Below are 144179 nucleotides of genomic sequence, written 5' to 3' on the forward strand. Positions count from 1 at the left end.
ATCTGGTTGCGACAACCAGGTAGAAGGGATAGGGGGAAAAGAGGGAGAAAGCAATCGTGAGTACTCATCCAAAGTACTCGCAAGCAAGGAGCTACACTACATATGTATGCATTGGTATCAACTGGAATAAGGCTATTATATGTGGACTGAACTGCAGAAAGCCGGGATAAGGGGGGATAGCTAGTCCTTTCGAAGACTACGCGTCTGGCAGCCTCGTCTTGCAGCATGTAGAAGAGGGTAGACTGAAGACCTCCAAGTAGCATCGTATAGCATAATCCTAACCGATGATCCTCCCCTCGTCGCCCTTTGAGAGAGCGATCACCGGTTGTATCTGGCACTTGGAAGGGTGTGTTTTATTTAGTATCCGGTTCTAGTTGTCATAAGGTCAAGGTACAACTCCAAGTCGTCCTGTTACCGAAGATCATGGCTATTCGAATAGATTAACTTCCCTGCAGGGGTGCACCACATACCCCAACACGCTCGATCCCATTTGGCCGGACACACTTTCCTGGGTCATGCCCGGCCTCGGAAGATCAACACGTCGCAGCCCCACCTAGGCACAACAGAGAGGTCAGCACACCGGTCTAAACCTAAGCGCACAGGGGTCTGGGCCCATCGCCCTTAGCACACCTGCACGTTGCGAACGCGGCCGGAAGCAGAACTAGCCCCCTTAATACAAGAGCAGGCTTACGTTCCAATCCGGCGCGCGCCACTCAGTCGCTGACGTCACGAAGGCTTCGGCTGATACCACGATGCCGGGATACCCATAACTACTCCCACGTAGATGGTTAGTGCGTATAGACCAAATGGCCAGACTCAGATCAAATACCCAGATCTCGTTAAGCATGTTAAGTATCCGCGAACGCCGACCAGGGCTAGGCCCACCTCTCTCCTAGGTGGTCTGAACCTGCCCTGTCGCTCCGCCTCAAAGATCCACTCGCGGGTGCTCCTACGAGCCAACCCGTCTTTAATCACCACATGTATCATGTATAAAGTAAATAGTATATACCCGTGATCACCTCCCGAGTGATCACGGCCCGATAGTATAGCACAGCAGACGGACAAGAATGTAGGGCCACTGATGATAAATTAGCGTCCTATACTAAGCATTAGGATTGTAGGTAAAGGTATCAACAGTAGTAGCAAGGATAGGCTATGCATCAGGATAGGATTAACGGGAAGCAGTAACATGCTACACTACTCTAATGCAAGCAGTATATAGAAGAGTAGGCGATATCTGGTGATCAAAGGGGGGGCTTGCCTGGTTGCTCTGGCAAGAGAGAGGGGTCGTCAACTCCGTAGTCGTATTGGGCAGCAGCGGCGTCGGTCTCGGTGTCTAGCGAGAGAAGAGGGGGAAGAAACAATAAATACTTAAGCAAACAGATGCATAGTGATGCATGACATGACAGGTAACGGCGTTAGAGGTGCCCTAACGCGGTAGTAGGTGATACCGGTGAAGGGGGATGACATCCGGGAAAGTATCCCCGGTGTTTCGCGTTTTCGGACAGATGAAACGGAGGGGAAAGTTGCGTGTTCGCTATGCTAGGGATGTGTGGCGGATGAACGGGCTGCGTATTCGAATTCGTCTCGTCGTTCTGAGCAACTTTCATGTACAAAGTATTTTCATCCGAGTTACGGATTATTTTATATTAATTTCTAAAGTTTTAATTCATTTTCTAAATTATTTTAATTCAATTTAAGTAGTAAAAAGCTATGTGTACACAACAGAAGCCAGCCACAGCCTATGACCTGTGGGGCCAGGAGACCCAGTTGACCAAGTCAATGGTTGACTGGTCAATGGTGTGAATAGTGCATGTGAGACCCACATGTCATTGTCACAATTTAATTAAAATAGGCTTAAACACCTAAGCTAGTTAATTAGGTCAAATTAAGCAAGGTTAATTAATTAATTCACTTTACTATTTCCTTTTATTTTCCATTTTCATTTTTCTCTACTCTTATCCTTTTATCTGATTTACAGGGGGAGGGCCCCACCTGTAAGTGGCTCAGGCCACCTCCCTCCTGTGCACGAACGCGCACAGGGAAGGGCAAGGGCGCGGTGGCCGAACCCGGCTCCGGCGAGGCCATGGTCAAGGCCGGCAGGACGGAGACGTGGGGCGGCGGGTGCGCGCCTGCAGTGGAGCGTTGCCGAGGGTGCTCGGTCATGAGCAGCAGAGGGTGCGGCCGGGGACGCAGCAGCTGCGGTCACCGGTGACAGCGGCACAGGAGGAGAAGCAGGGCGACCGCGGGCGTCGCCGGGTGTGGCGTGGACGTGTTCGGAAAAGGCGCGGGCAAGCACGGCCATAGCGCGGGGCTGCGGACACGCGCGGGCGGCGTGTGCAGGGCTCAGCCAGGCACGGCCGGAGCGCAGCAGGGGCGCGGTGAGGTCGCGGTGAATCGGTACGGCGCGGGCGCGTTCGATCTATAGGGAAGAGGAGAGGAATGGAGGACGGCGGCTCACAGGGGAGCAGGAGGGGCATGGCAGCGGGCTCGGGGAGACGAGGTAGCGAGCGACGGGCGGCGGTGTCGAGGCCGCCGGCGGCGGGTGGCGGCGACTTGGGGCGGCGGTGTCCAGGCGGCGGGGCGCGGCTCGATCCGGCGGCTTCAGGGTCGGTAACGAGGCGAGGCGCCGGCGTCGAGGAGTGGGGCGGCGCGGTCGCCGGGGAGAGGCGGCGGGGTCAGGATGAGGCCGACGGGGCGATGGGATGGGGGCGCCGAGCGCTGTGGCGCTGGGTGTGTGGCGGCGCTGGGAGGGAGAGGGAGAGACGTGCGGGGGAGAGTGGGGGGTCGTGGGATAGGGTTAGGTCACGGTGGGGGTTATGGAGGGCTAGGTGGGCCGGCCTGGTTGGATGGCCAGCCGGGCTGAGGCCCAGCGCGGGGGGGGGGGGGCTTGCGGCCTGCCGGGCCGAAGCCCAGGGTTTTTTTTCTTTGTTTTTTTGTTTAGTTTTTCTTTTTTTTGTATTTTTCTTTTCTATCTTATTTCTAGTTTCTTTTAATCTTTAGTTTTTACAAAAATCACCACTAGTATCTAAAGTAGTATTTATAAACAAACTGCTGTCACATCAATTCTTAACCCATAATAAAAATATTTTAATATTTTATAAAATCAATAGGGTATTTGTTTAATTGTTTTCCTACTGGTTTAATTAGTTTAGAGCCCTTAAACATTTATCAAGGTTTGGTTTCTCTCCATCTATTTACACATGATTTATCTGACCCACCTTGAACATTTTGGTTTCGTTGTTTGAAAACTTTTATTATTTGCCTTTAATTGAATTTTGAATTTGAAACGGTTTTGAACTAACCCGAGATTAACTAAACTGACAGAGGTGACGTGTCACCATTAACGTGAGATTACTGTAGCATGATTATCCGGGCGTCACAATTCTCCTCCACTACAAGAAATCTCGTCCCGAGATTTAAGAGGGGAGTAAGGGGGAAAGATCTGGTTACGAAATTCTAACGAGTCATCTCGGTCTTGCTTGCTCTTCTCGAAATGGTCGATCCTTTACGTTGATGTTTTCATTCCTCCGCTTCAGGTCATCATGGTGAAGTCGTCCTTTTCTTCGGGAACTCCAACGTAATTATGAATAGGTAAGGGGCAGCTTGGCTACGATAGAGTGCTTATGAGGGAAACAATCTGGGGATAACCCATGAATGAACATATGATTATCTCTCGAGTTGAACATATAAAATACATCAAGAGTAAGGTACGGAGGTACCATGAGAAGTTTCAAATGGATAGGCAATCGTTCGATGCCTGAAACAACACGCGAAAGGGGTCCAGAGCAACGAGATTGAGTATTGCGTCTATTACTAGAATAGATCACTAGGACGGTGGTCCGTGAATTACATACAAGGCCACGCACGAGGAATAACTTTAGGAACAGGGGGTGTACAGGAGAGTCAGGTTTCGATCCTGTGGAACTGTGGTTTATGGGCCCACCATGTGGGTTAAAAGTAGGAAGGGCGGTGACGTCTTGCACGATCATGTAAGCAAGGTATGTCAGAGGATAGCCTATCATTTATGTCAGCAACAACATCAGTACCAAGGGCGAGGGACAAAGAGAACCATTTTCCTGCTCGTTGAACGAGGCGGGCCAATAGGCAAAGTTCTCATCCATCGGTGGCTACCGGAATGCCATAAACAATAGTAACAGGGTCTTGCTGACAGAATCGTACACCGATGTGTTTACATGAGCAGAAGAACCTTATTGTTTAGATCATATAGATCACAAGAAGGGTTAAACAAACCAATGGAAAGGAAAAGGTGATCCTCAGGTTAATCAGAACAATGGAAAGGAAAAATGTGTTTAAACACATATTTCAACATATTTCAAGGGTATATCCTTCTCAAGGACAAGCTGAGCATGATATCCATGACAGGATATAACGTAGAAAACTCTTTAGGTAGGGGAGAGAGATTTTCATGACATTATCCATACAACGGTGTTTGGATAATAGAGCAGGAAACATTTAGCATTGGGCTTCAAATGTTCTTGTTGAAATTCAGAGTACCATAGACATGCTTCGAGATAGCATTGACATGGTCATCCTGTGGAGATCAGACTTTGGAAACACAAAGGATCCATCAGGAATAACTTGTAGAATAAGTCTTACAATTTCCTCATGGAAGAATGGTTAACCTTGTTAAAAAGGAAACTATAATGATAGGTCCTCGGGACAGGTGTGCTAGGCACGACATCACCTTACTGGGTCACATAAAGACCAATGTTATAACTCTTGGAAATATGTTCCAACCATCATATCTGACTGAGATTCAGATCTGAATGGTGTTAGGATAACTCAGATTTCAGGATACCTAAGAAGAAAGTGCAACACAAATTGTCAAGATGACATTTTAAGATTCTCGGGAATTGAACTATGGAAGCGAGTTCCGCAACAGGAGTTCATCATTAAACCAAGGAGAGGATGAGGTGGCTGATAGGCTCAGCAACAAATCATCGAGATTTCCAAAGGATTTGATTTCCACAATTATGTGAACAAGGAAATATCATTTGTCGGATCAAATGATATAATGATGTATGCTCGAGGGAAACATACACAACTGAACAATGATAGAAGGGTGCACCCAGGAATCTGGACTAGGTAGCACGATCAATGTTCGAATGATGATTCAATAAGCAATAGACTTAGAATGGAACTGTAGACCAATAACTTCAAAGCAAATAGGGTTGCTAGAAGTTTAGAATTTACACATCACAGACCATTTGTCGGTATTCCGGTTAGAATTAACACGGAGACCAAGAAATGAACGCAAAAGGCGAGAGATATTACTATATCAAGAATTCTCAAGAGGTGGTAAAATTACCACGACATTCTTGACATAAAAGGTGGTAATATTCCAAGGTAAAGAAGAGCAAATGCTGGATAGCAAGGATCTCAAGGTATAACACAAAACACGAATGATTTTGTGTTTAACGGAAGGCAATAAAGTGGTCGGGAATAACACAAACCATTGAGGAGCGAGGATGGTATTTCTCATCAAGAATTTGATATAATTCTTGGAAGAGCTCAGGATGTTGATGATGACCACGACACATTTTTCAAGAAATTTCATGAAGATGCAATCGGTTGGCGATGACATCAAGTCAAATCATGATGCAGCGAAAGTCAAATAATACTTGAAGAAGAACTCATAAGAAGTTATGCAGTTCTGTGATAATCTCGAGATACCAGAGGGGGTAATACTCGATGACAGGTCAAAGTAGAGGTTGGACTGGGGTATTGCTCTACAAAATACAAGCGCTTAAACTTGCACGCGAAATGGTATTTAAAGGAGAACATGGTCGGAACCACGATTGCAAAACGTCAGATCTCAGATATAAGATGAACTTATACCAAAGGAATAATTTAATTTAAGAGAAGCTTTAACGATAAGATCTACATCGTGTCCATGGGCATGAACCCAAAGTTCAAGGTCGACTCCCACTTCTCCAATGCATAACCTTTCATTCACTCCTCACTTTTGAAGAAGTTGTATTGTTGAAATTTCATCTAGCAAAATACCAGAAGTGTATGACTCGTGAAAACTTTCGAGTTCACACGGTTTTAGAGAAGGTTTTATAGGTTCAACCCATCGGGGTTTCATAGAAACGTATACCACAAGTTTCAAGAGTAAATATCACAAGCTCGAAAGTAGAGCATGGTTAGCAAAACAGATGATACAATTTACCAAAGGTATCATATACCCAGGGAAAGGCTCACAAGATTATTGAATAGGAAGGACACTGCCGGATAATAATCCAACAAGGGATCCTCCGGTCTACAATGGAGCTGATGCGAGTATCGGTACTCTATCTGAGGAAGATGGAATGAAAGGGCATCAGATTATATAAACAACTGAGTATTTCAAATCTTAAATACAAAGGAATTATCATTTCCAAATCAAGGGATCAAAAGCCAACCCTCTCATTAAGAATGGATCAGTCGAATAGACTTAGGGGTACAATCAACGACAATTTGATTGGTCGATAACCAGCTCATGTTCAAAATGACGTGTGAGCCGGAAGGATGAATCATTGGATCTGATTGAGGATGGCGAGCATTCACAACATTTTGAATCAACAGACTCAAAATGATGATGATAAGGGATGCCAATAAAATTATAGACTTATGGGATTAACCATAGTGCAAGCAAGTAAGAACTTCAAGAGTAATAGGCTACTCAAGATTTTCGGAAGTTCAAATAGTATTTTGAAGACTTTCGTGAAATACATGAACCAACTGGGGATGAGCAAATATCCGGTGAGTGCTAGAAATTTACCCATAGTGGTATTCATGTGGCAAATAAATGCAAAGCAGTAGACACAAAGTATTCTCGGAACAATAGAGAGAATTTTGGGGCATCTTTTAATAACAAGATCAATGAGGAATGATTATATGAATGGCACGTGTACATGGTTATCCATAAAGGTTTATCGATAGAAGGGAATTGCAAAAGCAACACGCACAAGGTCTCGACAGAATATCGGAGAGTATCTTCGAAATCTTCTAGTGCAGCCGGCGATCATCTGGACTGAAGGGCTCTCCGGGAGAAAGTATTTTCGAGAACTTAAATTAGATTTTTAGCAAATTCATTAAACCCGAATAGAAGAGAGATTAGAATCCCAGAGTATAGACGAGGAATAAAAGATCCTACAACCACCCAATGGCGACGTATGCCCGTGAGACACACAACCATGTTAGTAAAAGTTTTGCAATGTCTAGACTCGACTTCGGCCAAGGAGTGTGGAAGGGGGATTCCTACAGGCAGTCGGCTCTGATACCAACTTGTGACGCCCCCGATTTGACCATACACTAATCATGCACGCAAATGTGTACGATCAAGATCAAGGACTCACGGGAAGATATCACAACACAACTCTACAAATAAAATAAGTCATACAAGCATCATATTACAAGCCAGGGGCCTCGAGGGCTCGAATAAAAGAGCTCGATCATAGACGAGTCAGCGGAAGCAACAATATCTGAGTACAGACATAACTTAAACAAGTTTGCCTTAAGAAGGCTAGCACAAACGGGGATACAGATCGAAAGAGGCGCAGGCCTCCTGCCTGGGATCCTCCTAACTACTCCTGGTCGTCGTCAGCGGGCATCACGTAGTAGTAGGCACCTCCGGTGTAGTAGGAGTCGTCGTCGAAGGTGGCGTCTGGCTCCTGGGCTCCAACATCTGGTTGCGACAACCAGGTAGAAGGGATAGGGGGAAAAGAGGGAGAAAGCAATCGTGAGTACTCATCCAAAGTACTCGCAAGCAAGGAGCTACACTACATATGTATGCATTGGTATCAACTGGAATAAGGCTATTATATGTGGACTGAACTGCAGAAAGCCGGGATAAGGGGGGATAGCTAGTCCTTTCGAAGACTACGCGTCTGGCAGCCTCGTCTTGCAGCATGTAGAAGAGGGTAGACTGAAGACCTCCAAGTAGCATCGTATAGCATAATCCTAACCGATGATCCTCCCCTCGTCGCCCTTTGAGAGAGCGATCACCGGTTGTATCTGGCACTTGGAAGGGTGTGTTTTATTTAGTATCCGGTTCTAGTTGTCATAAGGTCAAGGTACAACTCCAAGTCGTCCTGTTACCGAAGATCATGGCTATTCGAATAGATTAACTTCCCTGCAGGGGTGCACCACATACCCCAACACGCTCGATCCCATTTGGCCGGACACACTTTCCTGGGTCATGCCCGGCCTCGGAAGATCAACACGTCGCAGCCCCACCTAGGCACAACAGAGAGGTCAGCACACCGGTCTAAACCTAAGCGCACAGGGGTCTGGGCCCATCGCCCTTAGCACACCTGCACGTTGCGAACGCGGCCGGAAGCAGAACTAGCCCCCTTAATACAAGAGCAGGCTTACGTTCCAATCCGGCGCGCGCCACTCAGTCGCTGACGTCACGAAGGCTTCGGCTGATACCACGATGCCGGGATACCCATAACTACTCCCACGTAGATGGTTAGTGCGTATAGACCAAATGGCCAGACTCAGATCAAATACCCAGATCTCGTTAAGCATGTTAAGTATCCGCGAACGCCGACCAGGGCTAGGCCCACCTCTCTCCTAGGTGGTCTGAACCTGCCCTGTCGCTCCGCCTCAAAGATCCACTCGCGGGTGCTCCTACGAGCACCCGTCTTTAATCACCACATGTATCATGTATAAAGTAATAGTATATACCCGTGATCACCTCCCGAGTGATCACGGCCCGATAGTATAGCACAGCAGACGGACAAGAATGTAGGGCCACTGATGATAAATGCGTCCTATACTAAGCATTAGGATTGTAGGTAAAGGTATCAACAGTAGTAGCAAGGACAGGCTATGCATCAGTATAGGATTAACGGGAAGCAGTAACATGCTACACTACTCTAATGCAAGCAGTATAGAGAAGAGTAGGCGATATCTGGTGATCAAAGGGGGGCGCTGCCTGGTTGCTCTGGCAAGAGAGAGGGGTCGTCAACTCCGTAGTCGTATCGGGGTAGCAGCGGCGTCGGTCTCGGTGTCTAGCGAGAGAAGAGGGGGAAGAAACAATAAAATTTAAGCAAACAGATGCATAGCGATGCATGACATGACAAGTATCGGCTAGGGGTGCCCTAACGCGGTATGAGGTGATACCGGTGAAGGGGGAACATCCGGGAAAGTATCCCCGGTGTTTCGCGTTTTCGGACAGATGAAACGGGGGAAAGTTGCGTGTTCGCTATGCTAGGGATGTGTGGCGGATGAAACGGGCTGCGTATTCGAATTCGTCTCGTCGTTCTGAGCAACTTTCATGTACAAAGTATTTTCATCCGAGTTACGGATTATTTTATATTAATTTCTAAATTTTTAATTCATTTTCTAAATTATTTTAATTCAATTTAAGTAGTAAAAAGCTATGTGTACACAACAGAAGCCAGCCACAGCCTATGACCTGTGGGGCCAGGAGACCCAGTTGACCAAGTCAATGGTTGACTGGTCAATGGTGTGAATAGTGCATGTGAGACCCACATGTCATTGTCACAATTTAATTAAAATAGGCTTAAACACCTAAGCTAGTTAATTAGGTCAAATTAAGCAAGGTTAATTAATTAATTCACTTTACTATTTCCTTTTATTTTCCATTTTCATTTTTCTCTACTCCTATCCTTTTATCTGATTTACAGGGGGAGGGCCCGCACCTGTAAGTGGCTCAGGTCACCTCCCTCCTGTGCACGAACGCGCACAGGGAAGGGCAGGGGCACGGTGGCCGAACCCGGCTCCGGCGAGGCCATGGTCGAGGCCGGCAGGACGGAGACGTGGGGCGGCGGGTGCGCGCCTGCAGTGGAGCGTTGCCGAGGGTGCTCGGTCATGAGCAGGAGAGGGTGCGGCCGGGGACGCAGCAGCTGCGGTCGCCGGTGACAGCGGCACAGGAGGAGAAGCAGGGCGACCGCGGGCGTCGCCGGGTGTGGCGTGGACGTGTTCGGAAAAGGCGCGGGCAAGCACGGCCATAGCGCGGGGCTGCGGACACGCGCGGGCGGCGTGTGCAGGGCTCAGCCAGGCACGGCCGGAGCGCAGCAGGGGCGCGGTGAGGTCGCGGTGAATCGGTACGGCGCGGGCGCGTTCGATCTATAGGGAAGAGGAGAGGAATGGAGGATGGCGGCTCACAGGGGAGCAGGAGGGGCATGGCAGCGGGCTCGGGGAGACGAGGTAGCGAGCGACGGGCGGCAGTGTCGAGGCCGCCGGCGGCGGGTGGCGGCGACTTGGGGCGGCGGTGTCCAGGCGGCGGGGCGCGGCTCGATCCGGCGGCTTCAGGGTCGGTAACAAGGCGAGGCGCCGGCGTCGAGGAGTGGGGCGGTGCGGTCGCCGGGGAGAGGCGGCGGGGTCGGGATGAGGCCGACGGGGCGATGGGATGGGGGCGCCGAGCGCTGGGGCGCTGGGTGTGTGGCGGCGCTGGGAGGGAGAGGGAGAGACGTGCGGGGGAGAGTGGGGGGTCGTGGGATAGGGTTAGGTCACGGTGGGGGTTATGGAGGGCTAGGTGGGCCGGCCTGGTTGGATGGCCAGCCGGGCTGAGGCCCAGCGCGGGGGGGGGGGGGCTTGCGGCCTGCCGGGCCGAAGCCCAGGGTTTTTTTTCTTTGTTTTTTTGTTTAGTTTTTCTTTTTTTTGTATTTTCCCTTTTTCTATCTTATTTCTAGTTTCTTTTAATCTTTAGTTTTTACAAAAATCACCACTAGTATCTAAAGTAGTATTTATAAACAAACTGCTGTCACATCAATTCTTAACCCATAATAAAATATTTTAATATTTTATAAAATCCAATAGGTATTTGTTTAATTGTTTTCACTACTGTTTTAATTAGTTTAGAGCCCTTAAACATTTTATCAAGGTTTGGTTTCTCCATCGTATTTACACATGATTTATCTGACCCACCTTGAACATTTTGGTTTCGTTGTTTGAAAACTTTTATTATTTGCCTTTAATTGAATTTTGAATTTGAAACGGTTCTGAACTAACCCGAGATTAACTAAACTGACAGAGGTGACGTCTCACCATTAACGTGAGATTACTGTAGCATGATTATCCGGGCGTCACATGGGTGGACGCCGGTGGCCGCGTCAGTGGCAGTGGCGCGTCGACGAGAGACGGATCTGGAGGAGGGAAGAGGCGGAGAGAGCGAGGGGAGTGACGAGCGAGTGGGGGATGGGATCGCGTGGCGCCCTTATCCCCTCCCGGCGTCGGCGTGGCAGCGCGGGGAGGTGCGCCCGGTCCGACGGGAACGAATGGGAGCGCCCCGGTCGGCTGTACACGGAAAGGAGGCGACGGACGGAGTTAGGTGGGCTGACTGGGTGGGAGTGGGCCGAGGCCCAGGAGGAGCCATGGAGTTGTGGCCTTTTTTATATGTTTTGTTTTCTTTTTGTAGTTTCTGTTTTTCAATTAAGTTTCCTTTTATTTACTTATTTTTAGTTTTATAAAATATAAACTAGCCCCAAAATTAGTATTATTATTTAGGATACTGCCATAATTAATTTGGCACAATAATAAAATAGGTTTGTATTTGTTTAATATTTAATGGCTTTTAATAATTGTTTTAGTCACTGTTTTAATTATTTTAATGGATTTAAACATTTTATAAAAGTGTGGTTTCTTCACCACAATTACTTTTGCATTATTTGGCACAACTCGAACATTTTAGTTTTAAAGTTTAAAAGTTTTTGTTATTTGACTTTATTTTAAATTTGAATCGTTTTTGAACCATCGCGAGATTAGGAACAGTAACCGCGGTGACGTGGCATCATTAACAGAGGTTTACTGTAGTTTAATTATCCGGACGTCACACTGTTAATACCATATTGGTGTCTCTGGGGTGGCTTTCTGTGGCCTCCGGAATTAGGAGATCTTCGCCAATTTTGGCCACCTGCCGGAGTATCCAACATGCTCTAAGGCTGTGAGTTGGTGTGGCGTCCTCTGTACTGTGAATTTTACATGGTCCATTAAGCCATCCTTCCAGTACGGTTCCATGCCCCGTAGAGGGTTTTTGCTTTTTGGTGTTTGATCCGGGTGTCTAGCGATGATGCACCCTTTTATTTCGGACTGGGTTTGTATTCAGGGCCAGATCGTCCCAAAATTTTATTTCGGTTTTCCAGGCGCTTTCCATCGCATAGTACTTTTGTACAATGGACGCTAAGTCAGCGAAGCGTGTAATATCACGGCGACTTATGGCATTGAGGATTCCCTTGTCTGTGCAATTATTGCAGAAGATTGAGATTGCGTCTTCCTCGCGGCAGTCCCTTATCTTGTTCCTAACCAGGAGGAATCTGGCCCAGTAATGATGTACTGTTTCATCGGGCTCTTGCCTGATTTGGGATAGATCGCTTATGTTCGGGTGGGTGGGTGGAATTCAATCCGAAGCCTCACCCAATCTGAGGCTCAGAGGCCGAGGAATTTCCGAACTCGAAAATTTGGATTCCTAGATGTTGTCCAATGAATCCAACCCGTCGCCTGACTCTAAGTTCAGGTCTTGAGTGATATCCTCCCCTCTGCGGGTATCCGGCTTGGAGGGATCGGGAATCCGGACGTAGCTAGTCCTTAAGATAGATGAAGGGTCGCCGCACTGTCCCTCTACCACGACAACGTGATGGGTGACTTGGGGAGAGTTAATCTCTCTTAGATCGGGGTTAGGCCCAATCTGGTCATAATCCGTAGCGACTCCCAGGGCGCCGATGCGATCCAAGAACTCGTTTATGGAGGAGAGCTCCATTGGATCTAACTACTCGGCGAGTTCCGAGCTGACATGAAGATTGTTTTTGATGGCTCGAGAGGTCATCGTCGGCGCAGAAGCCGAACAGGCGGTCATAAGAAAACTACCTAGCCGGAGGGTTTGGCCGACAGCCAAAGCTCCCTTAGCAACGGTGCCGTCTTTAAATACGGGGCGAGGCATCCTTCCTGATGGCGACGACATGGAGGAACTCTCAATGAAAGCACCAATGTCGGTGTCAAAACCGGCGGATCTCGGGTAGGGGGTCCCGAACTGTGCGTCTAGGCCGGATGGTAACAGGAGGCAAGGGACACGAAGTTTTACCCAGGTTCGGGCCCTCTTGATGGAGGTAAAACCCTACGTCCTGCTTGATTAATATTGATGATATGGGTAGTACAAGAGTAGATCTACCACAAGATCGGAGAGGCTAAACCCTAGAAGCTAGCCTATGGTTTGATTGTTGTTCTATATGTTGTCCTACGGACTAAAACCCTCCTGTTTATATAGACACCGGAGAGGGTTAGGGTTACACAAAGTCGGTTACAATGGTAGGAGATCTACATATCCGTATCGCCAAGCTTGCCTTTCACGCCAAGGAAAGTCCCTTCCAGACACGGGACGAGGTCTTCAATCTTGTATCTTCATAGTCCAGGAGTCCGGCTGAAGGTATAGTCCAGCCATCCGGACACCCCCTAATGCAGGACTCCCTCAAGTAGCCTTATTTAATTTGCGGAAATCAATTACCATCCTATAACCAGTAATAATTCTTTGAGGAATCAATTCATCTTTATCATTAGGAACAATAGTAATACCTCCCTTTTTAGGGACACAATGTATAGGGCTTACCCACTGACTATCAGCAACGGGGAAAATTATACCTGCCTCAAGGAGCTTTAGTATCTCCTTTCTTACCACTTCTTTCATTTTAGGATTCAGCCGGCGTTGATGATCACGAACTGGTTTAGCACCTTCTTCCAAATTAATTTTATGTTGACATAGAGTGGGACTAATGCCCTTAAGATCATCAAGAGTATACCCAATAGCAGCATGGTGCTTCTTCAGAATTTTCGATAATCTCTCTTCTTCATGTTTTGAAAGGTTAGCACTAATAATAACAGGATATATCTTTTTCTCATCAAGATAAGCATATTTAAGAGTATCCGGTAACGGTTTAAGCTCAAACACGGGATCACTCTGGGGTGGAGGAGGATCTCCTAGGATTTCAACAGGTAAATTATGTTTCAGAATAGGTTCCTGTTTAAAGAATACTTCATCTAATTCCCTTCTTTCATTCATAAACATATCATTTTCATGGTCTAGTAAATATTGTTCTAAAGGATCACTAGGAGGTACGGCAATAGAAGCAAGACCAATAATTTCATCTTTACTAGGTAATTCTTCTTCACGGTGTTGTCTACTAAATTTAGAAAAATTAAATTCATGAGTCATATCATCTAAACCGACAGTAACAACATCCCTTTTGCAATCTATGGTAGCATTAACAGTATTTAAGAAGGGTCTACCAAATATAATGGGACAAAAACTATCTTGTGGGGTGCCAAGAATAAAAAAATCAGCAGGATATTTAGTTTTCCCACACAAGACTTCAACATCTCTAACAATTCCCATTGGTGAAATAGTATCTCTATTAGCAAGTTTAATTGTGACATCAATATCTTCTAACTCAACAGGTGCAATGTCATGCATAATTTCGTTGTATAAGTCAATAGGTATTGCACTAGCACTAGCACCCATATCACATAAGCCATGATAACAATGATATCCTATTTTAACAGAAATAACAAGCATACCTACCACAGGTCTAGGTTTATCTGTATCACGGGGTTTAGCAATTCTAGCAGTTTCATCACAGAAATAAATAACATGCCCATCTATATTATCAGACAAGAGATCTTTAGAAATAGCAATATTAGGTTCAACTTTAACTTGCTCAGGAGGTGTATATGTTTTAATATTGCTTTTACGAACCACAGTTGAAGCTTTAGCATGATCCTTTATCCTAATAGGGAAAGGTGGTTTCTCAACATAAGAAGTAGGAACAATAGGATCATTATAAGCAATAGTATTTTCTTCAACTTTAATAGGTGCAACTACTTTTACTTCTATGGGAGGATGATATTTAAACCACTTCTCCTTGGGGAGATCAACATAAGCAGCAAATGATTCACAGAAAGAAGCTACTATCTCAGAGTCAAGTCAATATTTAATGCTAAATTTACGAAAAATAACGGTATCCATAAAAGATTTAACACAATCAAAACTAGGTGTCATACCTGACTCCTTACCATTGTCGAGGTCCCAATCTTCAGAGTTGTGTTTAATTCTTTCCAATAAAGCCCATTTGAATTCAATAGTCTTCATCATAAAAGAGCCAGCACAAGAAGTATCAAGCATGGTGCAATTGTTATCAAAAAGCCGAGCATAATTTTTTTGAATAATCATTTCTGTTGAGAGCTCATGATTGGGGCATGAATATAACATTGATTTAAGCCTCCCCCAAGCTTGAGCGATGCTTTCTCCTTCGCGAGGCCAAAAACTATATATATAATTGCGATCATGATGAACAAGATGCATAGGATAAAAGTTTTGATGAAATTCCAATTTCAATCGTTTGTAGTTCCAAGACTCAATATCATCACATAGCCTATACAATGTCGATGCATCTCCCCTCAAAGATAAAGGGAATACCTTCTTCTTAACAACATCTCCGGGTACACTTGCAAGCTTAAATAATCCACAAACTTCATCCACATATATTAGATGTTCATCAGGATGTTTTGTTCCATCTCGTAAAAAAGGATCAGCTAGCTGTTTTTCTACCATACCCAAAGGAATTTCGAAGCAAGCATTTTCATTTTCAGTAGGTTCAGTAGGTTGAGGAGCCACTCTTTGCTCTACTGGCCGGGGTGAAGATACCCCGAACAAGCCCCTCAGAGGATTACTTTCATAGTAACAAGTGACAGTAAATTTCAGCACACTATATAAAATTTCCTTACCAAATTCCACCTACCAAAGACGCTTCACTCCCCGGCAACGGCGCCAGAAAAGAGTCCTGATGACCCACAAGTATAGGGGATCTATCGTAGTCGTTTCGATAAGTAAGAGTGTCGAACCCAACGAGGAGCAGAAGGAAATGATAAGCGGTTTCCAGCAACGTATTATCTGCAAGTACTGAAATAAGTGGTAACAGATAGTTTTGTGATAAGATAATTTGTAACGAGCAACAAGTAACAAAAGTAAATAAGGTGCAGCAAGGTGGCCCAATCCTTTTTGTAGCAAAGGACAAGCCTCGACAAACTCTTATATGATGTAAAGCGCTCCCGAGGACACATGGGAATATCGTCAAGCTAGTTTTCATCACGCTCATATGATTCGCGTTCACTATTTTGATAATTTGGTATGTGGGTGGACCGGTGCTAGGGTGCTGCCCTTACTTGGACAAACATCCCACTTATGATTAACCTCTATTGCAAGCATCCGCAAATACAAAAAAGTATTAAGGTAAACCTAACCATAGCATGAAACATATAGATCCAAATCAACCTCTTACGAAGCAACACATAAACTAGGGTTTAAGCTTCTGTCACTCTAGCAACCCATCATCTACTTATTACTTCCCAATGCCTTCCTCTAGGCCCAAACAATGGTGACGTGTCATGTAGTCGACGTTCACATAAGACCACTAGAGGAGAGACAACATACATCTCATCAAAATATCGAACGAATACCAAATTCACATGACTACTAATAGCAAGACTTCTCCCATGTCCTTAGGAACAAAAGTAACTACTCACAAAGCATAAACATGTTCATAATCAGAGGGGTATTAATGTGCATATAGGATCTGAACATATGATCTTCCACCAATTAAACCAACTAGCATCAACTACAAGGAGTAATTAACACTACTAGCAACCTACTAGCACCAATCCTGGACTTGGAGACAAGCATTGGATACGAGAGATGAACTAGGGTTTTGAGATGAGATGGTGCTGATGAAGATGTTGATGGAGATTGCCCTCTCCCGATGAGAGGAACGTTGGTGATGACGATGGCGATGATTTCCCCATCCGGGAGGGAAGTTTCCCGGCAGAACAGCCCCGCCAGAACCCTAGATTGGCTCCACCAAGGTTCCGCCTCGTGGCGGCGGAGTTTTGTCCGAGAAGATGGCTTATGATTTTTCCCATCGAAAGAGTCCATATAGCAGAAGATGGTCACCGGAGGGCCACCAGGAGAGGTGACGGTGTCCTGGACTAGGGGGTACTCAACACGTCATCTCCCGATCTGATAGATTGGGCCGAGGACCCCCGTGGCCGTATACTCATGGGCCAGTTCGGACGGCTACCGCATACAAGGAAGATTCCACAAGACTTGGCGATCAAGATAAGGACTTCTCCCCACCGGCGTATTCGGCTAGGATTCTTGTTATCCTAGGCCTCCGGTGCATTATATAAACCGAGGCCAGGCTAGTCGATGAACAATCAACTCCATACACAACAATCATACCATAGGCTAGCTTCTAGGGTTTAGCCTCCTTGATCTCGTGGTAGATCTACTCTTGTACTACCCATATCATCAATATTAATCAAGCAGGAGTAGGGTATTACCTCCATCGAGAGGGCCCGGACCTGGGTAAAACAAAGTGTTCCCTGCCTCCTGTTACCATCCGGCCTTGACGCACAGTTCGGGACCCCCTACCCGAGATCCGCCGGTTTCGACACCGACATTGGTGCTTTCATTGAGAGTTCCGCTGTGTGATCGACAAAAGGATCGATGGCTCGCCTGCAGATCAACTATGACTTCGGCATCTTCGTCACCAGCTCGACTGGTCACCTTGGTTCGACCAAGAATTGCGCCCCGTGTTCGGATCACCATGTCCGTACGAGGACCTTCATCAAACATCAAATCCGATCTCTATCAAGATCACGGAGGAATCATCTATGGAGCTCGGGGGCTCAACGTCAACATTGCCCTCAAGCGACCATGCTTTTTTTTCGGACAGCGAACTCGTATCTGCCACCACCACCTCCTCGAGTATCGCTTTGGTGGAATTGTGCGGAATTGAGTCTACAACAACCCTGGAAAATTTCGTCGAGTTCTGATGGAGGAATCTCTGGCAATCCACGATATACCGGAGCCCTGTCAAATCTGGACGGAAATTTGGATGAGTTTAGGGCGTGGTGTCCAGCTTCTAGCTCGGACGTCCTTTGGAAGATCCAACCGTTGATCGGCTGCGGAATTCCTATATCTACCACCTCTCAAAATTTCGGCTCGATCCGACCGTCCAAACTCCGGGAACCTTCCGATTAGTGCATCACTTTTCGGATCTGTTTTCTGCACGAAAACGAATCTGACCCGAGTTCATCTTTTTTATGAACAGGATTTCGGACATCCCTTTTGAAGGAAGTTTTGTATGGGGTATTGTGTTTTGTTCCCAAACACATCCCACTAACTTTAAGATCTTTTGAACATGATCTTCAACATCATGCTGGTGTCAAACCAGTCCGGCAATATTACTCCACGGCTGCGACCCGCGCTAGACACGTCGTCACTTTAGCCAAGCTCAACTTCTTCGGATCATCATCTCGGCAAGCCGAACAAGAGTCCGGCATCGTGAAGGATAAATCATCATCAACATCGCCGCCCCACGGATTACACGGAGTGGGCATACCGGTATCGCCGCACGGTCGCTTCATCAAGCCGGCATCAACCACGTCACGACCGGCATCGACAGGGCCGCACTATTGCTTCTTCAAGCTGGTGTCCATCACGCCGACCTACTTCGACTCATCGGCTGACATCGAGGCTTCGACATCTTGGCTGGACCGGGGGCTTCGCCATCTCTCCATCAACCTACTTCGGACACTTCGGCGTCACTAGCCGACCAGCTCCGTCACGTTAGCCGGGCCGAGGGCTTTGCCTCGGCGAGTCAACCTTTACCAGCATTGCCATGCCGTCGTTTTATCGCCCATCAGGACTTTTGGAGCTGTGTAGAATAGGTCTCTAATATTTGCTCCTTTTCCAGCCAGAATCCCAGCTGTCGGCATTCTCCCTCTTTATGTAAACCTTGTAAAATAAGAGAGAATATGCATAAGTATTGTGACATAATGTGTAATAACATCCCATAATGCAATAAATATTGATATAAAAGCATGATGCAAAATGGGCGTATCAGCGATGCTTAAGTACGTCCGAATCATGTTAGCAATTGCCGCATTTTATGATTATGAAATTTGGCAAATGGATGCAAAGACTGCATTCCTGAATGGATTTCTGGAAGAAGAGTTGTATATGATGCAACCTGAAGGTTTTATCGATCGAAAAGGTGCTAACAAAGTGTGCAAGCTCCAGCGATCCATTTATGGACTGGTGCAAGCATCTCGGAGTTGAAATATACGCTTTGATAAGTTGATCAAAGCATATGGTTTTATACAGACTTTTGGAGAAGCCTGCATTTACAAGAAAATGAGTGGGAGCTCTATAGCATTTCTAATATTATATGTGGATGACATATTGTTGATTGGAAATGATATAGAATTTCTAGATAGCATAAAAGGATACTTGAATAAGAGTTTTTCAATGAAAGACCTCGGTGAAGCTGCTTACATATTGGGCATCAAGATCTATAGAGATAGATCAAGACGCTTAATTGGACTTCCACAAAGCACATACCTTGACAAAGTTTTGAAGAAGTTCAAAATGGATCAGGCAAAGAATGGGTTCTTGCCTTTATTACAAGGTGTGAAGTCGAGTAAGACTCAATGCCCGACCACTGCAGAAGATAGAGAGAAAATGAAAGATGTTCCCTATGCTTCAGCCATAGGCTCTATCATGTATGCAATGCTGTGTACCAGACCTGATGTATGCCTTGCTATTAGTTTATCAAGGAGGTACCAAAGTAATCCAGGAATGGATCACTGCACAGCGGTCAAGAACATCCTGAAGTACCTGAAAAGGACTAAGGATATGTTTCTCGTTTATGGAGGTGACAAAGAGCTCATCGTAAATGGTTACATTGATGCAATGCTTTGACACTGATCCGGACGATTCTAAATCGCAAACCGGATACGTGTTTATATTGAATGGTGGAGCTGTCAGTTGGAGCAGTTCTAAACATAGCGTCGTGGCAGGATCTACATGTGAAGCGGAGTACATTGCTGCTTCGGAAGCAGCAAATGAAGGAGTCTGGATGAAGGAGTTCATATCCGATCTAGGTGTCATACCTAATGCATCGGGTCCAATGAAAATCTTTTATGACAATACTTGTGCAATTGCCTTGGCAAAGAAATCCAGATTTCACAAGAGAACCAAGCACATCAAGAGACGCTTCAACTCCATCCGGGATCAAGTCCAGGTGGGATACATAGAGATTTGCAAGATACATACGGATCTGAATGTTGCAGACCCGTTGACTAAGCCTCTTCCACGAGCAAAACATGATCAGCACCAAGGCTCCATGGGTGTTAGAATCATTACTATGTAATCTAGATTATTGACTCTAATGCAAGTGGGAGACTGAAGGAAATATGCCCTAGAGGGAATAATAAAGTTATTACTTATTTCCTTATATCATGATAAATGTTTATTATTCATGCTAGAATTGTATTAACCGGAAACATGGTACATGTGTGAATACATAGACAAACAGAGTGTCACTAGTATGCCTCTACTTGACTAGCTCGTTGATCAAAGATGGTTATGTTTCCTAGCCATAGACATGAGTTGTCATTTGATTAACGAAATCACATCATTAGGAGAATGATGTGATTGACTTGACCCATTCCGTTAGCTTAGCACTTGATCGTTTAGTATGTTGCTATTACTTTCTTCATGACTTATACATGTTCCTATGACAATGAGATTATGCAACTCCCGTTTACCGGAGGAACACTTTGTGTGCAACCAAATTTCACAACGTAACTGGGTGATTATAAAGGTGCTCTACAGGTGTCTCCGAAGGTACTTGTTGAGTTGGCGTATTTCGAGATTAGGATTTGTCACTCCGATTATCGGAGAGGTATCTCTGGGCCCACTCGGTAATGCACATCACTATAAGCCTTGAAAGCATTGTAACTAATGAGTTAGTTGCGGGATGATGTATTACGGAACGAGTAAAGAGACTTGCCGGTAACGAGATTGAACTAGGTATGTTGGAAATATGCCCTAGACGCAATAATAAAATGGTTATTATTATATTTCCTTTTTCATGATAATTGTCTATTGTTCATGCTATAATTGTATTAACCGGAAACTGTAATACTTGTGTGAATACATAGATCGTAATATATCCCTAGTAAGCCTCTAGTTGACTAGCTCGTTGATCAATAGATGTTCATGGTTTCCTGACCATGGACATTGGATGTCATTGATAAGGGGATCACATCATTAGGAGAATGATGTGATGGACAAGACCCAATCCTAAGCATAGCACAAGATCGTGTAGTTCGTATGCTAAAGCTTTTCTAATGTCAAGTATCATTTCCTTAGACCTTGAGATTGTGCAACTCCCGGATACTGTAGGAATGCTTTGGGTGTGCCAAACGTCACAACGTAACTGGGTGGCTGTAAAGGTGCACTACGGGTATCTCCGAAAGTGTCTGTTGGGTTGGCACGAATCGAGACTTTGATCTGTCGTTCCATGTGACGGAGAGGTATCTCTGGGCCCACTCGGTAGGACATCATCATAATGAGCTCAATGTGATCAAGGAGTTGATCACGGGATGATGTGTTACGGATCGAGTAAAAGAGACTTGCCGTAACGAGATTGAACAAGGTATAGGGATACCGACGATCGAATCTCGGGCAAGTATCATACCAGTAGACAAAGGGAATTGTATACGGGATTGATTAAATCCTAGACATCGTGGTTCGTCCGATAAGATCATCGTGGAACATGTAGGAGCCAACATGGGTATCCAGATCCCGCTGTTGGTTATTGACCAGAGAGATGTCTCGGTCATGTCTGCATGCCTCCCAAACCCGTAGGGTATACACACTTAAGGTTCGATTACGCTAGGGTTATAGGAAAGTTTGTACGTGGTTACCGAATGTTGTTCGGAGTCCCGGATGAGATCCTGGACGTCACGAGGAGTCCCGGAATGGTCCGGAGGTAAAGAATAATATATATGAAGAGAGGTTTTGACCACTGGAAGTGTTTCAGGCGTCAGCGGTAATGTACCGAGACCACCGGAGGGTTCCGGGGGTCCACCGGGAGGGGCCACCAGCCCCGGAGGCTTGCATGGGCCAAGAGTGGAAAGGGACCAGCCCCTGAGTGGGCTGATGCGCCTCCCACCAGGGCCCAAGGCGCAGATAGGAGGAGAAAGGGGGAAACCCTTGGCGTAGATGGGCCTAAGGCCCACCCTAGGGCGCGCCCCCCCCCTCTCCCCCTCTTGGCCACCCCCCCTCCATCCCATCTAGGGCTGCCGCCCCCCTAGGGGTGGGAACCCTAGAGGGGGTGCACCCTCCTCTCCTCCTCCTATAAATAGGGGGGTTTTGGGGATGCCAAAGACACGAGTCTCCCTCTCTCTCTCGGCGCAGCCCTACCTCTCTACATCCTCGTTCTCCGTAGTGCTCGGCGAAGCCCTGCTGGAAACCACGCTGCTCCAACACCACCCCGCCGTCGTGCTGCTGCTAGAGTTGTCTTCCTCAACTTCTCCTCTCCCCTTGCTGGATCAAGAAGGAGGAGACGTCCCCGGTCTGTACATGTGTTGAACACGGAGGCGCCGTTGTTCGGCACTTAGATCGGAATCGAACGCGATCTGAATCGCTACGTGCATGACTCCACCAACCGCGTTCTTGTAACACTTCCGCTTAGCGATCTTCAAGGGTATGAAGATGCACTCCCTCTCTCTCTCGTTGCTAGTATCTCCTAGATTGATCTTGGTGACACATAGGATTTTTTTTTGAATTATTGCTACGTTCCCCGATAATGGCATCATGAGCTAGGTCTATGCGTAGTTTCTATGCACGAGTAGAACACAAGATGTTGTGGGCGTCGATTTTGTCAATTTACTTGTCTTTACTAGTCTTATCTTGATTCGGTGGCATCGTGGGATGAAGCGGCCAGGACCGACCTTACACGTACGCTTACGTGAGACTGGTTCCACCGACTGACATGCACTAGTTGCATAAGGTGGCTAGCGGGTGTCTGTCTCTCCCACTTAACTTGCCGTTACTATGTTCAGACATCGAAAAGGTTCCGGAAAGTTTCGGACATATGCCGGAGTACCGGGGGGTTACCGGAACCCCCCGGGGGGCTTAATGGGCCTACATGGCGTTTTCATATCACGTTGTGGTTTTGGTGTAGGTAAGAAACGTTCTTGCTAGAAACCTATAGCAGCCATGTAAAAACTTGCAACAACAATTAGAGAATGTCTAACTTGTTCTTGCAGCATATGTCGTGTGATGTGATATGGCCAAAAGGATGTGATGAATGATATATGTGATGTATGAGATTGATCATGTTCTTGTAATAGGAATCACGACTTGCATGTCGATGAGTATGACAACCGATAGGAGCCATAGGAGTTGTCTTAATTTATTATATGACCTGCGTGTCAATGAAAACGCCATATAATTACTTTACTATATTGCTAACTGTTAGCCGTAGTAGTAGAAGTAATAGTTGGCGAGGCAACTTCATGAAGACGCGATGATGGAGATCATGGTGTCATGCTGGTGAAGATGATGATCATGGCGCCCCGAAGATGGAGATCAAAAGGAGCAAAATGATATTGGCCATATCATGTCACTATTTGATTGCATGTGATGTTTATCATGTTTTACATCTTATTTGCTTAGAACGACGGTAGCTTAAATAAGATGATCCCTCGCTATAATTTCAAGAAAGTGCTCCCCCTAACTGTGCACCGTTGCGAAGATTCGTTGTTTCGAAGCACCACGTGATGATCGGGTGTGATAGATTCTAACGTTCGCATACAATGGGTGTAAGCCAGATTTACACACGCAATACACTTAGGTTGACTTGACGAGCCTAGCATGTACAGACATGGCCTCGGAACACGGAAGACCGAAAGGTCGAACATGAGTCGTATGGTAGATACGATCAACATGAAGATGTTCACCAATGATGACTAGTCCGTCTCACGTGATGATCGGACACAGCCTAGTTGACTCGGATCATGTATCACTTAGATGACTAGAGGGACGTCTATCTGAGTGGGAGTTCATTGAATAATTTAATTAGATGAACTTAATTATCATGAACATAGTCTAAATTGTCTTTGCAAATTATGTTGTGGATTAGTAGTTCGCGCTTTAGCTCTTTGTTTTAATACGTTCCTAGAGAAAGACTAAGTTGAAAGATATTGTAAGCAATTGTGCGGACTAGGGCGTAGTCTGAGGATTGTCCTCACTGCTACACAGAAGGCTTCTGTCCTTGATGCACCGCTCGGTGTGCCAACCCCTCTGGCGTCGTCTGTGGATGTTGTGAACATCTGCTAGACACATTCTGATGACTACATGATAGTTTAGCATGCCATGCTTTATGGAGTCGGGGATCCAAAATCGTTTTGAAGGCCATAGAACATATGAGATGTTCGAAGAGCTGAAATTGGTATTTTAGGCTCATGCCCGTGTTGAGAGGTTGAGACCTCTGACAAGACCTTTGCCTACAAGATGGAGGAGAATAGCCCAGCCAGTGAGCATGTGCTCAGCATGTGTGGGTACTTTAATCACTTAAATCAAGTGGGAGTTAATCTTCCAGATAAGAGAGTGATTGACAAAAGTTCCCCATTCGCTATCACCAAGCTACTAGAGTTTCGTGATGAACTATAACATGCAAGGGAAGATAATCCCGGAGCTGTTCGTCGTGCTTAAGGTCGTAATGGTAGAAATCAAGAAGGAGCATCAAGTGTTGATGGTTAACAAGAGCACTGGTTTCAAAGAAGGGCAAGGGAAAGAAGGGGAACTTCTTGAATGGTAAGCTAGTTGCCGCTCCAGTGAAGAAACCCAAGAACCCAAACCCGAGACAAAGTGCTTCTATTAGGGGAACGGTCACTGGTAGCGGAACTGCCTCAAATACTTGGTAGATAAGAAGGCTGTTGACTTCAACAAAAGTATATTTGATATATGTGTGTTATTTATGTGTACTTACTAGGACTCCTAGTAGCACCTGGGTATTAGATACTGACTCAGCTGCTAATATTGGTAACTCGAAACAAAAGCTACGGAATTAACGAAGACTAGCTAAGGGCGAGGTGACGATGTGTGTTGGAAGTGTTTCCAAGGTTGATGTGATCACCATCGCACGCTCCCTCTACCTTCGGGATTAGTGTTGAACCTAGATAAATGTTGTTTGCATTGGTGTCTGCGTTGAGCATGAACATGATTAGATCATGTTTATTGCAATACGGTTATTCATTTAAGTCAGAGAATAAGGGTTATTCTGTTTACATGAATAATACCTTCTATGGTCATGCACCCAATGTGAATGGTTTATTGAATCCTGGTCGTAGTTATACACATGTTCATAACATTGATGCCAAAATATGTAGAGTTGATAATGATAGTACCACTTTCATGTGGCACTGCCGCTTGGGTCATATTGGTGTAAAGCGCATGAAAGAACCTCCATGCTAATGGACTTTTGAAGTCACTTGATTTTGAATCACTTGACACATGCGAACCATGCCTCTTTGGCAAGATGACTAAAACCCCGTTCTTTGGAACAATGGAACGGGCAAGTGACTTGTTGGAAATCATACATGCTGATGTGTGCGGTCCGATGAGTGTTGACGCGCGTGGTGGATGTCGTTATTTTCTCACCTTCACCGATGAATTGAATAAATATGGGTATATTTACTTAATGAAGCATAAGTCTGAAATGTTTCAAAATTTCAAGCAATTTCAGAGTGAAGTTGAGAATCATAATAACAAGAAGATCAAGTTCCTTTGATCTGATCAAAGAGAAAGTATCTGAGTTATGAGTTTGGCAATCACTAAAGACAAGGTGGAATCGTTTCACGGTTGACGCCGCCTGGAACACCATAGCATGATGGTGTGTCCGAACATCGTAATTGAACCTTATTGGATATGGTGTATGATGTCTCTTACCAACTACCGCTATTTTGGGGGGTTATGCATTAAATACAATTACATTCACTTTAAATAGGGCACCATCTAAGTCCGTGGAGACGACACCGTATGAACTATGGTTTGGCAAGAAACCAAAGTTGTTGTTTCTTAAGGTTTGGGGCTACGATGCTTATGTCGATAGGCTTCGGTCGGAAAAGCTCGAACCCAAAGCGGAAAATTGTGTCTTCATAGAATACCCAAACAAGATGATTGGGTATACCTTCTATCTCAGATCTGAGGGCAGAGTGTTTGTCGCTAAGAACAGGTCCTTTCTCGAGAAAGAGTTTCTCTCGAAAGAATTGAGTGGGAGGAAGATAGAACTTGATGAGGTTGTTGTACCTTCACTTCAACCAGAGAGTAGCGCATCACAGAAAGATGTTTCTATGGCACTTACGTCAGTTGAGGAGAAAGCTAATGATGATGATCATGAAGCTTCATATCAAATTACTAGCAAACATCGTAGGTCGACAAGGGTGTGTACAACTTTTGAGTGGTAACCCTGTCTTAAAGGTCATGTTGTTGGACAATGATGAACCTATGAGCTATGAAGAAGCGATGGTGCGCCCGGATTCCAAAAAATGGCTAGAAGCCATGAAATCCGAGATAGGATCCATGTATGAGAACAAAGTATGGACTTTGGTGGGCTTGCTCGATGAACGGCAAGCCATTCAGAATAAATGGATCTTTAAGAAGAAGACAGACGATGATGGTAATTTCACCATTTGTGAAGCTCGACTTGTCTCAAAGAAGTTTCCGACAAGTTCAACGAGTTGACTATGATGAGACTCTCTCAATCATAGCGATGCTAAAGTCTATTAGAACTATGTTAGCAGTTGCTGCATTTTCATTTACGAAATCAGGCAGATGGATGTCAAAACAAAGTTTCCTTGACGGTTTCCATGAGGAAAGGTTGTATGTGATACAACCAAAAGGTTTTTGTCAATCCTAAGGATGCTAAAAGGTATGCAAACTCCAGCGATCCTTCTATGGACTGGAGCAAGCATCTCGGAGTTGGAACATACGCTTTGATGAGGCGATCAAAGCATTTGGGTTTATACAAAGTTTGCAAGAAACTTGTATTTGCAATAAAGTGAGTGGGAGCACTACAACATTTCTGATAGGTATATGTGGATGATATATTGTCGATCGGAAATGATGTAGAATTTCTAGAAAGCATAAAGGGTTGTTTGAATGGAGTTTTTCAAAGGAAGACCTGGGTAAAACTGCTTACATGTTGGGTATCAAGATCTATAGAGATAGATCAAGATGCCTGATAAGACTTTCACAGAGCACATACCTTGACATGATCTTGAAGGAGTTCAAGATGGATCAGTCAAAGAAGGAGTTCTTGCCTGAGTTGTGAGGTGTGAAGTTAAGACTTGAAGCTCGACCACGGTAGAAGAAATAAAAAGGGAGAAAGTCGTCCCCTATGCCTTAGACATAGGCTCTATACGATATTCCATGTTGTGTACCGCGATGTGCCTTGCCACGTGTCTGGCAAGGGGGTACAAGAGTAATCCAGGAGTGGATCATTGGATAGTGGTCAAAATTGTCCTTAGGAATAAGGAAATGTTTCTCGGTTATGGAGGTGATAAAGAGTTTGGCATAAAGAGTTACGTCGATGCAAGCTTTAACACCTATCCGGATGACTCTGAGTAGCAAACCGGATACGTATAGTGGAGCAACCATTTGGAATAGCTCCAAGTGGAGCATACTAGCAACATCTACAATATGAAATCGAGATTTGCGAAGAACACATGGATCTGAATGTTGCAGACCCATGGACTGACACTTCTCTCGTAAGCATAACATGATCAAACCCTAGAACTCATTGAGTGTTAATCACATGGTGATGTGAACTAGATTATTGACTCTAGTAAACTCTTCGGGTGTTAGTCACATGGTGATGTGAACTATGAGTGTTAATCACATAACGATGTGAACTAGATTATTGACTCTAGTGCAAGTGGGAGACTGTTGGAAATATGCCCTAGAGGCAATAATAAAATGGTTATTATTATATTTCCTTGTTCATGATAATTTTCTATTGTTCATGATATAATTGTATTAACCGGAAGCCGTAATACATGTGTGGATACATAGATCGTAATATGTCCCTAGTAAGCCTCTACTTGACTAGTTCGTTGATCAATAGATGGTCATGGTTTCCTGATCATGGACATTGGATGTCATTGATAACGGGATCACATCATTAGGAGAATGATGTGATGGACACGACCCAATCCTAAGCATAGCACAAGATCGTGTAGTTCGTATGCTAAAGCTTTTCTAATGTCAAGTATCATTTCCTTAGACCATGAGATTGTGCAACTCCCGGATACCGTAGGAATGCTTTGGGTGTGCCAAACATCACAACGTAACTGGGTGGATATAAAGGTGCACTACGGGTATCTCCAAAAGTGTCAGTTGGGTTGGCACGAATCGAGACTGGGATTTGTCGTTCCGTGTGACGGAGAGGTATCTTTGAGCCCACTCAGTAGGACATCATCATAATGAGCTCAATGTGATCAAGGAGTTGATCACGGGATGATGTGTTACGGATCGAGTAAAAGAGACTTGCCGGTAACGAGATTGAACAAGGTATAGGGATACCGACGATCGAATCTCGGGCAAGTATCATACCGGTAGACAAAGGGAATTGTAGACAGGATTGATTGAATCCTCGACATCCTGGTTCATCCGATAAGATCATCGTGGAACATGTAGGAGCCAACATGGGTATCCAGATCCCGCTGTTGGTTATTGACCAGAGAGATGTCTCGGTCATGTCCGCATGCCTCCCGAAGCCATAGGGTCTACACACTTAAGGTTCGATGACGCTAGGGTTATAGGGAAAGTTTGTACGTGGTTACCGAATGTTGTTCGGAGTCCCGGATGAGATCCCGGACGTCACGAGGAGTTCCGAAATGGTCCGGAGGTAAAGAATAATACTCCCTCCGTTTTTATTTACTCCGCATATTAGAGTTGACTGAAGTCAAACTTCATAAAGTTTGACCAAGTTTATAGGAAAGAATATAAATATTTACAACAACAATTTTATATGATGCAAAAGTACGTTCAGTAATGAATCTAATGGTGCTGATTTGTAATTGTACATGTTAATATTTTTGTCTATAAATTTTGTCAAAGTTTATAAAGCTTGACTTTGACCAAAACTAATATGCGAACTAAATAAAAACGGAGGGAGTATATAGGAAGTGAGGTTTTGACCACCGGAAGTGTTTCAGGCGTCACCGGTAATGTACCGGGACCACCAGAGGGTTCCGGGGGTCCACCAGAAGGGGCCACCAGCCCCGGAGGCTTGCATGGGCCAAGAGTGGAAAGGGACCGGCCCCTGAGTGGGCTGGTGCGCCTCCCACCAGGGCCCAAGGTGCAGCTAGGAGGAGAAAGGGGAAAACCCTATGCGCAGATGGGCCTAAGGCCCACCCTAGGGTGGCCCCCTCTCCCCCTCTTGGACGCCCCCCCTCCATCCCATCTAGGGCTGCCGCGCCTAGGGGTGGGAACCCTGGAGGGGGCGCACCCTCCTCCCCTCCTCCTATAAATAGTGGGGGTTTTGGGGCTGCCAAAGACACGAGTATATCTCTCTCTCGGCGCAGCCCTACCTCTCTACATCCTCATTCTCCGTAGTGCTTGGTGAAGCCCTGCTGGAAACCACGCTGCTCCACCACCACCACGCCGTCGTGCTGCTGCTGGAGTTGTCTTCCTCAACTTCTCCTCTCCCCTTGCTGGATCAAGAAGGAGGAGACGTCCCCGGGCTGTACGTGTGTTGAACATGGAGGCGCCGTTGTTCGGCGCTTAGATCGGATTCGATCGTGATCTGAATCGTTGCGTGTACGACTCCACCAACCGCGTTCTTGTAACGCTTCCGCTTAGCGATCTTCAAGGGTATGAAGATGCACTCCCTCTCTCTCGTTGCTAGTATCTCCTAGATTGATCTTGGTGACACGTAGGAATTTTTTTTGAATTATTGCTACGTTCCCCAACAGTGGCATCATGAGCTAGGTCTATGCGTAGTTTCTATGCACGAGTAGAACACAAGATGTTGTGGGTGTCAATTTTGTCAATTTACTTGCCGTTACTAGTCTTATCTTGATTCGGTGGCATCGTGGGATGAAGCGACCCGGACCGACATTACATGTACGCTTACATGAGACTGGTTCCACCGACTGACATGCACTAGTTGCATAAGGTGGCTAGCGGGTGTCTGCCTCTCCCACTTAACTTGCCGTTACTATGTTCGGACATCGAAAAGGTTCCGGAAAGTTTCGGACATATGCCGGAGTACCGGGGGGTTACCGGAACCCCCCGGGGGGATTAATGGGCCTACATGGGCCTTAGTGGAAATAGAGGGTAGCAAGGGGAGTGTGGGGCGCGCCCCCAAGGCCCAAACTGGATTGTTTTAGGGCAAGGGGGGCCGGCCCCCTCTTTCCTTCTCCTCCTCTCCCTTTCCTTCCCCCTCTCCTACTCCTACTAGGAAAATAAGGAGTCCTACTCCTAGTGGGAGTAGGACTCCTCCTCTTGGCGCGCCTCTCCCTGGCCGGCCGCCTCCTCCCCTTGCTCCTTTATATACGGGGGCGGGGGCACCCCATAGACAGAACAATTGATCATTGATCTCTTGGCCGTGTGCGGTGCCCCCCTCCATCATAATCCACCTCGATCGTATCGTAGCAGTGCTTAGGCGAAGCCCTGCGTCGGTAGCATCATCATCACCGTCACCACGCCGTCGTGCTGACGAAACTCTCCTGTGAAGCTTTGCTGGATCGGAGCTCGCGGGACGGCATCGAGTTGAACGTGTGCAAAACTCAGAGGTACCGTGCGTTCGATACTTGGATCGGTCGGATCATGAAGACATACGACTACATCAACCGCGTTGTGCTAACGCTTCCGCATTCGGCCTACGAGGGTACGTGGACACACTCTCCCCTCTCGTTGCTATGCATCACCATGATCCTGTGTGTGCATAGGATTTTTTTTTTTGAAATTACTACGTTCCCTAACAGGAAGGTGGCAGGTGCCTGCATCACCTCCTCCCGCGGCGAGGCTTCCCGCTCCGGTGACCGCGACGACATGGGGCACCAGTTCACGCCCCCCACGGCGGCCGCCATCTGCTCCACATGCATGACCAGCTCCACCCCTGGTCCACCAGGCCCGGGTGGAAGGCGGCCACCGGCGGCTCCTCCCTCACTCCTCCTTCGGCACCATCTCCAGCTCGGGGATGGCAACGTCGCCAGCCGCGGAGAGGGCCGTCATCTCCTCGAGGCCCTCCCATTGGCGCTCGTCGTGCGTCCGCATGGAATCCTTCATGACACGCGCCATGAGACGGGCCTCCTCCTCCGTTGTCATGCGAGGAGGTGGGGGTGACGATGGAGATGGCGACGGCTTGGGCATGAGGCCGCGCACCCGCGTACGCCCGCGCGCCTGGGAAGCAGCCGCTCATGGCTCACGTGGCCGCCGCGGCCCCGTCGACGTGCCGACTAAGAAGGACACCCTCCGCATGTCGTGCTCATCTTGGAACCAAGTGTCCCACAGGGGCGAGTCGGGGGCGTACCTCTCGTCGTAGTAGAGGTCGTCCGGGAGGAGGCGGCGGCGGCGCTCGATCTCCTGACGTTGTGCACGGCCGCTCAGCGGGACCGGTGGGATCGGCACGCGGTCAGCCGACAAATGCCATCTGTTGGGGAGGTGGACGTCCCTCCAGGGTAGCGGCGTCCTCATCTTCCAATAATGGCGGCATATGGCCGCATCGATGTAGTGTCGGTCGCGCTCGCCAGCGGCCGTGGGCGCGATGGAGAACGCGGGCGGCGCGGGGGCCCGACGCGGTGGCGATGCGGGCTCCTCCTTCTTCACCGAGCCGCGGCAACGTCCCGACGAGGAGCCGGCCTCGCGGTCGTGCTTGCCTTTGCGGCCGTAGTTCCATAGGCCCATGGCTGCGGGCGGCCGACCGGCGAGCTCGAGGCTAGGGTTTGGGGTTTTTGGTGTTGTCGGGTTCCGAGGAGGCCGCGGGGTGGAGTGGGGCAGTGTGGACGACGACCGATCCACGTCTTCCCCTTTAAGAAGGACCGCGACTGTTCGCCTGGGCGGATGGCAGGCGGGGGCGCCCGCACGTGCGCATTGATATGGGCGGGTGGGAGGTAGGTGGCCGCCTACCACGCGGCCCTGACGCGGACGAGGCGCGCGTTCGTTTGGTTTCCGCCGCGACCCAGACCCGGCGTAAGTTTGCGCTCGAAATGGGTCGGCCCCGACACAAAACGGACCAGATGGGTCCGGGTCATCGCGCGTTGGACTGCCTCGTTTGTCATTTTTACCCCAAACGGACGGGGCCGGATAAAATGAGGTCGTGCGGTGAAGTTGGCCTAACGGCAACAGTCAAGGAGAAAAAACATGAATTAATGGATTATACGCGGCTATCATCTCATATATAAATATACGACCAGTAGCCCGTGCTTCTCTGGTCAAACCGTGGTAAAAATAATAATCGGATATATGGATTTGTCGCACACAAGCAGTGCCTCTGAAAATTCTGTTTTCGTAACTTTTAAAAAAAATTGTGCTCTCGTTTCCATATGAGACATTTGGTCAGAAAATTGAACGCATTTGTTATTGAACATGCCGTGTTGCAGCATGTACAACGCGGTGCTTATGACGGGGGGCAAGGATAAATATCCCGGCTGTTTTGATGGCGCAGAGAGAAATTTCTGGCGCCTACTAGCTCGCGACTCCAGACTTGGCACCGAGTGCTTCCAGTTCACGGGTAACTAATTTGATGAGAGAGAACAAGCGTCTCACAGCGTCCCAGCATTGGACAACGATGCGCTTACCCAGACGCTAAGCATTGTTTTATTTCATTTTATTCCCTAAGCATCTATCCGAGCGCCTGCGTATTGAAGATGCCCTTAGCAGATACTATGTTTGCGCGGCAAAAGAAGTCGAGGTAAAGAATAGGATATCGTCTGACGGCGTCATCCTTGGCGAGGCCAAGCCCAAGACCTGGTAAGAGAAATGACACTGTAAAAAATATCTCCAGAGGACTGTCAAATAGTCGGTCCCCAGAACGAACGGTTTAGGGTATTTTTATGAGGCCCTACTTTGAGCAATGATCGAAGGTACCCCGCACACAAGAAAAATATATTAGCTAGAGGACCCAAGGAAGGAGGGACCAACGATGATGCAGTTAAACTTTGGCTACGAGCGATCATAAGTTTCTCGAATATTCCGCAAGATATACCACCCGGTTTCATCTTCACAAAGATCTCCACCGGCTGGCCAATTGAACTGATATCGACTATGCTCGACCTATACCTTGGAGAAAGTTGCACAAAGCACCGTTCGTAAAGGAAATCACACCATGCACGTCCGAGGAAGCGCGTGCCATGGCTTGGCTGTGCCCCGTAGGCCGTAGCTATCCTCGTTCAATCATCACGTAGCCCTGATCTGGACATCAATAGAGGGTTTAAGTACTGTATACGTCAATGTGGCACGTGACATCTAGTAGTAAGTTAAAGACCGGACCCGGGTGAGGGAGGATGAAGTCCAGCCAGGAGGAGCGTTGAAAATTCTGCCCTGTTCCGGTCGACGGCGACGGCCGGGCCATACGTCCGCTTGGGACGGACAGCGGCAGGCGTCTCCATCATCAATCTGTGTTGATCAGCAAGGGACGTACGCTACCTATAATTTATGTATTTATTTAACGCGCGTACTTAGTGCAGCGAAAACTAATCGGAACGATCATGCCCTGCGAGTTAGTGCTGACTGTCGAGACGACGAGTTCATAATGTGGAGGCACGGCGTGACGTCGCCGACGATCGATGGCGATTGCCTGATAGCTACTCCCTCCGTCCGGAAATACTCCCTCTGTAAACTAATACAAAAGTGTTTAGATCATTAAAATAATAATCTAAATGCTTTTATATTAGTTTACGGAGAAAGTACTTATCATAAAAATAGATAAAAATGGATGTATCTAAAATTAAAATACATGTAGATATATTTATTCCTCGGATAAGTATTTACGAAGAAAGATAGTACCTGCATCTCTTTCTTCTCGCTCGCTCTTCTTCTTTTGATCGATCTCCATGCCCTTGTTTATCGTCGCGCGTGCCTGCGAAATACCCGTCGGTTTGCCTCGATGCTCTGTCGTTTGTCCGGCTGCGAAGACGATGTCGACTTTGAATTGCTTGCAAGACGAGGATCCAGAGGATTACCAGCAGGCAGCAGCAGCTGTAAGTGTCGAGTTTTTGCGCTGTCTATCGGAAGTAAGTATAAAATTGGGGTGACTCTTGAGCCTTCTCAGGGTTTTAGCTGCGTCGGTGTTAGCAAAAGTTCAACCGTCTCCACTAGCTTTTGTTGTACTATAAGAAATAGACAATCACTCTCTTGAGATATTGACTCCCCTTAGTGAACGGTTTTGCTTTAGTTGGTGAGCGCAAACCGCAGAGCGCTAGTTCAGCACTCTGAAATGCGATTCCAACAAAAAGGAGTCATTTAGAAGTAGCAACAGACAAACAAACAGGCAGGGACGTGGCTCGCAGTGCATGCATGCGTGTAGTACTATCTGCATGCATGATGCATGATGCAAGAGGAAGGCACATCAAAGGGCCGGGGGCGGAGCTTTGTATGGGCTAAACCGGGTCATGACCCGCCCAGGATTTTGACCCCCAAAAGATTATATAGGCATCTTTCAAGCCCACTAGCCCAGCCCACGTGCATCCTCTCGCTTTCTCTCGGAGACTCACGCACAGAACAGCCGCAGAGAGGCAGGCACCGCCGGGAAGCATCAGAGCAAGCCGCCGCCGGCGGCCAACCGACGACGTCTATCCTCTCTCGCCGGAATCCCACGTATCTCGCAGCCACGGTCCAGTCCCTTGCCTTCCTCCCTTCCTCTGACTCTCTGCACCTGCTCGCAGTCGACATCTGCTCGGGCTCGGCCACGCCGTCGTGCTGCCGGCTTGCGGCCTGCCGGACCACTCCTGGCGGCTGGCGCATGGGCAGATCAGTGGATGAGCTGTCCTACCCTCCTCGCATTTTATCATTTTTGTTCAGTTCTTTACATCTACTCATGAGTCATGAACTCATCTATTTTTACCCCGCAAAAAAAAAACTCATATGTTTTCAGTGTCAGGTGTTTATAAGAAACAGATTTTATGCATATGGAATTTCACCTGTACAGAATCCTATTGAGTGTCTAGTGGAATTTCTAACCATTAGCGCCAACTATTCATCTGTTTTGAGTGTCGAGTGTTGATAAGAAATAGGTGTCTCCATTTGATAAGAAAGTGAATAGGATTACAACAGCAGCTCAAGCATGTTAGTTTTTCACCAAGATGTTTATGGCTTACAACAGCAGCTCAAGCATTTTGTTTCGGATGCTTCCAAGGATGATGATTTGAAAAATATATCTACAACTTGTGGAGACAGGAAGATAGTTGATTTGTACTAGTATGTAAGTCCATGTCTAATGTCTCGAAGCTTTTGTATTAGCTAACTTAATAGTGGTTCATGGTCGAAATGTATTTTGCTGTATATATACATACTGCTTGCTTCATCCGGTAATCATATTGATGCTTATAATTCAGAATTTTTTTTAAAAAATATGCTCTTGTTTAGTCCGGCTGCACAGCCTTTTCTTTCAAGCTCCGCCACCCCCGTCGCCGCAGACCATTTTCCTTCTCCGGGGCAGCCAGCCGCGGTACGTTCCGCGTTACGTCGTACTATGAACAAAATCTCACACGCACCGACTGGAGTATATATTCCTATCCTGTACACACAGGTGCTAGCTTGCGTGCGTTCGGACGGGCCAACAAAAGCGGCCGCCTCCTTCCTTCGGGGGCGACGGGGCACGGTTGACCGTTTGACCGTGCGTGCGCGCGTGCCTAGCACGCGGAGCGGCTCGTGTCCTTGGGCGTTTGGTCAATCCGTTGACGCGCATGCGGCTCCATGTCCGGTTCCGTTTTTTTGAGCGGTCTCTTTGAGCGTACTACTCCGTTTCTGTACCTCGTTTCGCTGGGTTCCAAGCCTTTCCCGGGTCCCGGCAATGCAGCGGCATGCAACTACACCGTCCACTTCATTTCTGTCTCACCGCTGGCCGAGGGGCTGAGGGTGGCTTGGGTGGAAAAGTCAGCATACCGAAATTCTTCCATGCTATCGCCGCTTGTTTCATAACCGTAAAAAAAGATAAAAGAATTAGCTTTTTTTTCTTTGCGAAATACTAGAAAAGAATGAGTTCCCCGCAAGGAAAAGGAATAAGTGGTTTTATTTTTGGGCGATGAAAAGAATAAGTACGTTGCTCTCCAACCAGTTCGTTCACATGTGGGCAACGCGGTCTAGTTTGCTGGCATCACACACGGGTGGATCCACTGGCCGAAAGTGGTATGCTACGGCCTACGGTACACCATCAGGCAGCTAGCTGGACGCGTCACGGAAATACCGGCAATCCTACCAAAGGCCCTTTACCAGAAAACAAATACATATAGCCACAAAGCGGCAGAAAATGAGAATATAATAGTAATATACACATCATTAGTTTATACGTACTATATATCTACATGGACCACATTATAAGGTGGCCTTAATCAAACCTGGGCTAAAAAAAGCAGCAATCACCCTCCTCTAGGTAGAGCAGAATTGAGCGAAGCCGCCGGGCGCCGGCTATCGCTAGCTGGGCATCGCGACGTGCGACGGTCGCCGAGGGGAGTGAAGTGCTCGGATTCGATACGTACGCCGGCTGGCTGACACGGAGCTGTCGGGAGAAGAGAAGGAACCAGCGTGATTTGCCCTCACCACGTCCCCCTCAGCCTCAGCCTCAGCCTCAGGCTTCCAACTTGACTAGTTTTCCCGAGGACAAGCTGCTTACGTGATCTGATCGGCATGCTTTAAATAGGTTAGCTAGTGACCTCTACTGGCCAGATGCGTTGGACTTGCTCCTCCGTCTGTCCCGCGCTGGCTGCGATTGCGAACGCTTCTTGCTCTATCTTTCTTTGCCAATTTTCTAGTATTCGTCGTACCACGGCTTCGCAGCCCTTCTAAATTTGTATTCAATCGTAGTACTTGGATTGATCATCCGTGCTCTTATCTGTGAAAAACTACGGGACAGAGTTTGAATAGATGTCCATCTTTTGATCATTTGAATTTTGATGGTCATTGGTAGACCATCTTTGGATCTTCTCTCTTATAGTGACGAATGCTATACCGTGACACAAGGAGCTCAAGACAGAGTCGGCTCGGGAACGAGATTGTGCGGTGTCATCTTTTCCTCTTCATCACCAACGTTGGATTCGACCACCTTCGATATACACAGGCCAAGGAGGTACTAGTGGTCAAGAGGCACGCAAATGTAGCATGTGTCGTGTGGCATGATCTTTGACCATTTTTGCAATGGTAAAACATAACTGGCCCAGTCCATTGGGTCATGTCGTTGGATTGGAGGTTTTTCTAATTTAACTGGTTCTTTTTTATATACCATTAATTTCTTTGAAGGAAATGAACCTGGATAGGTCAATGGGATGGAGAAAACCATCCCACTTGCATCTCTATCTAGTGGTCTTCAAGACACTACTGCAGGAATGCTTTGCAGTGGTGGGTGTAAAAAAGCTAGCAGTGGCGAGCCAAGCGCCAAGGGCCGCCCGCCACTGCTATAACCTCATCAGTGGCAGGCGGCCGCCCGTCACTGGTGTGCGTACCTTAGTGGCGGGCAGTAAATATTGCCCGCCACAACAATTCTCTTTGCTCGCCATTGCTATTAGTGGAAGCAGTGGCGGGCGGTAAATATTGCCCGCCACAACCATTCTCTCTTCTCGCCGTTGTTGTTAGTGGAAGCAGTGGCGGGCGGTAAGTACTGCCCGCCGCAACTATTTTATCAGCCCGCCACTGGTATGGTCTAGGCCTGTAGAAGAGTTGTTGCCATGACCTCGTTTTTTGTTGTTGTGGTATCATTTTAATGACGTGGTGACAATATTTCGCACTTAATCATCACATTGCAATACAAATATAGAATGTTGTCTCATCATTCAAACAATCATGGAGTACGTTAATTATTACAACGCCGCCACAATAAATAAGAGTACTAGTGAAGCAAGTAGTTGAGAATAAAAACTGCGGGGAAACAAACATGTGTGTCTCAACACATAATCAATAGTTTTTTAAGCTATTTTGAAAAATTGTCTCGACTTGGCTACTCACTGGCAATCGATGACCTTAATGTGTCTTTGACTAGGTGAAGTCGTTCTTCATCTGACTCTAGTGAGCAGTGGAACTTCCCACCCTCATTTACAACCTCCTTGTTGATGATTTTGGCCAACACCTTTTGGATGCGCTCAGGCTCACTTAATAATTCCCCTATGTCAATGTCCTTCTCCATCTTCTAAGACCACTTGATGATCTGGCTATGATTTCACAAATATTGAATTTTCTTCAAAAAGTCATTCATGACGGCCATGTCAAAGTAGCCAGACATATGTAGGTTTTCACATTTAGTTCTTGTAGCAACAAGCGCTAGTGATGAACTTGAATTTGGAATATTGTGTTACCTTATTGTTGAAGTTCATTGATACATTGATAATCCCAAAGTGCAAGGAATCGTCGTAGCAATTTTCAAAGGTGGAAGTGATAAGTATGGAGTGTCGAACCCACAAAGAGCTAAAGGTAAGATCAATATTCTCTCAAGTCCTATCCGCCATTGATATGACTCTACGTACACCGAACGTTTGCTTCCATCTAGAACCGAGAAATAAAACTACGTTGTGGGTATGAAGAGGATAGCCTTGCATGATATCGGAGAACTAAAATATAAAAATAGGTGCTATTATCATAAAGTTAGAATATAATACTATATATTACAAATAGCGAGTGTGCAATAATGATGGATCGGTGTGCGGAATTGTCCAAGAAAATTGTTAACAAGATTGGTAATCATTATTGCAATTTTATACGAGGGAGAGGCATAAGCTAACATATTTTCTCTACTTGGATCATATGCACTTACGATTGGAACTCTAGCAAGCATCCGCAACTACTAAAGATCATTAAGGTAAAACCCAACCATAGCATTAAAGTATCAAGTCCCCTTTATCCCGTACGCAACAAGCCCTTATTCGGGTTTAAGCTTCTGTCACTCTAGCAACCCACTATAGGCGAATCATGAACGTATTGCAACACCCTACAACGGGAATCCTTCACGTGTGGGCGGCACGGAAGGCACCATAGGATCGCACCAAAATAAAACATACAACTTAAACCAATCTAGATCGTCAATCAACCCAAAAGAGAAAATAAACTACTCAAAACATCATAGGATGGCAACACATCATTGGATCATAATATGTGGCATAAAGCACTATATTCAAGTAGGGGATTATAGCGGGGCGCGGGAGAGTGGACGGCTTAAAAGAGATGAGGAAGGTGATGAAGATGGTGATGTTGATGAAGACGATCTCCGCGGCGATGGTTCCCCCGGCGGCACTCCGGCGCCACCGAGAGAGAGGGGGGAGAGTCTCCCCCTTGCGCTTCGTCCTCCATGGCCTCTCCCTAGATGGGGAGAGGTTTTCCCTTTGATCATTGGCCTCCATGGTGATGATGGCCCCCTCCGGCTTCCTCCTCCATGGCCTCCGGTCATGATGGCCCCCTCAGGTAGGGTGCCGGAGAGGGCCTAGATTGATTTTTCGTGGCTACAGAGGCTTGCGGTGGCGGAACTTCCGAGCTAGGGTTCTTTACGAGGGTTTTGGCATTTATAAGAATTTTTGGCGTTGGTCTCACGTCAAGGAGGTGCCCAAGGGGCCCGCAAGCCCTCAGGGTGCCCCCCTAGGGCGTGCCTAGGAGGCCTGTGGCTTCCTCGTGAAGCTTCTGGTCCTTTCTCGATTCTTCGGGGGTCTCTTTTGGTCCACAAAAAATCACCGTAAATTTTCAACCCATTCCGAGAACTTTTATTTCTGCACAAAAAATGACACCACGATAGTTCTGCTGAAAACATTGTCAGTCTGGGTTAGTTCTAATCAAATCCTACCAAAACCATATAAAATTATTGTAAATATGGCATGAATACTTCATAAATTATAGATACGTTGGAGACGTATCAGCATTCCCAATCTTAATTCCTACTCGTCCTCGAGTAGGCAAATGATAAAAGAAATAATTTATGAAGTGTGAATGCTAGCATAGTGCATAAGTTTGATCAACGATAGTTCCAAACACTTTTTCTAGCATCATTATATATTAAACAGTAGCTCATCTCATAAAAATTCTCATGATCAAGTAACAAGCTATTCACATGTTAAAGTATAGACCATACAATTTCTTGAAAACTAACAAACTATGTTCTCAGTCACCAAACAATTGCAATTCACCTTATTTTCAGGAAGGGTCTATGTAAGAGATTTGATTTAGCAAATTCCACATACTCAACTATCCTATAGTCTTCCATGATTGCTAACACTCAAAGCATATTTTTAGAACAAATAGCATCCGCTGAACACAGAGAAAGATAGGGGCTTAATGTTTCGCCTCCCAACTTGTTTATCATATAGATAATTGTCAACAATAATAATTCATGATCAAATATATTTGAATGGCCATATATGCTTGGATCTTTACCCACCACAGGATGCTTGCCAACTAAAGAATAATTGAGGTTGAAATAAGAAGGAATACTATTGACTCTTGCATAATAGTAAATACATGAAAGTAAAAGATAGGCCCTTCGCAGAGGGAAGCAGAGGTTGTCATGCGCTTTTTATTTTTGGATGTGCAAACCCTTAATGCAAAGAAATGTCACTTTGTATTGCCCTTTGTGATAGCAACCTTTATTATGTAGTCCGTTGCTTTTATTTATTTACCATCACAAGTTCGTGCAGCGCTTATTTTCCCTTACAATAAAAGATATTAGATATTTAGGAGCAATTTTTTATTGCTTTTTGCACTGATGACAACTTACTTGAAGGATCTTATTCAATCCATAGGTAGATATGGTGGATACTCATGGCATGAAACAAGGTTTAAGGGTTTTTGGATGCACAAGTAGTATCTCTACTTACTACAATTTTTTGGCTAGCAAAAGATCCTAAGCAAGCACCACATGTTGGAGGATCCATAACAATATAACTTCTATACAAATATACCCAAACACAACTCATTATGTTGTCTTCCTTGTCCAACTTCAACTAATTTTCTCAAGTTTGATCCCGTGATCAACCACTTGGTCACATTGAGCTCATTATGATGATGCATTACCGAGTGGGCCCAGAGATACCTCTCCGTCATACGGAGTGACAAATCCCAGTCTCGATTCGTGCCAACCCAACAGACACTTTCGGAGATACCTGTAGTGTATATTTATAGTCACCCAGTTACGTTGTGACGTTTGGCACACCCAAAGCACTCCTACGGTATCCGGGAGTTGCACAATCTCATGGTCCAAGGAAATGATACTTGACATTCGGAAAAGCTATAGCAAACGAACTACACGATCTTTGAGCTATGCTTAGGATTGGGTCTTGTCCATCACATCATTCTCCTAATGATGTGATCCCGTTATCAATGACATCCAATGTCCATAGTCAGGAAACCATGACTATCTTTTGATCAACGAGCTAGTCAACTAGAGGCTCACTAGGGACGTGTTTTGGTCTATGCATTCACACATGTATTACGATTTCCGGATAACACAATTATAGCATGAACAATAGACAATTATCATGAACAAAGAAATATAATAATAACCATTTTATTATTGCCTCTAGGGCATATTTCCAACAGTCTCCCACTTGCACTAGAGTTAATAGTCTAGTTACATTGTGATGAATCGAACACCCATGCAGTTCTGGTGTTGATCATGTTTTGCTCTAGGGAGAGGTTTAGTCAATGGATCTGCCACATTCAGGTCCGTATGTACTTTACAAATATCTATGTCTCCATTTTGAACACTTTCATGAATGGAGTTGAAGCGACGCTTGATATGCCTGGTCTTCCTGTGAAACCTGGGCTCCTTGGCAAGGGCAATAGCTCCAGTGTTGTCACAGAAGAGAGTCATCGGGCCCGACGCATTGGGTATGACTCCTAGGTCGGTAATGAACTCCTTCACCCAGATTGCCTCTTGTGCTGTCTCCGAGGCTGCCACGTACTCCGCTTCACATGTAGATCCCGCCACAACGCTTTGCTTGCAACTGCACCAGCTTACTGCCCCACCATTCAAAATATACACATATCCGGTTTGTGACTTAGAGTCATCCAGATCTGTGTCGAAGCTAGCATCGACGTAACCCTTTACGATGAGCTCTTCGTCACCTCCATAAACGAGAAACATATCCTTAGTCCTCTTCAGGTACTTCAGGATATTCTTGACCGCTGTCCAGTGTTCCATGCCGGGATTACTTTGGTACCTTCCTATAAACTCACGGCAAGGTTTACATCAGGTCTGGTACACAGCATAGCATACATGGTAGACCCTATGGCCGAGGCATAGGGGACGACACTCATCTTTTCTCTATCTTCTGCCGTGGTCGGGCATTGAGCCATGCTCAATCTCGTACCTTGCAATATAGGCAAGAACCCCTTCTTTGACTGATCCATTTTTAAGTTCTTCCATATCTTGTCAAGGTACGTACTCTGTGAAAGACCAATGAGGCGTCTCGATCTATCTCTATAGATCTTGATGCCTAATATGTGAGCAGCTTCTCCAAGATCCTTCATTGAAAAACACTTGATCAAGTAGGCCTTTATGCTTTCCAAGAATTCTATATCATTTCCCATCAACAGTATGTCATCCACATACAATATGAGAAATGCTACAGAGCTCCCACTCACTTTCTTGTAAATGCAGACTTCTCCATAAGTCTGCGTAAACCCAAACGCTTTGATCATCTCATCAAAATGAATGTTCCAACTCCGAGATGCTTGCACCAGCCCATAAATCGAGCGTTGGAGCTTGCACACCTTGTCAGCATTCTTAGGATCGACAAAACCTTCCGGTTGCATCATATACAATTCTTCCTTAAGGAAACCATTAAGGAATGCCGTTTTGACGTCCATTTGCCATATCTCATAATCATAGAATGTGGCAATTGCTAACATGATTCGGACGGACTTCAGCTTCGCTACGGGTGAGAAAGTCTCATCGTAGTCAACCCCTTGAACTTGTCGATAACCCTTAGCGACAAGCCGAGCTTTATAGATGGTTACATTACCATCCGCGTCTGTCTTCTTCTTAAAGATCCATTTATTTTCTATGGCTCGCCGATCATCGGGCAACTCAGTCAAAGTCCATACTTTGTTTTCATACATGGATCCTATCTCGGATTTCATGGCTTCTAGCCATTTGTCGGAATCCGGGCCCGCCATCGCTTCTTCATAGTTCGAAGGTTCACCGTTGTCTAACAACATGATTTCCAAGACAGGGTTGCCGTACCACTCTAGTGCGGAACATGTCCTTGCGGACCTGCGAAGTTTAGTAGCAACTTGATCTGAAGTTTCATGATCATCATCATTAACTTCCTCTCTAGTCGGTGCAGGCATTTCAGGAACAATTTCTTGAGCTGCGCCACTTACCGGTTCAAGAGGTAATACTTCATCGAGTTCTACTTTCCTCCCACTTATTTCTTTCGAGAGAAACTCTTTCTCTAGAAAGGATCCATTCTTGGCAACAAAGATCTTGCCTTCGGATCTGAGGTAGAAGGTATACCCAATATGAAGACGCATTTTTCCGACTTGGGTTTGAGCTTTTCAGGTTGAAGTTTCTTGACATAAGCATCGCATCCCCAAACTTTTAGAAACGATAGCTTAGGTTTCTTCCCAAACCATAATTCATACGGTGTCATCTCAACGGATTTCGACGGAGCCCTATTTAAAGTGAATGCGGCAGTCTCTAAAGCATAGCCCCAAAATGACAGCGGTAAATCGGTAAGAGACATCATGGATCGCACCATATCCAATAGAGTGCGATTACGACGTTCGGACACACCATTACGCTGAGGTGTTCCAGGCAGCATGAGTTGTGAAACTATTCCACATTTCCTTAAGTGTGTGCCTAATTCGTCACTCAAGTATTCTCCCCCACAATCTGATCGCAAGAACTTGATTTTCTTGTCACGTTGATTCTCAACCTCACTCTGGAATTCCCTGAACTTTTCAAAGGTATCAGACTTGTGTTTCATTAAGTAGACATACCCATATCTACTCAAGTCATCAGTGAGGGTGAGAACATAACGATAGCCACCGCGAGCCTCAACACTCATTGGACCGCACACATCAGTATGTATGATTTCCAATAAGTTGGTTGCTCGCTCCATTGTTCCTGAGAACGGAGTCTTGGTCATTTTACCCATGAGGCATGGTTCGCACGTGTCAAATGATTCGTAATCAAGAGACTCCAAAAGTCCATCTGCATGGAGCTTCTTCATGCGTTTGACACCTATGTGACCAAGGCGGCAGTGCCACAAGTATGTGGGACTATCATTATTAACCTTACATATTTTGGTATTCACACTATGAATATGTGTAACATTACGCTCGAGATTCATTAAGAATAAACCATTCACCAGCGGAGCATGACCATAAAACATATCTCTCATATAAATAGAACAACCATTATTCTCGGATTTAAATGAGTAGCCATCTTGAATTAAATGAGATCCTGATACAATGTTCATGCTCAAAGCTGGCACTAAATAACAATTATTGAGGTTTAAAACTAATCCCGTAGGTAAATGTAGAGGCATCATGCCGACGGCGATCACATCGACCTTGGAACCATTCCCGACGCGCATCGTCACCTCGTCCTTCGCCAGTCTCCGCTTATTCCGCAGCTCCTGTTTTGAGTTACAAATGTGAGCAACCGCACCGGTATCAAATACCCAGGAGCTACTACGAGTACTGGTAAGGTACACATCAATTACATGTATATCACATATACCTTTAGTGTTGCCGGCCTTCTTGTCCGCTAAGTATTTGGGGTAGTTCCGCTTCCAGTGACCACTTCCCTTGCAATAAAAACACTCAATCTCAGGCTTGGGTCCATTCTTTGACTTCTTCCCAGCAGCTTGCTTACCGGGCGCGGCAACTCCCTTGCCGTCCTTCTTGAAGTTCTTTTTACCCTTGCCTTTCTTGAACTTAGTGGTTTTATTCACCATCAACACTTGATGTTCCTTTTTGATTTCCACCTCCGTTGATTTCAGCATTGAATATACCTCAGGAATGGTCTTTTCCATCCCCTGCATATTGAAGTTCATCACAAAGCTCTTGTAGCTCGGTGGAAGCGACTGAAGGATTCTGTCAATGACCGCGTCATCCGGGAGATTAACTCCCAGCTGAGTCAAGCGGTTATGCAACCCAGACATTTTGAGTATGTGCTCACTGACAGAACTATTTTCCTCCATCTTACAGCTAAAGAACTTGTCGGAGACTTCATATCTCTCGACCCGGCATGAGCTTGGAAAACCATTTTCAGCTCTTCAAACATCTCATATTCTCCGTGTCGCTCAAAACGCTTTTGGAGCCCCGGTTCTAAGATGTAAAGCATGCCGCACTGAACGAGGGAGTAATCATCAGCACGTGACTGCCAAGCGTTCATAACGTCTTGGTTTGCTGGGATGGGTGCGTCACCTAGCGGTGCTTCTAGGACATAATCTTTCTTGGCAGCTATGAGGATGATCCTCAGGTTCCGGACCCAGTCCGTATAGTTGCTGCCATCATCTTTCAGCTTGGTTTTCTCTAGGAACGCGTTGAAGTTGAGGGCAACATTAGCGTGGGCCATTTGATCTACAAGACATAGTGTAAAGATTTTAGACTAAGTTCATGATAATTAAGTTCATCTAATCAAATTATTCAATGAACTCCCACTCAGATAGACATCCCTCTAGTCATCTAAGTGAAACATGATCCGAGTCAACTAGGCCGTCTCCGATCATCACGTGAGACGGACTAGTCAACATCAGTGAACATCTTCATGTTGATCGTATCTTCTATACGACTCATGCTCGACCTTTCGGTCTTCCGTGTTCTGAGGCCATGTCTGTACATGCTAGGCTCGTCAAGTCAACCTAAGTGTATTGCGTGTGTAAATCTGGCTTACACCCGTTGTATCCGAACGTTAGAATCTATCACACCCGATCATCACGTGGTGCTTCGAAACAACGAACCTTCGCAACGGTGCACAGTTAGGGGGAACACTTTCTTGAAATTATTACGAGGGATCATCTTATTTATGCTACCATAGTTCTAAGCAAATAAGATGTAAAACATGATAAACATCACATGCAATCAAATAGTGACATGATATGGCCAATATCATTTGCTCCTTTTGATCTCCATCTTCGGGGCTTCATGATCATCGTTGTCACCGGCATGACACCATGATCTCCATCAGCATGATCTCCATCATCGTGTCTTCTTGAAGTTGTCTCGTCATCTATTACTTCTACTACTATGGCTAACGCTTTAGCAATAAAGTAAAGTAATTACATGACGTTTATGTTGACACGCAGGTCATAAATAAATAAAGACAACTCCTATGGCTCCTGCCGGTTGTCATACTCATCGACATGCAAGTCGTGATTCCTATTACAAGAACATGATCAATCTCATACATCACATATATCATTCATCACATCCTTTTGGCCATATCACATCACACGGCACATGCTGCAAAAACAAGTTAGACGTCCTCTAATTGTTGTTGCAAGTTTTTACGTGGCTGCTATAGGTTTCTAGCAAGAACGTTTCTTACCTACGCCAAAACCACAACATGATATGCCAATTTCTATTTACCCTTCATAAGGACCCTTTTCATCGAATCCGATCTGACTAAAGTGGGAGAGACAGACACCCGCCAGCCACCTTATGCAACTAGTGCATGTCAATCTGTGGAACCAGTCTCACATAAGCGTACGTGTAAGGTCGGTCCGGGCCGCTTCATCCCACGATGCCGCTGAATCAAGATAAGACTAGTAACGGCAAGCAAATTGACAATATCGACGCCCACAACTGCTTTGTGTTCTACTCGTGCATAGAAACTACGCATAGACCTAGCTCTGATACCACTGTTGGGGAACGTAGCAGAATTTTAAAATTTTCCATGCATCACCAAGATCAATCTATGGAGTCATCTAGCAACGAGGGAGAGAGGAGTGCATCTACATACCCTTGTAGATCGCGAGCGGAAGCGTTCAAGAGAACGGGGTTAATGGAGTCGTACTCGTCGTGATCCAAATCACCGATGACCTAGCGCCGAACGGATGGCACCTCCGCGTTCAACACACGTACGGTTGGGAAGATGTCTCCTCCAACTTGATCTAGCAAGGGGGAAGGAGAGGTTGATGAAGATCCAGCAGCACGACGGCGTGGTGGTGGAAGCAACAGTGATCTCGGCAGGGCTTCGCCAAGCTCAGGGAGAGGGAGGAGTGTCACGGGAGGGAGAGGGAGGCGCCAGGGGCTAGGGTGCGGCTGCCCTCCCTCCCCCACTATATATAGGACCCCTAGGGGGGTGCGCCGGCCCTAGGAGATTGAATCTCCAAGGGGGGCGGCGGCCAAGGGGGGTGGAGTGCCCCCCAAGCCAAGTGGGGCGCCCCCACCCCTAGGGTTTCCAACCCTAGGCACAGGGGGAGGCCCATGGGGGGCGCACCAGCCCACTAGGGGCTGGTTCCCCTCCCACTTCAGCCCATGGGGCCCTCCGGGATAGGTGGCCCCACCCGGTGGACCCCCGGGACCCTTCCGGTGGTCCCGGTACAATACCGATTACCCCCGAAACCTTCCCGATGGCCGAAACTTGACTTCCTATATATAAATCTTCACCTCCGGACCATTCCGGAACTCCTCGTGATGTCCGGGATCTCATCCGGGACTCCTAACAACTTTCGGGTTACCGTATACTAATATCTCAACAACCCTAGCGTCACCGAACCTTAAGTGTGTAGACCCTACGGGTTCGGGAGACAAGCAGACATGACCGAGACGACTCTCCGGTCAATAACCAACAGCGGGATCTAGATACCCATGTTGGCTCCCACATGCTCCTCGATGATCTCATCGGATGAACCACGATGTCGAGGATTCAATCAATCCCGTATACAATTCCCTTTGTCAATCGGTACGTTACTTGCCCGAGACTCGATCGTCGGTATCCCAATACCTCGTTCAATCTCGTTACCGGCAAGTCACTTTACTCGTACCGTAATGCATGATCCCGTGATCAACCACTTGGTCACATTGAGCTCTTTATGATGATGCATTACCAAGTGGGCCCAGAGATACCTCTCCGTCATACGGAGTGACAAATCCCAGTCTCGATTCGTGCCAACCCAATAGACACTTTCGGAGATACCTATAGTGTACCTTTATAGTCACCCAGTTACTTGTGACGTTTGGCACACCCAAAGCACTCCTACGGTATCCGGGAGTTGCACAATCTCATGGTCTAAGGAAATGATACTTGACATTCGGAAAAGCTATAGCAAACGAACTACACGATCTTTGAGCTATGCTTAGGATTGGGTCTTGTCCATCACATCATTCTCCTAATGATGTGATCCCGTTATCAATGACATCCAATGTCCATAGTCAGGAAACCATGACTATCTTTTGATCAACTAGCTAGTCAACTAGAGGCTCACTAGGGACGTGTTGTGGTCTATGTATTCACACATGTATTACGATTTCCGGATAACACAATTATAGCATGAACAATAGACAATTATCATGAACAAAGAAATATAATAATAACCATTTTATTATTGCCTCTAGGGCATATTTCCAACATTTGATATGTGGGTGGACTAGTGCTTGGGTGTTGTTCTTACTTGAACAAACCTCCTACTTAGATTAACCCCCTCGCAAGTATCCGCAACTACGAGAGAAGTATTAAGATAAAATCTAACCATAGCATTAAACTTTTGGATCCAAATCAGTCACTTATGAAATAGCGCATAAAGTAGGGTTTAAACTTCTGTCACTCTAACAACCCGTCATCTAATAACTACTCCACAATGCATTCCCTTAGTCCCAAATATGGTGAAGTGCCATGTAGTCGACGTTCACATGACACCACTAAGGGAATCACAACATACATATCATCAAAATATCGAACACATATCAAGTTTGCATGATTACTTGCAACATGACATCTCCCGTGACCTCAAGAACAAAAGTAACTACTCACAAATTATAATCATGCTCAAAATCAGAGGGGTATTAAATAGCATAGTGGATCTGAACATATAATCTTCCACCAAATAAACCATATAGTAATCAACTACAAGATGTAATCAACACTACTAGTCACCCACATATACCAATCTAAGGTTCTGGTACAAAGATTGAACACAAGAGATGAACTAGGGTTTAAGAGGAGATGGTGTTGTTGAAGATGTTGATGAATATTGGGCTGCCAAAGATGATAGTTGTTGGTGATGATGATGACGATGATTTCCCCCTCCGTGAGGAAAGTTCCCCCGACGAAATCGCTCCGCCGAAGAACAAAAGTGCTCCTGCCCAAGTTCCGCCTCAAGATGGCGGTGCTCCGTCCCGAATGTCATATCCTTATTTTTTTCTAGGTCAAAATGACTTATATACCAGAAGAGGGGCACCGGAGGTGGGCCGAGGAGGGCACAACCCACCAGGGCGCACCTGAGCTGCCTGGCGCGCCCAGGTGGGTTGTGCCCACCTGGTGGGCCCCCTCTGGTAGTTATTTGATCCATTATTCTTCATATATTCCAAAACAATTCTTCGTAAATTTTCAGCTCATTTGGAGATGTGCAGAATAGGTGACTCCGACGTAGCTTTTTCAGGTCCAGAATTCCAGCTGCCAGCATTCTCCCTCTTCGTGTAAACCTTGCATATTATGAGAGGAACAGGCATTGGAATTACTCCATAAAGCATTATTATGCATAAAAACATTGTAAATAACAATAGGAAAACATGATGCAAAATGGACGTATCAACTCCCCCAAGCTTAGACCTCGCTTGTCCTCAAGCGAAAACCAAAATAAAAAACATGTCCACATGCTTAGAGAGAGAGGTGTCGATAAAAACAAAATACGGAAATAGAAGAATCATGCATATTATTATAACAACAACAACAAACTTTAATCATAAAACTTTATCACAACTTCTCATGAACAAGTAACAATTCATCACAACATCGAAGTAAAAGCATAAACTCTATTGAAATCCAACAAACTATGTTCTTAGTCAACTCTGCAACTACAATTCCTCGTCTTTTCAGGAAGGGTCATGTATCGGAGCCTTTTGGCAAGTCCACATACTCATCCATCATATAGTCTTGTATGATTGCTAACACTCACCGCATACACATGAGAAAAAAGTTTCAAATGGACACATAGAAAGATAGGGGCTTATAGTTTTCGCCTCCCAACGTATTCACCTCAAGGGTGATGTCAACAATAATAACTCATGCTCACCCATATCCAACTGGATATATGTGCCTAGATCTTTCCTCACCACATGATGCTTGCAAAAAGAGAAAATAAAAAGGAATAGGGAAGAATACTTTGATCCTTGTATAAAAGTAAATACATAAAAGTAATAGATAGGCCCTTCGTAGAGGGAAGCAGAGGTTGCCATGCGCTTTTTGTTTGTATGCTCAATCTCTTAGTGCAAAAAAAACTTCATGTTATATTGGCCCTTGTGATAGCAACCTTTATTATGCAGTATGTCGCTTTTATTATTTTGCCGTCACAAGTTCGTACGACGCTCAATTTTCTCTTACACTAAATGATCTAACACATTTAGAAGCAATTTTTATTGCCTTATTGCACCGATGACAACTTACTTGAAGGATCTTACTCAATCCATAGGTAGGTTTGGCGGACTCCCAAAACAAGATTTTGGGTTTAAGGGTTTTTGGATGCACAAGTAGTATCTCCACTTAGTGCTGAATTTTTGGCTAGCAAAGATAGGGGGCAAGCACCACATGTTAAAGGATCTATGACAATATAACTTCTACATGAATATTAACAAACATAAATTATTACGCTGTCTTCCTTGTCCAACGTCAACAATTTTGGCATATAATCTTTTGATGGGGGCTCACAATCATAAAAGATGTCCAGGATAGTGTATTTGCATGTGAATCTTCTCTTCCCTTATTAATTCTTTCATGAATTGCATCATTGACCAATGCTATGTTTGTCAATCTCCAATAAATTTTACCACCTATACTTTTCCTTATGTGATGTCATTACTTACCATAAGATTAGTATATGATCTTTTTCATTTATCTTCCTTTATTTTTATTGGAACATAAAAGTAAAGAAAGCAAAACTCAAACTACTCTTTATTATATATCTCGCACTCAATTATAAGGATAGATTGATCACTAAGCAAACACTCAAAGGAAGATCAAACTAAACTTTTATTCAAGTAATTCAAAAGATAACTAAAGATCGAACTAAGATAAATAAAGGCAAAGATAACAGTGGTGATACGATACCGGGGCACCTCCCCCAAGCTTGGCACAAGCCAAGGGGAGTGTCCATACCATGAACTCGAGTCTCCTTTGGTGGGGAAGAAGGTGGTGGTGGTGATGAGGTAGTAGCGATCTTGTCCTTCAAGCTCAAAAGATACTCCAATCTACGGATGACACTCCGGAGGGTAATGATGTGCTCTTGCAATAGAATATTTTCACAAGTGAGATATTTTTTTAAACATGAACCGTTTCAATGGTCCTAAAGGCTTCAATTTCAGTGGGGGTAAGATATTCATACTATGGTTGGAGGATATCTTCTTCTTCCCCGGGAAAGGCCTGCTCTACTGCTAGAGCTTGATCTCCAACAGCTTCCTTGCTCTTGTCCCCCTTAAGGCTTCCTTTGGTTCTTCTCTCTTCAGTTCCATCTTCATCAGCCAAACATCCTCTTCTACGTTGTTGGAGGAGGGAGAAGACATGATGCATGGCTTGAAAAACTCTGACAAAAAACAACAATAAAAGAGAACCAAGATTTCTCTGCTATACGGTGGTCAATACATTCGGGGGTATATAAAGATTTTTTATCTTGGGGGACAAGCAAATGGGAGAAAAACGGAGTCTGGAAGGTACCTGAGGTGGGCAAAACCCACCTGGGCGCGCCTGGCTTCTAGGCGCGCCCTGGTGTCTTGTGGCCACCAATGTTGCCTTCCTGATTGTTTTTCATTTTCCTAATTTTTGTAATATTCCAAAGCTGACAGAAAATATTTTTGTGGATTTTTCAGAGTCCGTTTACTTACCGTATCACGTACCTCCTCTTTTTTTCATGATTCTGGAGTGTTCCGGAAGGTTTCTTTTATGTGTTCCTCCGGTGCCATGGTTTGAATAATATTACTTTCAACATCAATAGGCGTACCTAAGATATAATGTTTGATTCTTTGCCCATTGACAACCTTCGGGTTAGTACCTTAGGCATTATTTATTTTTATAGCTCCAGAGCGATAAACCTCTTCGATAATATATGGTCCTTCCCATTTGGAGAGAAGTTTTCCTATGAAGAATCTAAAACGAGAGTTGCACAAAAGAACATATTCACCCACTTTGAATTCCCACTTTTGGATTCTTTTGTCATGCCATCTTTTAACCTTTTCTTTGAATAGTTTGGCATTTTCATAAGCTTGGGTTTTCCATTCATCTAGTGAGCTAATATCAAATAACCTATTTTCACCGGCAAGTTTGAAATCATAGTTGAGTTCTTTAATTTCCCAATATGCTTTATGTTCTAACTCAAGAGGCAAACGAGAAGCCTTTCCATACACCATTTTATAAGGAGACATTGGTACAACGAGCTGCTATACAAACGGTTTTTAACCCCTTTCCGCAACGGCATTCAGAACCATTGCCAAGTGAGTGACTGCGATAGGGGGCTGATAACCCACAAGTATAGGGGATCGCAACAGTTTTCGATAAGTAAGAGTGTCGAACCCAACGAGGAGCTAAAGGCAGAACAAATATTCCCTCAAGTTCTATCGACCACCGATACAACTCTACGCACGCTTAATGTTCGCTCTACCTGGAACAAGTATGAAACGAGAAGTACTTTGTAGGTGTTGTTGGATAGGTATGCAAGATAATAAAGAGCAAGTAAATAAAAAGTAGGGGCTGTTTAGATAAAGACACAACTAAGTTAGGTTTAGTAGAGAGTTTGTTGTTACGAGAAAGTTATTTGTCCCTAGGCAATCGATAACTAGACCGGTAATCATTATTACAATTTTATATGAGGGAGAGGCATAAGCTAACATACTTTCTCTACTTGGATCATATGCACTTATGATTGGAACTCTAGCAAGCATCCGCAACTACTAAAGATTCATTAAGGTAAAACCCAACCATAGCATTAAAGCATCAAGTCCCCTTTATCCCATACGCAAACAACCTACTTACTCGGGTCTGTGCTTCTGTCACTCACGCCACCCACCATAAGCAAATCATGAACATATTGCAAACCCTACAGCGGGGATCCCTCATGCTTGCGCGACACGGAGAGCACCATAGGACAGCACCAATAATAAAACATGCAACTCAAACCAATCATGATCATCAAATAGCCAATAGGACAAAACAGATCTACTCAAACATCATAGGATAGCCATACATCATAGGGAAATAATATATAGCGTTGAGCACCATGTTTAAGTAGATATTACAGCGGGTATGAGAGAGGTTACACAGCTGCATAGAGGGGGGAAGAGTTGGTGGTGAAGGCGGTGAAGTTGTTGGTGAAGATGACGGTGATGATGATGGCCCCCGGTGGCACTCCGGCGCCACCGGAAGCAAGGGGGAGAGGGGCCCCCTTCTTCTTCTTCTTCTTCTTATTCTTCCTTGACCTCCTCCCTAGATGGGAGAAGGGTTTCCCCTCTGGTCCTTGGCCTCCATGGCGTGGGAGGGGCGAGAGCCCCTCCGAGATTGGATCTGTATCTCTGTCTCTCTCTGTTCCTGCGTTCTCCCTGGCTCTGTTTCACCGTTTCGTGTATATATGGAGATCCGTAACTCCGATTGGCCTGAAACTTTTGCCGTGATTTTTTTTCCGAAAATTAGCTTTCTTGTGGCAAAAGAAGAGCGTCAACCGCCTTACGGGTGGCTCACGAGGGTAGGGGGCGCGCCCCCAGCCTCATGACCACCTTGGGCACCGTCTTGTGTGGATTTTTCTTCCAGAATTTTCCAAATATTCCAAAAAGTATCTCTGTCCATTTTTATCCCGTTTGGACTCCGTTTGATATGGATATTCTGCGAAACCAAAAACATGCAACAGACAGGAACTGGCACTGGGCACTGGATCAATATGTTAGTCCCAAAAATAGTATAAAAAGTTGCCAAAAGTATATGAAAGTTGTAGAATATTGGCATGGAACAATCAAAAATTATAGATATGACGGAGACGTATCAGCATCCCCAAGCTTAATTCCTGCTCGTCCTCGAGTAGGTAAATGATAAAAAAGATAATTTTTGATGTGGAATGCTACCTAGCATAATCTTGATCACGCATCTAATCATGGCATGAATATTAAGATACGAGTGATTCAAAGCAATAGTCTATCATTTGACATAAAAACAATAATACTTCAAGCCTACCAATAAAGCAATCATGTCTTTTCAAAATAACAAGGCCAAAGAAAGTTATCCCTACAAAATCATATAGTCTGGCTATGCTCCATCTCCACCACACAAAATACTCACATCATGCACAACCCCGATGACAAGCCAAGCAATTGTTTCATACCTTTTAACGCGCTTCAGCATTTTCAACCTTCACTCAATACATGAGCGTGAGCCATGGACATAGCACTATAGGTGGGATAGAATGGTGGTTGTGGAGAAGACAAAAAGGAGAAGATAGTCTCACATCAACTAGGCGTATCAACGGGCTATGGAGATGCCCATCAATAGATATCAATGTGAGTGAGTAGGGATTGCCATGCAACGGATGCACTTGAGTTATAAGTATATGAAAGCTCAAACTGAAACTAAGTGGGTGTGCGTCCAACTTGCTTGCTCATGAAGACCTAGGGCATTTGAGGAAGCCCATCATTGGAATATACAAGCCAAGTTCTATAATGAAAATTCCCACTGGTATATGAAAGTGATAACTCAAGAGACTCTCTATATGAAGAACATGGTGCTACTTTGAAGCACAAGTGTGGTAAAAGGATAGTAACATTGCCCCTTCTCTCTTTTTCTCTCATTTTTTTGTAGGCTTCTTTGGACTTTCTCTCTCTTTTTTTGGGGGGATTCTTTGGCCACTTTTATTTTGATAACCTCACATGGGACAATGTTCTAATAATGATGATCATCACACTTTTATTTACTTACAATTCAATATTACAACTCGATATCTAGAACAAAGATATGACTCTATATGAATGCCTCCGGCGATGTACCGGGATGTGCAATGATCTAGCGTAGCAATTACATCAAAAAACGAACAAGCCATGAAAACATCATGCTAGCTATCTTACGATCATGCAAAGCAATATGACAATGAATACTCAAGTCATGTATATGATGATGATGAGAGTTGCATGGCAATATATCTCGGAATGGCTATGGAAATGCCATGATAGGTAGGTATGGTGGCTGTTTTGAGGAAGGTATATGGTGGGTTTATGGTACCGGCGAAGTTGCGCGATACTAGAGAGGCTAGCAATGGTGGAAGGGTGAGAGTGCGTATAATCCATGGACTCAACATTAGTCATAAAGAACTCACATACTTATTGCAAAAGTTTATTAGCCCTCGAAGCAAATTACTACTACGCATGCCCCTAGGAGGATAGATTGGTAGGAAAAGACCATCACTCGTCCCCGACCGCCACTCATAAGGAAGACAATCAATAAATACCTCATGCTCCAACTTCGTTACATAACGGTTCACCATACGTGCATGCTACGGGAATCACAAACCTCAACACAAGTATTTCTACAATTCACAACCACCCACTGGCATGACTCTAATATCACCATCTTTATATCGCAAAACTATTGCAAGGAATCAAACATATCATATTCAGTGATCTACAAGTTTTATGTAGGATTTTATGACTAACCATGTGAATGACCAATTCCTGTCATCTCTCTAAATAGATATAAGTGAAGCAAGAGAGTTTAATTATTTCTACAAAAGATATGCCCGTGCTCTAACAAATATAAGTGAAGCAAAAGAGCTTTCTACAAATGGCGGTTGTCTATGTAAAGAGAAACACGCAATCCAAACTTCAAATGATATAAGTGAAGCACATGAAGCACTCTATAAAGCCATACTCAAAGAATATAAGTGAAGTGAAAAGAGCATTCTATAAATAAACCAAGGACTATCTCATACCATCATGGTGCATAAAAGAAAAATGAAAACTAAATGCAAAAGACGCTCCAAGATTGCACATATCACATGAATGAAACGAATCGGAAAACATACCGATACGTATTGAAGAAAGAGGGGATGCCTTCACAGCATCCCCAAGCTTAGATGCTTGAGTCTCCTTGAATATTTACTTGGGGTGCCTCAGGCATCCCCAAGCTTGAGATCTTGCCTCTCTTCCTTCTTCTCACATCGAAACCTTCTCAATCATCGAACACTTCATCCACACAAAACTTCAACAGAAAACTCGGTAAGATCCGTTAGTATAATAAAGCAAATCACTACTCTAAGTACTTTTGCAAACCAATTCATATTTTTTTTGCATTGTGTATACTGTAATATAACTTTTTCGTGGCTTAATCCACTAATATAAATTGATAGTTTCATCAAAACAAGCAAACTATGCATCAAAAATAGAATCTGTCTAAAACAGAACAGTCTGTAATAATCTGAACATTCACCATACTTCTGATACTTAAAAAATTCTACCAAAATTAGGAAAAATAAAAAATTTGTATAGTAAGACAGTGCAAAAATAATCAGAACCATTTGACGTTCCAGCTAAAAATGTAAAATCTCGCACTACAGCCAAAGTTTCTGTCCTGCACCGTACAAACCATCAAGCAAATGTAAACATTCTAAAGGCAAACCTTGGCACATTATTTTTGTAATACAATGGAATTGTACAAGGGGATAATTATTTTTGTTGAAAATTTTCTGTAATCAAGATTCACAAAGTTTCAGTGAGCATGAACAAAGTTCAAGGAGCTCTCCCACTTCAACAATGCTTGTCTTTCTCACTTTCACTTTCCTTTTTGAAAAAGTTTTGGGCTCCCTTCTTTATTTTTGTTGTTTTTAAACTATATGAAAGCACTCAACAGAAATAAATGACTCTCTAAAACTTCCGGGTTGAATCCCTGACAGCGCTTTCTTTAAAGCCATTAAGCTAGGCATATAGTGCTCAAGTAATGGATCCACCCGGATCCCAAGGTATATCAAAGCCAATTTTAATTAACAATGATTTGTAATTTAGGTGAGCACAAAGTAACATATATCATGCAACAACAAATTCTAACTCTCTTCCTATGCATCGGCATGTCATAAAAGAACAATTCATGCACACAAGGTAAAGGCCAATGCATAGTATAAACAGTTTCTTGCAATTTTATCATATTGGAAACATAGAGAGGTGGAGATATAGTTCCCCTCTCTTAATAATCGCAATTAGAAGCAGCAAGCACATGCATATTATATCTATCAAAATCATCATGTGTAGTAGTAAAAGGCAACCCATCAATATAATCCTTAATAAGAGCAAACTCTCCGATATAGTGTAGTTGGGCGAATTCAAAAAGATAATAGGACTATCATGCGTGGGTGCAATAGCAACAATTTCATGTTTAACATAAGGAACTATAGCAAGTTCATCTCCATAAGCATAATTCATATTGGCATCTTGGCCACAAGCATCATCAAAAAGGGATATTTCAAAAGAATCCAAGGGATCATAACAGTCATCATAGCAATCATCCTTCGCTAAGCACGAAGGGGAATTAAACAATGTATGAGTTGAAGAGTTACTCTCATTAGAAGGTGGGCACGGGTGATCAATCCGCTCTTCCTCCTTTTGTTCTTCGCTCTCCTCATCATCTTTTTCATCCAATGAGCTCACAGTTTCATCAACTTCTTCTTCCATAGATTCCTGCAAAATATTAGTCTCTTCTTGTACAACGGAGACTTTCTCAATAAGCGCATTAATATAGGAATTATATTCATAATTATCTTAGCAATATTTTAAGATAGCTAAATTTTCAGGCCTATAAACATCATCATCATAAGCTTCATTCTTTTCAAACAAAGATTCAATTTCATAAGCACCCTTAAAAGCAACAAATTCTTCTATTTGTTCCACATCATAGTAATCATATATACCTCTAGCATAAGAAGCCAAGGTTTCATTATCATTAAATTCACATGAAAAGGGAAGGTGTGGAGCCTTCATCCTAGAGCAACAAGTAATATCATAACTCAAGCATACTTGCCGAGCATACCACTTCAATATATGAATTTGATCCCATAATAGTTTCCCCTTTTGTGTCAAGCCGTAATCCCTAAAGTATTCACGTTGATCCAACGTTACTCCCATTACATAATTGAATGGGGTTTTCTCAGGATTATTAAAGTAGTACATAATATTTTTCACATAACCAGCATCGAGGGTTTTAGGAGGTTCCCCATCTCCATGAATAGCAAGTACACCTAATTTTTTTGGTATTTCGTGTTCCATATCCATAACTAAAGATAAAGAACAACTAAGAACAGCAAATAAAAATTACTTAGTGATAAAGCAAACAAGCACACACGAGAATATTCACCCCACGCTATTGCTCCCCGGCAACGGCGCTAGAAAAAGGTCTTGATAACCCACAAGTATAGGGGATCGCAACCGTTTTCGATAAGTAAGAGTGTCGAACCCAACGAGGAGCTAAAGGCAGAACAAATATTCCCTCAAGTTCTATCGACCACCGATACAACTCTACGCACGCTTAACGTTCGCTTTACCTGGAACAAGTATGAAACTAGATGTACTTTGTAGGTGTTGTTGGATAGGTATGCAAGATAATAAAGAGCAAGTAAATAAAAAGTAGGGGCTGTTTAGATAAAGACACAACTAAGTTAGGTTTAGTAGAGATTTTTTTGTTAAGAGAAAGTTATTTGTCCCTAGGCAATCGATAACTAGACCGGTAATCATTATTACAATTTTATATGAGGGAGAGGCATAAGCTAACATACTTTCTCTACTTGGATCATATGCACTTATGATTGGAACTCTAGCAAGCATCCGCAACTACTAAAGATTCATTAAGGTAAAACCCAACCATAGCATTAAAGCATCAAGTCCCCTTTATCCCATACGCAAACAACCTACTTACTCGGGTCTGTGCTTCTGTCACTCATGCCACCCACCATAAGCAAATCATGAACATATTGCAAACCCTACAGCGGGGATCCCTCACGCTTGCTCGACACGGAGAGCACCATAGGACAGCACCAATAATAAAACATGCAACTCAAACCAATCTTGATCATCAAATAGCCATTAGGACAAAACGGATCTACTCAAACATCATAGGATAGCCATACATCATAGGGAAATAATATATAGCGTTGAGCACCATGTTTAACTAGAGATTACAGCGGGTAAGAGAGAGGTTACACCGCTGCATAGAGGGGGGGGGGGAAGAGTTGGTGGTGAAGGCGGTGAAGTTGTTGGTGAAGATGACGGTGATGATGATGGCCCCCGGTGGCACTTCGGCGCCACCGGAAGCAAGGGGGAGAGGGCCCCCCTTCTTCTTCTTCTTCTTCTTCTTCCTTGACCTCCTCCCTAGATGGGAGAAGGGTTTCCCCTCTGGTCCTTGGCCTCCATGGCATGGGAGGGGCGAGAGCCCCTCCGAGATTGGATCTGTCTCTCTGTCTCTCTCTATTTCTACGTTCTCCCTGGCTCTGTTTCACCGTTTCGGGTATATATGGAGATCCGTAACTCCGATTGGCCTGAAACCTTCGCCATGATTTTTTTCCTAAAAATAGCTTTCTTGCGGCAAAAGAAGAGCATCAACCGCCTTACGGGTGGCTCACGAGGGTAGGGGCGCGCCCAGGGGGGCAGGCGCGCCCCCCTGCCTCGTGACCACCTCGGGCACCGTCTCGCGTGGATTTTTCTTCTGGAATTTTCCAAATATTCCAAAAAGTATCTCTGTCCGTTTTTATCCCGTTTGGACTCCGTTTGATATGGATATTCTGCGAAACCAAAAACATGCAACAGACAGGAACTGGCACCGGGCACTGGATCAATATGTTAGTCCCAAAAATAGTATAAAAAGTTGCCAAAAGTATATGAAAGTTGTAGAATATTGGCATGGAACAATCAAAAATTATAGATACGACGGAGACGTATCAGGGGTCATTCCCACATGACCCAGAAACCGTCAGGGATAGGGAGCCTCGATGCATATACAGTACTCCCTACTCGTTTGTGCTCGCATTGCCATCGCAGTCGGTATTCTGTGGAGCTACGTTTACGATGCGTGACCCATCACAAATAGTTCACGATTATAGAAGTAAACAATCACACACATTTAGTTTTCCTTGACTGTGTGCAATTCGATGTAAGAGCGCACACAGTTGTATACGTGACCCAGAATGTATACGTGGCAATCTTAGCACAAAAGAGGAATGCAGATTATGAAACAAACCAGGACCGAACGAGGGTTGGTAAAAAACTGTTTTCATTATAATATGTTTTATACGTCAAGACGTGCTATTACAGATAGTGCCAAGGCTATTTTACATGCCAAAATTTGTACACAAGGGAAAGCTGTATACGGGGCCTAAAAAAGGAGAATGGTCTTGAAAATCTCATTGATGCCCTTACCGCACGTCTGCATCGCTTTCGCCCTTGTTGAAAAGATTCCTTGAGAGGAGCGATCCACAGTCATTTATATGAAAACATGCCCGGAAAGAATCCTTGTGTGACTGTGGAGTAGCTAGGTTTTAATGCACCTCTGGCATGGAAAAGAGAAAAGATCAAAAGAGACAAGGTCAAGGTCACATAGGGTCGAGCCGCGCTATAGACCTGTCCGTATTGTGCCTCCGTCGTTCCCCAGGGTATTTTAAGTGCGTAATTATGCACACGCGGTACATATGCCGCTGATGTGTGTGGCGGTCGACAGAGGCAAAACTGCTAGTCTAGCTCTAGAGTTATCGAGCTGTTATCATGCAGAGTAGACCGTACGCATTTAAAAGTGTCCGGGGGCTTGATGCCCGATGAGGTGTTCGGCCTAGGGAGGCCCCTCTGCACTTCAGCCGCGAGGACCGCGGTATGCTCCTCAATATGGAGGGAGCGCACCGTGTTTCCATCGACTGTGATAACGCTATGCGGCCCAAGCATTTTGAGCTTTAAGTAAGCATAATGCGGGACCGTATTGAAGCGGGCGAAAGCGGTATGTCCGAGCAGTACATGGTAACCACTGCGGAAGGGGACAATGTCGAAGATCAAGTCTTCGCTTTGGAAGTTATCCGGTGAATCGAAGACTACTTCCAACGTTACTGAGCCCGTGCAGCAAGCTTCTACGCCGGGTATCACTCCTATAAAGGTGGTGCTAGTAGGCTTGATTCTTGATGGGTCAATGCCCATTTTACGGACGGTGTCTTGATAGATCAAGTTAAGACTGCTGCCACTGTCCATAAGGACTCGAGTGAGATGGTATCTGTCAATGATTGGATCGAGGACCAGAGCTGCCGAACCTCCATGACTGATACTGGTCGGGTGGTCCCTATGATCGAAGGTGATCAGACAAGCCGACCACGGGTTGAATTTAGGGGTGACACGCTCTACGGCGTAGACGTACCTTAACACGCGTTTGCGCTCCCTCTTGGGGATATGCGTGATGTAGATCATGTTCACTGTTTTCACCTCAGGGGGAAATTTCTTTTGCCCCCTGTGTTTGGTGGGCGGGGTTCTTCATCGTCCTCTCTTGGCGGTCCTTTCCCCTTATGTTCGGTGTTTAACTTACCGGCCTGTTTAAAGACCCAACAATTTCTGTTCGAGTGGTTGGCAGACTTATCAAGGGTGCCATGAATCTGGCAAGGCCGATTGAGTATTTTGTCCAAATTGGATGGACCATATTTATTTCCTTTGAATGGCTTCTTCTGCTGAGCGGATTTAGCGCCACTGAAACCGGTGTTGATCGTCGTGTCTTCGGTATATTCATTGTTGCTTGGACGCTTGTGTTTGTTGCATTGTGGCCTGCCATTGCCATCTCTGGCTTCGGAGGTGCTGGGGTCGCTGGTACTGTTTCTTCTACGAGCTAACTAGTTGTCTTCTCCCGTGCAAAAGCGGGTCATAAGTGCGGTAAGGGCTGCCATGGACTTTGGCTTTTCTTGGCCAAGGTGTCGGGCGAGCCATTCGTCACGGACATTATGTTTGAAGGCCGCGAGGGCTTCGGTGTTCGGACAGTCGACGATCGATTTGGTTCTTTTTAATTAAGAACCTAGTCCAGAGTTTGCGGGCTGACTCTCCGGATTGTTGGACTATATGACTAAGGTCATCGGCGTCTGAAGGCCAGACATAGGTGCCTTGGAAGTTGTCTCTAAAGGCATCCTCCAAATCTTCCTAGCTACCAATGGAGTTCTCTGGGAGGCTGTTTAACCAGTGTCGTGCTGGTCCTTTCAGCTTTTAGGGGGGGGGTATTTGATGGCGTGCAGATCGTTGCCGTGAGCCATGTGAATATGGAGAAGAAAGTCTTCAATCCATACCGTGGGATCAGTCATTCCATCGTATGCTTCAATGTTTACGGGTTTAAACCCTTCTGGGAACTAGTGCTGCATTACCTCATCGGTAAAGCATAAGGGGTGTGCAGCGCCTCTGTATCAGGAACGTCACGACGGAGTTCGGATGACATCCGTATTCGGTTTTCAGCCCGGGTGAGGTTATGCCCATCGCGCCAGGCTTGATGGTTGTCGTCTCGGGTTGTGGCACGCCCCCTTGATCCATAGATTGATCTGGCCTGACCGGCTCTATTATCCAGGTCCTGGCATAAGTCGTAGGTATAGCCCGGAGCTGCTACCTCTTTGCCTTGACGACGAGGTGGTAGGGGCTGGTGTTCGGCATAAGTAGTCTCTTTATCTCACCCACATGGTGGTCAGTTTGGTTCATCAGCGTGGTCGTATCTCGACGGTATTGGCTCAAGGGCCTCGTCATCGAATTGTGGTAGTAGCCGACGCTTCAGATAACTTTTTGTTGGGCACTCGAGGCCATATTCTTCGGCAGCCAGGACTTGGGTCCATCTATCATTGAGGGTATCATGTTCGGTTTGGAGCTGTTGCTACTTCTTCTTTAGGCTTCACGCAGTTGCGATTAGCTCACGCTTAAAGCGCTCTTGCTCGAGGGGTTCCTCTGGAACGATGAAGTCTTCGTTGCCGAGGTTGACATCATCCTCGGAGATCGATAGATAGTTACTATCTTCCAAATCCTCATTCCTGACCGGCTTGTCAGGGTTGACTTGTCCCTCCTCCCAATCATCTTGTTCGGATGTTGCTCGACGGGGTCTTCGGGATCCTCGGCATTGTCCGGAGTGTTATTGTCTCTGGTGCTGGTATTACTATCCTTTTCATGACGAGATTTTCAGCGGCGCTGCTGATGTCGACGTTTCGGTGGTGTGTCCGTGGGCTTGTCCTCACTCGGATCTTTTCAGCCCTCGTCGTCGTCCTTTTTGGGTGTATCCACCATATATACATCATATGTGGAGGTAGCTGTCTAGCGTCCGGTGAATGGCAGGTCTTGGCTTTGTTTGTCTCCAGCATTGTCGTCCATACCGTTGATGTCTTCGGAGGGGTAAGCATGTCGGTCAAATCCTTGATAGTGGCTATTAAGTGGGTGGTGGGTGGGACGTAAAATTCCCCGCTCTTAGCCCCTAGTCCGGGCTGGGCGTAGTTCGGAGGTGATACTTCCGTAATGGCGAGGGATCGCATTAAGTCAAAGGCCTCATTTAAGAGCGCAAGTTGGACGGGGGACCGAGGACCTGCAGGGCTAGGCACAGCAGATTCCAGGCTGTGCTCACCAGATGTGGGCCTCGAGAGTTTGGAGTTTGCATACTGATGCGGGTTCGGCTGCCCGATGATAGGGGGAGTCCTGTTTGACTCCAGGCTCGTCGAAGACATAGGTGCCTCCGGATCTCCGGAGAAAAGTTCCGTAGTAGGAGAGGGTCCGGTGGGTTTTAGATACCCATCTTCGGATGAAGTAGTCTGCCCTGGATCTAAGGCCAGGGTAGGGATGATAGTTGGTCCTTGAGCGGTGCCTGATGACGAATCTGATGAGTTTCCCTCTTGGAACAGAGGAACAATGGTCGAGGCTATGAAACCTTCGAAGATCAAGTCTCCTCGAACGTCGGCGACGTAATTCGGGCTCCCGAATCTGATCTGATGACCGGTGGCGTAGCTGTCGATTTGTTCGATGTGACCAATCGAATTGGCGCGCAGAGCGAAGATGCCGAACACGAAAAGTTGACGGGGAGGAAGGTTTCCCCGGAAACAGCATCATTGTTGATGATTGAACGAGCCATCGAACCTTCTGCTGACGACACAGTGGAACTCTCAATGAAAGCACCAATGTCAGTGTCAAAACCGGCCGATCTCGGGTAGGGGGTCCCAAACTGTGCGTCTGAGGATCGAAGGTAACAGAGACAAAGGGGACACGATGTTTACCCACGTTTGGGCCCTCTTAATGGAGGTAAAACCCTACTTCCTGCTTGATTGACTTTGATGAGTATAGGGGTTACAAGAGTTGATCTACCTCGAGATCGTAATGGCAAAACCCTAGATGTCTAGCCTATATAAATTCTGATAGCCTCTACGGACTAAACCCTCCGGTTTATATAGACACCGGAGGGGCCTAGGGTTGTACAAGGTCGGTTTACAGAGAAAGGAAAGCTCACATCCAGAAGCCAATCGTGCTATCCACGCAAAGGAGAGTCCCATCCGGACACAAGGGAGGGCCTTCTACCTTGTATCTTCATGGCCCGTCAGTCCGGCCCATGTCACATAGCCCGGATACCCGAGGACCCCATAATCTAGGACTCCCTCAGTGTCCCCTTGTGGACGAATCGATAATCACTCCCTCTTCTAGCCTTGTGTTTTCTTCTACACGCAACATGGAACAATGGGAGGTTCGCGCTGAACTTTGAAGTTATTCAAGGTTCGTTGACCTTTTTTATTGATTAATTGAGTTTTCTAGGCATTTAATGTCCACAATTCAAATCCGAACTACAAATACATGCTCCAGTGCACCAAAATGGCTAGAAAAAATGTACATGTGTCCTTGGGGTGCATGCTTAGGTCCCATGGAACGAATGGGAATGAATTCAACTGTCTTGGCGTCCTAGCTTGGCCACAAACATTGAGAATCTTGGTTTTTAAATATCTGTAAATCCAAAACTCACCAGGAAATCTTGAAACTTGGCATGGTGTCACTACATGGCACATATATGTTGTGGTAAAATAATTGTCCAATTTGGGCCAAGCTATATTACAAGCCTCTTACAAACCAAAGTTTCTCGCAACCCTCGTGGTTCCGGCAGGGAAACATGCCCCTCTTGTGGGTGAAACGATAGTCGATGCCTTTCTCGCCTTGAAATTTGTTTTCTACAGGCAACATAGAATAACACGAGTGTTGTGGTGAAATTTGAAACTTTTCAGGGTTCGTTTGGCCATTGTATATATTAATTAAGTTTTCTAGGCATTTACTGTAGTCCATAATTCAAATTTGAACTACAAGCACATGCTCCAGTGAAGCAAAATGTGTGGGAAATCATACATGTGTCATTGGGTGCATGTTTAGGTCTCATTTAAGGAATGAGAATGAATTACAAACTTCCCATCGTCCTGAAACATTGAGAATCTTGGTTTTTAAATCCTAATAAATCGAAAACTCACCCAAAAAATATGAAACTTGGCATGGTTTCATGACATGGCACATATATGCCGTGGTAAAAAAATTGTCCAGTTTGAGACAAGGCGCACACATTAATAGCCAATGAAGTCCTTTTGAAACAAATAGCTAACACGTTAATATCACAAATGGTTGTACTATATGAACCGTGTGTTCCGTAACCATTTAAGTGCGACCACTACCTCTACCAAAATTTAACCATACTCGATGGCGTGCGTGCAGCTGTTTGATTAGACGGGACAAACGTGAGAAGTCCGCCGTGCAAGCTCGATGGGACGCGTGTGAGAAGTCCACTGCGCAGGCTCAACGAGACGCGTGCATCCTGTCCACCTCGCAGGCTCGACGGGACACGTGCGAGCAGCAAGGCCGCCCATGCTCACCGGGAAGCGAGCTCTTTGACCTCCATCCACCAGCCGCCCGCCTCGCTCACAACTTCTCCATTAATGGGTTAATTAAAGCACCTGGACGGAGGGTGTTTGCTTGTGATCACATGTTAGCATTTGCTTTGTTCGTGTTTTCAATTAGTATTTCGGCCTAATTTAAATTGCCACATAGGGCAAAGGATAATACGATGACAAATAAAATGGCAACAGATAATACGACGACAAATTTAGAATGGCGCGGATAATAATTGTCTTACATATTCTGGATAATTTAAAATGCCACATGTGGCAAAGCCCGGAAGACACGGGGGCAAGATAAGAAGGAAATCGCAGACAACGATTTGGGTCACTACTGTCTCTACTTGTCGATGGATCGCCGGGCGACGACATCCTCTAGCTCCTTCTTTAATTCCTCACGACTTTGCTTGAAAGCAGCCATAGATTCCTCCACCTCCTTCTCGCGCTCGATCCAGAGCTTCCTCAATTCACTAATCAGTTCCTCGACGACGCTGTCAGCATCATCCTTGAGGCACTGCTCTGCTCATGCAACATCTTCCAGCCGGCGGCCTCCTCCTCCTTCTCGGTGAGCGCCTTGAGGAGCTTCGCATTGTCACCCATAAGTTGCTAGACGAGGCCGGTCACCTTGTCAACCGAGGCATCGTTGATCTCGAGCAGCTTCATGATACGTCTCCAACGTATCTATAATTTTTGATTGCTCCATGCTATATTATCTACTGTTTTGGACATTATTGGGATTTATTATCCACTTTTATATTATTTTTGGGACTAACCTATTAACCGGAGGCCCAACCCAGAATTGCTGTTTTTTTTGCCTATTTTAGGGTTTCGAAGAAAAGGAATATCAAATGGAGTCCAAACGGAATGAAACCTTCGGGAACGTGATTTTCTCACCGAACATGATCCAGGAGACTTGGACCCTACGTCAAGACACAAAGGAGGAGGCCACGAGGTAGGGGGGCGCGCCTACCCCCTAGGCGTGCCCTCCACCCTCGTGAGCCCCCTGTTGCTCCACCGACGTACTCCTTCCTCCTATATATACCTGCGTACCCCCAAACGATCAGATACAGAGCCAAAACCCTAATTCCACCGCCGCAACTTTCTGTATCCACGAGATCCCATCTTGGGGCCTGTTCCGGAGCTCCACCGGAGGGGGCATCCATCACAGAGGGCTTCTACATCATCACCATAGCCCCTCCGATGAAGTGTGAGTAGTTCACCTCAGACCTACGGGTCCATAGTTGTTATCTAGATGGCTTCTTCTCTCTTTTTGGATCTCAATACAATGTTCTCCCCATCTCTTGTGGAGATCTATTCGATGTAATCTTCTTTTTGTGGTGTGTTTGTTGAGACCGATGAATTGTGGGTTTATGATCAAGTCTATCTATGAACAATATTTGAATCTTCTCTAAATTCTTTTATGTATGATTGATTATCTTTCCAAGTCTCTTCGAATTATCAGTTTGGTTTGGCCTACTAGATTGATCTTTCTTGCAATGCGAGAAGTGCTTAGCTTTGGGTTCAATCTTGCGGTGTCCTTTCCCAGTGACAGTAGGAGCAGCAAGGCACGTATTGTATTGTTGCCATCGAGGATAACAAGATGGGGTTTTCATCATATTGCATGAGTTTATCCCTCTACATCATGTCATCTTGCTTAAGACATTACTCTGTTTTCATGAACTTAACACTCTAGATGCATGCTGGATAGTGGTCGATGAGTGGAGTAATAGTAGTAGATGTAGGCAGGAGTCGGTCTACTTGTCTCGGACGTGATGCCTATATACATGATCATACCTAGATATTCTCATAACTATGCTCAATTCTGTCAATTGCTCAACAGTAATTCGTTCACCCATCATAGAATACTTATGCTCTTGAGAGAAGCCACTAGTGAAACCTATGGCCCCCGGGTCTATCTTCATCATATTAATCTTCCAATACTTAGTTATTTCCTTTGCTTTTTGACTTTGCTTTTATTTTACTTTGCATCTGTATCATAAAAATACCAAAAATATTATCTTATCATATCTATCAGATCTCACTCTCGTAAGTGGCCGTGTAGGGATTGACAACCCCTTATCGCGTTGGTTGCGAGGATTTATTTGTTTTGTGCAGGTACGACGGACTCGCGCGTAGCCTCCTACTGGATTGATACCTTGGTTCTCAAAAACTGAGGGAAATACTTACGCTACTTTGCTGCATCATCCCTTCCTCTTCGGGGAAAAACCAACGCAGTGCTCAAGAGGTAGCAAGAATGATTTCTGGCGCCGTTGCCGGGGAGTCTACGCAAAAGTCAATATACCAAGTACCCATCACAATCCCTATCTCCCGCATTACATTATTTGCCATTTGCCTCTCGTTTTCCTCTCCCCCACTTCACCCTTGCCGTTTTATTCGCCCTCTCTCTATCCTCCCTCTCTTTCTCTATTTTCCTCTTTTTGCCTGCTTGCTTTTTGTTTGCTTGTGTGTTGGATTGCTTGCTTGTCGTGATGGCTCAAGATAACACTAAATTGTGTGACTTTACCAATACCAACAACAATGATTTTATTAGCACTCCGATTGCTCCTCTTACCGATGCTGAATCTTGTGAAATTAATGCTGCCTTGTTGAATCTTATCATGAAAGATCCATTTTCTGGCCTTCCTAGTGAAGATGCCGCTACCCATCTAAATAGCTTCGTTGATTTGTGTGATATGCAAAAGAAGAAAGATGTGGATAATGATATTGTTAAATTGACGCTATTTCCTTTTTCGCTTAGAGATCGTGCTAAAGCTTGGTTCTCGTCTTTGCCTAAAAATAGTATTGATTCATGGAATAAGTGCAAAGATGCTTTTATCTCTAAGTATTTTCCTCCCGCTAAGATCATCTCCCTTAGAAACAATATTATGAATTTTAAGCAACTTGATCATGAACATGTTGCACAAGCTTGGGAGAGGATGAAATTAATGATACGTAATTTCCCTACTCATGGTTTGAATTTGTGGATGATTATACAAAAAATTTATGCCGGATTGAATTTTGCTTCTATATATCTTTTAGATTCGGCCGCGGGAGGCACTGTTATGGAAATCACTTTAGGGGAAGCTACTAAACTCCTAGATAATATTATGGTTAATTATTCTCAATGGCATACTGAAAGATCTACTAATAAAAAGGTGCATGCGATAGAAGAAATTAATGTTTTGAGTGGAAAGATGGATGAACTTATGAAATTATTTGCTAGTAAAAGTGTTTCTTCTGATCCTAATGATATGCCCTTGTCTACTTTGATTGAGAATAATAATGAATCTATGGATGTGAATTTTGTTGGTACGAACAATTTTGGTAACAACGCGTGTAGAGGAAATTTTAATCCTAGGCCTTATCGTAGTAATCCCTCTAATAATTATGGTAATTCCTACAACAATTCTTATGGAAACTATAATAAGATGCCCACTGATTTTGAATCTAATATTAAAGAATTTATTACTTCACAAAAGAATTTCAATGCTTTGATTGAAGAAAAATTGCTTAAGATTGATGAGTTGGCTAGGAACGTTGATAGAATTTCTCTTGATGTTGATTCTTTGAAACTTAGATCTATTCCACCTAAGCATGATATCAACGAGTCTCTCAAAGCCATGAGAATTTCCATTGATGAGTGCAAAGAAAGAACCGCTAGGATGCGTGCTAAGAAAGATGCCTTTATAAGAGCGTGTTCTTCTAGTTCCTATGAAAATAAAGATGAAGATCTAAAAGTTATTGATGTGTCCCCTATTAAATCTTTGTTTTGCAATATGAATCTTAATAATGATGGGACTGAATATGATCCACCTTTACCTAGAAGGCGTTCCAAGAATTCGGAGTTTTTAGATCTTGATGCTAAAATTGATGAAAGTGGGATCGAAGAAATTAAAACCCTAGATGTTGCTAAACCCACTATTTTGGGTTTCAAGGAATTTAATTATGAAAATTTCTCTTTGATTGATTGTATTTCCTTGTTACAATCCGTGCTAAATTCTCCTCATGCTTATAGTCAAAATAAAGCGTTCACTAAACATATCATTGATGCCTTGATGCAATCTTATGAAGAAAAACTTGAATTGGAAGTGTCTATTCCTAGAAAACTTTATGATGAGTGGGAACCAACTATTAAAATTAAAATTAAAGATCATGAGTTTTATGCTTTATGTTATTTGGGTGCTAGTGTTTCCACAATTCCAAAGACTTTGTGTGATTTGTTAGGTTTCCGTGATTTTGATGATTGCTCTCTAAACTTGCATCTTGTGGATTACACTATTAAGAAACCTATGGGAAGAATTAATGATGTTCTTATTGTTGCAAATAGGAATTATGTGCCCGTAGATTTTATTGTTCTTGACATATATTGCAATCCTTCATGTCCTATTATTCTTGGTAGACCTTTTCTTAGAACGATTGGTGCAATTATTGATATGAAGGAAGGAAATATTAGATTACAATTTCCGTTATGGAAAGGCATGGAAAACTTTCCTAGAAAGAAAATTAAATTACCTTATGAATCTATTATGAGAGCCACTTATGGATTGCCTACCAAAGATGGCAATACCTAGATCTATCCTTGCTTTTTATGCCTAGCTAGGGGCGTTAAACGATAGCGCTTGTTGGGAGGCAACCCAATTTTATTTTTATTCCTTGCTTTTTGCTCCTGTTTACTAATAAATAATTTATCTATCCTCTGTTTAGGTTGTGTTTTTTGTGTTTAATTAGTGTTTGTGCCAAGTAGAACCGTTGGGAAGACTTGGGGAAAGTCTTGATATCTTGCTGTGAAAAACAGAAACTTTAGCGCTCAGGAGAACTGCTGCCATTTTTATTTGGAAGGTTATATTTAGTTAATTCTTTTTTCATATGATTAATAGATAAATTACTCACGTCCAGCAATTTATTTTAGAATTTTTGGGGTTCCAGATTTTGCGCTAGCTACAGATTACTACAGACTGTTCTGTTTTTGACAGATTCTGTTTTTCGTGTGTTGTTTGCTTATTTTGATGAATCTATGGCTAGTAAAATAGTTTATAAACCATAGAGGAGTTGGAATACAGTAGGTTTAACACCAATATAAATAAATAATGAGTCCATTACAGTACCTTGAAGTGGTCTTTTGTTTTCTTTCGCTAACGGAGCTCACGAGATTTTCTACTTTAAGTTTTGTGTTGTGAAGTTTTCAAGTTCTGGGTAAAGATTTGATGGATTATGGAACAAGGAGTGGCAAGAGCCTAATCTTGGGGATGACCATGGCACCCCCAAGATAATCTAAGGGCACCTAAAAGCCAAAGCTTGGGGATGCCCCGGAAGGCATCCCCTCTTTTCGTCTACTTCTATTGGTAACTTTACTTGGAGCTATATTTTTATTCACCACATGATATGTGTTTTTCTTGGAGCGTCTTGTATGATTTGAGTCTTTGCTTTTTAGTTTACCACAATAATCCTTGCTGTATACACCTTTTGAGAGAGCCATACATGATTTGGAATTTGTTAAAATACTCTATGTGCTTCGCTTATATCATTTGAGTTATATAGTTTTGCTCTAGTACTTCACTTATATATTTTAGAGCACGGTGGTGGATTTGTTTTATGAAACTATTGATCTCTCATGCTTCACTTAGATTATTTTGATAGTCTTAAATAGCATGGTAATTTCATTAAATAATCCTAATATGCTAGGTGTTCAAGATTAATAAAAAATTTCTTATGAGTGTTTTGAATACTAAGAGAAGCTTGATGCTTGATGATTGTTTTGAGATATGGAGGTAATAATATCAAAGTCATGCTAATTGAGTAGTTGTGAATTTGAGAAATGCTTGTGTTGAAGTTTTCAAGTCTCGTAGCATGCACGTATGGTAAACGTTATGTAACAAATTTGAAACATGAGGTGTTATTTGATTGTCTTCCTTATGAGTGGCGGTCGGGGACGAGCGATGGTCTTTTCCTACCAATCTATCCCCCTAGGAGCATGCACGTAGTGCTTGGTTTTTGATGACTTGTATATTTTTGCAATAAGTATGTGAGTTCTTTATGACTAATGTTGAGTCCATGGATTATACACACTCTCACCCTTCCATCATTGCTAGCCTCTTCGGTACCGTGCATTGCCCTTTCTCACATTGAGAGTTGGTGCAAACTTCGCCGGTGCATCCAAACCCCATGATATGATACGCTCTTTCACACATAAACCTCCTTATATCTTCCTCAAAACAGCCACCATACCTACCTATTATGGCATTTCCATAGCCATTTCGAGATATATTGCCATGCAACTTTCCACCATTCCGTTTATCATGACACATTCATCATTGTCATATTGCTTAGCATGATCATGTAGTTGACATAGTATTTTTGGCAAAGCCACCGTTCATAATTATTTCATACATGTCACTCTTGGTTCATTGCATATCCCGGTACACCGCCGGAGGCATTCATATAGAGTCATATCTTGTTCTAAGTATCGAGTTGTAATCATTGAGTTGTAAATAAATAGAAGTGTGATGATCATCATTAATAAAGCATTGTCCCAAATAAAAAAAAGGGAAAGGCCAAATAAAAAAAGAAAGGCCAAATAAAAAATATATAAAGAAGGGACAATGCTACTATCCTTTTCCCACACTTGTGCTTCAAAGTAGCATCATAATCTTCATGATAGGGAGTCTTTTGTTTTGTCACTTTCATATACTAGTGGGAATTTTTCATTATAGAACTTGGCTTGTATATTCCTACAATGGGCCTCCTCAAGTGCCCTAGGTCTTCGTGAGCAAGAAAGTTGGATGCACACCCACTTAGTTTCTTTTGTTGAGCTTTCATACATTCATAGCTCTAGTGCATCCGTTGAATGGCAATACCTACTCCTTGCATTAACATAAATCGATGGGCATGTCCATAGCCCATTGATTAGCCTCGTTGATGTGAGACTATCTCCTTTTTTGTCTTCTCCACATAACCCCCATCATCATATTCTATTCCACCCATAGTGCTATATCCATGGCTCGCGCTCATATATTGCGTGAAAGTTTGTAGGTTTGAGATTACTAAAGTATGAAACAATTGCTTGGCTTGTCATCGGGGTTGTGCATGATGAGAGCATTCTTGTGTGACGAAAATGGAGCATGACTAAACTATATGATTTTGTAGGGATGAACTTTCTTTGGCCATGTTATTTTGAGAGGACATAATTGCTTAGTTAGTATGCTTGAAGTATTATTATTTTTATCATTGTTGAGGAAATCATTAACTGGTAGCTGCTCGGTTGGCTAGAGAGTAGGGGATTAATCGGCTAATCGGCAAGTTAATCGGCCATTTAATCAATTAATTGGACGATTTTTTGGTTTATCGGCTACTCGGTGACCCTATGAGTAGGGATTAATCGGCAAGTTAACTGGTTAATCGGATGAATTCTTGAACAGGGATTTTTATGTCAATATGAACTTTTATCTTGAATCTTTCGGATCTGAATATTCATACCACAATTAAGAAGAACTACATTAAAATCATGCCAAGTAGCACTCCGCATCAAAAATTCTGTTTTTATCATTTACCTACTCGAGGACGAGCAGGAATTAAGCTTGGGGATGCTTGATACGTCTCCAACGTATCTATAATTTTTGATTGCTCCATGCTATATTATCTACTGTTTTGGACATTATTGGGCTTTATTATCCAATTTTATATTATTTTTGCGACTAACCTATTAACCGAGGCCCATCCCAGAATTGATGTTTTTTGCCTATTTTAGGGTTTCGAAGAAAAGGAATATCAAACGGAGTCCAAACGGAATGAAACCTTCGGGAACGTGATTTTCTCACCGAACATGATCCAGGAGACTTGGAACCTACGTCAAGACACAAAGGAGGAGGCCACGAGGTAGGGGGCCGCGCCTACCCCCCCCAGGCGTGCCCTCCACCCTCGTGGGCCCCCTGTTGCTCCACCACCATACTCCTTCCTCATATATATACCTACGTACCCCCAAACGATCAGATCCGGAGCCAAAACCCTAATTCCACCGCCGCAACTTTCTGTATCCACGAGATCCCATCTTGGGGCCTGTTTCGGAGCTCCGCCGGAGGGGGTATCCATCACGGAGGGCTTCTACATCATCACCATAGCCCCTCCGATGAAGTGTGAGTAGTTCACCTCAGACCTACGGGTCCATAGTTATTAGCTAGATGGCTTCTTCTCTCTTTTTGGATCTCAATACAATGTTCTCCCCCTCTCTTGTGGAGATCTATTCGATGTAATCTTCTTTTTGCGGTGTGTTTGTTGAGACCGATGAATTGTGGGTTTATGATCAAGTCTATCTATGAACAATATTTGAATCTTCTCTGAATTATTTTATGTATGATTGGTTATCTTTGCAAGTCTCTTCGAATTATCAGTTTGGTTTGGCCTACTAGATTGATCTTTCTTGAAATGGGAGAAGTGCTTAGCTTTGGGTTCAATCTTGCGGTGTCCTTTCCCAGTGATAGTAGGGGCAGCAAGGCACGTATTGTATTGTTGCCATCGAGGATAACAAGATGGGGTTTTCATCATATTGCATGAGCTTATCCCTCTACATCATGTCATCTTGCTTAAGGCGTTACTCTGTTTTCATGAACTTAATACTCTAGATGCATGCTGGATAGCGGTCGATGAGTGGAGTAATAGTAGTAGATGCAGGCAGGAGTTGGTCTACTTGTCTCGGATGTGATGCCTATATACATGATCATACCTAGATATTCTCAATAACTATGCTCAATTCTGTCAATTGCTCAATAGTAATTCGTTCACCCACCGTAGAATACTTATGCTCTTGAGAGAAGCCACTAGTGAAACCTATGGCCCCCGGGTCTATCTTCATCATATTAATCTTCCAATACTTAGTTATTTCCTTTGCTTTTTGACTTTGCTTTTATTTTACTTTGCATCTATATCATAAAAATACCAAAAATATTATCTTATCATATCTATCAGATCTCACTCTCGTAAGTGGCCGTGTAGGGATTGACAACCCCTTATCGCGTTGGTTGCGAGGATTTATTTGTTTTGTGTAGGTACGAGGGACTCGCGCGTAGCCTCCTACTGGATTGATACCTTGGTTCTCAAAAAATGAGGGAAATACTTACGCTACTTTGCTGCATCATCCCTTCCTCTTCGGGGAAAAACCAACGCAGTGCTCAAGAGGTAGCACTTCATCAAGTCGTCGACGTGCTCCTACTGCTTAATGAGGCCAGCAAAAATGTCGTCGTTGCTGGCCAAGGACTTCAGCAACGCCAGCTCATCATGATCGCCAGCGTGACAAGTGCGCTTGTCAGAGCCCTCGCATGCTCGTGAAAGCTCGTTCGAGGGCTCCGCTACGCGCTGGGACATCTCTGCTGCGGCCGGCGCTTCACAGCGGGACCTCTCTACTGCTTCCGCGACCTTGGTCTTTGCTGCCTGGTTATATGTCCAGCCAAAACTCCTACCGGTCATGGTGGAATGACTTGATAGGAAAGACCAGTTTTGTGGGTGATGAGGAGAGGATCTGTGAAGTAATTTTCGAATGGGTAGTTTTTATAGCCCGGTGCTAAGTGTCAACACATATTAGTTTGATAGGTGTGAACATATTTGCAATTACTTATTGCGTTGTAATCTGCAATGTGACGAGAATCAAGGTCAAAAATTTATTGATGGTTCTAGGCCTACAAAGCCCGTTTCTGTTGTTCCGGCTCATCGCAAATAGTTCTTATGGATCAACCGTATGCCATGCATCGGAAGCCTGAAACATGGGCCCGTGTTCTCGGATGTACGTGTATGTGTCTGCCCACTATTACACACGGTCAAGATATCACCATCGTGTCCTATGGATGCGCCGTCGCGCCTCCCACGGGGTGCTAGAAGGTTGACCACGTGGTTGCTCGCTGTTGAGGCGGCCGCGGCGTGCTCCGCTATGGCGTCCCTGCGCGCGCTCTGCTCGCCGTTGAGGCAAATTTACAATGGCAACCTTTAATAATTGTCTAACAAATTCAGGATAATTTAAAATGCCACATGCGGCAAGGCCCAAAACACTCACGACCTACAAATGCATACAATTATAATGAAATATAGGCTAAAAGGCTGAGCTGGCGGCCTTCCGATGACGGTCTTCTTGGACTCCATGATCAGCATAGCACCCTTGCGGTCGTTCATTCCAAGTGTCCCGACCCGCCTCTGCCTACGGAGCTGCTGGCGCTGGGAGGCTCTTGGGGTTGCTAGGCCTCTTCCAGAAGATCTTGACAGCGTGCAATTGCGTGCATGATATCTACGCGGAACCGCTCCATTTCCATGTCACTGGCCTGGTAGCAAATACAGTCCATCACCTGCATCCTCAAGATATCACGCTGGCGATGTTCTACTTCGTTGGGGACGTCAACTCCGCCAAGGATGTGCTCGAGCCTGGCCACCACATCGTCGGGACCGAGGTTGACACGGCAACCGCGGGCAATGATGAAGCCGTAGGCTGCCTGTGTCTTGACTGAATCGCAGAGGTCCTCTGCCCATTCCTTGCAGGGCATCAGGCTCTCGATGAGCACTGGTGACGGCAGCTCTTCGGGTGGGTCGTCGATCATGCCACCAAGCAGCTCTTAATCTTTTGCACGATGGATGGCAAACTGCTCATCACACCTCCTATGCAATATGTCGATTGTGCACCCAACGACCGCCACACCGATATCGCTGCCGATGGGCCATGGTGCCTGCACCGGCCGATGAAGATCTTGCTCCCCGACCTACTCCGGCTCGTCCTCCTCACCAAAGATGTAACACAGGTAGGGGTCGACATTGAAGCTTTGGTCATTGCCTGGCATGCTTGGAATAACTAATGGTAGATAGGCGAGGACTAGATCTGCGCAGAGTGTCGAGACGGTGCGTTGCCGCCTGGGTTATATGCACTAAGCCATTAGCTAGTGGCGGGAAACCGATAAGGGGAGAGGCGTGGATTTTACAATTCACCCATGTGGAGCGCGGGAAGCATTCGCTGGAGCGCAGGAAGACTAAGTGGAGCGCACACACAACCCGAATATCGTATGCGGTGCCACGTGTTATTCATCACACACGTGTTAACATAAGGAAACATATGTGTAACTTACTAATTATCGCACACGAGTACTTGCAGACGCATCGTGTGCGGTACTCCTAGCCACCACAAGCAACTAGTTTGCATTTTTCAAAGTTTTTTGTATGAACAGATTCACACATGAACTAACTATAGTAACCGTCTGTGTTATAATATCTCATCGCAAACAGTTCATCTGAGTGGGCTGTTTTCTGCGTATCACACACATCTTGTTTGCACGAATCATTTGTGTTCTTTTGGCTCATCGTAAATGCCGCATATCACACACATCTTGTTAAGTTGAATCGTTTTTGTTCTCTTCGCTAATCGAAAATAGTCGCCCGAGTGAACCATATGTTGTATATCACACACACCTTGATCTGGTTGTCCATTTCTATTGCATTCCCTAATAGCACACTGTTCATCGGAGCGAACTGTATATCGTATATCACACACGCATTGATATGGTTGCATGTTTCTATTGTTCTGCCTCATCGCAAAACAGTTCTTCTGGATCAACCGTATGTCCCGCATCGCACACGTAACTAAAATCTGAACCGTGTTTGATGTCTCTGCCATTGCAAATGTTTAGCATCTTTTTTGATGTTTTTTACATCCCCGCTTGCGATTAATGCATCGCACACAGTTTCATCAAAGGGTATCTGATCGTAGTGTCCCGTTAGCAACATCCTGCAGTAGTGAGACATACCCATAGGATTTTTATAAGCAGTTATGTAGGCCCAAAGTGCATCATCCAATTTCTTAGACCAATTCTTTCAGGACCTATTGAAATTTTTTTAATATTAGTTTTATTTCTCTATTGATAAGTTCAACTTGACCACTAGACTGAGGATGATAGGGTGAAGCAATTCTATGGTTGATACCATTTTTAGGAAGCATTTTATGGAAAGCACCATGAATAAAGTGTGAACCACCATCAGTCATTAAATATCTAGGGACTCCAAACCTTGGGAAAATAACTTCTTTAAGCATTTTAATGGAAGTGTTATGATCAACACTACTAGTTGGAATAGCTTATACCGACTTAGTAACATAATCAACAACAACCAAAATATGTGTATACCCATTAGAGGAAGGAAATGGTCCCATGTAATCAAAACCCCAAACATCAAATGGTTCAACATCAAGTGAATAATTCATAGGCATTTCCTAATGCTTACCAATGTTACCAATTCTTTGACATTCATCACAAGATAAAACAAACTTAATTACGGGCATCCTTGAAGAGAGTAGGCCAATAAAAACCAGATTGCAATACCTTGTGAGCATTTCTATCTCCCACATGATGTCCTCCATAAGCTTCAGAATGACATTTGCGTAGGATTTGTCCTTGTTCATGCTGAGGTACACAACGTCTAATAATACCATCTACTCCTTCTTCATAAATATGCGGGTCATCCCAAAAGTAATGTCTTAAATCATAGAAGAATTTTTTTCATTTGTTGGTATGTGAAACTAGGTGGTATGTATTTAGAAACAATATAATTAGCATAGTCAGCATACCAAGGAGTGTTATGAGAAACATTTATTGCAACTAATTTTTCATCAGGAAAACTATCATCAATAGGTAGTGGGTAATCAATAATATTTTCTAACCTAGATAAGTTGTCAGCTATGGGATTCTCAGCTCCTTTCCTATCAGTAATATGTAAATCAAATTCTTGTAGCAAGAGAACCCACCTAATGAGTCTAGGTTTGGCATCTTTCTTTACCATAATATATTTTATAGCAGCATGATCAGTGTAAACAATTACTTTGGAATCAACAATATAAGATCTGAATTTATCACAAGCAAACATGACTGCTAAAAATTCTTTTCAGTAGTAGCATAATTTCTTTGGGCGCTGTCTAGAGTTTTACTAACATAATGGATAACATTTAATTTCTTATCAACTCTTTGTCCTAGAATAGCACCATCAACATAATCACGAACATCACACATAATTTCAAAAGGCAAGTTTCAATCAGGTGGTCGAACAATAGGTGTAGAAGTTAAGGCTTTCTTAAGTGTTTCAAAGGCTTCTACACAATCATCATAAAAAACAAATGGAACATCTTTTTGTAAAAGATTTGTAAGAGGCCTAGAGATTTTAGGGAAGTCTTTAATAAACCTCCTATATAAACTAGCATGACCGAGAAAACTACGAATAACTTTAATATCTCTAGGACATGGCATTTTCTCAATTGCATCAACTTTAGCTTTATCCACCTCAATACCTTGTTCAGAAATTTTATGTCCCAAGACAATAACTTCATTAACCATAAAGTGGCACTTCTCTCAAATCAAGACAAGATTAGTTTGGTCACATCTCTGCAAAACTCGATCAAGGTTTCTTAAGCAATCATCAAAATAAGTTCCGTAGATGAAAAGACCATCCATGAAAACCTCAACAATCTTTTCACAAACATCATAGAATATAGCAGTGATACATCTTTGAATGGTAGCAGGTGCATTGCATAAACCAAAAGGCATACGTCTATAAGAATAAGTACCAAAAGGACAAGTAAAGGTGGTTTTCTCTTGATTAGGTTGTGAAACAGGTATTTGAGACAAGTGTGTGTGCTTACATAGTCTTTCTAGCATTTGATCAATAAAAGGCAAAGGGTGATGATCTTTTCTAGATGCTTTATTTATTTTTATAAAATCAATTACCATTCTATAGCCAGTAACAATTCTTTGTGGAATACGTTCATTTTTATCATTAAGAACAACAGCAATACCTCCCTTCTTAGTGACACAGTGAACGGGACTTACCCATCTACTATCAGCTATGGGATAGATTATACCTGCGTCTAGAAGTTTTAGTATTTCAGTTCTTACCACTTCTTTCATCTTAGGATTCAAATATCGTTGATGATCAACAACAGGCTTAGCATCGGGTTCCATATTAATCTTGTGCTGACAGAGAGTGGGACTAATGCCCTTAAGATCATCAAGAGTATATCCAATAGCAACTCAGTTCTTATTCAAAATTTTCAATAATCTTTCTTCTTCATGTTTTGAAAGGTTAGCACTAATAATAACAGGATATATCTTTTTCTCATCAAAATAAGCATATTTCAGAGTGTCTGGCAATTGTTTTAATTCATACATAGGATCACCTTTACGTGGAGGAGGACCTCCTAGAGTTTCAATAGGCAAATTGTGTTTAAGCAGGGGTCGTTGTTCAAAGAAGATTTATCTATTTCATTTCTTTCATGCATATGCATATCATTTTCATGGTCTAGCAAATATTGTTCTAGTGGATTAGTAGGAGGCATGACAATAGAAGGAAGACCAGTTATTTCATCCTTACTAGGTAATTCTTTATTATGAGGTTGTCTAATAAACTTGGAGAAATTAAATTCATGAGACTCATCACCAAAGCTAACACTGATAGTTTTTTTAGGACAATCTATAGTACCATTGACAGTGTTCAAGAAAGGTCTAGCAAAGATAATGGGACAAAAGTCATCTTGTGGGGAACCAAGGACAAGAAAATCAGTAGGATATTTTATTTTCCCACAGAATACTTCAACATCTCTAACAATACCAAGTAGTGTGATAGCGTCTTGATATGTCTCCAACGTATCTACAATTTTTGATTGTTCCATGCTATTATATTATCAACCTTGGATGTTTTATATGCATTTATATGCTATTTTATATGATTTTTGGGACTAACATATTAACCTAGAGCCCAGTGCCAGTTTCTGTTTTTTTCCTTGTTTTAGAGTATTGCAGAAAAGGAAAATCAAACGGAGTCCAATTGGCCTGAAACTTCACGGAACTTATTTTTGGACTAGAAGAAGCCCACGGAGTATCGAAGTTGGACCAGGAGAATCCCGGGCTGCCCACGAGGGTGGGGGGCGCGCCCACCCCCCTGGGCGCGCCCCCCTTCCTCGTGGACAGCCCGGAGGTCCACCGACGTACTTCTTCCTCCCATATATACCCATATACCCTAAAAACTTCGGAGAGCAGAATAGATCGGGAGTTCCGCCACCAGAAGCTTCCATAGCCACCGAAAACCAATCTAGACCCATTCCGGCACCCTGCCGGAGGGGGAATCCCTCTCCGGTGGCCATCTTCATCATCCCGACGCTCTCCATGACGAGGAGGGAGTAGTTCTCCCTCGGGGCTGACGGTATGCACCAGTAGCTATGTGTTTGATCTCTTTCTCTCGTGTTCTTGAGGTTATACGATCTTGATGTATCGTGAGCTTTGCTATTATAGTTGGATCTTATGATGTTTCTCCCCCTCTACTCTCTTGTAATGGATTGAGTTTTCTCTTTGAAGTTATCTTATTGGATTGAGTCTTTAAGGATTTGAGAACACTTGATGTATGTCTTGCGTGGGATACCCGTGGTGACAATGGGGTATTCTATTGATCCACTTGATGTATGTTTCGATGATCAACTTGCGGTTCCGCCCATGAACCTATGCATAGGGGTTGGCACGAGTTTTCGTCTTGACTCTCTGGTAGGAACTTTGGGGCACTCTTTGAAGTTCTTTGTGTTGGTTGAATAGATGAATCTGAGATTGTGTGATGCATATCGTATAATCATACCCACGGATACTTGAGGTGACATTGGAGTATCTAGGTGACATTAGGGTTTTGGTTGATTTGTGTCTTAAGGTGTTATTCTAGCACGAACTCTATGATAGATTGAACGGAAAGAATAGCTTCGTGTTATTTTACTACGGACTCTTGAATAGATAGATCAGAAAGGATAACTTTGAGGTGGTTTCGTACCCTACCATAATCTCTTCGTTTGTTCTCCGCCATTAGTGACTTTGGAGTGACTCTTTGTTGCATGTTGAGGGTTAGTTATATGATCCAATTATGTTATTATTGTTGAGAGAACTTGCACTAGTGAAAGTATGAACCCCTAGGCCTTGTTTCAACGCATTGCAATATCGTTTGTGCTCACTTTTATCACTTGCTACCTTGCCGTTTTTATATTTTCAGATTACAAAAACCTATATCTACCATCCATATTGCACTTGTATCACCATCTCTTCGCCGAACTAGTGCACCTATACAATTTACCATTGTATTGGGTGTGTTGGGGACACAAGAGACTCTTTGTTATTTGTTTGCAGGGTTGCTTGAGAGAGACCATCCTCATCCTACGCCTCCCACAGATTGATAAACCTTAGGTCATCAACTTGAGGGAAATTTGCTACTGTCCTACAAACCTCTGCACTTGGAGGCCCAACAACATTTACAAGAAGAAGATTGTGTCGTAGACATCACGTCTCTATTAGCAAGTTTAATAGTAACATCTATGTCTTCTATTTCAGCGGGTGCTATGTCACTCATAATTTCTTGCTTTAAGGTAAAAGGGATAGAACCCACACTAGCACCTAAGTCACATAAACCATGATAAAAATGATCTCCTATTTTGACTGAGACAATAGGCATGCCAACCACAGGTCTATGTTTATCTCTTTCATCGGGTTTGGCAATTCTAGCAGCTTCATCACAGAAATAAATGACAAGCCCATCTATGTTTTCTGCTAGGAAATTTTTAACCATAGCAACAATAGGTTCCAGTTTGATTTGTTCAGCAGGTTTGGGTGCTCTAATATTACTTTTGCGAACCATAGTTGAAACCTTGGCATGTTCCTTTATTCTAACAGGGAAAGGTGGTTTTTCAATATAAGAAGTAGGCACAACTGGATCAATGTTGTAAATGATAGTTTCATCTTTAACTGCAACCGGTTATTTAATTTCTTCTTTAATAGGGGGGTTATATTTGAACCACTTCTCCTTAGGGAGATCAACACGAGTAGCAAAAGATTCACAAAAAGAGGCTAATATCTTAGAGTCAAGTCCATATTTAGTGCTAAACTTTTGAAATGCATCGGTATTCATAAAAGATTTACGCAATCAAACTCAAGCTTAATACCTGACTCTTTACTTTCGTCGAGTACCCAATCTTCAGAGTTGCATTTAATTCTTTCTAGAAGATCCTACCTGAATTCAATAGTCTTATTCATAAAAGAACTAGTACAAGAAGTGTCGAGCCTGGATTGATCATCACGATAAAGCCGAGCATAAAAGTTCTGAATGATAATTTCTCTCGAGAGCTCATGATTGGGGCATGAATATAACATTGACTTAAGCCTCCCCCAAGCTAGAGCGATACTTTATCCTTCATGAGGCCAAAAATTATATATGTAATTCTGATCACGATGAACTAGATGCATAGGATAATTTTTTTGGTGAAATTCCAATTTCAATTGATTCCAATTCCAAGATCCAATATCATCACATAGCCTATACCATGTCAATGCTTTTCCCTTCATAGATAAAGGAAAAACCTTCTTCCTAGTTTCGTCTCTGGATAAACCTGCAAGCTTAAATAATCCACAAATTTCATCCCAATATATCAAGTGCATATCAAGATGTTCAGTTTTATCTCCTGCATAAGGATTAGCTAGCAGTTGTTCTATCATACACGAAGGAATTTCATAATAAATATTTTTAGTAGGTGTAGTAGGTTGAGGGGCAACTAGTTGTTGTTCCAGTCGAGGTGAATATAACCCGAACAAACCCCTCAAAGGATGATTCTCCATAGTAACAAGTGACAATAAATTCAGCACATAGTAATAATTTTACTTTACCAATTTTCACTTACCAAGAGCGCTTTACTCCACGACAATGGCGCCAAAAATAGCCTTGATGACCCACAAGTGTAGGGGAGCAATCGTAGTCCTTTTTATAAGTAAGAGTGTCGAACCCAGCGAGAAGCAGAAGGAAATGACAAGTGGTTTTCAGCAAGGTAATCTTCGCAAGCACTGAAATTGTCGGTAACAGGTAGTTTGATAGCAAGATAATTCGAAATGAGCATGTGACGGTAATGGTAAATAAAGTGCAGCAAGGTAGCCCAATCCTTTTGTGGCAAAGGATAGGCCAAAACAGTTTCTTATAATAAGCAAAGCGTTCTTGAGGGTACACGGGAATTTGATCTAGTCACTTTCATCATGTTGGTTTGATTCGTGTTCGCTACTTTGATAATTTGATATGTGGATGGACCGGTGCTTGGGTGTTGTTCTTACTTGAAAAAACCTCCTACTTATGATTAACCCCCTCGCAAGCATCCACAACTACGAGAAAAGTATTAAGATACAATCTAACCATAGCATTAAACTTTTGGATCCAAATCAGCCCCTTACGAAATAGCACATAAACTAGGGTTTAAGCTTCTGTCACTCTAGCAACCCATCATCTAATAACTACTCCACAATGCATTCCCTTAGGCCCAAATATGGTGAAGTTCCATGTAGTCGACGTTCACATGACACCACTAAGGGAATCACAACATACATATCATCAAAATATCGAACACATATCAAGTTCGCATGATTAATTGCAACATGACTTCTCCCGTGACCTCAAGAACAAAAGAAAATACTCACAAATGACAATCATGCTCAAGATAAGAGGGGTATTAAATAGCATAATGGATCTGAACATATAGTCTTCCACCAAATAAACCATATAGTAATCAACTACAAGATGTAATCAACACTACTAGTCACCCACAGGTACCAATCTGAGGTTCGGGTACAAAGATTGAACACAAGAGATGAACTAGGATTTGAGAGGAGATGATTCCGTTGAAGATGTTGATGAAGATTGGGCTCCCAAAGATGAGAGGGTTGTTGGTGACGATGATGATGATGATTTCCCCCTCCGGGAGGGGAGTTCCCCCGGCGGAATTGCTCAGGGCGTTTTGGCATTTATGATGGTAACTACTCACAAATGATAATCACTACCGATCTAGGGTTCTTTTCGGGGTTTTTGGCATTTATAAGAATTTTTGGCATTGGTCTCACGTCAAGGAGGTGCCTGAGGGGCCCACAAGCCCTCAGGACGCCCCCCTATGGCGCGCCTAGGAGGCTCATGGCTTCCTAATGAATCTTCTGGTCCTTCCTTGATGCTTTGGGGGTCTCTTTTGCTCCACTAAAAATCACCGTAAATTTTCAACCAATTCTGAGAACTTTTATTTCTACACAAAAAACGACACCATCGTAGTTCTGCTGAAAATAGTGTGAGTCTGGTTAGTTCTAATCAAATCATACCCAAACAATATAAACTTGTTGTAAACATGGCATGAATGCTTCATAAATTATAGATACGTTGGAGACTGATACGTCTCCAACGTATCTATAATTTTTGATTGTTCCATACTGTTATATTATCAATCTTGGATGTTTTATAATAATTTTATAGTCATTTTATATCATTTTTTGGTACTAACCTATTGACATAGTGCCAAGTGCCAGTTGCTGTTTTTTCCATGTTTCTTACATCGCGGAAAATCAATATCAAACGGAGTCCAAATGCCACGAAACTTTACGGTGAATTTTTATGGGCCAAAAGGAACACAACGGGTCCTGGCTGCGCCTGGGGGGTGTCCCGAGGGAGGCACAACCCACCAGAGCACGCCAGGAGGCCTTAGCGCCCTGGTGGGTTGTGCCCACCTCGAGTGCCCCCCGGACTGCCTATTTACTCTATAAATACCCCACTATTTCCAGAACCCTAGGGGAGTCGACGAAATATTCATCCAGCCACCGCAGAGTCCAGAACCACCAGATCCAATCTAGACACCATCTCGGATGGGGTTCACCAACTCCATTGGTGCCTCTCCGATGATGCGTGAGTAGTTCTTTATAGACCTTTGGGTCCGTAGTTATTAGCTAGATGGCTTCATCTCTCTCTCTTGATTCTCAATACAACGGTCTCTTGAAGATCCATATGATGTAAGTCTTTTGCGGTGTGTTTGTTGGGATCGATGAACTTGTTTATGATCAGATCTATCTTTTTATATCCATGAAAGTATTTGAGTTTCTTTGATCTCTTTTATGCATGATGTCTTATAGCCTCATATTTCTTCTCTTCGATATTTGGGTTTTGTTTGGCCAACTTGATCTATTTATCTTGCAACGGGAAGAGGTGCTTTGTAGTGGGTTCGATCTTACAGTGCTTGATCCCAATGACAGAAAGGGAACCGACATGTATGTATCGTTGCTACTAAGGATAAAACGATGGGGTCTATCTCTACATAGAACGATCTTGTCTACATCATGTCATCGTTCTTATTGTATTACTCCATTTCTCCATGAACTTAATACACTAGATGCATGCTGGATAGCGGTCGATGTGTGGAGTAATAGTAGTAGATCTAGGCAGGAGTCGGTCTACTAATCTTGGACGTGATGCCTATGTAATGATCATTGCCTAGGTATTGCCATGATTATTTGAAGTTCTATCAATTGCCCAACAGTAATTTGTTCACCCACCGTTTGCTATTTTTCTCGAGAGAAGCCACTAGTGAAACCTACGGCCCCCGGGTCTCTTTCTCATATTATTTGCCTTTGCGATCTATTTTCCTTTGCGTTTATTTTCAGATCTACTAAACCAAAAACCAAAAAATTCTTTGCTGCAATTTATTCTTATTTATTTATTCGACGTTCGATTTATCAATCTACTACAAATTTACCTCACGTCCGTTTGCCTATCTTGAGGCGTCGTACCCCCAGAAGGGATTGACAACCCCTTTAACACGTCGGGTTGCAAGAAGTTGTTATTTGTGTGCAGGTGCTGTTTACGTTGTGTTGCTTGGTTCTCCTACTGGTTCGATAACCTTGGTTTCATATCTGAGGGAAATACCTACCGCCGCTGTGCTGCATCATCTCTTCCTCTTTGGGGAAATACCGACGTAGCTTCCAGCGTCATCAAAAGGAATTTCTGGCGCCGTTGCCAGGGAGGATCTTCAACATATACCAGGTTCCTAATCAAAAATCTCATCTCCTTGCAATTTACATTATTTTCCATTTGCCTCTCGTTTTCCTCTCCCCAACTTCACAAAAATTTGTCAGATCTATCCTTTGCTTGCAATCATGAGTGATTTCGGTATGGCACATATAGATGATGTCCTAACTCTTAAATTGGATGTACGGGCAATTTGGATGCCAAAACTTTTATCTTGGGGCAAGGGAACATTATGGGAAAAGAACGTATCCAAGAATTTTTCAATTGTGTTGGGAAGCTAAGTCTTGATGATGCTCCTATACTTAAAACTATTAGATCTTTTGCGGATGCTATTTCAGCACTAGTTTTTTGAGCTTCCCGTTATAAAGAATCCTAGGGCTAAAAAGTTGGCCACTCTCGTTCTTATGAATGAGTTTGACTACATAATACGGGAAGCTAGGGTAATCTTTGATTTTTATGGTATGAATCGTGAAAAACCTGTGATAGATGAAATTCTTTACAATAGTGATTATGCTTTTTAGACATTTTCTTGGGGATAATAAAATCTTTGATGGGAATCTCAAAAAAGGAAGTCCCCGTTCTAGATATAATCCAACAAGTTTTTGATAATGTTAACCAACATTACTTTTGGATTATTGCGGGGAACCAAAGAGGTTATGATGAACATCAACTTAGGAATGCTAAGGTTTCTATGGATAATATGTTTTATGTTGTGTTTACAAAACCCCATGATGAAAGCACCTCTAAGAAGGTTAAAGACAAAGAAGATAAACTTAGATCCTTGCTAAGGGCGTAAAATTATAGCGCTTGTTGGGAGGCAACCCAATGAACAATTTTTTTCTTCTTGCTTCCTGTTTTTGTTTGTTAGAACAATTATCTACTGTTATTATTGTGTTTTTATGTTTTAAATTAGTGTTTGTGCCAAGTAAAGCCTTTAGGATCTTCTTGGGTGATAGTTGTTTGATCTTGTTGAAAAAAGAGAAACTTTTACGCTCACGAAATTAATTTTCATTTTTTTACCAGAGATAGATAAAATACCCATTCCACTTGCAGTAGATGAATATGCAAAATTTTCAGGTTGTCCTAATTTCTCATAATTTTGGGACTAACAGAAGTATTCAAAATAGTCAGATTGCTACAAACTGTTTTGTTTTTGACAGATTCTGTTTTCTTTGTGTTGTGTGCTTATTTTGATGGCTCTATGGTTTTCTTTGATGAGTTCTTGCCATAGAAAAGTTAGAATACAGTAGATATAATAAAAGAATAAAATATTAATTGGTTTTATACAACACTTATAGTAGTGATTTATTATTCTTATACTAACGGATCTCACGAAGGTTTTGTTGAGTTTTGTGTGATTGAAGTTTTCAAGTTTTGGGTTATCTTACGATGGATGAAGGAATAATGAGTAGAAGAGACTAAGCTTGGGGATGCCCTGGCATCTGATGACCCACAAGTGTAGGGGATCTATCGTAGCCTTTTCGATAAGTAAGAGTGTCGAACCCAACGAGGAGCAGAAGGAAATGATAAGCGGTTTTCAGCAAGGTATTCTCTGCAAGCACTGAAATTATTGGTAACAAATAGTTTTGGATAAGGTAATTTGTAACGAGTAACAAGTAAAAAAATTAAATAAGGTGCAGCAATATGGCCCAATCCCTTTTGCAGCAAAGGACAAGCCTGGACAAACTCTTATGTAAAAGAAAGCGCTCCCGAGGACACATGGGAATTATCTTCAAGCTAGTTTTCATCACGTTCATATGATTCGCGTTCGGTACTTTGATAATTTGATATGTGGGTGGACCGGTGCTTGGGTACTGTCCTTCCTTGTACAAGCATCCCACTTATGATTAACCCCTATTGCAAGCATACGCAACTACAATAGAAGTATTAAGGTAAACCTAACCATAGCATGAAACATATGGATCCAAATCAGCCCCTTACGAAGCAATGCATAAACTAGGGTTTAAGCTTCTGTCACTCTAGCAACCCATCATCTACTTATTACTTCCCAATGCCTTCCTCTTGGCCCAAACAATGGTGATGTGTCATGTAGTCGGCGTTCACATGACACCACTAGAGGAAAGACAACATACATCTCATCAAAATATCGAATGAATACCAAATTCACATGACTACTTATAGCAAGACTTCTCCCATGTCCTCAGGAACAAATGTAACTACTCACAAATCATATTCATGTTCATAATCAGAGGGGTATTAATATGCATAATGCATCTGAACATATGATCTTCCACCAAGTAAACCAACTAACATCAACTATAAGGAGTAATCAACACTACTAGCAACCCACAGGTACCAATCTGAGGCTTTGGGACAAAGATTGGATACAAGAGATGAACTAGGTTTTGAGATGGGATGGTGCTGGTGAAGATGTTGATGGAGATTGACCCCCTCCCGATGAGAGGATCGTTGGTGATGACGATGGTGATGATTTCCCCCTCCCGGAGGGAAGTTTCCCCAGCAGAACAGCTCCGCCAGAGCCCTAGATTGGTTCCGCCAAGGTTTCGCCTCGTGGCGGCAGAGTTTCTTCCCGAAAACTTGCTTATGATTTTTTTCCTCGACGAAAGACTCCATATAGCCAAAGATGTGCATCAGAGGGCTACCAGGGAGCCCACGAGGCAGGGGGCGCGCCCCCACCCTCGTGGACGGTGGGTGGCCCTCCTCTAGTACTTCTTTCGCCCAATATTTTTTTTATATATTCTGAAATGTGCTCCCGTGAAGTTTCAGGACTTTTGGATATGTGAAGAATAGGTCTCTAATATTTGCTCCTTTTCCAGCCCAGAATTCCAGCTGCCGGTATTCCCCCTCTTCATGTAAACCTTGTAAAATAAGAGAGAATATGCATAAGTATTGTGACATAATGTGTAATAATAGCCCATAATGCAATAAATATCGATATAAAAGCATGGTGCAAAATGGACGTATCAACTCCCCCAAGCTTATCCCTCACTTGTCCTCAAGCGAAAACCGAAATCGAAAAATATGCCCACATGTTTAGAGATAGAGGTGTCGATGAAAATAAAATACGGACATGAGGGTATCATGATCATCCTTAGAATAGCAACATATACATATATTGTCATATGATCTCTTATGCTAAAGTAACAATTCAATCACAATTTCAAGTATGAATCATAAACTTCATTTAGAACTAACAAACTATAATCTCAGTTATTAAAGCAATTGCAATTTATCATAACATCGGAAAGAGTCAATATAAGAGCTTTTCAGCAAGTTCACATACTCAACTATCATTTAGTCTTTCACAATTGCTAACACTCACGCGATATTTATGGTTATGAAGTTTTAATCGGACACAGAGAAAGATAGTGGCTTATAGTTTTGCCTCCCAACCTTTTACCTCAAGGGTAATGTCAACAATAATAGTTCATGACAACTCACATCTAATTAGCTATATATATCAGGATCTTTCCAACACATTGTGCTTGCCAAAGGATAAAATGTAAAAAAGGAAAGGTGAATATCACCATGACTCTTGCATGAAGTATAAGAAAAGAAAAAAAGATAGGCCCTTCGCAGAGGGAAGCAGAGGTTTTCATGTGCTTTTATGGTTGGATGCACAAAATCTTAATGCAAAAGAATGTCACTTTATATTGCCACTTGTGATATGGACCTTTATTATGCATTCCGTCGCCTTTATTTCATCCACATCACAAGATCGTATAAAGCTTATTTTCTCCACACTAATAAGTCATACATGTTTAGAGAGCAATTTTTATTGCTTGCAACGATGACAACTTACTTGAAGGATCTTACTCAATCCATAGGTAGATATGGTGGACTCTCATGGCAAAATTGGGTTTAAGGATATTTGGAAGCACAAGTAGTATCTCTACTTGGTGCAAAGAATTTGGCTAGCATGAGAGGGAAAGGCAAGCTCAACATGTTGGATGATCCATGACAATATAATTTATCGATGTAAGAAAACATAACCCATCACGTTGTCTTCCTTGTACAACGTCAACTCTTTAGCATGTCATATTTTAATGAGTGCTCAAATCATAGAAGATGTCCAAGATAGTATATTTATATGTGAAAACCTCTCTTTCTTTATTACTTCCTATTAATTGCAACGGTGACCAAAACTATGCTTGTCAACTCTCAACAATTTTTATTCATCATACTCTTTATATGTGAAGTCATTACTCTCCATAAGATCCATATGATCTCTTTAATTCTTTTTATTATTTCTCTTTTGTTTTATTTTTATTCCCTCAAGATCATAGCACGATAAGCAAGCCATTGACTCAACACTAATCTTTATTATATATAGCTCACGGACTCAATTACATAGAAGGATCATAAAGCAAAACTCAAAACTAGATCATAGTAAACTTTGTTCTGCTAGATCAAGATATTACCAAAAGGATCGAACTAAGAAAAACGGTAAAGATAAAGGTGTGATGGTGATACGATATCGATGCACTCCCCCAAGCTTGGCAGTTGCCAAGGGGGGGTGCCTCTCCTTCTTTGAGGGTGGTGATGTGATATTCTGGGCGATGATGCCCCTCAGGATATGATTCTCTTCCTCGAGCTTATTGACTTGCTGCTTGAGGTCCATTACTTCCTTATGGAGCTTGCCCATGACGGCTAAGGCTCCTTTCACCCAAGGATGTTGCATAGCTGCGGGAGAACAAGTAACACTCTTTTTCATATTTTCATAAGAAAGAAATCTAAAATTGGAAGGGATGACCGAGTTTGGAATAGCTGAGCTTTGTAGTTCCCCCATCATGAATCTAGCTCGGAAACGAGAAGTAACTTCTTCATCCTCCTCCATGGCATCTATCCTTTTCAAGTCAGCCTCCATCTCTTCCTTAGTTGATGGCCCAAAGTGGTCAACATTGCTGTTTGCTCTTGGTCCCAGTGTCGGATGGGACACCCGACTCTCCCTGACTGACTCTTGAGAAGAAATCTTGCTCTATATCTGCAGCAGAAACAACTCAAAACAAAAACAGAGGATGTTTGCGTGGTATGGTGGTCAAAACCTTTGGGAGATTATATAGTGATTTTTTACCGGCCAAAAGAAGTATCGTGCAAGAAAATAGAGTCCGGAGAGCACACAAGGTGCCCACGAGGTAGGGGGCGCCCAGGGGGTAGGGCGCGCCCTCCACCCTCGTGGACGCCTCGTGTCCTTCCCGGACTACTTCTTATTTTCCTATTTTCTTAAATATTCCAAAACGGAGAAAAATTACTATTAGAACAATTTTGCAGTCGGTTTACCTACCGTACCTCATACATCTCCCTTTTCGGAGTCTGGAACATTCTGGAAAGTGTCCCTTATGTGTTCCTCCAGGGTTACAGTTTCAATAACATTAGTTTCAACATTTATGGGATTACCTGAGATATAATGTTTGATTCTTTGACCGTTCACCACCCTCGGATTAGTGCCTTCGAAGTTGTTGATTTTTATGGCACCGGAGCGATAGACCTCCTCGATAACGTAAGGACCTTCCCATTTAGGGAGGAGTTTTCCTGCAAAAAATCTTAAATGAGAGTTGTATAACAATACATAATCACCTACATTAAACTCACGTTTTTGTATCCTTTTGTCATGCCATCTTTTATCCTTTTCTTTAAATAGCTTGGCATTCTCATAAGCCTGGGCTCTCCATTCATCAAGTGAGCTAATGTCAAAAAGCCTCTTCTCACCGGCAAGTTTGAAATCATAATTGAGCTCTTTAATGGCCCAATATGCCTTATGTTCTAGTTCAAGAGGTAAGTGACATGCCTTTCCATAAACCATTTTATACGGTGACATACCCATAGGATTTTTGTATGCAGTTCTATAGGCCCATAATGCATCATCAAGTTTCTTGGACCAATTATTTCTAGATCTATTAACAGTCTTTTGCAAAATTAATTTAAGCTCTCTATTAGTCAATTCTACTTGGCCACTAGACTGTGGATGATATGGAGATGCAATTCTATGATTAACATCATACTTAGCAAGCATCTTACGAAAAGCACCATGAATAAAATGTGAACCACCATTAGTCATTAAATATCTAGGGACTCCAAACCTCAGAAAAATAACTTCTTTAAGCATCTTAATAGAGGTGTTATGGTCAGCACTACTAGTTGGAATAGCTTATACCCACTTAGTAACGTAATCAAGAGCAACTAAAATATGAGTATACCCATTAGAGGAAGGAAACAGTCCCATATAATCAAAACCCCAAACATCAACTGGTTCAATAAGAAGTGAATAATTCACAGGCATTTCTTGACGTCTACTAATATTACCAATTCTTTGACATTCATCACAAGACAAAACAAACTTACGGGCATCCTTGAAGAGAGTAGGCCAATAAAAACCGGATTGCAATACCTTATGTGCAGTTCTATCTCCAGCATGGTGTCCTCCATAAGCCTCAGAGTGACACTTGCGTAGGATCTGTTCCTGTTCATGCTCAGGTACACAACGTCTAATAACACCATCTACTCCTTATTTATAGAGGTGTGGGTCGTCCCAAAAGTAATGTCTTATATCATAGAAGAACTTTTTCTTTTGCTGGTTTGTGAAACTAGGTGGTATAAACTTAGCAACAATATAATTAGCATAATCAGCATACCATGGAGCAGTACGAGAAGCATTTATGACAGCTAATTGTTCATCAGGAAAGCTATCATCAATAGGTAGTGGGTCATCAAGAACATTATCTAATCTAGACAAGTTGTCTGCAACGGGGTTCTCAGCTCCCTTTCTATCAATAATATGCAAATCAAATTCTTGTAGCAAGAGAACTCATCTAATAAATCTAGGTTTAGCATATTTCTTTTCCATAAGATATTTAATAGCAGCATGATCAGTGTGAACAGTTACTTTAGAATCAACAATATAAGGTCTGAACTTATCACAAGCAAACGCAACTGCAAAAAATTCTTTTTCAGTAGTAGCATAATTTCTTTGAGCACTGTCTAGAGTTATACTAGCATATTGAATAACATTTAATTTCTTATCAACTCTTTGTCCTAGAACAACCCCTACAGCATAATCACTAGAATCACACATGATTTCAAATGGTAGATTCCAATCAGGAGGCTGAACAATAGGTGCAGAAATCAAAGCTTTCTTAAGTATTTCAAATGCTTTTACACAGTCATCATCAAAAACAAAAGGAATATCTTGTTGTAAGAGATTAGTCAGAGGCCTAGAAATTTTAGAGAAGTCCTTAATGAACCTCCTATAAAAACCGGCATGACCAAGGAAACTTCTTATACCTTAATGTCCTTGGGACACGGCATCTTTTCAATAGCATCAACTTTAGCTTTATCAACTTCAATACCTCTTTCAGAAATTTTATGCCCCAAGACAATACCTTCATTAACCATAAAGTGGCACTTCTCCCAATTCAAGACAAGATTAGTTTCTTCACATCTCTGCAAAACTCGATCAAGGTTGCTTAAGAAATCATCAAAAGAAGTTCCATAAACGGAGAAATCATCCATGAAAACCTCAACAATCTCTTCACAAAAGTCAGAGAATATAGCAGTCATACATCTTTGAAAAGTAGCAGGTGCATTGCATAAACCAAAAGGCATACGTCTATAAGCAAAGGTACCGAAAGGGCAAGTAAAAGTTGTCTTTTCTTGATCCTCTTTTGACACAGGTATTTGAGAGAAACCAGAATAACCATCTAGAAAGCAAAAATGTGTATGTTTGGATAATATTTCTAGCATTTGATCAATAAAAGGTAAGGGGTAATGATCCTTTTTAGTAGCTTTATTTAATTTTCGGAGATCAATTACCATTCTATAACATGTAACAATTCTTTGTGGGATCAATACATGTTTATCATTAGGAACAACAGTAATACCTCCCTTCTTAGGGACGCAATGAACAGGACTTACCCCCTGGCTATCAGCAATGTGATAAATTATACCTGTCTCCAGAAGCTTTAGTATTTCTTTTCTTACCACTTCTTTCATCTTAGGATTTAACCATCGTTGATGATCAACAACCGGTTTCGCGTCTTTCTCCAATTTTATTTTGTGCTGGCATAGAGTGGGACTAATGCCCTTAAGATCATCAAGAGTATATCCAATTGCAGCACGGTGCTTCTTCAGAGTTTTCAATAATCTCTTTTCTTCATGCTCTGAAAGGTTAGCACTAATAATAACATGATATATCTCTTTCTCATCAAGATAAGCATATTTAAGAGTATCAGGTAAAGGTTTAAGCTCAAACACTTGATCACCCTTAGGTGGAGGAGGATCCCCTAGGATTTGAACTAGCAAGTTGTCTTTCAAAATAGGTCCGTGTTTAAAGAATACTTCATCTATTTCCCTTCTTTCATTCATAAACACATCATTTTCATGGTCTAGCAAATATTGTTCTAAAGGATCATTAGGAGGCACAGCAATAGAAGCAAGACCAATAATTTCATCTTTACTAGGCAATTCTTTATCATGGGGTTGTCTACAAAATTTAGCAAAATTAAATTCATGAGACATATCCCCTAAACCAACAGAAACAATATCCTTATTGCAGTCTATCTTAGCATTAACAGAATTCAAGAAGGGTCTACGAAATATAATTGGACAAAATTTATCTTGTGGGGAACCAAGAACAAGAAAATCAACAAGATATTTAACTTTCCCACACAAGACTTCAACATCTCTAACAATCCCAACTGGTGAAATAGTGACTCTATTGGCAAGCTTAATTGTGACATCAATTTCCTCTATCTCAGCAGGTGCAATATCATGCATAATTTCTTTATATAAGGAATGGGGTATTGCACTTGCACTAGCACCCATATCACATAAGCCATGATAGAAATGATCTCCTATTTGAACAGAAATAATAGGTATGCCTACAACAGGTCTATGTTTATTTTTAGTATCGGGTCTAGCAATTCTAGCAGATTCATCACAGAAGTAAATAACATGCCCATCAATATTATCGGCCAAGAGATCTTTAACCATAGAAATACTAGGTTCAACATTAATTTGCTCAAAGGGAGTAGGTGTTCTAGTATAACTCTTACGAACCACAATTGAAGCTTTAGCATGATCCTTTATTCTAACAGGGAAAGGTGGTTTGTCAATATAAGCAGTAGGAACAACAAGCTCATTATAAGTGATAGTCTTTTCTTCAACTTTAATAGGTGCAACTACTTTTACTTCAATGGGAGGATTATATGTAAACCACTTCTCCTTAGGGAGATCAACATGAGTAGCAAAGGATTCACAGAAAGAAGCTACAATCTTAGAGTCAATACCATATTTAGTGCTAAATTCACGGAAAGCATCGGTATACATAAAAGATTTAACACAATCAAACTTAGGTGTTATACCTGACTTCTTACCTTCGTTGAGATCCCAATCTTCAGAGTTGCATTTAGTTCTTTCCAATAAATCCCATTTGAATTCAATAGTCTTCATCATAAAAGAACCAGTACAAGAAGTATCGAGCATGGAGCGATTACTGAGAGAAAGCCGAGCATAAATTTTTTGAATAATCATTTCTTTTGAGATCTCATGATTGGGGCATGAATATAACATTGACTTAAGCCTCCCCCAACCTTGAGTGATGCTTTCTCCTTCGCAAGGCCAAAAATTTGTATATATAATTACGATCACGATGAACAAGACGCATAGGATAAAACTTCTGATGAAATTCCAATTTCAATCGGTTGTAGTTCCATGATCCCATATCATCACATAGCCTAAACCATGTCAATGCCTCTCCCTTCAAAGATAAAGGGAAGACCTTCTTCTTGATAACATCTTCGGGCATACCTGCAAGCTTAAATAATCCACAAACTTCATCCACATAGATTAGATGCAAATCAGGATGCAATGTTCCATCTCCTGTCAAAGGATTAGCTAGCAGTTTCTCTATTATACCCGAAGGAATTTCAAAGTAAAAATTTTCAATAGGCTCAGTAGGTTGAGGAGCAACTCTTTGCTCTACTGGTCGGGGTGAAGATACCCCGAACAAGCCCCTCAAAGGATTATGTTCCATAGTAACAAGTGACAGTAAATTTCGGCACACCATATAAATTTTTCCTTACCAAATTCCACCTACCAAAGGCGCTTCACTCCTCGGCAACGGCGCCAGAAAATAGTCTTGATGACCCACAAGTGTAGGGGATCTATTGTAGCCTTTTTGATAAGTAGGAGCGTCGAACCCAACGAGGAGCAGAAGGAAATGATTAGCGGTTTTCAGCAAGGTATTCTCTGCAAGCACTGAAAGTATCGGTAACAGATAGTTTTGTGATAAGGTAATTTGTAACGAGTAACAAGTAATAAAAGTAAATAAGGTGCATCAATATGGCCCAATCCCTTTTGCAGAAAAGGACAAGCCTGGACAAACTCTTATATAAAATAAAGCGCTCCCGAGTACACATGGGAATTATCGTCAAGCTAGTTTTCATCACGTTCATATGATTCACATTCGGTACTTTGATAATTTGATATGTGGGTGTACCGGTGCTTGGGTACTGTCCTTCCTTGGAAAAGCATCCCACTTATGATTAACCCCTATTGCAAGCATCCACAACTACAACAGAAGTATTAAGGTAAACCTAACCATAGCACGAAACATATGGATCCAAATCAACCCCTTACGAAGCAACGCATAAACTAGGCTTTAAGCTTCTGTCACTCTAGCAACCCATCATCTACTTATTACTTCCCAATGCCTTCCTCTAGGCCCAAACAATGGTGAAGTGTCATGTAGCTGACGTTCACATGTCACCACTGGAGGAAAGACAACATACATCTCATCAAAATATCGAATGAATACCAAATTCACATGACTACTTATAGCAAGACTTCTCCCTTGTCCTCAGGAACAAACGTAACTACTCACAAATCATATTCATGTTCAAAATCAGAGGGGTATTAATATGCATAATGGATCTGAACATATGATATTCCACCCAGTAAACCAACTAGCATCAACTACAAGGAGTAATCAAGACTACTAGCAACCCACAGGTACCAATCTGAGGCTTTGGGACAAAGATTGGATACAAGAGATGAACTAGCGTTTGAGATGAGATGGTGTTGATGAAGATGTTGATGGAGATTGACCCCCTCCCAATGAGAGGATTGTTGGTGATGATGATGGTGATGATTTCCCCCTCCCGGAGGGAAGTTTTCCTGGCAGAACAGCTCCACTAGAGCCCTAGATTGGTTCCGCCAAGGTTCCTTCTCGTGGCGGCAGAGTTTCTTCCTGAAAGCTTGCTTATGATTATTTCCTCGACGAAAGACTCCATATAGCCAAAGATAGGCATCAGAGGGCTGCCAGGGGCCCACGAAGCAGGGGGCGCGCCCCCACCCTCGTGGATGGTGGGTGGCCCCCCTCTGGTACTTCTTTCGCCCAATATTTTTTATATATTCTGAAATGTGCTCCCGTGATGTTTCAGGACTTTTGGAGATGTGCAGAATAGGTCACTAATATCTGCTCCTTTTCCAGCCTAGAATTCCAGCTGCCGGCATTCCCCCTCTTCATGTAAACCTTGTAAAATAAGAGATAATAGGCATACGTATTGTGACATAATGTGTAATAACAGCCCATAATGCAATAAATATCAATATAAAAGCAGGATGCAAAATGGACGTATCAGCATCCCAAACTATTATCCAAAAATGAGCAACCAACTAAATTGGGGATGCCCCCGAGTGGCATCCCCTCTTTCTTCTAACGACCATCGGCATTTTACTCGAAACTATATTTTTGTTTGTCACATACTATGTGTTTTGCTTGGAGCGTCTTGTATGATATGAGTCTTTGCTTCTTTTATTTTGTGTTTTAGTCTTGATCCCTTGCTGGACACACCTATTTGAGAGAGCCAAAATTATGTCATGACTTGTTAGAATTGCTCTCTATGCTTCACTTAAATTTTTATGAGCTATGGACTTGCTCTAGTGCTTCACTTATATCATTTTGAGCATGGTGTGCTTTAGTTTTTTTTGAAGAAATTCTCTCTTGGTTCACTTAAATTAATTTGAGAGAAAGAAATGTTATGCTCATGATCTTCACTTATATTTGTTTGAGCATGTCAAAAGCAACACATGAAAATTAGTCCCAAAGTGATAGATACCCAAGAAGGGTGTAATAGAAACATCCATGAAGATCATTGGACAAAATAAACTTGATTCTTAGTAATAGTTTTGAGATATGATGATGTGATATGTGAGTCATCTTGATGAGTAATTATGTTTTAATAAGAATATTGTTGTTAATGTTTGTGATTCGCTATGAGATGAAATTATATCCTACTTATGGTGCATTATTCGGTGTTAGTTATGCTTAATGCTCTCTTATGAGATTATTCGTTTCTTGGTTGGTCGCTTCCCAATCTTTTGCTAGCCTTCATTTTGCACTAAGTATGATCACTACTTGTGCATCCAAAAACCTTTAACCCAGTTTTGCCACATGAGTCCAGTATATCTACCAATATGCGGTATTCTTTTTTTGCTCTAAGCAAATTTGCATGTGCCATCTCTAATTTTCAAAAATAAACTTCTCTTTTGTGTGTTTGTTTTGCTCGCGGAGCGGTGAGGGGTGGCTAATATTTTCCATGCTAGATGTGTTATTCTCAAGATGAGTGTTTATTCACTTGTCATTGCACAAGAGTAAGGCAAAGGTATTAAGGATGCCCAGTTCCAAAATACAAAAAAATGAATTTACTTTATGTTGTCAAATAATAAATTCCTTGGAAAGTGTTGGTTTGGAGGGCACCCGTGGATACGGTTAGCCATGGAAACTGAAAGTATGGTGGAAAAAGGAATAAACTTTATTTTAGCATTGATATTTTGAATTTGAGTCTCCATCTTCTCTTATAAAAGCATCAACTACGATGCAATATGATCGTACTTGAGTATTGGATATAGCTAATATGCGAGAGTGTTTCATGAATGGATCAATGGTTGAGCATGACGGGCTAGGGATAGCTTATTTTAGCGTTGATATTTTGAAACACTTGGTTGCTTATTGATATGCTTGAATATTTAAATTATCATGTCAAAACTAGACTATTGCTTTGAAGAATATAAAAGTCCAAATGTCCATGCTATAAAGAAAGTAATATGATATGACATGATAGGCAACATTCCACATCAAAAATTCTGTTTTTATCACTTCCCTACTCAAGGACGAGTAGGAGTTAAGCTTGGAGATGCTGAGACGTCTCCAACGTATCTATAATTTTTAATTATTCCATGCTGTTTTATTATCAATCTTGGATGTTTTATAATCATTTTATAGTCATTTTATATCATTTTTTGGTACTAACCTAGTGGCAAGTGCCAATTGCTGTTTTTTCCATGTTTTTTACATCGCAGAAAATCAATATCAAACGCAGTCCAAATGCCATGAAAATTTACGGAGAATTTTTATGGGCCAAAAGGAACACAACGGGCCCTGACTGCGCATGGAGGGTGCCTCGAGGGAGGCACAACCCACCAGGGTGCGCCAGGAGGCCCAGGCGCGCCCTGGTGGGTTGTACCCACCTCGGGTGCCCCCGGACCGCCTCTTTGCTCTATAAAGACCCCAATATTTCCAGAACCCTAGGGGAGTAGACGAAATATTCATCCAGCTGCCGCAAAGTCCAGAACCACCACCTCCATTGGTGCCTCTCCGATGATGCATGAGTAGTTCTTTGTAGACCTTTGGCTCCATAGTTAGTAGCTAGATGGCTTCATCTCTCTCTCTCTTGATTCTCAATACAGTGGTCTCTTGGAGATCCATATGATGTAACTCTTTTGCGGTGTGTTTGTTGGGATCGATGAACTTCGAACTTATGATCAGATCTATCTTTTTATATCCACGAAAGTATTTGAGTTTCTTTGATCTCTTTTATGCATGATCTCTTATAGCCTCGTATTTCTTCTCCGATATTTGGGTTTTGTTTGGCCAACTTGATCTATTTATCTTGCAAAAGATGTGCTTTGTAGTGGGTTCGATCGTACGGCGCTTGATCCCAGTGACACAAAGGGAACCGATATGTATGTATCGCTGCTACTAAGGATAAGACGATGGGATCTATCTCTACATAGATAGATCTTGTCTACACCATGTCATCGTTCTTACTGCATTACTCCGTTTCTTCATGAACTTAATACACTAGATGCATGCTGGATAGCGGTCGATTTGTGGAGTAATAGTAGTAGATGCAGGCAGGAGTGGGTCTACTAATCTCGGATGTGATGCCTATGTAATGATCATTGCCTGGATATCGTCATGACTATTTGAAGTTCTATTAATTGCCCAACAGTAATTTGTTCACCCACCGTTTGTTATTTTTCTCGAGAGAAGCCACTAGTGAAACCTATGGCCCCCGGGTCTCTTTCTCATTATTTACCTTTGCGATCTATTTTCCTTTGCGTTTATTTTCAGATCTACTAAACCAAAAACCCAAAAATACTTTGTTGCAATTTATTCTTATTTATTTATTCAGCGTTCGATCTATCAATCTACTACAAATTTACCCCACGTCCATTTGCCTATCTTGAAGCGCCGTACCCCAGAAGGGATTGACAACCCCTTTAACACGTCGGGTTGCGAGAAGTTGTTATTTGTGTGCAGGTGTTGTTTACGTTGTGTTGCTTGGTTCTCCTACTGGTTCGATAACCTTGGTTCCATATATGAGGGAAATACCTACTGCCGTTGTGCTGCATCATCCCTTCCTCTTTGGGGAAATACCGATGTGGCTTCAAGCGACATCAGAGACGTATCAATATCCCCAAGCTTAATTCCTGCTCGTCCTCGAGTAGGTAAATGATAAAAGAAATAATTTATGAAGTGTGAATGCTTGCATAGTGCATAAATTTGATAAATGATAGTCCCAAACACTTTTCTAGCATCATTATATCATAAACGGTACCTCATCTCATAAAACTTCTCATGATCTATTAACACGTTAAAGTATAGACCATAAAGTTTCTTGAAATGTAACAAACTATGTTCTCAGTCACCAAATAATTGCAATTCATCTTATTTTCAGGAAGGGTATAGGCAAGAGCTTTGAATTAGCAAATTCCACATACTCAACTATCATATAATTTTCCATGATTGTTAACACTCAAAGCATATTTTATAACAAATAGCATTCGCCGAACTCAGAGAAAGATAGGGGCTTAATGTTTTGCCTCCCAACTTGTTTATCATATAGATAATTGTCAACAATAACAATTCATGATCAAATATATTTGAATGGCCATATATGCTTGGATCTTTCCCCACCACATTATGCTTTCTAACTAAAGAATAATTGATGTTTAAATAAGAGGAAATATTATTGACTCTTGCAAAAAAGTAAATACATGAAAGTAAAAAGATAGGCCCTTCGCAGAGGGAAGCAGAGGTTGTCATGCACTTTTTATTTCTGGATGTGCAAACCCTTAATGCAAAGGAACATCGCGTTGTATTGCCCTTTGTGATAGCAACCTTTATTATGCAGTCTGTCACTTTTATTTATTTATCATCACAACCTCGTGCAACGCTTATTTTCCCTTACAATAAAAGATCATACATATTTAGTGCAACATCCCAATTTTCAATTTGGATGTTATACATAGGTCATCATATGCATATCATATTTTTTTTCTTTGCATTTTGGGTGTGATCCTAGAAATCTTAAGCAACTTAAGGAGCCAAGGAGAGAGTTGGAGGATTCACAAATTTTCATATTTGAATTTTCTCAACTTTGAAAAGAGGGTCAATTTGATTTTAAATATTTCTCTCTCCAATTATCTCCAATAATAAAAATAAAAGAGAGAAGATAAAAATGACTTCTTCAAAAGAGAGGAATATTGGAGAAGAAATTTTAAAATCAAATTATTATTTTATTTGCTATTTTATTTGAATTAAAAATTATGCATTTTTAGGCCAGAAAAATGTTTAGTTTGTTCTAAATATTAAGTTTGGACGGTGAAAATTAATTCTGGTATTTTTAGATTTTTTTATATTTTATTAGGATTTTTCTTTCGGACAAAATTTTATTAAAAAAACGTTCCGGCGCCTGACTCGGCCAAAGGCCCAGCCAAGCCGGCCCGTCGCTTCCTCCCACGCGGAGGAGTCCCGCCGCCGCCGCTCGAGGAGTCCGAGCCGGACTCCCGTTCCGCTGCCCCTCGCCCAAGAAACCCCCCGGCCCCCTTTATAACCGGACCCGACCGCCCCCCCCCCCCCCCAACCGCGCCGCCGCCCAAGTCACCGCCGCTGCAAGCCTCGCTGCGCCGTCGCCCGCTACCGCCGCCCGTCGTCGCGCCGCCACTCAGTAGCCCCGCGCCGCCCCGCCTCGACGTTCGCCGGAGCCGCCGCCCCGCCGTCTCACCGGAGCCGCCGCGCCGTTCATCGTTGACCACCGCCGGCCAAGGTCGGTTAACCGGTAAAAAAGCGACGGTTTTGTTTTTTGTTTTTTCGGTTAGTTAGGTTTAGATCGGCTTTATTTTTGGTTCGTTATTTAACGAACGTTCACCCATTAGTTTATTTTTAACGAACGATTTCGTTCATTAGGTTTTCGTAGCGAACGTTCGTTCGTTAGGTTTTCGTAGCGAACGTTCGTTAGTTATGTTTTTCTTTTTATTTTATTTTTCGGCCAGGGACCTATCCGTGAATACTTTTATCACAGATTAATCCCTGATCTTCGTACCCTCGTTACTTTTTACTCGTTTGTCCAAATCCAGTGAAACCAACTCCAAAATCTTTTTCTTGTTCCCCTCTTTTCAGATAACCAACTTGAACATGGTTTTGACAAATTAAAATTTCATTTCAAGCAGATTTAATTCGAACTTCTTTTGATCGTAGTTTGAGTTTCGTAGCTCCGATTTGATTAATTCTTTTTGCAAATCAAAGCTCTTTAGTTGAACTTTTAGTTTGGATCTTTTCATTTGAGTTTTACCCTTGCATCTTATGCTTGAGTGCTCATGTATGCTATTGTTTGTTTATGATAGAGTTTTCGGAGTGCGAAGCATGCTACTATGAATCACTAGGGTTTTCAAATCGTCAGCAAGGCAAGTAACACTTTGATCATACCCCTTATTTACCCATTTTTATGCATTAGTTTCAAATCTCAAACATTGCATGAGTAGGCTTGATAACATGTGGGTATTGGGAAGTAGTTGATGAGGTAGAACCTATTGTCTTTAATTTCAAACCCTGGGAGTTACTTCTACGTTATGCTTATACTGCTATGCTATGCTCGCAGACGTGGTTTGGTTTGAGTGATCCATGACAGATGTGAGAGTTTTAATTAATGGTTAACTTAAGGTGGCTACTTTAATACACATCTGGGTGGATTGGTTGAGGCTCCTTGGAGCACCCATTGGTTATCTGGGCACTGGAGCAATCCAACATTGTCCTGGGATATCCTGGAGTAACCGTGTGAGCATCCTATGGTTCGCCACCCAGGCTCAAAGGGATCATAAGATTATTCATGCTAGAAACTTCCGTGTGCAGTCATAACCATTATGGGCTCTGGCATAGTTGAGTAAGTTATGGGAACCTTTCCATGATGGGCTAGCAGATGCAGGGGATTGTAGGTGTATCGGCCTATCTATCGGTTAAGGGGACCTCTTCGAAAAGATTGTGTTTCGATCATCTTTTTCTCAAACATCATGCAATGCGAGAAATCCAACGGAGGAGATCGAGTCTTGTGGGGAAAAGTGCACAGACCTCTGCAGAGTGTATAAACTAATCATGGTTAGCCGTGTCCCCGGTTATGGACATCTTGAGTATCTGATATTTGAATTATTGATTTGATATCATCACTCTATTTAATTAATTTGTTGGGTTGATGAATATTTATTTTGGGATTGAGCTGGAGGAACCTTCTCAATCTTGTCAACAAACTTTGTAATTAAATAAATTATATTCCTTTGTTTTAGGGAAAAACTAGATTTATGCAAATGATAACCATAGAGCCTCCAACAGCCAAATATGCATATAGTTATAGTGGTTACTTCTTCACTGCTCTATAGTGTTATTTTTCCAGCATATTCCATGTGCTGACCTACATAGGCTGCAACGTATTATGTTGCAGAGTTTTCAGATGAGGAGTAAGGTGCGCTAGGTCGATGTCGTGCACTCGGCTATGCCGTTGGAGTTGATGGACTCATTTACCTTCGAAGCTTCCGCTGTTATCGTCTTTAGATGGCCTTCAGCCATATTATTCTAATACTTCTCTTTTGAGACACTCGATGTAATAAGTGTGTGATTGAACTCTGTTATAAAACCTTGAGTACTGTGTGTGTCAACATTACTGATCCAGGTATGACACTTATACATAGAGATTTGACCATCTGAGGCCGGATCGCTACAAGATGGTATCAGAGCACATGCTGACTGTAGGACACGACCACTAAGACAAGCCATAGGACCCTCTTCTCTACTCATTTCTGACTCTTCTCCATTCTCTACTCTATAGATGGCGGACCCAAGGAACAAGTTTGCTTAACCGGATGAAGGCACCCCTTTAGGACGACACTTGAAGGAAGCCACTAAGTACCTTAGCATTGGAATACCAAGCTTCACCGGGACTTACACCGCCACTTTACCAGAAGAGGAGCATTGGACGATTCGTGTTCATGTTCTAGGAGGGACATTCACGCCAGTTACTGAGCCCATAGAGTTTTCCTTTGATGCACTAACCTGGAGTCTAGGAAAGAGCATGCTAACCCACATCGCCATGGGACGCAACGTCGAAGTTTACCACAAGGATCTTAAGGACACCATCTACCAGATATGTGGACACCAAAATGAGCAATGGGAGATGATTAGCACCAGGAGTGATAAATTCATTGCAGCCTATATCTAGGAGTTAAACCAACACATTCATCGTCAGGAGAACCAGATATGCTCCAGCATGATAGAGATGAAGAAGGTGATGACCCGGAACATGGAGCTTGTTGGGTGGTAGGTGCAACATATGCCAACGGGTGGCTTATCATTGTGGGAGCCAGTAAAACATCGCCGGTGCCTGGAAACGGGATGAGGCAAAGACATGCACGCCGGCGAATCTTACCCAGCTTCGGGGCTCTCCGTGGAGATAACACCCCTACTGCTGCTCTGCGGGGTCTCCGCATGATCACTCGATGAACAAGTAGCTACACGATGCTCCTTGAGCTGTTTGGCGAGAGGAGGAAGAAGGGATCTGCTTTCTCTCTTCTCCTTCCTACGTGGTGTCTAAATCTAGCAGGGATCAACCCTTTGCATGGGTGTGCTGGGGGGTTTAAATAGGCCTACCCCCCGGGGTACAATGGTAATCCGGGTGGGCGTGGGGCCCAGCCGTCTGTGTCTATGCTCGCCGGCTTCCGCGCCGACTTCTGGGGCCCGCTGACTGGTGGGTCCCGCCGGCTGCTGGCTCCTGGGTCGACAGGCAGGCCCCACTGTCCAGGGCCTTGTCGGTGGCTGGTTACTGTTGCTCAATCTTGGTGACGAGGGCTTCGCCGAGGTAAGCGTGGCTACAGTGCTGCCGTCCGGCGGGCGATCACTGTAGCCCCTCCGCGTCTTGTCTCCTTAATGGGGCGTCTTCTTCGAGGGAGTTGGCAAGTCGGCTGTGGGGAGCCGGCTCTATCTTGGGCCGACCGGGGGAGGTCTGGCCGCCTTCGGGTGTCTCTCTGCCCGAAGGGGCCCACCGCCCGTGGGCCGTACTGGCAGCCCGTCGTGGATGACATCAGGGTCAACGTGGCAACAGTGCTGCGCCGGACGGGTCATGGCCACCCGTACGGCGCACTGTGCCAGGCGTGCTCCGGGATTCGGGGGTGGCCAACCTTACTGTAGCCACGCCCCGTCACATCGCCGTTATGTGGGTGCAGACTTCGAGGGTACGATCTCGACCGCTTTATGGGAGCCGGCTCCTTGGAGTCGGCCTTCTCGCAGCCGGCTCCTCAGAGCCGGCCCTCCCGCGGCTTTCTTCATGAGGGCTGAAGTCGGGCCGCCTTTCGATAGCCGGCCTGGGAGACAGTCGGCCAGGGGAAGGCGGCCCCGTGTCTTGGATTCTTGAGAGCCGGATCGGCTCGTAATTTTTTCAGAAAGGCCAGGGGGAGCCGGCTAGGCTACCCGTGGTCACTTACTCCGACAGTAGTCCCCGAAGCTGAGCGAGCTGCGAGGCTGATAAAGGGACGAGAAGCTTGGTCAGCTCCCTATCCTGAGGGGCCAGCTTTGCTTGTGCGCGCCGACTTCGGAGGGCTCCGTTTCTCGTAGGTGGGAACACGGTCGACCTGCGAGCTGCCCGCAGGCCATCCCGCGAGCCACGTGGCAAGGAAACCCTGCCAGTGCACGCGCGCGACGGGACGCCGCCGCAGGCCCGGGCCCGCCACTACTAGGCCTCGGCCCGAGCGTGGATCTTCTGCGGCCCATGCGGACCGCTCGCCTTCCCGCAGCGATTTTATTCTGCCATTAGGGCGTAATAATCGCGGGACGTGGGGGAGTGGGCACAGTTGATCCCCACGTTCCCCCACGCCACGCCCCCTCGGCTCCGCCGCGCAGTCTATAAGTAGGGGGAGGAGGGGGAGCGGCAGAGGCTCGCACGCTCTCCCTCACTCCGCCCCCTCTCGTCTTCCTTCTTCTCCTTCCCGCCGCCGTAGTAACTCTTTGCCGCGCCGTTCCGCCGCCGCATCGTCTTGCTTCTCGCCGCGCTGCCCCATGGCATTGTCAAGCTCGTGGGATGGCTCCAACGTCCATGAGGACCATGTCGCGTTCCTCCGCCAGACGCGGCGCCTGCCTGGCGAGGACTTCGTTCGGGTTCGTCTAGCGCCGAAGAAGGAGATTTCGCTGGCACCGGAGGAGGGCGAGCAGGTGATCTTCCGCTCGCACTGCCTGCGCGGCTTCGGCCTTCCGGCAAGCGGGTTCCTTCGAGCCTTCCTCGAATTCTACAACCTCCAGCCGCATCACCTCACGCCCAATGCGGTGATGCTGCTGTCGGCCTTTGTCATGCTGTGCGAAGGCTTCCTTGGGGTCCTCCCCACGCTCGAGCTCTGGGCGGAATTCTTCCAAAGCAAGCTCGGCACCGTCGTCGCGGGCGTGCCCGCCCCTTGCGGAGCCTTCATTGCCATGAGGCGGGCGAGCGAGAACAACCCGTTCCCGCCCATCCCGCTGATCCAATCGGTGAAGCTCTGGCAGAAGTCATACTTTTACGTGAAGAATGTCGCGCAGCAAGGCGACTACGTCAACCTGCCGGCTTATGAAGCCGGCCCGCCGGCTGGGAGGCGACCTTCGTGGAGCTACCGGGCCAGGTCGATCTCTGAGGCCGGGAACGCAGCCGTCTCCCGGCTTCGGGTGGTGATCCAGTTGGAGGGCCTGACCGGAGCCGACTTGGTGGCCGCCTTCGTGGAGCGCCGGGTTCTTCCCCTCTAAAGCCGGCCTCACATGGTTTGTCAGATGAGCGGCCGCTTCGACCCAAGCCGGCTGAGCACCAGGGAGATGCCTCATGCGGAGGTCTCCTACATGGTGAACTATATCTCCAACTGCAAGCTCGCCGAGGATTGGCGATACGGCAAGGAGCCGTATTCCCGCGCCAACCCTCCATCTGCTGTAAGTTCTTTCTTCTTTTCTTCCTTTGGTATCCGGCCTCATGATAGCCGGCCTCTGATCAGTCGGTTCGCCCCTAGTAGAACCCTCTCCTTCCGCCGACGACCGGAGCCAAAGGGATAGAGCGCCGGCTCGTCCCTGACCGCACGGTGGACGACACCGACGACCCGGACTTGGGAGCGGCCGCCATGGAAGACGCCATCGTGGGGGAAAACGACGAGGCCGGAGGCGCGGGGCTCACGGCCGGCTTCGAGGACTGGCCGGATGATGCCAAGGTCGAAGTCGCCCTGCGCCGCCAGCCGGCGTCCCATCATCAAGGCGCGAGCTCGTCTGCCACGTCAGTTGCTGGCGGCGGCGCCCAGAAGCGCCGGGCCGAAGAAGTCCAATGCTTCCACAGCGGCGACCAAGCGAGATGAGGCGGCCGCGAAGGCGGCCCGCTTCCGCAAGGCGGTGAAGCAGCCGCAGGCGATCTCAGGGTAAGTCGTCGAATGCTTGGATACATATTTTTTTGTTGTTCTTTTCGATTGAAAACTCTTCTAAACCTTTCTTTGCTCGCCAGACAGGGCGCCGCTTTCCCTTGAGCGGGGTCCGGGCGGCTCCGTAGTCGGGCCGACTGGAGGGTCTTCGGGCTCCCGCCGTGTGGATCCCCGCGCCGACCTCAGGGAGGCCACAGAGCGGAACACACGAGAGGTGCGGGGGGGGAGGCGGCGGAGCGAAGGGCCGCCCAGGCGACGAAGGAGCGGGCCGATGCAGCAGCCAAGGCCCGGGCGGAGGCGGCAGCTGTGGAGACGGAGGCGGAGGCTTCGCACAACCAGCCTCCGCTGCTAGCCATTCCCCTCCGCGCCGTGGCCCCCAACATTCCTGTGCCTCCGCTGGAGGAGGTCGACCAAGAACCGCCGGTGATGGAGCGGAGGGAGGACTCCGTGATCTTCATGGAGGGGGCGCCGCCGGCAGCGCCAACCGGAGCATGTCAAGGCGGCCAGTCGGCTGCGGCGCCAGAATAGCCGGCCGGGGGTGAGCCGGAAGCGGGAGCCGGCCTCGAGGTGCAGCCAGCAATGCGCCGGCGCGCAGGGGGAGGCACCGTTGCGCCGGAGCCGCGCCGAGCTACGGGTGCCAGCCAGACAGCGGAGGCCTTGGAGGCGGCCAGCACCGGCTCGTCCGAGTGGACTCCCAGCGGTGCGACGGGCGAGCTGAATGCGGCGGCCCAAGAGGTTCGGAACCGGCTTCAGGCCCAAGCCGCCTCACTGCAGCAATACACCCAGGAGTTCCTTGCGACATGGGCCGTCATCTGGGTGAGTCTTCTATCTTTGGTTGTTTTGTTCTCTTGATTTCTTCCGTGGGGGCGCGTCAGCGCACCCACTGGGTGTTGTCCCTGAGATTCGGGCCGACTGCAGAGCAGTCGGGTTGGATCTTCCTTGACGACTATCTTATTCTTGCCTCCTGTCTAATCTTCTAGGAGTATCATAACCTCCGTGCTGCCGCCTTCAACTCCCAGGCTCAGGAGCTGGGTCGGAAAACCGAAGACCTGATCAGCAGCCGGAGTACGTACTTGGTTTCGTTCATCTCCTGTGGGGGCGTGTCAGCGCACCCACTGGGTGTAGTCCCCGAGATTCGGGCCGACTGCTGAGCAGTCGGGTCGGATCTTTCCTGACGACTTCACCTTACTGGTTTTTCTTTTGTCTTTCATGCTCTCAGAAGCCAATGCCGACTTGAGGGGGCAGCTCAGCGAGGCGCAGGCCGCCCTTCGCGCCAAGGAAACCGAGTACGACGCCTTGGTCCTGGAGCGTGACCGCCTGGCCAAGAAGCTGGCTGACCAGGAGGAGAGCCACAAGGCGGCTCTGAAGAAGGCGCAGGATAACGAAGCCGCCCTGAAGGCCGAGTTCGAGACTGAAGCGGTGGGCTGGGCTGAGACCAGGCAAGCGCTGAATGAAGGCTTCGGCCGTATTGAGGATTTGATCGACGGTAAGCCGCTTTCCTCGCTCCTTGCCTGCCCCTTGCCGCCTGACTTGTGTTCTGGCTTGAGCTGCTTTTTATTCTCTGTGCAGACTACTTTCCTGGCTACTCCGTCTTCGCCGCCCAAACCATCGAGGCCCATCGCGAAGTGCGCCGGCAGGCGGGGGCTGAAGTCGCGCCGGACGTGAGTCGGTCGCTTGAAGAGCAACTCTTGGCGGTCCAAGCGCGGCTGCAGCCGGCTCATCGTATGCTCCGCCGCCTCCAGCGCGCCGGAGCGCAGGTGTTGGCCGCCCTCTGGCCAAGCGAGACGATTCCCCGCACCCCGAGTCGGACTGCCGACTGGCTGGAGGTTGCGGTTGGCCGCTTCGAGGCCTGGAAGGCGTCGGCGGCCCAGCTTGGAGCTGGACTGGCGCTGGATTTCGTCCGAGCTTGGTATCCGGGGATGAACCTGGACCAGCTGCGCACCTGGCGGCTGGAGGCCGACGAAGAACTAGCGGAGGTGCGGCCGGCTATCGCTCAGCGCGCATCGACAATCGCCGAGTGTACTGACATCAGCGTCTTCGCTCCCGAGATTAATGATGACGGCATTGCCCAGCCGGAGGAGTGGTTTGGGCTGGACTCGGCGTCGGGTGAAGACTCGGCAGAAGAGATCGCCTCCAGCGACGAAGGCGAATACGACGAAGGAGAGGAAAACGAAGACGTTGAGCCGGCCGGTGGAACAGCCAGCCAGCCTCAGCCTGACCATGCCTCCAGCAATGAGGCGCGCGCAAGCACGCCTTCTGCGGGAGGCGGTGATCATGCCGAGGTTCGCCAGCCGGCCACTCCTCCAGCCGGCACTGCCATCTCCGCCGACCTGCCCGGCTCGTCAGTCGCTCCGCCGGCTTAATCTGCCGTCCTTGTTTTTTTCCTGCTTGTTGCCTTCTGAACAATTTTGTTAAGCTTCCGCAGTTCCGCCCACTAGGGGTGTATCCAAACTATGTTGAATGCCGGCCTTTTGAAGGTTTTTTATGTAAATATTAACTTGTGCATGTTAGGTTTCCATTCACGTATGCTTTTTATCCTTAGGCTGTTTCCTTTGCCGCCTTCCCCTTTTGGGGAGGCAAGTACTCGAGCTTTCCTGGATTGAAGTGAAGTGAATGGAAGCCGGCCGGCCGGCTACTCTGGTAGTCGGTCGGTGGTGGGAGAGAAACCGGCTTTTGTTATATTAGTCCGTTAGTCCCTAGCCGTTTTTCGTGTTGGCGTCCTTTCCTGCCTTTAACTCTTGCCAGCCGGACAGCCGGTTCTTCAAACTGCGACTTTTGGCAAGAGAAGGCTTGGGTGCCGGCACACTACTTGTCTGACCGCGGGTAGGACTTGTAATATAACTCCAGTCGTCCAGTCCCCGGGCCGACTAGTCGAACCCGGTGCCGGACGAAACAAGTAAATGTAATGACAAGGTCATAAGCATGATACTCTTCATTCATAGATAAAAGATGGCAGTCCTCGAGCTCTCCTCGGGGGGCCTATTGTCTCGTACTTAGTACAAAAGTTAGCGTGATACATACTGCATTTCAGCTGTAAAACCTTCAGAGGAGGTTGGCATTCCATGGTCGTTCCGACTCCTTGCCGGAGTCATCTCTCTTTCGTGCCTTCGGCTTCTGCGCGTCGATCAGGTAGTAGGAGTCATTGCCTAAGGCTCTGCTGATGACGAAGGGGCCCTCCCAAGGTGCCGAGAGCTTGTTCTGGCCGGCTGTTCGCTGGATCAGCCGGAGCACAAGATCGCCCTCTTGGAAGGATCTTGGCTTGACCTTCCGGCTGTGGTAGCGGCGCAGGCCCTGCTGATAGATGGCGGACCGGCTGAGGGCTAACAGCCGGCCTTCTTCCAGCAGGTCGACGTCATCTTCTCGTGCTTCCTTGGCCTCCGCTTCCGTGTACATGGTTACCCGAGGCGAGTCGAACTCGATGTCAGTTGGGATGACCGCCTCAGCACCATACACGAGGAAGAAAGGGGTGAAGCCGGTTGACTTGTTTGGTGTAGTGCACAGACTCCAGAGGACAGCCGGCAGCTCATCGAGCCGACAGCCGGCTGAACGCTCCAATGGTACGATCAGTCGGGGCTTGATGCCGGAAAGGATGAGGCCGTTGGCTCGCTCGACCTGGCCGTTTGACTGCGGGTGGGCGACGGACGCTAGGTCCAGGCGGATGCCTTGCGTTGCGCAGAAACGTGCCAAGGCTCCCTTGGCGAAATTCGTGCCATTGTCGGTGATGATGCTGTGTGGCACGCCGTCGAGTTCTTATATCTGCGATAAATGTGACGGCAGTCGGCCCATTCAGCTTCTTGATCGTCTTTGCTTCAATCCATTTGGTGAATTTGTCCACGGTGACAAGCAGATGTGTCATGCCGCCGCGCGCCGTCTTGAATGGGCCCACCATGTCCAGTCCCCAAACGGCGAAGGGCCAAGTGAGGGGAATGGTCTTGAGTGCTAAAGCCGGCATGTGTTGCTTGGAGCTGAAGAGTTGGCACCCTTTGCAATGTTTAACTAACTCCTTGGCGTCATCCAAAGCAGTCGGCCAAAAGAAACCATGGCGGAAGGCTTTGGCAACGAGTGATCTTGAGGCCGCATGGTGGCCGCATTCTCCTTGGTGGATGTCTCTAAGAATTGCAATGCCCTTCTCTTGCTCAACGCATCGCTGGAGGACTCCAGTGACACTGCGCTTGACGAGTTCTCTGTTGACGATTGTGTATGCTCCGGCTCGGCGTTGGATTTGTCTTGCCTCTACTTCGTCAGCCGGCAGATCTTGGTTTATTAGGAAGTTGAGGATGGATTGGGCCCATGACGGAGCTGCGACTTCTTCTATTGCCAAAATGGCTACTATGACCAGGGCGGGCGGGCTGGGCTGTGAAATGCTGGAGTCGGCCGCCGCCTGTTGTGTTGGTGTAGTCTCCGGGCCGACTATCGCAGTCCCCGAGCCGGGTGAGGCAGTCGCCGGGTCGGGCGTAACTACGAAAGTCCCCGAGCCGCCTGCTGACGTCCCTGGGCCGACTATCGAAGTCCCCGGGTCACCTGCTTGACTCTTCGAGCCAGACCCAGCCGCGTCGGGGTCAGGCGGCACGAAGATGGAATCGGACTCTGGAGACGGCTTGATAGATGGCTTGAGGAGGCGTTGTAGAGAGACGCCGGTTGGTATTGCTTGCCGGGTGGAGCCTATTCGAGCCAGAGCATCAGCTGGCTCGTTGTCGGCTCACATCCTTCAAAATACCCACTGATCTGCTGAACGAGGAAGCGGTAGCTTGCCATATTTGCGTCCTTGGCGTCCCAGTCGCCGGATGATTGCTGGACCACCAAGTCCGAGTCGCCATAACATAGGATCCGGCGAATGTCGAGCTCTTTGGCAAGCCGGAGCCCGTGTATGAGCGCCTCGTACTCGGCTACATTGTTGGAGGCGGCAAAGTGGATTTGCAACGTGTATCTGAGCTTGTCGCCTTTGGGAGAGGTGAGGACGATGCCGGCTCCCAAGCCGGTGCGCATCTTGGACCCATCGAAGTGCATGCGCCAATGAGTGGAGTCGGGAGCCGGCGGCAGGTACTAGGTCTCGGCCCAGTCGACGAGGAAGTCGGCTAATGCTTGGGATTTGATGGCGGTGCGAGGCTGGTAGAAGATCACGTAAGGGGCCAGCTCGATGGCCCATTTCGCCACCCGGCCGGATGCATCCTGGCTGCCTATGATCTCGGCCAGCGGGGCGGTGCATACGACCGTGATGGGATGCTCTTGGAAGTAGGGCTTCAGCTTCTTGGCGGCGAAGTACACGCCATAACACATCTTTTGGTAGTGCGGGTAGTTCTGCTTCGAGGTGGACAGTACCTCGCTCAAATAGTACACCGGGCTCTGGACCGGCTGGGCTCGGCCCTCTTCTGGGCGTTGGACTACGATGACGGTGCTGACCACCCGGCTGGTTGCGGCAATGTAGAGGAGCATGGGCTCTTTCTCAGTCGGTGCTGCCAGGACTAGCGGTGTGGCCAACATCTTCTTCAGCTCGTGGAAAGCTTGGTCGGCTTGGTCATTCCACTTGAAGTGAGTGGTCTTCTTCATGAGGCGGTAGAGGGGGAGAGCTTTCTCTCCGAGCTGGCTGATGAAGCGGTTTAGGGAGGCCAAGCACCCGGTGAACTTCCGGATGTCTCGAAGCTTGGTGGGAATCGCCATTCTCTCAATGGCCTTGATCTTCACCGGGTTGCATTCGATGCCGCCTTCGGAGACCAGGAAGCCTAGGTGCTGGCCGGCTGGCACTCCGAACACGCATTTCTCGGGGTTGAGCTTGATTTGGAAACGGCGTAGGTTCTCAAATGTTTCTTTGAGGTCTTCCAGCAAGGTGCCGCGCTTCTCCGTCTTCACCACAATGTCGTCTACGTAGACGTGAGCATTTCTGCCGAGCTGCTTGAGGAGGCACTTCTGCATGTAACGCTGAAAAGTGGCACCGGCATTTCTCAAGCCGAATGTCATAGTCAGGTAGCAGAAGGCTCCAAATGGCGTGATGAAGGCGGTCTTCAGGTGGTCAGCCGGATCTAACTTTATCTGGTGGTATCCTGAGTAAGCATCCAAGAAACTCAACAGCTCGCATCCGGCCGTGGAATCTATCACTTGGTCAATCCTTGGCAAGGCAAAGGGATCTTTGGGGCAGGCCTTGTTGAGGCTTGTGTAGTCTATACACATGCGCCACTTGATGTTCTTCTTTAGCACGAGGACCGGGTTGGCGAGCCACTCTGGAAAGAAAACTTCCATAATGAAGCCGGCTGCCAGAAGCCGGGCTATCTCCTCTCCCTCAATCCTGCGTTTCTCCTTCGACAGTCGGCGGAGGGGTTGTTTGACTGGTTTGGCGTCTTCTCGGACGTGTAATTTGTGCTCGGCGAATTCCTTCGGAACACCCGGCATGTCCTTGGGGGACCATGCAAAGATGTCCCGATTCTCACGGAGGAAGTCGGCGAGCTCGCCTTCCTATTTGTTGTTCAGGTTTGCCCCGATGACGGCAAACCTCTCTGGGTGCTCGGGGTCAAGAGGTATCTTCTTCGTCTCCTTGGCCGGCTGGAAAGATCCTTGGGCATCATACTCCTTGGGATCAGGGGACAGGGCCGACTGCTTGCCGGCCATGGCCACGACCCGGTCCAACATCTTCTTCTCTTCGGCAATCACAAGGGACTTGGGCAGCCGGCTGCTGGCTGCTGTGCACTCGGAGGACTTCTTGTAATCGCTGGCTACGGTGATGACGTCTTTGGTGCTTGGTATCTTCATCTTGAGGTATGGATAGTGGGTAACTGCCATGAACTTGGCCAAGGCAGGTCGGCCAAGCAATGCATGGTAAGGGCTCTCCAGGTCCACTACTTCAAACCAGATCGCTTCCCGGCGGAAATGCTCCTTGTCCCCAAAGAGTACATCAATCTTGATCTTGCCAATGGGGGCGCAGGACAGGCCGGGTACGATGCCATGGAACACAGTCCGAGTAGGCATGAGTTGCTTCGTCTTGACATTCAGCTTCTCCATGGTTACACGGTACAGGATGTTGATGCTGCTCCCGCCATCTATCAGCACGCGGGAGAATCGGGCAGCGCATCTGTCCGTTGCAAGGGTGGCATCCAAAACCAATGCATAAGAGCCGGGAGACGGCATCACCTCTGGGTGGTCGGTCCAGCTCCAGCTGATAGGTTTTTCTGACCAGTGCATGTGCTCGGCGGGGTTGGCAGCAACCATGTTGATTTCTTGGTGCTCTCGGTGTTTGCTGCGCCAGTCTTCGGGCTGACTTGTAAAGATGATATAGGCGGCATGCTCGTCAGGGAACTCGTCGTGCACGGCTCCGACTGCGGGCCGAGCGGCCGGCGGCTGCGGAGCCGGAGGTGGCGGACCGGCAGGCGGAGGCGGTGCGAGCCCTTCGCCTTTAGAGATTCGGGTGAGCCAATGGCACTTCCGGGTTGTGTGGTTGGACGGCTTCGCGCCGCTGTGGAACTTCCACGGGGCGTCGAGAGTTTGCTCGTAGGAAAAGGCCGGCTGCCAAGCCGGCCTGCCGCCCTTGGGTTTCTTGGGTGCGGGCCGCCCTTCGGCCGGCACGTCTTCGACTGTGGCCACCTGCCGGCTGACGGGAGGCGGCGTGGGCCCTTGCGCTTGTGGTCGTTCGAGTGTGGGCGTCGGCCGGAATCCCCAGCCGGCGTCTTGGGCGCCGGGTTGAGTACTTTCCCGGACGTGTCTACCCGGAGCTCGGTCTTCATAGAGGAGTCGGCGGTGGCGTACTTGTCCGCTACGTCCAGAAGCTCGTCGAGGGTAGTCGGCTCGTCGCAGAGAAGCTTGTGCTTGAGGAGGGTGCCTTCTCGGCACCCGGCAGTGAAGTATTCTATGGCTTGCACCTCGTGCACCCCTTCGCAAGAGTTGCGGAGCTCGGCCCAACGCGTGAGGTAGTCGCGAGTGGACTCGGCGGGGCCTTGTACGCACAAGGAGAGCTGTCTAGGCTTGGGAGCCCGCTTGTAGGTGCTGGTGAAGTTGCGGACGAAAGCTTCTGTGAAATCTAGCCAGCTGTTGATGCTGTGTGGTTTGAGGCTATTGAGCCAGGTTCGCGCCGTGCCCTGCAGCATGAGGGGCACGTACTTCACGGCAACGCGCCTGTTGCCGCTGGCTATGCTAACCGCCGTGGAGTAGTCGATCAACCAATCTTCCGGCTTCACGGAGCCGTTGTACTTGGGCGTGTCTCTTGGGAGCGAGAACCCTTTGGGGAAGGGCTCGTCGCGGATGCGGGGGCCGAAACAAGGCGGACCAACATCGTCTTCTTCTTCTAGCGCCAGGGATCGTGCCAGTCGGTCTATCCGATGGCGGGCGTCGTTCTCGCCGACTCCTTCGCGGCGACCTAGCCGGCCGCTGAGAGTCGGATGCGCAACAGGCGGGGGGGTGGGATATCTCTCTCCAGGGGGCCGGGGCGGAGGCGGGTTGCCCCGCCACTCCACGGCCCGAGGGTGGCCTTCTGCGTCTCGCTTGATGGAGATCCGGGTTTGGCTTCGGCTGGCAGCCGGCTCTTTCTCACGCCGCGCGCGGTCTCTACCCGCAGTCTGCGTCCGGGACGTCGCGCCATGATCTCGGCGTGGGGGAGGGCTTTCCGCGTGGGCGTCGGCTTCGTGCCGCTGCGCGGCTGCATCGATCAGCTGCTGGATGCGTCGGGTCATGTGGGGGAGTTCTTTGGCCTCTAGCTCGTCTACGGCCACTTGGGCGGCGCGCAGTTTTTCGAGTGGAGTAGCGTAGACTGGGCGGTCGACTCCTAACGTGTCGGCAACGACAGCGCCGCGCTGTCTGACAACGCTGGCCCGGCTAGGCCCGCCTGGGGGCGGCGTGCCAAAGGCGGCGCGATCGGCCTCGTGTCGGTGGGCCTCAGCAAGGCGTCTCATGGAAACCAACTTACGGCCCTCCGCGAGGAGGGCGAGGTGGCGAGCCTCCAGTTCTTCAGCGTCGGCGTCAGCCGGGAGGGGGATGGACAAGTCGTGGACCACCGCGTGTGGGGCGTCGTGGGCGCTCTCGTCGGCAGCGCCGTCGTGGCCGATTACCATCACCTCGGTGGTGACAGCGTCGCAGCCATCGGCTCGGGGAAGCGGGTCGTTGTAGATCGTGACGTTGGTGGGGAAGGTGTCGAATGAGGCCGTGTCGGAGTCGACAGGCATTGGATCGGTGGAGCCAACCATCTCCAAGTCCACAGCAGGCTCGCCGGAGACATGGAGCCGGCCAAGGAGGTTGACGAGGTGGTCAGTGCCCGCGTCGGAGGCGAGCTCGTCGGAGATGACGGTCTTGTCGAGGAGATCAGCGAGGCTGCTCGATGCGCAGGCGTTGGTGACGCCTTGCAGCGCGTCGTGGCAAGCGCCATCGGGTGTGCCGGGCTGGCTACGCTCGCGGGGGAGGAAGTGGGTTCCCGTCCAGAACAGGTCTCCGGACGATGTTGCACCTTGCCCCACGGTGGGCGCCAAATGTCGGGTGGTAGGTGCGACATATGCCGACGGGTGGCTTATCATTGTGGGAGCCAGTAAAACATCGCCGGTGCCTGGAAACGGGATGAGGCGAAGACATGCACGCCGGCGAATCTTACCCAGCCTCGGGGCTCTCCATGGAGATAACACCCCTACTGCTGCTCTGCGGGGTCTCCGTATGATCACTCGAAGAACAAGTAGCTACACGATGCTCCTTGAGCTGTTTGGCAAGAGGAGGAAGAAGGGCTCTGCTTGCTCTCTTCTCCTCCCTACGTGGTGTCTAAATCTAGCAGGGATCAACCCTTTGCATGGGTGTCCCGGGGGGTTTAAATAGGCCTACCCCCCGGGGGTACAATGGTAATCCGGGTGGGCGTGGGGCCCAGCCGTCTGTGTCTATGCTCGCCGGCTTCCGCGCCGACTGCTGGGGCCCGCCGACTGGTGGGTCCCACCGGCTGCCGGCTCCTGGGTCGACAGGCAGGCCCCACTGTCCAGGGCCTTGTCGGTGGCTGGTTACTGTTGCTCAATCTTGGTGACGAGGGCTTCGCCGAGGTAAGCGTGGCTACAGTGCTGCCGTCCGGCGGGCGATCACTGTAGCCCCTCCGCGTCTTGTCTCCTTAATGGGGCGTCTTCTTCGAGGGAGTTGTCAAGCCGGCTGTGGGGAGCCGGCTCTATCTTGGGCCGACTGGGGGAGGTCTGGCCGCATTCGAGTGTCTCTCTGCCCGAAGGGGCCCACCGCTCGTGGGCTGTACTGGCAGCCCGTCGTGGATGACATCAGGGTCAACGTGGAAACAGTGCTGCGCCGGACGGGTCATGGCCACCCATACGACGCACTGTGCCAGGCGTGCTCCGGGATTCGGGGGTGGCCAACCTTACTGTAGCCACGCCCCGTCACATTGCCGTTATGTGGGTGGAGACTTCGAGGGTACGATCTCGACCTCTTTATGGGAGCCGGCTCCTTGGAGTCGGCCTTCTCGCAGCCGGCTCCTCGGAGCCGGCCCTCCCGCGGCTTTCTTCATGAGGGCTGAAGTCGGGCCGCCTTTCGATAGCCGGCCTGGGAGACAGCCGGCCAGGGGAAGGCGGCCCCGTGTCTTGGATTCTTGAGAGCCGGATCGGCTCATAATTTTTTCAGAAAGGCCAGGGCGAGCCGGCTAGGCTACCCGTGGTCACTTACTCCGACAGAGCTAGAAGAGGAACTCAAGTCTACACGCGATGGATATGAAGAGGAAATTGCAGTACTACTGCAGAAGAATGAAGACCTGACGAAGAAGCTAGGAATATTCATGGGAGATCCCGCACTTGGAGAGGACAACCACCCCAAGGATTACATCATCATCGACGACACCGACTCCGACCCCGACAGTGATGATGATTATGAAGACAAAGCTGGAGCAGATATCATGGAGTCTTACTCTGATCAAAATTTCTAGTCGACCACCATATTATCAGTAGTATTCCACTGGTACATCGATGTCCTAAACAAACGGTTTAAAACCCCTTTCCGCGGCGGCATTTGGAACCGTCGCCAAGTGAGTGTGGGCGATAGGGGGGTCCTTCCCACATGACCCAGAAATCGTCGGGGATAGGCCCTCGTGGGACCCAGGCTAGGGTTGTGTGCGATCGGGTGAGACATGGAAACCCAATCATTTCCGTAGGTATGTACATCCCACGCGGTGAATCCCAAAAATCATTTCCGTAGGTATGTACATCCCACACGGTGAATCCCAGAAATCATTTCCGTAGGTATGTACATCCCACACGGTGAATCCCAGAAATCATTTCCGTAGATATGTACATCCCACACGGTGAATCCCAAAAACCATTTCCGTAGGTATGTACATCCCACATGGTGAATCCCAAAAAATCATTTCCGTAGGTATGTACATCCCACACAGTTCTTTGTGTGGAAACGTTTGTGCAAGGTGGCCTAACGCAAACAGTTCGCTGCCGGAAGCCGTGTGTAATTGTTAGTTGATCGAACACGCCTACTTTCTAGAAACCATGTGGGTTGTTTGAGTTCATCGCCCACGGTGTTGTCTGAGTAACCGTTTGCAATAGAAAACCCCAATAAGCAGGGTAATTAGCCTATTATTGATAATGCATGTACTAATCAAACTGATATTTCTTATAAAACACGCCAGATATTTCATATCCATATAAAAGCAACCAAGATTTCATAATCTAATTACATCAGATAGCTCCAGCACTCGGTTACGCCATTACACAACAGCACCAAGTTTCACACGCAGCATCAAAAACCTTTGGAAAGTAGCATCATACATGGTAAATAGACAGATGAATCTCATCTGGGAAACTGCAGAAGCGGAAGGCAAATATTGAGCCTTCAGTGATGTTGAATGTCCTTGCAACTTTAGGCCAGTGGCTATGGATAATTGCCCGCCCAACCTTCGTCCTCTTCAAGAAGACTTCAATATTGTACCGTGGGTGTTGAATGAATACCTTCCTCGCCTCTTGACCATGCAAGTGGTTTGAGAGGTAATCATCGGTGAACTCCTATGAAAAGTACTTAAAACAAAGCTATGCATAAATCACTGTTGTAAATTTTGAAATGGCTCAAGGGGTAAAAACAAGGTAAAAGAGTTGGTACCATCCTATAGTTGACTGATGTATTCTTCATTGTGCAAACAAAGATCTTGCTATTATTCGTCACAAGCTTCTTCATCCTAACAATCTTTCTGAGTTTCTTGACTTGACTGATATTCATGGACATCTCATTTTCCCAGATGCAAAATGGGTCGAACAGTGGGTCTAAGCCTCTAACAGCTGGACCTACATGTGCAAGACCAAATTGTAAGAAACCTAAATATTAGAATGATTCCTGCAACTGCACAATAATGTGCTATTAGCCAAAGGACCCTGCTTGAACAAACCTCGATGGTAAACCACAGTGTCTCCCATTGTTTCCCCCCAACACACATAAGGAAGATCTTGATTAGGTTAACTGAGAGTTGCCATACTATCAGTAGAATATGTATTGAGTACAACGAAATTCGATTGGTGTCACATGGATAACAATACAAAATTGTACCCACAACAAATGAAAATCAAATTGCAGAACTGAACCAAACAGATAAATGGACAGCAGACCAAATGAAGCAAAATAGTTAACTGCGCACGACATTGCACAGAAGAAACATGTATGAGAAGATAAGACAGTTAACAAAACAAAGAATGCTTGAGAATAGTACTACGGAATGTAGCAATTGTTGGACCAAAGTGTTAACTGAACATTACATTTCGGAGGACCAAACTGTTAATTGAACATCAGATTGCATATTAACATTACAGAGGACAAATCACTAGAAGGCACTGGCGGTGGCCTCGAGAAAACATCACGAACTGTATTTTAAAGTACACAACTGCGCGGTGGTGTCAACGGTGGCCTCTAAGATGAGGTGCTCCTCCAAGATCTGGTGGTCGACACACATGTCAGCCATAGCGACCTCGTTCACGCGTGCGGCCGCATGCTACTCAGCTCCACGTTATACTGCGTGTAAAATGGCTGTGGCTGGCGCTTAATTGGAGGAGAGGGCAGTGATTTTGGTGGAAGGTGTCGCTCCGTCAGCCGAGGCATGTGGGGCGGGAAAGGAGGAGGATGGTGTGGGTGGGGTGTGGATTACCTAACCATATCGACAAGGCCGCGCAGCGAGAAGAAGGGTCGACGGCCAGGAGGCCGCGCGGCAAGAAGAAGGGTCGCTGGCAAGGAGGCGGCACAGCAAGAAGAAGGGTTGCCGGCGAGGAGGCGGCGCTGCAAGAAGAAGGGTAGCCGGCGAGGAGGTGGCGCTGCAAGAAGAAGGGTTGTCGGCGAGGAGGCTGAGCAGCCCGTAAGCAGCAGTGAAGGTTTGAACTTGGAAAGCAAGGAGGAACAGTGGAAATGTAGCTTTTGGTAGGAGGGAGGGGGCGGGGAGATAGATATTTTTGCGGTGGCAAAAAAATTTCGCTCAGTGCCACGAGAAACTAGCGCGCAAGTGTGGTTCAAGTGGGGACGGTGGACTGTAGACGACGAAGCTTCCTGCCTAAGCCAGACAAGACGATGCGCCAAGATATTTTATATCGCATCCCACACGATTCTTTCTAGTAAACCGTTTGTGGTATACCTGATTTTTTTCATTATGTTTTGAAAGTCAAAATGGTGTTATGGAGGGAAAGGATGGTGTTTGAATTGCTAGAACATTTACGTACAATGAACATGCAACTAGTACATGAGTGTCGTGTTTAAATTTGGAATTGTTTCGGGTTTGTTTGGCATTTTTATGCATTAATTGAGTTTCTGGGCATTTAGTGTGCATAATTCAAATTTGAACTACAAGCACATGCTCCAATGCACCAAAGTTTGCTGAAAAATCACATGTGTGTCTTTTGGGTGAATTTATAGGTCCCATGCAAGAAATGGGAATAAAATTCAAACATCTAGGTGTCGTGGCTAGGCCGAAATTATTGAGAAACTTGGTTTTTTAATTCCTATAAATCCAAAACGCGGCTGAAAATCATGAAACTTGGCATGGTGTCATGACATGTCACCAACATGTTGCAGTAATTTTTTTGGCCGAATTGGGACAAGCTTTGGTGTAGGTTTCTTGCAAACCGGAGCTTCCCTCAAAAGGCTCGTGGTTCCAAGAGAAGTACCGTGCTAAATTTTGGAATTATTCCGTGTTCGTTTGGCCTATTTATACATTAATTGAGTTTCTAGGCATTTAATATGCATAATTCAAATTTGAACTACAAGCACAGGCTCCAGTGCACCAAAGTTGTTTGAAAAATCACATGTGTGTCCTTGGGTGAATTTCTAGGTCCCATGCAAGAGATGGGACTGGAATTCAAACATTTGGGCGTCGTGGCTCGGCCGAAAGATTGAGAAACTTGGTTTTTTAATTCCTGTAATTCCAAAACATGCCTGAAAATCATGAAACTTGGCATGGTGTCATGACATGGCACCAACATGTTGTGGTAATTTTTTTGGCTGAATTGGGACAAGCTTTGGTGTAGGCTTTTGCAAACCGGAGCTTCCCTCAAGAAGGCTCGTTGTTCCGAGAGGGAACGTGTTACCTCCGTGTGCGAAACGACATACGTACACTGCCTTCTCCCGCCTTAATTTTTTTACACAGCCAGATTAGACCAAATAGAAGTACCATGCTAAATTTTGGAATTATTCCGGGCTCGTTTCGCCTTTTTATACATTAATTGAGTTTTGGGGCATTTAATGTCCGTAATTCAAATTTGAACTACAAGTAGAGGCTCAAGTGCACCAAAGTTGTTCGAAAAATCACATGTGTGTCCTTGGTGAATTTCTAGTTCCCATGCAAGAGATGGGAGTGAAATTCAAACATCTGAGCGTCATGGCTCGGCCGGAAAGATTGAGAAACTTGGACTTTTAATTCCAGTAATTCCAAAACACGCCTGAAAATCATGAAACTTGGCATGGTCTCATGACATGGCACCAACATGTTGCGGTAATTTTTTTGGCTGAATTGGGACAAGCTTTGGTGTAGGATTCCTGCAAACCGGAGCTTCCCTCAAGAAGGCTCGTGGTTCCGAGAGGGAACGTGTCACCTCCATGTGCGAAACGACATACGTACACTGCCTTCTCCCGCCTTAATTGTTTTACATAGCCATATTAGACCAAATAGAAGTACCGTGCTAAATTTTGGAATTATTCCGGTCTCGTTTTGCCTTTTTATACATTAATTGAGTTTTTGGGCATTTATTGTCCATAATTCAAATTTGAAATGCAAGCACAGGCTCTAGTGCACCAAAGTTGTTTGAAAAATCACATGTGTGTCCTTGAGTGAATTTGTAGGTCCCATGCAAGAGATGGGAGTGAAATTCAAACATCTGGGCATCGTGGCTTGGCCAGAAAGATTGCGAAACTTGGTTTTTTAATTCATGTAATTCCAAAACATGCCTGAAAATCATGAAACTTGGCATGGTGTCATGACATGGCACCAACATGCTGTGGTAATTTTTTTCACCGAATTGGGACAAGCTTTGGTGTAAGCTTCTTGCAAACTGGAGCTTCCCTCAAGAAGGCTCCTGGTTCCAAGAGGGAACGTGTCACCTCCGTGTGCGAAACGACATACGTACAGTGCCTTCTCCTGCCTTAATTCTTTTACACAGCCAGATTAGACCAAATAGAAGTACCGTGCTAAATTTTGGAATTATTCCGGGCTCGTTTCACCTTTTTTATACATTAATTGAGTTTCTGATTTAATTTGCATAATTCAAATTTGTACTACAAGCACAGGCTCCAGTGCACCAAAGTTGTTTGAAAAATCACATTGTGGCGATCCGACCTCAAACGGTAAAATCTCTGTGCTTTAAGTGTCATCCCTGGATCGGTAATGCTGACACACACAGTACTTGAAGGATTTATAACAGAGTAAAATCACATACTTATTACACGGAATGTCTCAAAAGAGAACTTATTACAATAATATGGCTTAAGGCCATCTAAATAAGATAACAGCGGAAGGCTTGGAAGATAAAGTGAGTCCATCAACTCCAACGGCATAGCTGAGAGCACGACAACGACCTAGCGCGCCTTACTCTTCGTTTGAAAAGTCTGCAACATGATATGTTGCAGCCCGAAACGGGTCAGCACATGGAATATGCTGGCAATATAACACAGTAGAGCAATGAACAGAATAAATGCTATCACTACATGCATATATGGCTGGTGGAGGCTCTATGGTTATAATGTTTTTGCGAAAAGCCAATTTTTCCCTACATCAAAGTAATATACTTTATTTAACTATCATGGTAGTTGATAAACATTGAGAATGGTACCCCCATCTCAATCCCAATTAAAAAGTAATTATTAACCCAACAAATTAGTTTAGAGTGACGAGATCAACATGATAATCCAAGAACCAGATACTCATGTTGTCCATAACCGGGGACACGGCTAACCATGATTAGTTTGTAGACTCTGCAGAGGTTTGTGAACTTTTCCCCCACAAGACTCAATCTCCTCCGTTGGTTTTCTCGCACTACATGGTGTTTGAGAAACGAATGATCGAGACACAGTCTTTCAGAAACAATAACTCTTTACTCTGGGTGGACAGTTACACCTACTTTCCCCTACATCTGCTAGCCCACCACTGAAAGAGGTCATGCAACATACTCAACTATGCTAGAGCCCATAATAGCTTGTGGCTGTACATGGAAGTTTCTAGCATGAATAATCTTATGATCCCTTTGAGCCTGGGTGGCGAACCAAAAGACAACACTGGTATATCCCCAGGTGCCCGCAACCAATCCACCCAGATGTGTATTTAAGTAGCCACCTTAAATTAACCGTTAATTAATAATCTCACATCTGTCATGGATCACTCAAACCAAACCACGTCAACGAACATAGCATAGCAGTATAAGCATAACGTAGAAGTAACTCCCAAGGGTTTGATAATAAAAGGGCAATAGGTTCTACCCCATCATCTACTTCCCAATACCCACAAGTTAAACACATCCTAATCATGAAGTGTTTGAGGATTGTAACTAATGCCCAAAAAACTGGGTATGAAAAGAGTATGATCAATGTGTTACTTGCCTTGCTGACGATCTGCAAAACCTAGAGACTCGTAGTAGCACGCTTCGCACTCCGAGAATTCTATCACAAACAAACAATAACATACATAAGCACTCAAGCATAGATGCAAGGGTAAAACTCAAATAAGAAGATCCAAATCTGAAAGTCCAACTGAAAAGCTTTGATTTGCAAAAAGAATCAATCGAATCAGAGCTACGGAACTAAAACTATGGTCAAAAGAACTTCGAATACAAATCTGCTTGAAACCAATTTTTAAATTGTCAAAACCATGTTCGAGTTGATTAACCATAAAGAGGGTCTTGAGACGAAGATTTTGGCGTTGGTTTCACTGGATTTGGACAAACGGTTAAAAAGTTGCGAGGGTTTGAAGATCAGGGGCTAATCTGCGATAAAAATAATCGTGGATAGGTCCCTGGCTGAAAATAAAATAAAAGCAAAAGACTACGGCGCAAACGTCCGCTAACAGAGGCAAACAAACGAAATCGTTCGTTAAAACAAACATACGAATGGACGTTCGCGAAGTAACCTCAACAGAAGAAAACCGAACCGATCTAGAAAAAAACGATCGAGGGTTTATAAAAACACGGCGGCGGCTTTGCAGTTTTTACCGGTTTACCGAAGAAAACCGGCGGGTCGGCGGGGTCAATGGCAGCGGACGGGAGGCAGCTCCGGCGGGGCTCCGCGGCTGCGGCGAGGCGGCGCAGCGGGCGCTGCGAGACAAGGTGGCGGCGCGGGGTGCCGGCTGCGGTGTTGGTGATTGCGGCGGCGGGGCGGGACGAGGGCAGAGGGGTCGGGGGGGCGGCGACTAAAATGGCCTGGGGGGGGGGGCGGTCCAACTGGGGGAGGGGGTCGGCGGCGCGACGTGGCGAGCTCGGACTCCCTCGGGAGCCCGGCGAGGGCACGGCGGGGCAAGGCGAGGAAGGAGGCGGCTCAGCGGGCCGGCTGGGCCTTCGGTCCGGGAACTTTTTTTTATAAAATTAATTTCACCGAAAAGGAAAACTGCTAAATAAATAAAAAAACTAAAAATGCCAAAAACAATTTTCACCGTCTAAATAAAATATTTAGAACGAAGTGAACATTTTTCTGGCCTAAAATGCAATTTTTGAAAAATGTATATTTTTCTAATTTGAATAAAATAGCAATAAAAATCCCAATAAATATTTATTTGATTTTAAATTTTTTTTCTTCAATATTTCTTTATTTTGGAGAAGTCATATTATATCCTCTCTTTTATTTTTATATACAAAATATTTTGGAGAGAAAAATAATTAAAACCAAAATGATCCTCTTTTCAATATTTGAGAAGAATTCAAATATGAAAATGAATGAAATCCCAACTCTCTCTGTGGGTCCTTGAGTTGCTTAGAATTTCTAGGATCAAAACCAAAATGCAAATAAAATATGATATGCATATGATGACCTATGTATAACATTCCAAATTGAAAATTTGGGATGTTACACACATGTGTGTCCTTGGGTGAATTTCTAGGTCCCATGCAAGAGATGAGAGTGAAATTCAAACATCTGAGCATCGTAGCTCAGCCGGAAAGATTGAGAAACTTGGTTTTTTTAATTCCTGTAATTTCAAAACACGCCTGAAAATCATGAAACTTGGCATGGTGTCATGACATGGCACCAACATGATGCCATAATTTTTTGGCCGAATTGGGACAAGCTTTGGTGTAGGCTTCTTGCAAACCGGACCTTCCCCCTAGAAGGCTCGTGGTTCCGAGAGGGAACGTGTCACCTTCATGTGCGAACCGACATACGTACACTGCCTTCTCCCGCCTTAAGTTTTTTACACAGCCAGATTAGACCAAATAGAAGTACCGTGCTAAATTTTGGAATTATTTCAGGTTCGTTTGGCCATTTTTATACATTAATTGAGTTTTTGGGCATTTAATGTGCATAATTTAAATTTGAACTACAAGCACATGCTCCAGTGCACCAAAGTTGTTTGAAAAATCACATGTGTGTCCTTGGGTGAATTTCCAGGTCCCATGCAAGAGATGGGAGTGAAATTCAAACATTTGGGCGTCGTGGCTCGGCCAGAAAGATTGAGAAACTTGGTTTTTTAATCCCAGTAATTCCAAAACACGCCTGAAAATCATGAAACTTGGCATGGTATCATGACATGGCACCAACATGCTGTGGTAATTTTTCTGTCCGATTTGCGAAGGCGCACACATTAACAATCAACAAAGTCATTTTGGAACAAGTGATGTCACATTACAAATCGGAAACACAAGTATTATTGAAACTGTGGGCGTTCGACTTACCAATTACGTGCAGCCACGCATCCCCTTATTTTATTGGTAGGAGGTGTCGTGCAGGGTAGCTCTTTGAGTAAGGGAAGCGTGCGATCAGACCCCTGCGCATGCTCATCGGGAGGAGAGCCCTTTTGACTGCTACCCGCCGCGCACCTCCCTCCCAACATCTCCATTAATGGCGCCCGAGCACCTATTCTACGGCGTGGCGATATGTCTCACTGGACTGAGATTTAAGAGGGAAAAATGAAAATCTAAAAATAAAGTTTTGCACGGATCTTGATGTAAGATCCGACGGACCTATATAGCATCGACTGCGACTTATAGCAAGCATGATGAATATAAGGACGATGACATTGGATAATAATTGTCTTACATATTTAGGAACATAATTTAAAAAAGCCACATGCGGCAACGCCCGATATACACCAGGGCAAAAGAAGAAGGCAGACAACTAGTCTCCGCTGCAGGCGGCGACGAGCTCTTTCTTGTCCTCAAGATGCTGGTTGAGAGCATCCACAGATTCCTCCACCAGCCTTCTGCGCTCGATGCGCAACATGGTATTCTCGTCCATAAGTTTGTCGACGATAACGCCGGTCCTCTTCAACAAGGCAGTGGTCTGCTCCTGCTGCTCCACACTTCCAAGGATCGGATGACGTCAGTAGACTGTTCAAACGAGGCTTGCAGGACATCCTGCAACCTCGCCCACCTAGAGATCTGATCCATCCGCCTAAGGACGAGGGCACGCATGCGCCTGTAAGAGTCCTCGCCTGCCCGCGAGGCATTTTCCTAGGCCGATGCGGTGCGGGAGGACATCTCTGCCGCATTCACAGCGCGGCAGGACATCTCTTCTGCTTCCACAGCGCGGCTAAACCAGTCTGCTACTTCGATGGCGTGGCGGGTCCTCCGTGCTGCTTCGGCAGCGCGGCAGGACCTCTCTGCTGCTATGGTCGTGCGGCGGGACATGTTGGCTGCTTTCGCGGTGAGGCGGGACATCTCTCGTGCTCCCGCTTCCAGGCTCGCCTCTCCCTGGTGGCAATCTCTCGACCCAGAACTCACGCTGGCCATGGCGGCTGCAAGGGAACGATGATGAATGACTTGTTTGTTTTTGACTTTTTGTGGATGAGGAGTTGAGGAGGAATATACAGTCATCTTGGACCAGTAGTATTTATAACCGCGTAGTAATACGCTCCTCAGTGGGAAACCATTTAGATTTTGATCAGTGTGAACAGGTTTGCAATTTGGAATGTGACGGGATGCGGCCTCCCTGTTCTTCTAAAAAAATTGTGACAGGATGCATACTCAAAATGTACTAACGGTTATAAGTGTGGCACTATTCCCGGAAGGCGTAACGTGGGCACGTACGCCTTCTCAGCCGCTTACGTGGCGTTTGCACCATAGGGTGCACCGCAATAGCCAATGTCAGCACTATCACGCATGGTTCTTTTAATTAGAATGTGTGTGCCCGTCTAGCACACACACGTTGATCTATCTAACTGTTTCAGTTTGTTGTGGCTAATCGCAAACAGTTCATCCATGTGAAGTGTATGCCATCAATCGCAAACACTTTGATCTGGTTGACCTGTTTCTGTTCTGTTACCTAATCACAAACAGTTAATCCTTCTGAAGCGTATGCCCTCAATCACACACACCTTAATCTGGCTGACCGTTTCTTTTCTGTTGCCTAATCACAAACAGTTCATCCGAGTGAACCGTATGTTGTGTATCGCACACGTCTTCATCTGGCTGCCCGTTTCTTTTGTTCCTCCTCATCGCAAACAGTTGATTGAACTGAACCATATGCCCTTCATCGCACATGCAACTAAAACCAGAACCGTGTTTGATGCATCCGTCATCGCAAACGTTTTACACATTTCTGACGGTCTCTGATTGTAGTGTCACATTAGCAGCATCCTGCAGTAGTGTTCCCCCATGTATATAGTAGTACTCCGAGTATTTTCGTAACGGTAGATTAGATCGATTGTATGCCCTTGTTTGAATTGAGTGGTGTGATAATGAATGTTTTTGTCTCATGAGCCTATGGGTAGTGATTTCCCTTTAGACCTCACTCTATTCTATTTCTCACCCCTCTAAACCTATCAGATGCCTCCGAGACGTGACCCCGGATTTGTCTTCTCACCGGAGCTCACTCAGTTGATCCAACAACAGAATGCCTTGATGTAGCTATTAGTCCAGAACCAAGGCAACAACAACAACAACAACCAACAACAACAACAACAACCACAACAACCCACTGCCACCACCTCCAGTTGACAACTTAGCCCGTTTTCTGAGGTTGAATCTGTCGGTGTTTTCCAGTAGCACCGAGCCAATTGTTGCTCATGACTGGCTCCGCAGGATTGAAAGGGAGCTGACCATCGCGGGTTGCACAGATGCTGAGAAGGTGCGCTTTGCCGCACATCAATTGGCTGGACCCGCAGCCTCATGGTGAGAGAATTACACAACCACTTTTCCCAGATCCAATGTCACATGGGATCAGTTTCAGCAAGCTTTCCACACAGCCCATGTCTCAACCGGAGCTATGAGCATGAAGAAGCGTGAGTTCCGCAAAATACAACAGGGAAATCATATTGTGGGGTAGTACGTGGATGAGTTTAGTAAGTTAGCTCGCTATGCCCTAGATGATGTGGCCACAGATGCCGCGAAGCAGGAGAAGTTTATGGAAGGGCTGAATGATGAGCTGATGAAAGCACAAGTGCTTCCCGGGTGATTTTGGTAATTAATGTCAACATATCTCTTGTTGGACTAATACTTTCATCTAGCATATTTCAGATAAGTCCAACAGTGGAGTGGCATGGACTAGAGGATGTGGGACCCCTTCAAGATGATGAAGACAAATGACTGGCTCAAGCTGAAAGCTCACGACTCTACATTTTTCATTTTAGTGATCCAAGATCACATTGAGTCCATAGGAAAGCCAATACTATTAAGAGGGGATGAGGTGTTGCTTAATGAGATTCTTGCTCAAAGTGCTTAGTAATGCTCCACAACCCCCAACCACTTTCTCAAATCCAAATATATCCCAAACCAAAAGTCAAACTCGGCCCCACCGATTTGATCTATCCGGTGCCACCGAGTTCTCTTGACACAGCCACTGCCACAAACCCTAATCAATTCGGTCTCACCAATGGGATCTCGGTCTCACCGAGATGGGCTTGCAAACTCTCTGTTGCCTATTGCATTAATTTCGGTCTCACCGAAACATGACATCGGTCCCACCGAGTTTGCTTGGCCAACTCTCTATTTAGATTATTACCAAAATTGGTCCCACCGAATTTGTGTAATCAGTCCAATCGATGAGGCTTTACCCTAACCCTAGCAGATCGGTCCCACCGAGTTGATCAAGTCGGTCCCACCGAAAACCCTAACGGTCACATTATGAACTAAATCGGTCTGACCGAGTTGTATGATTCGGTCCCACCGAGTTTGGTCATTTGTGTGTAACGGTTCGATTTTGTGTGGAGGATATATATACCCCTCCACCCACTCTTCATACGTGGAGAGAGCCATCAGAAAATGCCTACACTCCCAACATACATTTTCTGAGAGAGAACCACCTACACTTGTGTTGAGGTCAAGATACTTCATTCCAACCACATAAATCTTGACCTCTAGCCTTCCCCAAGTTGCTTTCCACTCAAATCATCTTTCCACCAAATCCTATCCTATGAGAGAGAGTTGAGTGTTGGGGAGACTATCATTTGAAACACAAGAGCAAGGAGTTCATCATCAACACACCATTTGTTACCTCTTGGAGAGTGGTGTCTCCTAGATTGGTTAGGTGTCACTTGGGAGCCTCCGTCAAGATTGTGGAGTTGAACCATGGAGTTCGTACGGGCAAGGAGATCGCCTACTTCGTGAAGATCTACCCTAGTGAGGCAACTCCTTCATAGGCGATGGCCATGGTGGGATAGACAAGGTTGCTTCTTTGTGGACCCTTCGTGGGTGGAGCCCTCCGTGGACTCGCGCAACCGTTACCCTTTGTGGGTTGAAGTCTCCATCAACGTGGATGTACGATAGCACCACCTATCAGAACCACGCCAAAAATCTCCATGTCTCCAATTGCGTTTGCACACTCCAATCCCATCCCTTTACATTCTTGCAACTTGCATGACTTACTTTCCGCTGCTCATATACTCTTGTCATGATTGCTTGAGATGTATTGTGAATGTTCAAACTTGTGCCAAAACTCCACTTCAACTTAAAGAATTTAAAAAATGCAACTTTTCTTGCTAAGAGTCTATTCACCCCCCTCTAGACACCTCTTCTCGATCCTACAGCTGAGCATGCAGTTGATGGTGGCAACATTAACTAACTACCAGGAGTTGGTAGAAAGGGCCCTCATGATTGAAGGCAAGCATCAGCAAATAGAGAGCCGCAAAAGGAAGTATGGATAGGGGAAGTACAATTCTGGAGCTCAACAGAAGCCTCGTTTTACCCCGAACTCAAGAGGACATACCCATCATAACCATGGAGTCCATACTCACAATGGAGGAAGCTCACATAACCACAGTGGCCCTAAGAATGGTAATGGGAATGGAGGAAACAACGGTCATAATCATTACAACCCCACTACACCCGCCAAGAAGGATCTAAGTCACACTACTTGTTTCAAGTGCGGGGAGACTGGACACTACGCCACTGAGTGTCCTGAAGCAAATAATGGTAATGGCAATGGAAGCTCTGGGAAGAAGCCTAACCCTTTCACCAGAGGACAAGTGAACCACGTTAACGTGGAGGAGGTTGAAGAACAGCCAGATGCAGTTATCGGTAAGTTTTTGATTAAGTCATTTACTGCTACTGTTCTTTTTGATACTGGTGCATCGTATTCATACATATCGAGGGGATTTGTGGATAAGTATAAGTTGCCCACCAAAGTTCTTAAGACACTTACGTTAGTAAGCTCACCTGGAGCGGAGTATATGGCAAGCAGAGGATGTTTTCAGATGCCATTGACCATAGGTAGGCATGTTTTCCCCTCAGACCTAATAATTTTGGAGTCACAAGGATTGGATGTGATACTAGGCATGGATTGGCTATTGATGTATGGAGGAAATATCGATTGTGCTAGTAAGTCGATTCTACTCACCACCCCAGAGGGTAAACGGAATAAGTATGTATCACGACATCCACCAAGGAGGACCCAAGTAAATTCCCTCTCAGGAGTTGTTCAGGAATAAGTGCCTATTGTGAATGATTACCCGGATGTATTTCCAGAGGAACTACCAGGCATGCCGCCAGATCGAGACATAGAAATTTTTATAGAGTTGTTGCCAGGCACCGGACCAATATCGAGGAGACCATATCGGATGCCCGCCAATGATCTGGAGGAAATCAAGAAGAAGATTAAGGAGTTATTGGAGAAATGTTATATCCGACCAAGCTCATCACCGTGGGGAGCCCCAGTGCTCTTAGTTGAGAAGAAGGATGGATATTTGAGAATGGTCGTCGATTATCGGGCATTGAATGAAGTGACGATCAAGAACAAATACCCACTACCGATGATCAATGATTTGTTTGACCAGCTCCAAGGAGCCAAAGTATTCTCCAAGATCGATCTTCGATCAGGATACCACCAGCTGAAGATCCGAGAATAGGATATACCTTAGACAGCTTTTACCACAAGGTACGGGCTATATGAGTACACGGTCATGTCATTTGGATTGACTAATGTCCCTGCCTATTTTATTTGTATGATGAACAAGGTGTTCATGGAGTTCTTGGATAAGTTTGTTGTGGTGTTCATTGATGACATTTTGGTATACTCGAAGAATGAAGAGGAACACAAGGAGCATTTACGCTTAGTTCTAGAGAAGCTCAGGGAACATCAGCTATACGCCAAGTTCAGCAAATGTGAGTGTTGGTTGAAGGAAGTTGGATTTCTTGCACATGTTATATCAGGAGAAGGTATAGCAGTAGATCCTACCAAGGTTCAGTCTGCCACTAAGTGGTTGGCACCCACCTCAGTAGGAGAGATCCGCGGTTTTCTGGGACTCGCAAGATATTATAGGAGGTTCATTGAGAATTTTTCCAAGATTGTGAAACCCATGACGAAGTTGTTGAAGAAGGACACCAAGTTCAAATGGACCGAGGAGTGTGAGGCTAGTTTTCAGGAGTTGAAGAAACGTTTTGTTACAGCCCCAGTGCTAATTCTCCCAGATATACGCAAGGATTTCCAAGTGTATTGCGACGCTTCTCGCTTAGGACTTGGAGGTGTACTTATGCAGGACGGAAGAGTTGTTTCATATGCTTCATGACAGCTTCGACCTCATGAGTTGAACTATGCCACACATGATTTGGAGTTAGCAGCTGTATTGCATGCGCTCAAGACCTGGAGACACTTTCTTATTGGAAACCGTTGGGATATATACACGGATCATAAGAGTTTGAAGTATATTTTCACGCAGAAGGAGCTGAATCTCAGGCAGAGGAGATGGTTGGAGCTAATAAAGGATTATGATATGAAGCTACATTATCATCCAATTAAGGCCAATGTCGTAGCAGATGCTTTGAGCCACAAGAGTTATGTCAATACCCTCGTAAGCGGAGGATTACCGCAGGAGTTAGTCGACGATCTCAAGGAACTTCGTTTGGAGATAGTTCCAAGAGGTTTTGTTGTAGCAATGGAGGTTCAGTCTACATTATTGGGAAAGATTCGAGAAGCTCAAAAGGATGATAAGGAAATTGCTGATATAAAGGAGCAGATGAGCAAAGGAAAAATCAAGGTTTTTCATGAGGATGAGCACGAAACTTTATGGTTTGAGGATCGTGTATATGTGTCCAATGATGCGGAGACCGGGAAGTTATTACTTTAGGAGGCTCATGACTCACCATACTCGATTCACCCTGGAAACACCAAGATGTATTTGGATTTGAAGGAACGTTTCTGATGGACAGGTATGAAGAAGGATATTGCCAAGTGTAACATCCCAAAATTCTAAATTTTGGAATGTTATAATAAATAGATAGATTTGATTGATTGTTTGATTGATTGTCTGAAAGTGAGTGAATTCGAAACTTTCGAAAGTTAAATGAGAGGGAATAAAAGGACTTTCCCAAACTTTCATACTTGCTTTTTGATCTCTGTGAATTCAAATTCTTTTCAAATACAAAACCCTGGAGAGAAGATGACATGACTTCTTCCATTTATTTAAATGAAATGGGGTGTTTGAAAATATTTGAATTTCATTTGAAAATATTTCCGATTCTGGAACTTTACGCAACTCAATGATTTTCATGAGAGAAGATAAAATGACTTCTTCAAATTATATGAAATATGAGTTGGGAGTTTCCAAGAATTAAATTCAAAGTTCTTTTGAATTTATTCTCAATTTGGAGTTATTTGAGTTTTATTCAAATTATTTTTCTCCAAAAATAAAATACATGGAAAATAGGGTAACATGATTCCCTACATTAGAAAATTGGAGAAAAATTTATTTGAAATCATTTTGGTATTTTTAAAATGATTGTTGTTGGATTTTAATAGACCAGTAGCACTGTTTGAATTATTAGAATTTATGTGTATTTTATTTAATGCAAGCAAAATGTCCATGTTGTAGAAAATCTTTTTCTGAAAATTTTGAAATATTATATGTCTATATAATATTTTTTTTGTTTTGTCCTTTTATTTTTTGTTTGTCTGAGAATATGTTTAAAAAAAAACTTCTCCCCGACTGGGCCGGCCCAGCTAGCCAGCCAGGCCCAGCCCAGCCGCCTTCGTCCCCGACTCCAGTGCCCGCACAACAGCGCCGCCGCCGTGGTCGCCAGGGACACCGCCGCCGCCTCCGTTGCCCCTCCTCCACGCCACCTCCTCTCCTCCCCATTAAATAACGAGGCCCCGGGCCCCGTTCCTCTCCTCCTGGCCGCTCGCGCCGCCTCGCCTCGCCCGCATCTCGCCGCCGCCGCAGCAGCGCCTCGCCGCGCCGCCGCCCGCTGCTACTGCACAGCGCGCCGCCCCGCACCTCCGCCCGTTGCCGCGCTGCTGACGCCGCCGCCGCCGCCACTGCAAGCTCCGCCACCTCGCAGTGCCGCCGCCACTGCCGCATCACTTCGCCGGAGCCGCCGCGACACTCGCCGGAGTTAACCGCCGCCGCCTCCGGTTTATTTTCCTCGAACCGGTATAACCAATAAAACCCGACCCTGTTTTTCTTCGGTTTTTTTTCTTTCGGTTTATTGTTTTAGGTTAAGTTAACGAGAGATCGTTCGTCCGTTAGTTCTCTGTAGTGAATGATTTCGTTCTGTAGGGCTCTGTAGCGAACGTTCGCTAGTTAGATCTTTTCTTTTTTTCGGCCAGGGACCTATTCGTGATAATTTTCTTCACAGATTAGTCCCTGTACTTCAATCTATCACTACTTTTTACTCGTTAGTCCAAATTCAACGAAACCAACGCCCACTTCTTCGTTATGATCTCCTCTATCCGGATAAACAACTCAAAGAGGTTTTTGAAAAGTTTAAAATTTTGAATTAGATCAGATTTGAATTCAAACTTCGTTTGATCATAACTTGAGTTTGATTCTTTTTGCAAATCGAAGCTCTTGACCTAAACATTCTAATAAGGCCAAATTCACATAATTTTGGTACTATTAGAAAGTGTTTTGTGTTGCAAGAGTTATTTGCTTGGTTTTGAAGTGTTCCGAATCGTCTTCTTTGTTCTTTCTGATCTTTTGAGTGATTGCTTATGTGTGGTTACTATTGCTTGCTTACGCTAGATTGACCGGAGTGTGACGAGTAGAACTATCAAGAGTTTTGAGTGCGAATCATCTTCATCAACATTGCAGGCAAGTTCACACTTTGATCATACCTTTTTCTACAACCCAGTTTTATTGCATTAGACCAATCCTCACACATTGCATGATTAGGATCTAATTAAATTGTGGGATGGGAAGTAGATGAGGTAGTACCCATTACCTGTTTATTATCAAACCCTTGGGAGTTACTATTAAGTTATGCTTATATTGCCATGCTATGCTCGTAGACGTGGATTGGGTTTTGAGATTAGTTCATGACAGATGAGAGATTGTTAATTAATGGTTTACTTAAGGTGGCAACTTAAACACACATCTGGGTGGATTGAGGCACCTGGGTAATCCAGGACTTGCCTGTTTTTCTTTTGGACCGCCACACAGGCTCAAAGGGATCATGAGATTTTTCAAACTAGAAACTTCCGTGTACAGCCACAAGCCATTATGGGCTCTGGCATAGTTGAGTAAGTCGTGCGAACTCTTACAGGGTAGACTAGCAGATGTAGGGGAAAGTAGGTGTACCGGTCTATCCAACGTAAGGTGCTAGCGCTTCTGAAAGACTGTGTCTCGGTCATCCGTTTCTCAAACACCATGTAGTGCGAGAAAACCAACGGAGGAGATTGAGTCTTGTGGGGAAAAGTGCGCAAACCTCTGCAGAGTGTATAAACTAATCATGATTAGCCGTGTCCCCGGTTATGGACATCTTGAGTATCTAGTTCTTGGATTATCCTGTTGATCTCATCACGTTACTTTAAATGAAAATTGTTGGGTTTTAATGATGTTACCTAATTGGGATTGAGAATGCTGTCAACCATTCTCAATGTTCAACAACCACCATGATAGTTAAATAAAATTTATTCCTTTGCAGTAGGGAAAAATTGGCTTTATGCAAAAACCTTATAACCATAGAGCTTTTCCACCAGCCAAAATATGCATGTAGTAATAGCCTTTATTCATTTTCTCTATGGTGTGAATTTGCCAGTACATTCAATGTACTGACCCGTTTCGGGCTGCAACGTCTCATGTTGCAGGTTTCTTACGACGAGTAAGTGATACGTTAGGGTTACGATTCTACACTCAACTTTGCCGTTGGTGTTAATGGGAATCCACAACCTTGTTGCTTCCGCTATTTTGGATTTGAGGTAATAGTATTTACGTTACTTTTACATGTGATTTACCTTTGTTATAAATCCTCGAGTACTGTGTGTGTCAGCATACCGATCCAGGGATGACACTTAAGCACAGAGACTTGACCCATTCGGGTCGGTTCGTTACAAGATGGTATCAGAGCACATGTTGACTATAGGACGTGACCCTAGAAACTGGCAAGCCCATAGCAAATATTTTTCTCTACAACTTTCCCTTTCAAAAGATCTTTTACCTCTCTTCTCTTCTGAGCTTATTCAAAAATTCCCTTTTGTGAGACCATACCCCTTTCCCCTTTTGACCACACGAAGATTCGACTGATGAGACCACTCCAAGAAGTACAGGATATCAGACAAGTAAGACCATTCGGAATGAAGAGGATTTTACCATACATTATGATAACGGAAACTACAGCTGTTGAAGACTCTGAAGACTAGGAGAATTGGAGGCTCTGAAGAATCCCCAGATTTGTATGACCTAGGAATGCTACCCTTATGGAACTTGGCAGACTATGGAAGTTGTCAATACCTGAGATCAAGGTGTATCAGAGAAAGACCAAGCATGGAGAGTTAAAAACCTCAAAGTTTTGTCAAGAAAACCCTAAGGCAAGAGATGTCAACTATGGAATGATAGCTCATGGGAATGACAAGAGCAGAAACACGGTTATCCGTGATGTCATCGCCCGCTGATGCTATTGTCACCGTGCCGAGTTAAGGATGCATTTCTTCAGAATGGATTTGATGGAAGAAGGCTGATGGAGCACCTATTAGTAAGATGAAGTTTTAACCTTAGTCAGTGTATCACCAGGATCTGGAGTAGTACATCAAGAAGTTTAAGGTGGAGCTCCAGGAAGTCGTATTAGACAAGGAAGTATTTCATGAAGAACTCAGGAACCAAAAGCTGAAAGTAGCCAAGCTGGAGGAGCTACAACCTCGAGATACCGGAGATTTGTCAGGAACTGAAGGACAGTAGGACCATGGTTCATGTGAAGGATGTTGAAACCAGAAGTTTGAAATGCACTCCAGAAATATTAAAGGACGTCACGAGAAACTTTTTGTCAACAGAGAGGATCTGGCAGAAGAAATTGAGAAGGACAAACACGATCGGAAGGAGCCATTGGAGGCATGAACAAGACTTGAAGAGTTTGGCGACGTTGACCTTAGAAGACCAAACCCCTATTATACACCTACGTTAGATGCGACGATTGTGAGCTGTCATTTGTTTGTTGTTTTTCCGACAGCCACAATAAAATCTGTCTTTTCAAAACTTTTGTTTGTATTGTGTGCATCCCTCTTGATATCTCTTATCTTACCCCAAACCCACATGGACCCAATAGAGGATGAATGGAGATGAGCTTGTATTTTCTGGACCGATGAGTCAGTTGGAGACGGACCGATGGATTCAGAACATGGAGGATCACATGGAGAATAACCCTATAGTTGGACATGATATGACCCAGCATGCTCTTCAATGCTTTGAAAGAGGTGCTGCTACTTGGTGGAGGATGTACCAAACCATCAATAGATGGCAAGGAGTAACCACTTGGAAAGAATTTAAGTTGACTTTGCTAAAGTCTTAGTTTGTGTCCCAGAAATTGAAGCCTTATGGAAAGGATATGAAGAAACCTTGTGCATGCAAGATTTGTGGAGAAATAGGACACACCCATAAAGCACACAAGGATGAATGCCCTAATTGTGAAGGAAGTCATCCAGCTGAAGAATGCCCAACTAGGCAGATCACTTGTTTCTTGTGTGAAGGGACTACCCACTACCCTGCTCAGTGTCACATTTACCCCATGGTACAAAGAACCATCCACCAAAAGAAAGAAGTAAAGAAAGGAGCCCTTATGGAAATGTTAGAAGAACCCGTGATGAAGGAAGAGGTGGAGGACACACCTAAAGAAGACCCAAGTAGGCTACGTAATCACAAGGAAACCTCGAAACCTGTCAGTAGTAATATGTTTTAGTTGTAATGGAGCAGGGCACTTTGCCAGAGAATGCCCCAAGGAGAAGGAAACTTGTGCTTGATAGTTGAGTTTGCAACAAAAGAAATGGAGTAGTAGAAGTGAGAACATTTTCTTCCATATTGAGGTGTTGAGTTGAGACATGTAATGGAGGAGCGAGATTATAATCATTGGAGAATAAAATAAAGTTAGCATCATTGGTACTGATATGGATTTTATGAGTTGTTACTCTATGAAGAAGGATTTTGAGCATTTTTGAGGATAAGAGAAATATGGTCTATGGAAGGTTTGTGCATTTTAAGGGTGGTAGTACCCTGTAATGGATTTCGGACAAAATGAATATGAGTTTTGTCTCGATATGTGTGATGCCCCAAGAGTATGTGGGATGAAGTTGGAGACTGACAGTTGTTTGGACCAAAGGTGATCAAAGGAGTCAGAAGAGAATGTTAAGTTGATTCGAGATAGACTGAAGGTAGCTCAGTCCAGGCAGAAGAGTTATGTAAACTCAAAAACTCAAGGAGGTAGTCTATGAAATTGGAGATAGAGCATGTCTTCATGTGTTCCGTCTGCGAGGAGTTAAACAATTTAGAGTTAAGGGACAGTTGGCCTCGAGATTTTTAGGACCATACCGAGTTTTGGAGCATATGAGAGAAGTGGCCTACAAGTTTGAGTTACCCAAAGAACTGTCAGGAGTTCAGGATGTGTTTCACGGTTCCCAGTTGAAGAAGTGCCACGCAGAGATGGCCAATATTCCCCTGTACGGACGCTAGACCGTGGAAAGGATAATGATGTTCCACGAAGTGGAATATGGACATCATAAGTATAAGTTTTTATCTCGGTATGAGGGATATCCCACGAGGATGAAGAGATGAAGTACTATTGGATATAAAGGAGGTATGATGTTGGAGCAATGGCAACCCCATGATAAGTCTTAGTACTCACGTCTTGGTTGGGTGCCACTAGAAGGAAGGAAGACAGTACAATTGGATGAATTTAAGAATACTAGGAAGTTGGAACAATGATTAGTTGCCCGATGATAAGTTCAAGGACTACAAGTGATGAGATGGGCCATAACCCACAGGCCCCATGACCTGCCAAGAAGGAAGCACATTCTTGCTGAAGAAAAAAAACCTGGAAGTAGATATACCTTTGTCGACAGACGATTTTATAGGAGTTACGCAAAACCTGAGAGTTGTGAAGGAACGATAGATGGTTGTTGGCTTGCAGAATCTATGGATTTATCCGAACTTGGTTCGTCGACAAGAGAAATTCTGCAATGCTTGTGAGGATGACCGAGTGTTAGAATGCGAGATTCGCTAAACCGTATACAAGGTAATGATTTGGGTGCGGGATGGATTGATCACCATACCGACTTACTCTTATTATTCGCCTTGCTATATGGGATGGTAAATCTGAGTGACTTGCCTATAGTAGAGAGACGACGATATTAAACCTTGTTAAACCTTAGAATGGTATAAGAATTTTTCCCTTGTACACGGCAGCTTTGCCAACCGTAGGTTATACGGTGAGGATCACCCAGACCCATTTCCTGCAGGAGAAACCACAAATTGTTGACCACCATGAGATATCGATAGTTGTTTAGTTTTGGCGCCAGACCGTCAGCTAAGAGACCCAATCTCGAAATAACCTTACCAAGAGGAAAGGACAGAAGAAATGAGGAAATGGTTATGCCACTACTGGAAGAGCCCAGAGAAGGAATTTGCCGAGAATCTGAGAAGACCGGCCCTGTCAAAAATAAGGATGGAGTATATGAGTATTGATGGAGCTGTAACCATGCTTCTAAGGGTGGTAGCACCCCAGACCCCGGAGACGATCGATGGATTTTGAGGAGACCCCCAAACCCTAACCTTTTCTTGCTAGCCTCTCCGAATCTCGAGGACGAGATTCATTTTAAGGGTGGTAGGTTTGTAACATCCCAAAATTCTAAATTTTGGAATGTTATAATAAATAGATAGATTTGATTGATTGTTTGATTGATTGTCTGAAAGTGAGTGAATTCGAAACTTTTGAAAGTTAAATGAGAGGGAATAAAAGGACTTTCCCAAACTTCCATACTTGCTTTTTGATCTCCGTGAATTCAAATTCTTTTAAAATACAAAACCCTGGAGAGAAGATGACATGACTTCTTCCATTTATTTAAATGAAATGGGGTGTTTGAAAATATTTGAATTTCATTTGAAAATATTTCCGATTCTGGAACTTTATGCAACTCAATGATTTTCATGAGAGAAGATAAAATGACTTCTTCAAATTATATGAAATATGAGTTGGGAGTTTCAAAGAATTAAATTCAAAGTTCTTTTGAATTTATTCTCAATTTGGAGTTATTTGAGTTTTATTCAAATTATTTTTCTCCAAAAATAAAATACATGGAAAATAGGGTAACATGATTCCCTACATTAGAAAATTGGAGAAAAATTTATTTGAAATCATTTTGGTATTTTTAAAATGATTGTTGTTGGATTTTAATAGACCAATAGCACTATTTGAATTATTAGAATTTATGTGTATTTTATTTAATGCAAGCAAAATGTCCATGTTGTAGAAAATCTTTTTCTGAAAATTTTGATATATTATATGTCTATATAATATATTTTTTTTGTTTTGTCCTTTTATTTTTTGTTTGTCTGAGAATATGTTTTAAAAAAAAAACTTCTCCCCGACTGGGCCGGCCCAGCTAGCCAGCTAGGCCCAGCCCAGCCGCCTTCGTCCCCGACTCCAGCGCCCGCACGACAGCGCCGCCGCCGTGGTCGCCAGGGACACCGCCGCCGCCTCCGTTGCCCCTCCTCCACGCCACCTCCTCTCCTCCCCCTTAAATAACGAGGCCCCGGGCCCCGTTCCTCTCCTCCTGGCCGCTTGCGCCGCCTCGCCTCGCCCGCATCTCGCCGCCGCCGCCGCAGCGCCTCGCCGCGCCGCCGCCCGCTGCTGCTGCACAGCGCGCCGCCCCGCACCTCCGCCCGTTGCCGCGCTGCTGACGCCGCCGCCGCCGCTGCAAGCTCCGCCGCCTCGCAGTGCCGCCGCCGCTGCCGCATCACTTTGCCGGAGCCGCCGCGACACTCGCCGGAGTTAACCACCGCCGCCTCCGGTTTATTTTCCTCGAACCGGTATAACCAATAAAACCCGACCCGGTTTTTCTTCGGGTTTTTTTTCTTTCGGTTTATTGTTTTAGGTTAAGTTAACGAGAGATCGTTCGTCCGTTAGTTCTCTGTAGTGAATGATTTCGTTCTGTAGGGCTCTGTAGCGAACGTTCGCTAGTTAGATCTTTTCTTTTTTTCGGCCAGGGACCTATTCGTGATAATTTTCTTCACAGATTAGTCCATGTACTTCAATCTATCACTACTTTTTACTCGTTAGTCCAAATTCAACGAAACCAACGCCCACTTCTTCGTTATGATCTCCTCTATCCGGATAAACAACTCAAAGAGGTTTTTGAAAAGTTTAAAATTTTGAATTAGATCAGATTTGAATTCAAACTTCGTTTGATCATAACTTGAGTTTCGTAGCTCCGTTTGAGTTGATTCTTTTTGCAAATCGAAGCTCTTGACCTAAACATTCTAATAAGGCCAAATTCACATAATTTTGGTACTGTTAGAAATTGTTTTATGTTGAAAGAGTTATTTGCTTGGTTTTGATGTTTCCGAATCATCTTCTTCGTTCTTTCTGATCTTTTGAGTGATTGCTTATGTGTGGTTACTATTGCTTGCTTACGATAGATTGACCGGAGTGTGACGAGTAGAGCTATCAAGAGTTTTGAGTGCAAATCATCTTCATCAACATTGCAGGCAAGTTCACACTTTGATCATACCTTTTTCTACAACCCAGTTTTATTGCATTAGATCAATCCTCACACATTGCATGATTAGGATCTAATTAAATTGTGGGATGGGAAGTAGATGAGGTAGTACCTATTACCTGTTTATTATCAAACCTTTGGGAGTTACTTCTACGTTTGCTTATTATGCCATGCTATGCTAGTAGACGTGGATTGGGTGAGTGAAATCATCCATGACAGATGTGAGATTTATAATTAAGGGTTTATCTAAGGTGGCAACCTAACACACATCTGGGTGGATTGAGGCACCTGGGGTTACCATGACTTGC

The sequence above is a fragment of the Triticum urartu genome, chromosome 2, assembly GCF_003073215.2.
Source record: "Triticum urartu cultivar G1812 chromosome 2, Tu2.1, whole genome shotgun sequence".
NCBI lineage: Eukaryota > Viridiplantae > Streptophyta > Magnoliopsida > Poales > Poaceae > Triticum > Triticum urartu.